This window comes from Oncorhynchus tshawytscha, linkage group LG10 (genome assembly GCF_018296145.1).
Source record: "Oncorhynchus tshawytscha isolate Ot180627B linkage group LG10, Otsh_v2.0, whole genome shotgun sequence".
NCBI classification, from domain to species: Eukaryota; Metazoa; Chordata; class Actinopteri; order Salmoniformes; family Salmonidae; genus Oncorhynchus; species Oncorhynchus tshawytscha.
The window spans coordinates 37,049,483-37,193,661 of record NC_056438.1 but is presented as its reverse complement, the minus strand read 5'-3'; the positions used below and the strand labels follow the sequence as shown (position 1 = coordinate 37,193,661).

Genomic DNA, 144,179 nt, shown 5'->3' with positions numbered 1-144,179 from the left:
TTGAATACATACTAATGTAACATTAGTGTGATCTCGGTTGACATTAAGTTGGATTCATTTGATGTCTAAGTTTCAAGTCATTGTAAATAATACTTTTTTTCTGAACTGACATGCCTTGTTAAATAAAATAAAATAAAAATATATATATAATGGAAAAAGCAAGTGTTACTATTGTGTTGTATACTCAGTGTATATAGAATTGGGGGTTTTCGCAATGGTCGCGAGGTGGTTCACCACGTTTAAGCTAGTGTACGTTCCTCAACACAGATTTATGTTTATAAACTGTGAAATTAGCATTGAGGAGGTGTTCGTTGTCACATAGTCACATTGGAGCCAAGTTTATGTCTCAGAAACAATTATCATAACTATTTTAATGCTCCATTTTATGACTTTTATAACCAAAAGTATATTGCAGTAATACTGTTTTTGAGGTTTTATGAAAGTGTCTCCAAGTAGCCTCCTATCTCAATATAATTTGACATAGAAAGGGTGAGGATCATGAAATAAAAAATGTATTATACCTCACTAGTATCCAATAATAGACTTGTGTGACATTTTAATTTCTTATCTCAAACAGACCTTTTGCTCATGAGATGTATGCTTTACCATGACCCTGCAGTGTGTGTGTGTGTGTGTGTGTGTGTGTGTGTGTGTGTGTGTGTGTGTGTGTGTGTGTGTGTGTGTGTGTGTGTGTGTGTGTGTGTGTGTGTGTGTGTGTGTGTGTGTGTGTAAGACAGAGAGATGTGTGAGACATCCAATGCTCTGTACAGACTACTGGTATTGACCATCCGATAATAGATTAACAGCTCCTATGGGAAGGAATAGACCAACAATGCACTGATAATCAAGAGCTGATTAGAAGATAAGATATTTTTGTATTATTGTCTTTATGTAAAGCCCTGCCACCACATCCTACATACTTTTCTGTCCTCTAGTCTAAACAGCCCCGAAATGCACAAAAATGCCAAATTACAACTTGCAGTGGACGTTATCCGAAAACTTCCATGAAGTCCCTCAGCTAGTGTTAATTAAATGAGGATTTACATATTGCAAAAAATACATTGTACGTGGTGCTTCGGAAGTTGCAGAATTGCTAACTTAAAGTGCTTTCCGATCTATACTGAACAAAAATATAAACACAAAATGCAACAACTTCAAATACTTTATTGTGTTACAGTTCATATAAGCAAATCAGGCAGTTTAAATAAATAAATTAGGCCCTAATCTATGGATTTCACATGACTGGGCAGGGGCGCAGCCATGGGTGGGCCTGGCTCCCAAGTGGGTGGGCCTATGCCCTCCCAGGCCCACCCATGGCTGCGCCCACCCCTCTGGGGAGCCAGGCCCAGCCAATCAGGATTATTTTTTCCCCACACAAGAGCTTTATTCCAGACAGAAATACTCCTCAGCACCCCCTCAGATGATCCCACAGGTGAAGAAGCCAGATGCGGAGGTCCTGGGCTTGCGTGGTTACACATGATCTGCGGATGAGAGGCCGGTTGGACGTACTGCCAAATTCTCTAAAACAACGTTGGAGGCGGCTTATGGGAGAGAAATTAACATTTAAATTATCTGGCAACAGCGCCGGTGGACATTCCTGCAGTCAGCACGCCAATTGCATGCCCCCTCAAAACTTGAGACATTTGTGGTATTGTGTTGTATGACAAAACCGCACATTTTAGAGTGGCCTTTTATTGTCAATGGCACAAGGTGTACCTGTGTAATGATCATGCTATTTAATCAGCTTCTTGATATGCCACACCTGCCAGGTGGATCGATTATATTGGTAAAGGAGAAATGCTGACTAACACAGGGATGGAAACACATTAGTGTACAACATTGAGAGAAATAATATGTTTGTGCATATGGAAAATTTCTGGGATCTTTTATTTCAGCTCATGAAACAAGGGGCCAAGACTTTTGCGTTTATATTTTTGTTCAGTATGTTTAAAATATTTTTTATTTTGTGCACTTCTAGTATGATTAGAAATGGAAATGTCAGGCTGATAGTGGCACATGCCTGATTGACAGCTTGACAGTGATCCTACATATGCCCTCAGTAGAGTGTTCACTCATTGTCTGTAGGCATAAACAACCTTTTTACTGGCAAAACATAATCTTCATAGTGCTGCTATCAGAAACTCTATCACGAGGGTATAAAAACCTACACATGAAAACTGCATCTGACACTAGGGTTACTTACAGCCTCAAATACCCCAATGCCAGTGTTACACTTCTCTTATCCCACAGCTGACACCACAATATTCCAGCTTATATCCCGCTTCTGACACAGATGTTACATGTTGTCCCAGATCCCAATTCTGGCACCAGTGATGATGGCATTGCAATAGGTTAGTAAGTGTTATGTCACCGGCTAGTCAAGACCCTTATACAGAGGTCAAAATCCCACTTCTGACACCAGTAAAGACCTGCATTTCAAAGTGTAGTACTTAAAAATAACATAAAAAAATATGTAACACATATGGAACAATGTAATAACCCCCAAAAATGTTTAATAAAATCTAAATATCTTTGAGATTTTGATATTCTTCAAAGTAGCCACCCTTTTCCTTGATGACAGCTTTGCACACTCTTGGCATTCTCTCAACCACCTTCATGAAGTAGTCAACCTAGAATGCATTTCAATTAACAGGTGTAATTTATTAGAAGTTAATTTGTGAAATATCTTTCATTTTTAATGTGTTTGAGACAATCAGTTGTGCTGTTACAAGGTAGGGGGAGTATACAGAATATAGCCCTATTTGGTAAAAGACCAAGTCCATATTATGGCAAGAACAGCTCAAATAAGCAAAGAGAACAGTCCATCATTACTTTAAGGCATGAAGGTCAGTTAATCCAGAACATTTCAAGAACTTTGAAAGTTTCTTCATGTGCAGTCGCAAAAACCATCAAGCTCTATGATGAAACTGGCTCTAATGAGGACTGCCACAGGAAAGGAAAACCCAGAGTTACCTCTGCTGCAGAGGATAAGTTCAATAGAGTTACCAGCCTCGGAAGTTGGCAATTAACTGCACCTCAGATTGCAGTACAAATTAATGCTTCACAGAGTTCAAGTAACAGACACATGACAGCATCAACTGTTCAGAGGAGACTGCTTGAATCAGTTTTTCATGACCGAATTGCTCCAAAGAAATCACTACTAAAGGACACCAATAATAATAAGAGAATTACTTGGGCCAAGAAACACGAGCAATGGACATTAGACCAGTGGAAGTCTGTCCTTTGGTCTGAGTCCAAATTTGAGATTTTTGGTTCTAACCGCCGTGTCTTTGTGAGACGCAGAGTAGGTGAACGGATCATCTCCACATGTGTGGTTCTCGCCGTGAAGCATGGATGAGGAAGTGTGATGATGTGGGGGTGCTTTGCTGGTGACATTGTCTGTGATATATTTAGAATTCAAGGCACAATTAACCAGCATGGCTGCCACAGCATTCTGCAGCGATATGCCATCCCATCTAGTTTGTGCTTAGTGGGACTATCATTTGTTTTTCAACAGGACAATGACTTGAAACACACCTCCAGGCTGTGTAAGGGCTATTTGACCAAGAAGGAGAGTGATGGAGTGCTGCATCAGATGACCTGGCCTGACCTCAACCAAATTGAGATGTTTTGGGATGAGTTGGACCAGATAGTGAAGGAAACGCAGCCAACAAGTGCTCAGCGTATGTGGCAACTCCTTCAAGACTGTTGGAAAAAATAATAATAATACATTTTAAAAAACTTAAATGAGTAGGGATGTCCAAACTGTTGACTGGTAGTGTTTATATGTACAGTGGGGCAAAAAGTATTTAGTCAGCCACCAATTGTGCAAGTTCTCCCACTTAAAAAGATGAGAGAGGCCTGTAATTTTCATCATAGGTACACTTCAACTATGACAGACAAAATGAGGAAGAAAATCCAGAAAATCACATTGTAGGATTTTTAATGAATTTATTTGCAAATTATGGTGGAAAATAAGTATTTGGTCACCTACAAACAAGCAAGATTTCTGGCTCTCACAGACCTGTAACTTCTTCTTTAAGAGGCTCCTCTGTCCTCCACTCGTTACCTGTATTAATGGCACCTGTTTGAACTTGATATCAGTATAAAAGACACCTGTCCACAACCTCAAACAGTCACACTCCAAACTCCACTATGGCCAAGACCAAAGAGCTGTCAAAGGACACCAGAAACAAAATTGTAGACCTGCACCAGGCTGGGAAGACTGAATCTGCAATAGGTAAGCAGCTTGGTTTGAAGAAATCAACTGTGGGAGCAATTATTAGGAAATGGAAGACATACAAGACCACTGATAATCTCCCTCGATCTGGGGCTCCACGCAAGATCTCACCCCGTGGGGTCAAAATGATCACAAGAACGGTGATCAAAAATCCCAGAACCACATGGGGGAACCTAGTGAATGACCTGCAGAGAGCTGGGACCAAAGTAACAAAGCCTACCATCAGTAACACACTACGCCGCCAGGGACTCAAATCCTGCAGTGCCAGACGTGTCCCCCTGCTTAAGCCAGTACATGTCCAGGCCCGTCTGAAGTTTGCTAGAGAGCATTTGGATGATCCAGAAGAAGATTGGGAGAATGTCATATGGTCAGATGAAACCAAAATGTAACTTTTTGGTAAAAACTCAACTCGTCGTGTTTGGAGGACAAAGAATGCTGAGTTGCATCCAAAGAACACCATACCTACTGTGAAGAATGGGGGTGGAAACATCATGCTTTGGGGCTGTTTTTCTGCAAAGGAAAGAATGAATGGGGCCATGCATTGTGAGATTTTGAGTGAAAACCTCCTTCCATCAGCAAGGGCATTGACGATGAAATGTGGCTGGGTCTTTCAGCATGACAATGATCCCAAACACACCGCCCGGGCAACGAAGGAGTGGCTTCGTAAGAAGCATTTCAATGTCCTGGAGTGGCTTAGCCAGTCTCCAGATGTCAACCCCATAGAAAATCTTTGGAGGGAGTTGAAAGTCTGTGTTGCCCAGCAACAGCCCCAAAACATCACTGCTCTAGAGGAGATCTGCGTGGAGGAATGGGCCAAAATACCAGCAACAGTGTGTGAAAACCTTGTGAAGACTTACAGAAAACATTTGACCTCTGTCATTGCCAAAAAAAAGGGTATTTAACAAAGTATTGAGATAAACTTTTGTTATTGACCAAATACTTATTTTCCACCATAATTTGCAAATCAATTCATTAAAAATCCTACAATGTGATTTTCTGGATTTTTTTTCTCATTTTGTCTGTCATAGTTGAAGTGTATCTATGATGAAAATTACAGGCCTCTCTCATCTTTTTAAGTGGGAGAACTTGCGCAATTGGTGGCTGACTAAATACTTTTTTTGCACCACTGTATATACTTTCCCATTTGAGTGAAGAACAGAAACAGGGTGTCCTTCATCAGCAGTTGATTGTATTATTTGGCACACAAAAGTAAAATGCATTCTGTGTTGCAACTGCAACTGCAGTCTATTGTGGTATTTTGGACTCAGTAATTGCAGAATAACTGCAGTTACACTACAAAATTACTGCAATCTTTTTTCGCAATTGGAAAGACCTAATTTAAGCATAAATGCCACATCACTAGAGATTGTTTTTCCTTCTCAATACTTGAATCATCCAAGAGCATTTATTTTCTGTAGCTTGTTTGAGGACTCTAAATGTGGTAGGTTAATGCATAATAAACCATTGGAACTGAATGCAATCACTCTAAGAGTGAACGCTCTCTCCTCTCTCTCATAACTATGTGGTAAATCAAAATTATAGCTTTTTCACAGTGCCTTACCGAAATAGAACAATAACTGTCTGGCAGGCCACCGGATTAGGACTGACTCAAAACAACACGTGCTTCAATAAATTCAAATTGACTTCGTTTCATTTCACAGCTCTGACCTTTATCATTAAGCTGATGTTCTCTGTTGCTTTGACAACCGTGGAGATGGGCAGCACAGGTGAGCAAAGGCTTCTATAATCAGGCATGAAAGTGCCGGCGGTGTCACCTTTCAGAGTTTGCGGGAGCTATAAAAAGAGCTTACTGAAATAAGACCGAGCAGCTGACTGAGAGCACAGCACACTGATGATGAATTCAAATCTCTCAACCCTCTTTGCTGTGTGCACCTCAGCAAAGCAGACACCGAGGGAAGATATAGCCCACCGTGGGTCATATCTGTAAGAAGCCCCTTTTGAAGGTTTTGAAAGCCGTGCATGGACAAAAACAGGAAGCCTGCACAGTCTGTATAAGATACCTCAGGTGACAGTATATATTGGATAACGCAGATTTTGAGTTATATTGTCGATAGTCATGGATCAGCCATTAATCCACAGTCACTAAAGAGTTTTCCCAGGATATAGGCTGTCCATCTAGTTAGGATCAGCAAGGATTGCATTGAGCATTGAGCCATTCCTGTACCACATGCACACCGTAGCCAGGAGTTTATGTTTAGGGCAATATATTTACACTGACAAACTGCAACTTTGACCTCTCACCACACAGAGGACTTGCCTGGTTTGAGTGGTATTTCATTTATAGCTCAATGCAAGGGCAGAAGTGAATCTTCAGGACATTGCTGACTGAATTGACTGATTGAGCTTTGCTCGAGTCTACATCAAGTTAGTGATTTAATTTGAACTGTAGATGAGATTGGCATGCTGTTATGGGTGCTTGCAAGTTCTAGCAAGTGCCAGAGTCACTGAGGTACTGAAGTTCACTCTGTCTAGACGTTTGTGAAGATTGAACATTATGAACAACAGCCTACTGTCCTTTCACGAAGACAGTGAAGTGATATTGTTTTGATTAATACAGGTGGCATTATGCCTTTATTAATACAAAAAGAAAACAATCATGAATATATGCGATGCTGCTTGCACGTGTCACATACCACAATGCATATCAATGACAATTGTTGTTTTCCATCAATATAGCATACCCATTCGACTTTCATCATCCTATTTTTATCTGACAATAGCAGATGAATAAAAGGATGTGCCTTATTGCAGGATACAATCCCAGAATCAATGTAGCTGGTTAATTTGCTAAGAACAGCGACAATGCCTGGATGGTGAACTCAAGAAAACATTGGCACTTTTAGGAAATATTTGGCAAGGGGTCTGGCAAAAGATAATAAAAAAGTGACTACACATTTTTGTAAATTATGTAGCACACATACTTCGTTGACAATCATTTCCTGTGAACTAGTAAGAAACAATTCAACTACATACCACTACCTATTGTACTTCTCATTACTCATTGACATCAACACTTTGGGCTCAAATCAGTCGAATCCACATTACTTAGGCCTAATAGATTAGTAAATGAACATACACGTTTCTTTGTGGTTGAACATGAATTACTGTAGGTCTACAAGTTAGACTCAGCCCACAGATATGTGAGCACAGCAGAATGTACATTGCCCTTTGGATAGGTGATGCCATTATTAGCATAACAAATGAAAGCAATGCACGTCTAGGTGATCAAAAGAAGGGCATAAACATGCTGTAAACTGTATTCAGAAAAATAGACTTTGAAACGACTTTGAAATATTAGGTTGCTTTGTAATCTTTATACACGTGTTACCTTTTCTGTCGAAGTCCTCATAGTGTTGCACAGAATTACATCAGTGCTCAAAACCTTCTAGTGCCATAAATGTTACAGGTACCCCTAAAGCCATTTACATGACTTAATGCTTTCCTCAAATATATATTTTAATTTTCTTAACACTAGTACACTACACAATCATACACACTACGATCTAGTTATCTTCAGACCAAATTAAATTCACAGCGCATAGTTCAGTTGAAAGATGACATTCAACTCTCAAGCTTTGCATGACCTCTCGTAATAGAAAAGCATTTTATTCCAGGCTAAATAGTTAGTGTGATTTTCGACCATATGGATACATTTTGATTCAACATAATCTTCAACTGTTATTACGATGCGTCTGCTTGTTAATGGCTCAATTAAAAGTTACCTACTGCATCTTGTCTGTAACCTTGCCATAGAACCCATTGTAACCAAATGGTCAATCCTTGTTGGATTTTGAAACACACAGAACCCAATCTGTCATTCATATCTATATACAGTCGTTTTATATCTGTATAGCTTGACTTTTTCAAACTCTTCAGAGGCCAGCTGAGATCTGTGTTGACCAATATCATGATTACGGTTATGCTATGTACAACATTTTACATTCGGATTTAAGATCAATATCATACGCAAACTTCCTCAACCTTCAGAATCACCTCAAAGGTACTTTGCAATCTCTCTTTTCTCCTTTCAGTTAAACTCTTTTCCCTTCCAAACACTTTGTGGAAATTCATTTCTAACTTGCGAGCGTTTTTTCTTGACTAGTCAAAGAAATCGATTAGCAACCAAACATCTGGGAACAATTTGATTTTGTGTGTACTTAACTTTAACGCCAAAAGCAACATAGCAGTTCATGTACAGTAGTTAACAATGTGCCCAATACTTATGTACTGTTGCCCCAAACAACCCCTGACCTGAATTCATCCCAATATGTCTTTCCATGAAAATGTTACATTTTACACATTTCTCTGTGTTCTTGTGTGAATGTGTCCACGTACATTTTTACAACCCACATCGTTAAAAATCATTCCAAAGTTGAAAATAATAACAGCCAATTTCAATGACACGTGACAGTGGGTCACTAACCTACCAACATCTGACACCCCAGAAACACAATCTTTATAGATTATCAGGTCAGTCACAGAACTCTTTCCACTCCTCTGTCGACTGGTCAGTATACACAGTACCAGTCAAAAGTGTGAACACACCTACTCATTCAAGGGTTTTTCTTTATCTTTACTATTTTCTACATTGTAGAATAATAGTGAAGACATCAAAACTATGGAATAACACATATTGAATCATGTAGTAACCAAAAAAGTGTTAAACAAATCAAAATATATTATATATTTGAGATTCTTGAAAGTAGCCACCCTTTTCCTTGATGACAGCTTTGCACACTCCGGGCATTCTATCAACCACTTTCACATGATTCATATATGTTATTTCAGCGTTTCGATGTCTTCACTATTATTCTACAATATAGAAAATTGTAAAAACTAAAGAAAAACCCTTGAATGAATAGTTGTGTCCAAACTTTTGGCTGGTACTGTATATTCAACAGAAGTATCTCTTTGATTTTTAAACGGATTGATAATGTAAATTGTCTGTCGTCGATGTTGATTCGTCACAGACCATCTCTCTTGCAAGACACCCCAAGCTCTCTTCCTATCCGGCTTCACTTCCTATTTTGGTGACTTCTCGTTGTGTTGCGGCAACATGCTGGAGATTTACTTCCTGTCGTATTCGTCCTCCTTGCCCTCTTCCACTGCCTCCACAGTGAATTTCCCTACCTCCCCTATCCGGATGGCGGCCGGCTCCTCCACGGGACCCTCCCTCTTGGTTTCCCTTTCCGTTACAACCTCCGTGTAGGTTACTACTGGGGTTTTACTGACTTCCGGGCTTTTTCTTCCCTTGACTGGGGTCACTGCCTCATCGACCTCCCCATCAGCCTCAGCTCCCTCCTGGCCCTCGGCCACGGTCCTCTCCTTCTTCAGCTTGATGCGGAAGGACTCCTTGGTGGGGGCCTTCTTGGCGATGTTCTCCTTCAGCCTCTCGCCAGAGTGCTTGATGCGCTCGCTGGCCTGGTGCATCTTCTCCCGTCTTTCGGGGGGCACCATTTTCTCGCCCATGTTGTGGAACTTGGTGCCCAAGTTGTCCTTGGTCTTGGTCATGGTCTCCTTGGAGAAGGCCTGCTTGATGCTTTCAATGCCCTTCATGCCTGATGCCTTCAAGCGGGCAGTTCTGGATCCTCCTTCAGTCTCGTCCACTGTCATGTATTCCTCATCTGAGGAGATGTCCCCGGGGACATCGTAGGTGTCTGGCTCGATCACCAACCCCTCCATACCAACAGCTCCCTTTGGGGTCTTTGTCACAGCCACCGAAGGGATCTCATGTTCCCCCTAAAGAAAGGCAAATGAACAAATTAATAAAGTACAATAATATGGGTTGGCTTCTTAAGTTATATAGCCAATGGTTGAGTGCAGACTTGGGTTCAAATAGTATTAGTCTTTTTTAAAAACTTGATTACGTTTTTCTGGTGCAATGGAATAGTCCCAAAAATGCCAACCATGTGGCCTCCAGAAACTCTCAATCAAATGCTCAAAGTCTTTGAAAGGAAAAACATACATTTTGAAACCAGGTCTGCTTGACTTTCACTTTTTGGGCAATTATGGAGAAATTATACAAGCTTTCTCTTCTCTCCCTATCAGACGTTTGGTTTCGTAACGGTTGCTACGTCTTTGAGGTTGCAACAGTAACCACTCAATACCGTGGCCAATGTTTCTACAGGGATCACAGAGGTTGGTGGAAAGGTCAGTTTCTCAAAGATAACCTGAACCACACTGTGTATCATTGCAGTCCGCAAGATGGACATCTCTGAATGGGTGTTCTCAGCAAATAACTCAAACAACTTAGCCCACAACATGAGAAACGTGTGAGAAACGTGATCAATGATAAACCCAAGAATAGTATCGAAAGATGTGCCATTAACGAGTACTTCCAACAACCCTTTTAGTGTTAAAACGTACATTACTAGCACTAAGTGCTGAATCTCCCTCTCTATCGTGCATTCCTAAAAAGTGGTAGTGACCTCCCTTCTGATGACTGGGCAACCTGCTGGGTTCTGCAGGTGACTTTGAGTCTGAGACCCAATGAATTCCAATAAAGATTCAGCCACCTCCAACAATCATTCTCATGAATCAAGAGGGCGAGTCGTCTGAACATGCCCAGAGACTCTGTGATTGACACAACAATTACACCACCAGGGAATGTGGGCCAGCATATTTTTTCATTTTCATACGTGATGTTGCCCGGCAATAATAATAGATTATTGGCTGACCGACATGGCAACCACCCATAAGATGACAGTCACTGGTCACAACCACATTGGGCTTGTGCTTCCGACAACGGATGGTGTGCGTTCGACTCTACTTTATTCATGTTGAAATCTGACCTTATTGGTTCCTATGTTGTCATGGTTACATAACGGTACATGGACGGATCGGGCTCGTGGTACAGAGTAGGAGACTGCACAATATGTTGTAAATTCTCTCTGTCAACCCAGTAGCAGTAGCTGGTCATTCAGTGTCTGTATAAGATTGATGATGTCCATGTGATTGTCTTATCAGCCAGTCACGCTTTAGAAAGTCCTATAATGTATAACCCCAAAAACAAGGGATAACAACAGCTTGACTGCGACAACAAAGACCTTGCTGTTATACAGAATATACATTACTTACAACAAATATGTTGTTACCTTGTGTTTGTTAATTCTAGCTTGGAATGAAAGTTTGGCTGTACATGCCCAATATCTATCCTCAAAACAATGCCACCCTCACAAAATCTACAGCCATTTATCTGTGTCCTATTACTGGCCCATACTGCACCAATAAGGTCAGATTTCAACATGAATAAAGTAGCATCGAACGCACACCATCCGTTGACAGAAGCACAAGCCCAATGTGGTTGTGACCAATGACTGTCATCTGAGCTGTTGTGTCACATTTGTCAGTCTTGCCATGCTTTGCCACTGGCAATGACTGTCTCTATAACAAACAGCGCTTGCTTCCTAACTAAAGTTAAATGGCCATTGCAGCCATTGCTGCGTCAGAGGCAAAAGCACTATATTAGGAGATCTCTGCCCTGCTAGCCAGGCCCTCAGAATAACCGACAGCAAATCAGTCATCTGGAAATCCTACACTCAGACTGTCCTATTCAGGCAAGAGGGAAATGAAGCCCCTCCTAGGGATCATCACAGAGGAAAGATGAGATTCACTAAACACTTATTGTAAAGTGTAGTATAACTATCATCTTCAGAAGCCACGGTTTAATGTTGACTACAGAGACTGACAGGCATTGGTACTAATGGCCATTCACAATTAGCCTCAAATATTTCCATGAAAAGCTAGTCAGTCATATATAATGATTTGCCATTAAAATGTTTCTTTGACCTTACTGATATTAGCCTATACAAACGCATTGCATAACAAACGCATTGCATAACAGATTCACTAGATGGAACAACACATAGTCCCCTCCAAAAAGTGTCTGTCCTATATCTGAGATATAAGAAAGATTTTTTTTAAACTTGTATTTAACCACTTATTTTTGGCACTCAACAGTCTTCATATACAGTACCAGTCAAATGTTTGTACACACCTGCTCATTCAAGGATATTTTTTAAATTTTTTAAAACTATTTTTTACATTGTATAATAATAGTGAAGACGTTAAAAAATTATGAAATAACACATATGGAATCATGAGTGTGCAAAGCTGTCATCAAGGGTGACTACTCTCAAATATAAAATATATTTTGATTTGTTTAACACTTTTTTGGTTACTACATGATTCCATATGTGTTATTTCATCGTTTTGATGTCTTCACTATTATTCTACAATGTAAGAAATAAAGAAAAACCCTTGAATAAGTAGGTGTGTTTTGACTGGTACTGTATACTTCCATTCATTTTTTCAACTGGTATGGGGGCCCCTCAAAATGAGTCTTGTGAAGCCTGTGAGCATCCTCGAGCAAAACAATGTACACTACCGTTCATAAATTTGGGGTCACTTAGAAATATCCTTGTTTTTGAAAGAACATTTAAAAAATTGTCCATTAAAATAACATCAACTTGATCAGAAATACAATGTAGACATTGTTAATGTTGTAAATGACGATTGTAGCTGGACACTGATTATTTTTAACGGAACATATACATAGGCGCACAGAGGCCCATTATCAGAAACCATCACTCCTTTGTTCCAACGGCACGTTGTGTTAGCTAATCCAAGTTTATAATTTTAAAAGGCTAATTGATCATTACAAAACCCATTTGAAATTATGTTAGCACAGCTGACAGCTGTTGTTCTGATTAAAGAAGCAATAAAACTGGCCTTTAGACTAGTTGAGTATCTGGAGCATCAGCATTTGTGGGTTCAATTACAGGCTCAAAATGGCCAGAAACAAATAACTTTCTTCTGAAACTCGTCAGTCTATTCTTGTTCTGAGAAATTAAGGCTATTCCATGCGAGAAATTGCCAAGAAACTGAACAGCTCGTACAACGCTGTGTACTACTCCCTTCACAGAACAGCGCAAACTGGCTCTAACCAGAATAGAAATAGGAGTGGAAGGCCCCGGTACACAACTGAGCAAGAGGACAAGTACATTAGACTGTCTAGTTTGAGAAACAGACACCTCACAAGTCCTCAACTGACAGCTTCATTAAATATTACCCGCAAAACACCAGTCTCAACATCAACAGTGAAGAGGCGACTCCGGGATGCTGGCCTTCTAGGCAGAGTTCCTCTGTCCAGTGTCTGTGTTATTTTACTCATCTTAATCTTTTCTTTTTATTGGCCAGTCTGTGATATAGCTTTTTCTTTGCAACTCTGCCTAGAAGGCCAGCATCCCGGAGTCGCCTCTTCAATGTTGACGTTGAGACTGGTGTTTTGCGGGATGTCTCTTGGTCTGACAAACACAGCTCTAGCTCTGTCACCTTTCACCGCAGATGTAGAAGTGCGAAGTCGGTGGATGCAGTGGATTGAGATGCATCCAATGCTTAAACTGACAGATTTTGGTGGGGATTTTTTTATTGTGCTAATTAGATTTACGCGGGTGCGGGGACATCAACTTCAGGGGGATTTAAAGCAATGGTGTTTCAAATGCCATGACTTATCTGAGAGCTAAAGGCCCCATTAAAAATGTTGGTCTTTCCAACATTGATCGCTACAGGGGAAATCACGACCGTCTTCATTCTTTTACAATAAATACATGTGACACCCACTGACTGCTGATATCGCTTTCTCGTTAGCCTAGTAAGAGGTTGCCCCAAAGCAGAGTCACGTGATTGGCAGACCCTCATTCTTCAGATTGGCCCTAACAGTCTGCTGCCACATAAGAAGGCAGTTTATCGTGTCCCCATTGGCAGCGGGGAGCATACCATGCTCCCAGAATAGGACTCTCTGTCACGGCCACACAGCAGCTGCTTCTTTCAGTGGAAAGCACACAGAGCTTTCATTGCCCCCGGAAGTCCCTTTAACGGGATCTATATGTCCTATTAATACAGAAAGTTTGAAGTCTCTTTTAGGCTACCTAGTATCTATTTTCATCAAAGTCATATACTATAACTTCACTCATGCCAATGTCTTAGAGTGGGGCATGTTTTTTTTCCTGACTGTCCCTATGCTCTTAACTGCTAGGCTACCTGGCACTAGTACTCGAAGGCCCTTAAATGGTACCCATTTCTCAATGCATCTAACTCGTACTTATCAGAGTCAGCGCTTTAATTTGTTACTGTCTTGAAATTGCTCTAATATCTACCAAAAAAAAGATGTGAACCCTCTCTAATTCGCTTGAACTGTATCTAATATCCAGCGACTTAAAACTGACCTAGTACAGTATATCTTCACTGACTTGCACCACTGGCCAATAAATGGACTTGCTCAGATGATAGTTCTCTGATGTATCATTAATACTTTACACACACATCGTATCAATTGTTTATAGAGCATCGTGGAGGTATATTAGACCACTGAGCATAGTTTTGTTGCAATTTCTGGTACACCCATTGTGTACAATACTCACCTGCTCTGCATGAGTGCATTTGCATATTCCCCGGTCAGAACCTGTCCGAACTTGTTGTACGCATTAGCATATCTCCCCCCTGGCTCACCTTTGCCTGTTGTTTCATTACTAAACATAAGTTTGTACACGTGTGCGTTCATACAACAGTAAGCACCTTATCCTATTTTCTCAATGGCATATTGTGTCATGTTGTTTGCTATTTTAGCACATAGGGTTAAATTATTTTCTATTACTCATTGAAGCCTCATGCCCTGTAATTGGTATCTGTATAGAGAATGTGTACAGTGTTAATTCCTTTACTGTAACCGCGGACACGCAAGGTCTTATTTCTATAGGCTTTATGGTATCCTCTTTCGTTCATGTGCTCATGTACTTTTCCCCATTAGTTCTGTAACTTGTATGCTAATCACAATGGAGAATTGCTAGCTGTTGCTCATCATTTTTTGAAGTGGCCGTCTTGGCCCTTTGGCCTGTGTATCATTAGCTCTGCCCTACATCCTTGTGGAAGCTTTTCAGTTACGGTTTCCTTATATAACCTAACGGTGCATTCTACAGCTGATTGTGAATGTTATCAGTTAGTATTATTGCAGCTTATTATAGTACTTCATGGTAATATTGTATCATTGCATCCTGGTATTGCTTACATTGCATACTAACTACTCTCTTTATTCTGTTATTTCAGAAAACCACAAATCATTATTGGAACTGGAGTTGCTGACATCTTTTGTCACCGAAGATTGAGGCCAGCTTTTTTTGACTAGCAACATTTAGTGAACGCACACCCCACACTCATTTTCACAGTGCATTTTTTGAGTACCCAGTTCACCACCAAGTGCAACCCAATGGTGAACACGGTTACCTGATAAATGATGACCCGGAACTTGTTTCTGGTCAGCAGCTCCTCCTGTGTGGTCTCCACCTTCTTGACACGCAAGTTCTGCTTCTCCACCCGCGTGCGCACCTCCTTGACATTGGAGCTGACCTTACGTGTCTTCTGGAGCAGCTTCTCCACGGTGCCACTGGTGGTGGTGTGGTCTTTGGCTAGCTTCAGGACATCACCCTGGATGGTCTTGATGTTGGTCTCTAGGTCCAGCTGCTGCTCCTCCATGCGCTGCTGGCCAGCCTGGACGTTGTCGATGATGCCTGCCACACGCTCCAGCAGCGACAGGATGGTCAGGGCGCTGATGGGATTGCCTGCATCATCCTCCACCCCCAGCACTTCCAGCTTGTCCTGCACGCCGGCCATGCGGTACTTTGACTGATCCATGGAAGCGTTCCTCGAACGGCGATAGGGAAACTTGGATGTTGGGTGAAGAAGCCGAGTGAACAACACTGAAGTGCTGAAACTTTGATGCAAGTGCAGAGAACTTGAGGATATCTGGTTAGACGTGGGTTTATTTGGATAGCTCCAAGACCATTGAGGTACCACCGACTAAGAGACCAGAGACGTGACTACCTACCACAGTGACCCAACTCAGGTCTGGTGCAAAAGAGGAAGCAGACTTCTCCTACCCTTTTAGAATAGGCTGCAGGATCAAGAGTGGACCTACAAAACAAGCTCCCAGAGGGCAGGAGATAGACTGAAAGGGGTGTGGCGTAGCCAGTTCGCACCACATAGATATAAATACTATTTTGGTAAGGTGACACTGACATTTTGGGAAGATGCAAAGCAGGGGGATGGATGGAAATCCCCCTCTAGCCCACTCTGATACTCCCCGATTAATTTATAATTTTACATTCAACAAGTGGTTGAAAGGATCTATCTAGGCATCGCTTGACGATGCAGCTGTATGTCAAATTCTGACTCATTTGTAGTGACATGGAAAGACAACGCTTTGGTCATCTGCCTTGAGTACCCATCCCAGGAATGTTGAGAGGAGTAAACATAGTAGAGCTGCCCTTTTTGAGTTCCCCAGGGCAGCAAAGTCCACACATTGAGTGGCAGTGAGATCAGGAGCCATTTATATTGTCTACCAGCAACATTGTACTGCAGTGAGTGTCAAAGTGGCGCCATATCGGAATTATGAGCAATGAGCAGCTGCTGAAGTGAAGTACTTCTGTGTTACTTACTGTTCCCTTATTGATTTGTTCATGTGCTGAAATCCATATTGTGTGTTGTTGCAAATCACTTATTTAATCTAGATTATTTGTTTTCAATATTGCAATGAACACAAATCACAATGAACAACCTTATCCTATACTTGGCAAATTACTTAGCAAATGGGAAAACTTGGTGAATGGGGAATCCTTTAAGCATACAATACCACCAAATGAGAGTTTCTGTATATGACAACATTTCCTCTACTGTCTGGTGCATTGTTCTATAATTCCATCTAAATTCCTGTGGCAGCAAAGCCCTGACGATAATAAACAGTAGCACTTTTGTCCTGCTGCTGCACCACCTGATCTCCTTACTATCCCAACTCTTCCTATGCTTCATTATATGTAGTCCCCGTTTCCATGGAGGTCCAGCTTCCATTGATTACTTCTCAGAATATTAAGAGGTCCGATAGTCACGGCCTTGCTACCTCCCAAAACCAGTGGGCTGAGACTGCCTTGAGGATCAACCTCCCTTTCCCAATCAGGGTCTGGTCCCATTTACTCTCATCCCCTTGGGGAGTGTGCCGGGGGGGCTGCTGAATCGCCTCAACTGATGCCAGCAGCTGCTTCTGCTCTTGAAAATCCTCACCCCCACCACAGCGTCTCCACTGTCTATAATTACACGGCAGCATAGGGGCTGAGCCAGTGAGCCTACCACCCCCCCAATCTCCCCTTCCATATTAGAGTACCCCTCCACCACCCTTCCGAAATGTATGCCCACACATTGGTTTATTTTCACGAGGAGAGGCTCTGACCTCTGCTCCCATTCTGGGCTTCTGCAAACGAGTAGTTTTTAATTAGATTCGAGTGCCAATTAATGATCCAATCCCCCTCCCGCTGTGGTCGGAACTACAAATGAATGGTGGGGGGGTTTCTGATGACATCGCTGGAGGCCATGTTCATCCTTGTATGTGTGCAAACAGGGAAGAAGAGTCTCTGGTGGGCAGTCACATGGGTAGAGAGAAGGTCATCTCATTCATCTCTGTCAATGCTACCATTCTATCATACACATGCACAAACACACACAAACAAACACGCATACACAAACAAACACCCATGCACAAACTCCAAATGCATGCATTCACACCAATTGCACAGCACATTTGTTTAACACATTAAACACATTTGCTCTCAATCTCACTCATATGCTAACATGCATACACAGATACTCATTAACCCCAGTGACATAGTAAAAAAATAACTAAATGCATCATGGCCCCTTTTATATGGCATCAAATCAGCCTCCAAAGTCCACTGCGCCCAAAGATGGCGCTGTCGAGCAAGATCCTTGAGAAAGCAAGCACTGAGACGACAGCGCATAGGATGGGTTTCACGAGTGCCCAGGCAGCGTGGGAGGTGGGGTTGCAAATTAAAACTGAGTTTCATGTGTGACTTTGAGAAAACAGAACATCATTGAAGCATGCAAAATATTAATTTGAGAGCAGAGATTTTTGTTTGTTTTGCAGGGATACTTATTTTTTTACATTTTATTTCACCTTTATTTAAATAGGCTATGGTGGGAAATGAATTACAATATAGCAATTAAACACTGGAATGGTAGGATGTGCAGAAGATGAATGTGCAAGTTGAGATACTGGGGTGCAAAGGAGCAAGATAAATAAATAAATACAGTATGGGGATGAGGTAGATTGGATGAACTATTTACAGATGAGCTATGTACAGGTGCAGTGATCTGTGAGCTGCTCTGACAGCTGGTGCTTAAAGCTATTGAGGGAGGTAAGAGTCTCCAGCTTCAGAGGTTTTTGCAGTTCGTTCCAGTCATTGGCAGCAGAGAACTGGAAGGAGAGGCGGCCAGAGAATGAATTGGCTTTGGGGGTGACCAGTGAGATATACCTGCTGGAGCGCGTGCTGTTTGGTGCTAACTGCACATTGTTTTTCTGTTAGGGAATGTTTTTATTAAAAAAAATATTTAACCAGGTAGGCCAGTTGCGAACAAGTTCTCATTTACAACTGCGACCTGGCCAAGATAAAGCAAAGCAGTGTGACAAAAACAACACAGAGTTACACATAAACAAACATACAGTAAATAACACAATAGAAAAATCTATGTACAGTGTGTGCAAATGTAGAAGAGTAGGGAGGTAGGCAAGAAATAGGCCATAGAGGCTAAATAATTACAACTTAGCATTAACACTGGAGTAATGTGCAGATGACAATGTGCAAGTAGAGATACTGGGGTGCAAAAGAGCAAGAGGATAAATAACAATATGGGGATGAGGTAGTTGAGTGTGCTATTTACAGATTGGCTGTGTACAGGTACAGCTGCTCAGACCGCTGATGCTTAAAGTTAGAGAGGGAGATATAAGACTCCAGCTTCAGTCATTTTTGCAATTTGTTCCAGTCATTAGGAGCAGAGAACTGGAAGGAAAGGCTGGCCAAAGGAAGTGTTGGCTTTGGGGTTGACCAGTGAAATATACCTGCTGGAGCGTGTGCTACGGGTGGGTGTTGCTGTGGTGACTAGTGAGCTGAGATAAGGAGGGGCTTTACCTAGCAATAACTTATAGATGATCTGGAGCTAGTGGGTTTGTCAACTAATATGTAGTGAGGGCCAGCCAACAAGAGCATATAGGTCGCAGTGGTGGGTAGTATAGTGGTGGGGCTTTGGTGACAAAACGGATGGCACTGTGATAGACTGCATCCAATTTGTTGAGTAGAGTGTTGGAGGCTATTTTGTAAATGACATCACCGAAGTCGAGGATCGGTAGGATGGTCAGTTTTACGAGGGTATGTTTGGCAGCATGAGTGAAGGAGGCTTTGTTGTGAAATATGAAGCCAATTCTAGATTTAATCTTGGGATTGGAGATTTTTAATGTGAGTCTGGAAGGAGAGTTTACAGTCTAACCAGACACCTAGGTATTTGTAGTTGTTCACATATTCTAAGTCAGAACCGTCCAGAGTAGTGATGCTGGATGGGCGGGCAGGTACGGACAGTGATCGGTTGAAGAGCATGCATTTAGTTTTACTAGCATTTAAGAGCAGTTGGAGGCCACTGAAGGAGTGTTGTATGGCATTGAAGCTCATCTGGTGGTTAGTTAACACAGTGTCCAACGAAGGGCCAGAAGTATACAGAATGGTGTCGTCTGCGTAGAGGTGGATCAGAGAATCACCAGCAGCAAGAGCGACATCATTGATGTATACAGAGAAGAGAGTCGGCCCGAGAATTGAACCCTGTGGCACCCCCATAGAGACTGCCAGAGGACCGGACAACAGGCCCTCCGATTTAACACACTGAACTGTATCGGAGAAGTAGTTGGTGAACCAAACGAGGCAATCATTTGAGAAACCAAGGCTGTTGAGTTTGCCAATAAGAATATTGTGATTGACAGAGTTGAAAGCCTTAGCCAGGTCAATGAATACGGCTGCACAGTAATGTCTCTTATCGATGGCGGTTATGATATCATTTAGGACCTTGAGCGTGGATGAGGTGCACCCATGACCAGCTCTGAAACCAGATTGCATAGTGAAGAAGGTACGGTGAGATTCGAAATGGTCAATAATCTGTTTGTTAACTCTGCTTTCAAAGACCTTAAAAAGGCAGGGTAGGATAGATATAGGTCTGTAGCAGTTTGGGTCTAGAGTGTCTCCCCCTTTGAAGAGGGGGATGACTGCGGCAGCTTTCCAATCTATGGGAATCTCAGACAATACGAAAGAGAGGTTGAACAGGCTAGTAATAGGGGTTGCAATCATTTTGGCAGATAATTTTAGAAAGAGAGGGTCCAGATTGTCTAGCCCGGCTGATTTGTAGGGGTCCAGATTTTGCAGCCCTTTCAGAACATCAGCTATCTGGATTTGGATGAAGGAGAAGTGGGGGAGGTTTGGACGAGTTACTGTGGGGAGCGCAGGGCTGTTGACCAGGGTAGGGTTAGCCAGGTGGAAAGCATGGCCAGCCGTAAAAAAATGCTTATTGAAATTCTCAATTATTGTGGATTTATTGGTAGTGACAGTGTTTCCTAGCCTCAGTGCAGTTGGGAGGAGGTGCTCTTATTCTCCATGGACTTTACTGTGTCCCAGAACGTTTTTGAGTTTGTACTACAGGATACAAATTTATGTTTGAAAAAGCTAGCCTTAGCTTTCCTAACTGCCTGTGTATATTTGTTCCTAACTTCACTGAAAAGTTGCATATCATGGGGGCTATTCGATGCTAATGCAGAACGCCACAGGATGTTTTTGTGCTGGTCAAGGGCAAACAGGTCTGGTTTCAACCAAGGGCTATATCTATTCCTAGTTCTAAATTTCTTGAATGGAGCATGCTTATTTAAGATGGTTAGGAAGGCACTTTTAAACAATAACCAGGCATCCTATACTGACGGGATGAAGTCAATGTCATTCCAGGATACCCCGGCCAGGTCGTTTAGAAAGGCCTGTTTGCTGAAGTGTTTTAGGGAGCATTTGACAGTGATGAGGGGTGGTCGTTTGACCGCAGACCCATTACGGATGCAGGTAATGAGGCAGTGATCGCTGAGATCTTGGTTGAAAACAGTAGAGGTGTATTTGGAGGGCGAGTTATTTAGGATGATATCTATGAGGGTGCCCGTGTTTAGAGATTTGGGGTTGTACCTGGTAGGTTCATTGATAATTTGTGTAAGATAGAGGGCATCAAGCTTGGATTGTAGGATGGCCGGTGTGTTAAGCATGTCCCAGTTTAGATCACCTAGCAGCACGAGTTCAGAAGATAGATGGGGGCAATCAATTCACATATGCTGTCCAGGGCACAGCTGAGGGCAGAGGGTGGTCTAGAGCAAGCGGCGATGGTGAGAGACTTGTTTCTAGAAAGGTGAATTTTTAGAAGTAGAAGCTCGAATTGTTTTGGTACGGACCTGGATAGTAAGACAGAACTCTGCAGGCTATCTCTGCAGTAGATTGCAACACCGCCCCCTTTGGCAGTTCTATCTTGGCGGAAAATGTTAGGGATGGAAATTTCAGGGTTTTTGGTGGTTTCCCTAAGCCAGGATTCAGATACGGCTAAGAACAGAGAGTAAAGGGAGCGGGTTTCTGGGCACAATAGCATAGATTCAAGGCGTAATGTACAGACAAAAGTATGGTAGGAAGAGAGTACATTGGAGGTTAACCTAGGCATTGAGTAATGAAGAGAGATATAGTGTCTAGAAATGTTTAAACCAGGTGATGTCATCGCATATGTGGGAGGTGGAACAACATGGTTGGTTAAGGCATATTGAGCAGGGCTAGAGGCTCTACAGTGAAATAAGACAATAATCACTAACCAGGACAGTAATGGACAAAGCATATTGATATTAGGGAGAGGCATGCGTAGCCAAGTGATCGTATGGGTCCAGTGAGTGGTTTGGCTGGCTGGGGACACGGCGATTCAGACAGTTAGCAGGCCGGGGATAGCAAGCTAGCAGTTAGCAGGCTGGTTCTAGCAAGCTAACATAAGGGCCTGAGAGGGACGTCGCGATGGGGGAAAGTATGTTTTTGCCTCGCGCGGTGACGTCAATAGACCAGTCGTGGAATTAGTAGGGTTCCAAGTAGCAGAGGGGTCCAAGTCCAATTGGCAAAATGGGTATAGTTGTCCAAGAAACTGGCCGATGGATCAGCTAACAGTCCAATATGCTATAGATAGCTATAGATATTACATGTCAAGACTCAGAAGTTACTGCGCTCTCACAAATACACCACATCTCCACATAGATTTCTCCTCATACACCAAAAAATCTTAATCTCGCAAACTTCAATCTACAACTATAATTTTATTAAAGGTGAAAATTTGAGCCAATGAATATGGTCGTCAGTAGTTAACACAGCCACAAAGTCATAATTATTATGTCTAAACCCTGTCTATTTCTACCATTTATCTGATTAAAATCAGATTTTAAACCTCACCCTAACCTTAACCACACTGCTGACCTTATGCCTAACCCTAACCTTAAATCATATTTTCATTCTTTTTTATGATACAACCAATTTTGACTGGATGTGGATGTTATCTGGTGGAAACCAGATTTTAACGGTGGTAGTGAAGTAGGGACGATGGCCAAGGATAAAAAGGTAAGCTCTATAGTTTTTCAGGAAGAACCTAACCAACCAACTAATCAACTATGATTTCAAAACTGAAATTGAAGTAGGTAGTTATTTGGTATTCTGTTATTAGAGCTGGCTATTGATTAGGCAATCTAGGTTAGTGTCAGCTAGTAGCTAGCTAGGAAGCTAATTACGTTTAACCACACATAAAAGTTACCAGTATCTTTGGTTTAACCAAGAGCATTGTAGCTAGCTAGCTAAGTTAACGACCTACTGTGCACACTGGTTGAAACAATGTTGTTTCCAAATCAAACCAACATGGAATAGATGTTGAATTGATGTCTGTGCCCAGTGGGGAAGGGTTAGTAGAGAAGGAGGAGTTGAAAGACCAGCATGACTGGGAGGGAATGAAGGAGGAGGGAGAGGCAGAGTGAGAACAGACAGGGAAGGCCCTCACTGGGGAAGAGGCCCTTGATTGAGATTAGATGAGGGGGGCCAAGAGAGATTAAACTCAGAACTAAATAGACAATATTGTAAACCTCTAACTGCATACCTTTAGATACAGTCTATTTGAAATACATATTTGATTACTTTAACTCTGGCAGTTTTTGTGCAGTTACAATAAAAGAGAATGACCTCTAACCGTTTCTCTCTCTCCGTCCCTCTCTTCATGCAGGCCGACTTTCACTATGTGGTAGGGAAGTTGTTCTCTGCTTAGCTGACAGAGATAGGAGATACAGGAGTCCACTCTGTTCCAAGTACCTTGGTCCTCCTCTATTCAAAGCACTCTGGGAACTTCCTGCAGGTAACCATGACTTTTGTCAAACACCCCAGTGGTACTGAGAGCTCCTCTAATTGCTTTGACACTGTATCGAAGCATTGTTATTAGGACATTTGTCACGTAGAGAGGATGACTTGTTATTGACTGTGACTAACTGCTATTTATTTGGTTAGAAAGGTGCTTCTATGTAGAGGATGGTTCTATACAGAATGTGTAGGTTAGGGAAGGGATGAAGTGAAAACCTATAGGAGGATAGCTCTCCACGATGAGGATTGGGCATGAAATGACAGCAGGCTGTTCAACACTGAGCATAAAGACTGAGGATTGGCGTCGATTGGTACAGCTCAGATCCACATGGTATGTGATCACTTATTTGTCTAAATGATTATCCATAGTTCAATGCATTTCTGTATACACTAAGATGTTAAAACTTTTTCTAAAGTTAAAACCAATTTCCTGACATCCTATATTTACTCTCTCACACTGCAGTTGTTCTCAGGAGATGGGTCAGTGTGTGAAGGGAACATATGTCTGACAAAGTCAGGCTTCCTCTTCATCATCCTGGACCACTACACCTACGAGGCTGAGGACACCGAGTTTGGACCTGTGAGTCACCTTTGACCTTGACATAACTCTCTTCTAAGCCTTTTGGAGTCATGGGTGTTCCCTAGCTTATCATGTGCCTTACACAACTCAGCACATTCACTGAGTGTACAAAACATTAAGAACACTGACACTAATAGTAATATTGAGTTGGACCCCCTTTTTCCCTCAGAACAGCCTCAAAAGACACCTCAAAAGGTGTCGAAAACGTTCCACAGAGATGCTGGCCCATGTTGACTCCAATACTTCCCATAGTTGTGTCAAGTTGGCTGGATGTCCATTGCATGGTGGATCATTCTTGATACACAATCACAGTTCTTGACACAAGCCAGTGTGTCTGGCACCTACTACCATACCTCGTTCACAGGCACTTAAATATTATGTCTTGCCCATTCACCCTCTGAATGGCACAAATACTCAATCCATGTCTCAAGGCTTAAAACTCCTTCTTTAACCTCTTTCATCCCATTCATTCACACTGATTGAAGTGGATTTAACAAGTGACAACAATAAGGGATCATAGCTTTCACCTGGATTCACCTGGTCAGTCTATGTCATGGAAAGAGAAGGTGTTCTTAATGTTTTGTACACTCAGTATACATATCCCTCCACCTTCCTCAGTGGAGTTCTGCCTAGGTTATCAAACTCCAATGTTTGTTGTGTTGGTAAAGTTACTGGACCAGTGGGAGGTGTTGATGACAGTGATGCATCCTAGTGTGATCTAAACAAACAACTGTTGTGTCAACACTATTCCTGATGACGACAACCAGATGATATTCTTCCACCCCGGTAAACACACACTTAGTCTATCTCCTGGTGTATGTTTGCTCTGCTTGAGAGGGTGAGTAATGAGTCTATATATGCAAGTGTGTGTGTTGTGTAGGATATACGTTTTGTGTATATGTGATCGACCACCTTGATTCGGTCTTATGTAGCAAAATTTGAAAATGTGTTTCTTACTTTGGATAAAAGTAGAGACTCAGGGCTAGAAAATGGTATAACATACACTTCAGTTAAGATACAAATGGAAAAGTAATTCTGCTTTGAAAGTTGATACACTTTTGAGGAAATGGGCCATGAATGTTTTGGGAAACTTACTGGAGAGCTATTCTTTGTCTACACCCATTCAGCATCGTTCACACTCTCTTAAGCCTTAGCCACACCCATCTCTTTAAGGATTCACATGTGAGGCCATGTGCTAAGCAGTGAGTATGGTAGTGTACAACCAAAGATTGGTTCATACTACTTCTATCGACATGTCTATATACAATTGTCGCAGTGACAATTGTATACAGACGTTCTCGTTATGAAAAAGTATTAACACAAAAACGACAGGCTGAATGATATGATCAGCCTGGGTATCCAAAATAGCATAACTGGTGCATTTTAATACCAATAAATCCATCAGTTTAAAAATTAATTTAGTGTTTGTCAATCTAGCAAACAAGCCAACTAAAAGCAACTTTCTAAACAATGTTTTTGGTTCATTTCTAGCTTATTAGGTATAAACGGTAGAGTGAAATTGTTGCTTGCATAGTGGAGTCTTTTGTTTAGACATGTAACTATCTAGCTAGCTAAACAATGAACCATTATCCCAACTCATAATGTTATTACCCTGCATGAAGCTACAGGTAGCTAAAGCTAACCAACTAGCGAGGTTCAATGTTAAATAGCTAGCTAACATTAGGCTATAACATTAGGCTATAATGGTTCTGAGATATGAAAAACATTACTACACAGATTACTAAAACATTACTACACAGATCATACACGTAACGTTAGCTAGCGAGCCAGCCAGCCAGCGAGCTAACGTTAGATAGCTAGCTAACAGTACGCTTTAACTTGCAGTGAAAACGACTTTCTGACAAAACGTATAAAATCTGAAAATGTATCTAGTTAGACTCTCTTACCTGTCTACATGGATTAACGCTTCTCCTTCTCTGTCACAGTTGCCATGGTTGCCCTTAGTTTGAAGATGTAATCCAGACAGATGTTTTATACAACAACCTTCTGTGTTCTCTTTTCGACTCCCTCCGCATTTTTGCAATCAAACGGCTGAATTTTCGCAACCAATCATGGCTAGCTGGAAGGTTCCTGCCTTTTTCCATGGCTAAACCAACTAGGCTCGTAATGTAACAATTTTATTCAGATTTACAGATGGCATACAAGTTTGTTTTTCAAGGCACATGAAAGTCAAATGTTCCAGAAGGCATTTCTGCCAAAAAAATGCATTTTGATCACAAATCGTAACATAAACCTACTTTCCTGAAACAAGTCACGTATGAGTCTACTTTGAGTTTGTATACACCAGTAGAGGCTCCTCAGAGGAGGAATGAGAGGACCATGAATTTCATAAAAATGTAAATAGTGAAACATTAAAAAAGTGATCATTTAAGGATAAAACTATAGGATAAAACTATACTAAACATATTCACGTCACATTATAACTGATTAAAACACACTGTTTTCCAATGTAGGGTAGCACCTTGGTGTATCCTGGGCACAGATAGTTTCCATCCTCCTCTGGGTACATTGACTTCAATTCAAAACCTAGGACTCTTATGGTTCTCACCCCTTTTCATTGACTTACACAGTAAAAGTCAATGTCCTCCAACCTATCAGAACTCTTGCAGCATGAACTGACATTTTATCCACCCAATCAAAGGATCAGAGAATGAATCTAGTACTGAAAGCATAAGCTACAGCTAGCTAGCACTGTAGTGCATAAAATGCGGTGAGTAGTTGACTCAAAGAGAGAGAAAGACAACGATTGAACAGTTTTTAACAAATGTATTTCTAAAAAAATTAAGGAGAAGCAAGAGATAGAGAGACAGAGAGGTACAGTTGTATTTCCTTTACTTTCACTTAGCTAGTGAATGCAGCATGCTAGTTTAGCCTACTCAAACACCTGGCTCAAACAGAGAGGGATGCTATGTTAGCTAGCTGTCTATGGCTATCCAACACTGGAACTCTTCCAAGTCAAGGTAAGCTCTTGGTTTTACTAATGTATTGCCACCAGGGCCTGCTGGTGTAACTGCTAAACTGCTTGTGATTGTACACTGCACTGCATGACTGTAGCTGGTTTACTTATGCGTTAGTTCTAGTATCTATGTTGACTATGAAGTTACTAACGTCTTAAGCTAATATGGGGACAGCAATGTAGGCTGTGTGTAGCGGTTAGCAGTTATGATATGAAGGTTTGACTTGGAAAGGTTTTTTCGCCTGGTCACAGACAGCTGATGTGTTGTGCTGAAGTCCACAAGTGAAGGGAAAAGGTGAGAGGAGGAAAGCAGGGAGCTAAAGGTAGATGTGAGAAGACATTATACAACAAGCAAAATGTTCATGCTGTTTGTATGTGGCTGCTATGAAAGCGAACTATGTTTATGTGTCATGTATTCATTACGATGATTCTGTTGAAAAAAAACGTTTCTTAAAACGGAGGCAAATGGAATGAAACGAGGATAAACATACCTGAATTTTTACAATAGAAACACTCGTTTGCAACTGTTGGACTAAATGATTACATCCCTAGATCAGCTAGATGCAGGCAAGAGTGTGAAAGAAGGTATCGGATGTGTCACTGTCTGTCACCTTGAGTATAAAAAATTGTCTCTCAACCTGTGCACCTACTTTGTAAACTTTCATTCATAGGCCAGGTTGTAGCAACCTTATGTTGGTTAGAGGGAAAATGTTTGTATCATGTAGTAGCCTAAACCTATCGATGTTACATTGAGCTGGGTGAATGGAATATGAATGACAGTCATCCAATATGCTGTAATAGAAATAAGGCCAAGCTCATAAAAAAAAGAAAATAAATCCTCCCTCATCTTAAACATCACTGACTGCCACTGGTATACACCCTGTATGACATGCCTGTGCTATGTTTGCACACACTTGTCGTGTCTTATTTATTGCAGTGTTTGGTTTTGTGATCCCTCCCTCCCTCCATCCCCCCAGAACAGTGTTTTATGATCTCTCTCTCCCTACCTCCCTACTTCCCTCCCTCCATCCCCCCCCAGAACAGTGTTTTGTGATCTCTCCCTACCTCCCTCCCTCCATCCATCCCCCAGAACAGTGTTTTGTGATCTCTCTCTCCCTACATCCCTCCCTCCCTCCATCCCCCAGAACAGTGTTTTGTGAACTCTCTCTCCCTACCTCCCTCCATCCCCCAGAACAGTGTTTTGTGATCTCTCTCTCCCTACCTCCCTCCACCCCCTAGAACAGTGTTTTGTGATCCCTCCCTCCCTCCCTCCCCCCCCAGAACAGTGTTTTGTGATCTCTCTCTCCCTACCTCCCCCAGAACAGTGTTTTGTGAACTCTCTCTCCCTACCTCCCTCCCTCCATCCCCCAGAACAGTATTTTGTTTTGTGATCCCTCCCTCCCTCCCTCCCTCCCTCCCTCCCTCCCTCCCTCCCTCCCTCCCTCCCTCCCTCCCTCCCTCCCTCCCTCCCTCCCCCAGAACAGTGTTTTGTGAACTCTCTCTCCCTAACTCCCTCCCTCCATCCCCCAGAACAGTGTTTTGTGATCCCTCCCTCCCTCCCCCAGAACAGTGTTTTGTGATCTCCCTCCCTCCGTTCCCGAGAACAGTGTTTTGTGATCCCTCCCTCCCTCCCTCCCTCCCTCCCTCCCTCCCTCCCTCCCTCCCTCCCTCCCTCCCTCCCTCCCTCCCTCCCTCCCTCCCTTACCCTAGAACAGTGTTTTGTGATCTCTCTCTCTCTCCCTCCCTCCCTCCCTCCATCCCCCAGAAAAGTGCTTTCTGATATCTCTCTCCCTACCTACCTCCCTCCCCCAGAAGTGTTTTGTGAACTCTCTCTCCCTACCTCCCTCCCTCCATCCCCCAGAACAGTATTTTGTTTTGTGATCCCTCCCTCCCTCCCCCTCCCTCCTTCCCTCCCTCCCTCCCTCCCTCCCTCCCTCCCTCCCTCCCTCCCTCCCTCCCTCCCTCCCTCCCTCCCTCCCTCCCTCCCTCCCTCCCCCAGAACAGTGTTTTGTGAACTCTCTCTCCCTAACTCCCTCCCTCCATGCCCCCAGAACAGTGTTTTGTGATCCCTCCCTCCCTCCCCCAGAACAGTGTTTTGTGATCTCCCTCCCTCCGTTCCCGAGAACAGTGTTTTGTGATCCCTCCCTCCCTCCCTCCCTCCCTCCCTCCCTCCCTCCCTCCCCCTCCCTCCCTCCCTCCCTCCCTCCCTCCCTCCCTCCCTCCCTCCCTCCCTCCCTCCCTTACCCTAGAACAGTGTTTTGTGATCCCTCTCCCTCCTCCCTCCTCTCTCTCTCTCTCTCTCTCCCTCCCTCCCTCCCTCCATCCCCCAGAACAGTGCTTTGCGATATCTCTCTCCCTACCTACCTCCCTCCATCCCCCAGAACAGAGTGTTTTGTTTTGTCATCCCTCCCTCCCTCCCTCCCTCCCTCCCTCCCTCCCTCCCTCCCTCCCTCCCTCCCTCCCTCCCTCCCTCCCTCCCTCCCTCCCTCCTTCCATCCCCCAGAACAGTGTTTTGTGAACTCTCTCTCCCTACCTCCCTCCATCCCCCAGAACAGTGTTTTGTTTTGTCATCCCTCCCTCCCTTCCTTCTTCCCTCCCTCCCTCCCTCCTTCCCTCCCCCAGAACAGTGTTTTGTGAACTCTCTCTCCCTACCTCCCTCCATCCCCCAGAACAGTGTTTTGTTTTGTCATCCCTCCCTCCCTCCCTCACCCTAGAACAGTGTTTTGTGATCTCTCTCTCTCTCTCCCTCCCTCCCTCCATCCCCCAGAACAGTGCTTTCTGATATCTCTCTCCCTACCTACCTCCCTCCATCCCCCAGAACAGTGTTTTGTGAACTCTCTCTCCCTACCTCCCTACCTCCCTCCATCCCCCCAGAACAGTATCTCCCTCCCCCTCCCAGAACTCCCTCCCTCCCTCCCTCCCTCCCTCCCTCCCTCCCTCCCTCCCTCCCTCCCTCCCTCCCTCCCTCCCTCCCTTTTGTTTTGTGATCCCTCCCTCCCTCCCCCAGAACAGTGTTTTGTGATCTCCCCTCCCCCTCCCTCCCTCCCTCCCTCCCTCCCTCCCTCCCTCCCTCCCTCCCTCCCTCCCTCCCTCCCTCCCTCCCTCCCTCCCTTACCCTAGAACAGTGTTTTGTGATCTCTCTCTCTCTCCCTCCCTCCCTCCCTCCATCCCCCAGAAAAGTGCTTTCTGATATCTCTCTCCCTACCTACCTCCCTCCCCCAGAAGTGTTTTGTGAACTCTCTCTCCCTACCTCCCTCCCTCCATCCCCCAGAACAGTATTTTGTTTTGTGATCCCTCCCTCCCTCCCTCCCTCCCTCCCTCCCTCCCTCCCTCCCTCCCTCCCTCCCTCCCTCCCTCCCTCCCTCCCTCCCTCCCCCAGAACAGTGTTTTGTGAACTCTCTCTCCCTAACTCCCTCCCTCCATGCCCCCAGAACAGTGTTTTGTGATCCCTCCCTCCCTCCCCCAGAACAGTGTTTTGTGATCTCCCTCCCTCCGTTCCCGAGAACAGTGTTTTGTGATCTCCCTCCCTCCCTCCCTCCCTCCCTCCCTCCCTCCCTCCCTCCCTCCCTCCCTCCCTCCCTCCCTCCCTCCCTCCCTCCCTTACCCTAGAACAGTGTTTTGTGATCTCTCTCTCTCTCTCTCTCTCCCTCCCTCCCTCCCTCCCTCCATCCCCCCAGAACAGTGCTTTGCGATATCTCTCTCCCTACCTACCTCCCTCCATCCCCCAGAACAGTGTTTTGTTTTGTCATCCCTCCCTCCCTTCCTCCTTCCCTCCCTCCCTCCCTCCCTCCCTCCCTCCCTCCCTCCCTCCCTCCCTCCCTCCCTCCCTCCCTCCCTCCCTCCCTCCCTCCCCCAGAACAGTGTTTTGTGAACTCTCTCTCCCTACCTCCCTCCATCCCCCAGAACAGTGTTTTGTTTTGTCATCCCTCCCTCCCTTCCTTCTTCCCTCCCTCCCTCCCTCCTTCCCTCCCCCAGAACAGTGTTTTGTGAACTCTCTCTCCCTACCTCCTCCATCCCCCAGAACAGTGTTTTGTTTTGTCATCCCTCCCTCCCTCCCTCACCCTAGAACAGTGTTTTGTGATCTCTCTCTCTCTCTCCCTCCCTCCCTCCATCCCCCAGAACAGTGCTTTCTGATATCTCTCTCCCTACCTACCTCCCTCCCTCCCCCCCCAGAACAGTGTTTTGTGAACTCTCTCTCCCTACCTCCCTCCCTCCATCCCCCAGAACAGTATTTTGTTTTGTGATCCCTCCCTCCCCCCCTCCCTCCCTCCCTCCCTCCCTCCCTCCCTCCCTCCCTCCCTCCCTCCCTCCCTCCCTCCCTCCCTCCCTCCCTCAGAACAGTGTTTTGTGATCCCTCCCTCCCTCCCCCCCCAGAACAGTGTTTTGTGATCTCCCTCCCTCCCTCCCTCCCTCCCTCCCTCCCTCCCTCCCTCCCTCCCTCCCTCCCTCCCTCCCTCCCTCCCTCCCCCCCAGAACAGTGTTTTGTGATCTCTCTCCCTACCTCCCTCCCTCCCTCCCCCAGAACAGTGTTTTGTGAACTCTCTCTCCCTACCTCCCTCCATCCCCCAGAACAGTATTTTGTTTTGTGATCCCTCCCTCCCTCCCTCCCTCCCTCCCTCCCTCCCTCCCTCCCTCCCTCCCTCCCTCCCTCCCTCCCTCCCTCCCTCCCTCCCTCCCTCCCTCCCTCCCTCCCTCCCAATAAAACATGTTTTTCTCAGTTAAATGTTTGGTGGATGCATGGTGTTGCTTTGTCCTCATTCCTCCTTTGAATGCTGTGTGTAACATGATGGCATGTTATCCTGAGTTTAGCTGGTTAATCATATTAATGTCAGATTACATTCTATTATTTGGCACTGGCTATGTACTTTTAGTGTAGCAGGTTCTTCCTTTCATGTGTCCCTCCTGTACTCCCTGTTCACCCATGACTGCGTGGCCAAGCACATTAACCATCCGAGCCACTGCCTGTTCACCCCGCTATCATCCACTAGATGTTCAGGAGTCTTATGGCTTGGGGGTAGAAGCTGTTTAGAAGCCTCTTGGACCTAGACTTGGAGCTCCGGTACTGCTTGCCATGTGGTAGGAGGGAGAACATTCTATGACTAGGGTGGCTGGAGTCTTTGACAATTTTATAGAGGTCCTGGATGGCAGGAAGTGTGGCCCCAGTACTGTACTGGGCCGTTCGCACTACCCACTATAGTGCCTTGCGGTCGGAGGCCTAGAAGTTGCCATAACAGACAGTGATGCAACCAGTCAAGATGCTCTCGATGGTACAGCTGTAGAACCTTTTTGAGGATCTGAGGACCCATGCCAAATCTTTTCAGTCTCCTGAGGGGGAATAGGTTTTGTCCGCTTCACGACTGTCATAGTATGCCTAGACCATGTTAGTTTGTTGGTGATGTGGACACCAAGGAACTTGAAGCTCTCAACCTGCTACACTGCAGCACCGTCGATGAGAATGGGGGAGTGCTTGGTCCTCTTTTTCCTGTAGTCCACAATCATCTCGTTTGTCTTGATCATGTTGAGGGAGAGGTTGTTGTCCTGGCACCACACGGCCAGGTCTCTGACCTCCTACCTGTAGGCTGTCTTGTTGTTGTCGGTGATCAGGCCTACCTGTCACGCCCTGACTTAGAGAGCTTTTTATGTCTCTATTTTGGTTTGGTCAGGGTGTGATTTGGGTGGGCATTCTATGTTCAGTTTTCTATGTTTTGTATTTCTTTGTTTTGGCAGGGTATGGTTCTCAATCAGGGACAGCTGTCTATCATTGTCTCTGATTGGGAACCATACTTAGGTAGCCTTTTCCCACCTGTATTTTGTGGGTAGTTGTTTTCTGTTTAGTGTTCTGCACCTGACAAGACTGTTTCGGTTTCGTTTCTCACTTTGTTCTCGTGTTCAGTGTTAATAAAAATCATGAACACTTACTGCGCTTTGGTCCGATCCTTCATGCAACGACGACCGTTACACTACCAATGTTGTGTCATCTGCAAATTTAAGTATGGTTTTGGAGTCGTGCCTGGCTGTGCAGTCATGAGTGAACAGGGAGTACAGGAGGAGGCTGAGCACATACCCCCGAGGGGCCCCTGTGTTGAGGATCAGCGTGGCGGATGTGTTACAGTTGAAGTCAGAAGTTTACATTCTGTCACGGCCGTCAAAAGAAGTGGACCAAAGTGCAGCGTGGTGAAGGTACATATTCCTTTTATTTTAGAAAATGACGCCAACAAAACAACAAACAAAGAAAACAACCGTGAAGCTTACAGGGCTAAGTGCCACTAACAGATAACTTCCCACAAATGACAAAAGGGGAAAAGGCTGAACCATACCCGGCCAAAACATAGAAATACAAAATCATAGAAAACAGAACATAGAATGCCCACCCAAATCACACCCTGACCAAACAAAATAGAGACATAAAAAGGCTCACTAAGGTCAGGGCGTGACACATACACCTTAGCCAAATACATTTAAACTCAGTTTTTCACAATTCCGGACATTTAATCCTAGTAAAACATTCCCTGTCTTAGGTCAGTTAGGATCACCACTTTATTTTAAGAATGTGAAATGTCAGAATAATAGTAGAGAGAATGACTTATTTCAGATTTGATTTCTTTCATTACATTCCCAGTGGATCAGAAGTGTACATACACTCAATTAGTATTTGGTAGCATTGCCTTTAAATTGTTTAACTTGGGTCAAACGTTTTTCGGGTAACCTTCCACAAGCTTCCCACAATAAGTTGGGTGAATTTTGGCCCATTCCTCTTGACAGAGCTGGTGTAAGTGAGTCAGGTTTGTAGTCCTCCCTGCTCGAAAATGCTTTTTCAGTTCGGCCCAAAATTTGTCTATAGGTTTGAGGTCAGGGCTTTGTGATGGCCACTCCAATACCTTTGTTGTCCTTAAGCCATTTTGTCACAACTTTGGAAGTATGCTTGGAAGACCCATTTGCGACCAAGCTTTAACTTCCTGACTGATGTCTTGAGATGTTGCGTCAATATATCCACATAATTTTCCTGCCTCATGATGCCATCTATTTTGTGAATTGCACCAATCCCTCTTGCAGCAAAGCACCCCACAACATGATGCTGCCACCCCCGTGCTTCACGGTTGGGATGGGTGTTCTTCGGCTTGCAAGCTTCCCCCTTTTTCATCCAGATGGTCATTATGGCCATACAGTTTTAGTTGTGTTTCATCAGACCAGAGGATATTTCTCCAAAAAGTTTGATCTTTGTCCTTATGTGTAGTTGCAAACTGTAGTCTGGCTTTTTTATGGCGTTTTTTTTAATGGTAGCTTCTTTCTTGCTGAGTGGCCTATCAGGTTATGTCGATATAGGACTCGTTTTACTGTGGATATAGATACTTTGCACCTGTTTCCTCCAGCATCTTCACAAGGTCCTTTGCTGTTGTTCTGGGATTGATTTGCACTTTTCGCATCAAAGTACGTTCATCTCTAGGAGACAGAACGCGTTTCCTTCCTGAGCAGTAGGACGGCTGCGTGGTACCATGGTGTTTATACTTGCGTACTATTGTTTGTACAGATGAACGTGGTACCTTCAGGCATTTGGAAATTTCTCCCAAGGATGAACCAGACTTGTGGAGGTCTACAATTACTTTTCTGAGGTCTTGGCTGATTTCTTTTGATTTTCCCATGATGTCAAGCAAAGAGGCACTGAGTTTGAAGGTAGGCCTTGAAATACATCCACAGGTACACCTCCAATTGACTCAAATTATGTAAATTAGCCTATCAGAAGCTTCTAAAGCCATGACATAATTTTCTGGAATTTCCAAGCTGTTTAAAGGCAGTCAACTTAGTGTATGTAAGCTTCTGACCCACTGGAATTGTGATACAGTGAATTATAAGTGAAATAATCTGTCTGTAAACAATTGTTGGAAAAATGACTTGTCATGCACAAAGTAGATGTCCTATCCGACTTGCCAAAACTATAATTTGTTAACAAGAAATTTGTGGAGTGGTTGAAAAACAAGTTTTAATGACTCCAACCTAAGTGTATGTAAACTTCCGACTTCAACTGTACCCTTACCACCTCAGGGCGGCCCGTCAGGAAGTTCAGGATCCAGTTGCAGAGGGAGGCGTTTAGTCCCAGGGTCCTTAGCTTATTGATGAGCTTTGAGGGCACTATGGTGATGAACGCTGAGCTGTAGTCAATGAATAGCATTCTCACATAGGTGTTCATTTTGTCCAGGTGGGAATGGGCAGTGTGGAGTGCAATAGAGATTGCATCATCTGTGGATCTGTTGGGGCGGTATGGAAATTGAAGTGGGTCTAGGGTTTCTGAGATAAATGTGTTGATTAGCATTTGTTAATTCGTCCATCACTCCAGTGAATGTGACCAATCTAAGGTTTCTAGACACGCATCTGCCTCTGCAGCGATGATGTTCTGCTCGCCCAACGTCACACTTGCAAACTCTCAAGTTTGGCCTGTCTGCTCGCAGGACCCATCCTATGCGCTCTCAACTCAGTGTTTGCTTACTCAATTATGTTTCATCTTGCTGACCAGACCGCTCGCGAGCATTCGTCCGCGTGCCCCGCCTGTTGATTTTTGTCCCCCCATACCAGACATGATCAGGACACCCAATTTGAAGTATCAAAACAAACTCTGAACCAACTATATTAATTTGGGGACAGGTCAAAAAGCAATAAACATTTATGGAAATTTAGCTAGCTAGCTTGCTGTTGCTAGCTAATTTGTCCTATTTATCTAGCTCATTTGTCCTGGGATATAAACATTGTGTTATTTTACCTGAAAGGCAAAACGTCCTCTACTCCGACAATTAATCCACAGGAAAAAGTGTAAATGTAGTTCATTTTTAGTAATCTCTCCTCCTTCAGGCTTCTTCTTTGGACTTTATATGGCGGTTGGCAACCAACTTTAAGGCGCATTATTACCACCAACTGGACTGGAGTACGGACCTCAGTTCATCTGTCAATCACCCACGTGGGTAAATTCTCCTAAAAATCAATGAGGAGATGGGAAAGGCGGGACTTGCAGCGCATCAAGCGTCACAAATAGAACACGAGTGGTGTGGTTACCCTTCCCTCTCTGTTGAGGGATGACAGTGTAGTAAAACAGGACATTTCATTCCTATTGATGCATTCCAAACCATGACACATTAAAAAACATTTCCATTTTATTTTTTGGGGACAAAAATTGCCTATGAAGTCCTACATGCAGAAGATCAACGACATGTCAAACACATTCTAGTCACATTTATAGTCACGGCTGAGATGGTAAAGAACAAGTAGAAACACTTCGCTCAAAGACCTACGACCAGATGTAGGCAGACTAAAGACATTTACATAAAGGCCCCAGTGATGAAATAAATAACTACTTAAAACTGGCGGTTAAGCATTACACTTTGGACCTCGGAAGTGTTCTTTTTCATCCTATTCATTCGTCCATTCAACATTTTCTCTGTATTTGGAATGTCTTGCTGAGGAGCAAATGTAAGTAACGTTTTGTGGAGAAACAACAACAGCATTACATCCTCACATTCAAAGAAAACCCTTGATTACATCCATTTCGGCAACCAATAAGTTTTTAATTACATGACAGTATCTTAAAGGGATGATAGTAGTATCTCAATGTGTAGTCCTTCATTTTGTATCATTAAATTAAATACCACTGCTCCCCCAAAGTCAACAGCTCTTTCATTTCAATCCTGTGATTGTAAGACAGTTAAAAGACCCCCCCCCCAAAAATGCTGTCCCAACGCATTACAATCCACTTTCATGTCTCCACCATCAAAGTCAAACTCCAGTCATAGATACTTTGATGTAACCCAGTATGATTGGTTTGAGAAGACTGACAAAAGACTTATTTTAAAGATTACACATTCCTTTTTCCCCCCACTGACAAATCAATCAATCTACCGTCCGAATTCTATTTTACATGGAGGCCTATCATAATGTGCTGGCATAATCGGACTGGTAGAGCTGCTGAGATGAAAGCTTTGAGGACTTGTCATCTTTTCTTTAAGTTAAAACTACACCACAGAACACAGTTTCACAAGTCATGCAATATACCGTACAGTAACTAGAATTAGAAAAAGAATCCTCGTAATAATAATGTAAACGTAAAAAATGTCACCATGAATAAAATGACAAAATAAATGATTAGCTAGTTAAACACAGTGTATTCTTTAAAATTGTAATTACATATCAAAGAATAAGTGTAAACATATTATCCACCTTGCTGGCTGACCCCTCACCCAATAAATAAAAACGTCATTTTGGTGATCAGCTGCACATCATTTGTAAAAAGACATAGAAAGAGAGAGAGAGAGTCTTGGAGATAATTGTTTCCAATACGTAGCACATTCCATATAGGCAGACGCTGTATATGTTTCCTTGGGATTCATTTTCCAGTTCGCCGAAGGTAACGTATTTTTGAAAAAAGCAAAAAGTAAACAAACAGGGAATAAAAAAACAACTGAACAAAAATGCCGATATAAGGGTAAGCGACGAGCGGCATGGTCGACGGTTCCTCATACCAGTATGTGGCTGGAAAATGTAAAAAATAGCGCTGCAATATACGCTACATATCCACCAGAGAAACAGAAAAGGTCCCTGAAATAAATATCCTCATTCTTCTATATTTTTGGAAGAATAAAATAATAAAATGACAAATCTTTACATAAAAAAAATTGTGTTCCACGTTGTAAGAAAAAAATATTTAAAAACACGAGCTATACCATCCTGGAGTTAGTGTCTGATGAGAAGTGTCCGAGGTTTTGCTTTTGTCGACGGCCCCTGTTGTTTTTCGGGCATTTCCTGTAAGTACAAAAAAGGAAATTAGTTTTGAGCCTCAGATTCTAAGTCGGTGCTTAAAACTAAGCTATGAGAGATTTATGTGGTTTTGTTAAATGATGGATGGTTTGTTTAACTGTCGGCTAGGGAAGATTATCTTTCCCCACACACATTAATATTGTATTCTCTTCTAAGCACTGAATAACTTAATAAAACTCGACAGAAAGTTAATTGATTGCCTTTGATCCAGATGTTATTTCTTAGCATCCATACACCTACTCCACGGAATTACTATCATGCAATGAGTAACCTTGCCTAAGATTTGAACAGCTAGGCTTTAGCTCAGCGGACTAACAGTCCTGTGCCACACCGGAGACCTAGGTTTAAACCCTCGTCAGTCACACATACGGTGGCTTCCTTGGCTGTAAGCCGTACACACCTCACGCCAAGGGTTATTTTCAATCCTCTCAGTCGCTGAACTTGACGACAATGTGGAAGACCGAAACGTCACACCCTCCGTGAGAGTTGTGACACCTAGCCGCTTACCTCATGATGCACATCACCACGGCAACAATGACGGCGATCTGTACGGCGCCAATGATGGCGGCGATGAGGACGTAGTGGAGCTTCTGGCCGCTGGGCACCACATACAGGACGTTGAAGTCCTGGGGCTCCTCGCACTGTGCCCCCTTGTAGCCCGAGTCACACCTGTTGGCGCCATCGCAAGGAGACAGAGCCACGATGAAAAAAAAAATGACATTAAGATCAGCTGTACAATGTCACAATGCTCCATTTCTATTATGAACAAAATGTTCAGACCCTTCCATTTATGACAGACACATGACATACAGATTATCAGACCGCTTCATGCTCTATCCAAACAGTGGGGCGTCTCGCCTGTCAGCGATCTGCCTGCAGCACGTGATCGGGAAAGAAGAAAGGAAAGGAGGAGCCACGACAGATATGAGACAGACCTGCAGGTGGCCATGTTGTACTTGATCTCGCATTTCCCGTGTACACAGAAGCCAGCGTAGCTCTCCGCACAGGGGATGTGCATCCCGGCGTAGAAGCCATCCCCTGGGTCTGCGGTGTCTGAGAAATGGAATTTTAGAAGAAAAGACATAACCCAAGCAACTTTGCAAACTATTCCTAGCAATCGCTAGATCCCTAATTATTTGTAGACTTCTTTTGAGCACAACTGTTTATTTATTTCGGCCTAGGACATGTGAACTACTGTGTCTACAGCAATATAGCTGTCAGCTCCGAATGTGTACATCAAAATCAAATAAACTGCTAAATCTTCAAATGAAAACAAACATTCCCAACAAATAAGGAGAGAATGGCATTTGCGGTAATGATATGTGACGACATCACATGTCCGTTTTTGATTTGATTCCCTCTCGTTAGGAACAGTTGTATGTCATGTGTATGTTAGGCATTGTTATGGTAACCTTTTGTCAGTAACATTTGATTGCACAGTATTATGAATTGTATCGGCACTGAAGCCATTGATTCAAAATGCTCAGAGGTGTATGGGAATGACGAGAGATTGAGTTGATTGTAATAGCAATGCACAAAATGAAAAGATAGAAAATACTGTCCTGCTTTTGTATCTGTTCTTCTGTTGATCTGCTTCTATAGTACAGTAAGTAGGTGAAGTGGTTATTGGTACACTATATTACATTGTTTGCCGAGCGTTTAAAAAAAAAAAAATCTACTGTGGCTTTATGGTGGGATTATGACTTCAATGCCACTACATAAATCAACAATTGCAACACAATGACAGGTAGATTAAATCGTCAATTGAAAAAATTCTTGCCTAAAAGATTGTAGGAACTGCCGTCATCTTTCTTCCCCATTTTCTCTTTATCTGCTGGTAGAAATAAGAGACGATAAGTGGAAGCTCTCTCTCACACACACACACATTCATATATGCATATAATACACATGTGTATATAGTATGTGTGTGAAATAGGACAGACATAAGCACCCACCAAATGATAATGAATATGATTACACACACACACACACACACACACACACACACACACACACACTCATTCACTTATGTTGTTCATCATGAATACAGTCATCAGAATACGACCAAGGTTTTAGATACACATTCCTCCTGAGGTCTTTTTAAGAGTTGGTAAATGTAGCCTATGCTACTGTTCGGTCTGTGCTGGTGCCTACCTCCTGATCTTATCAGGATTGGATATATAGCCATCACCCATCTGGTATGCTGGGTGGCCTCTGTCTGTTTAGTCCTCTCAGATCCACGAGGGGGGACTAATGGGTTTGGGATTGGGCCCTATGTCTGCCTGTGAGGACTTGGAGTTCTGTCTGTCTGTGTGTGTCTGCCCGTCAATCAGCCTGCCTGTGTCTGCCCGTCAGTCAGTCTGTCTGTCTGTGTCTGCCCGTCAGTCAGTCTGTCTGTCTGTATCTGCCCGTCAGTCAGCCTGCCTGTCTCTGCCTGCCTGTTTATCTTGTCTGCATGTCTGTCAGTCTGTCTACACGAGAGACCGCTGGACGTAGGTCCTGTCCATCTGTCTGGCTACAGATCGGTCTCAAACAAACAAACTGGCTGAGAATGTTTCTCTTCATGGATGTTTGGAGGATAATTATTTCCCAGGGTTTCCAAGGAAGTGGGGGATGTTTGCTCTCTGTCAGAACGGAGGCGTAAAGAGGTCTATCTATGTGTTTACGGGCCTTTCCATGTGAGGTGAGTCCGGTATGTAACAACAAGTGCAGGGAGTTGTGCCAGTGCCTGTTGCTGTGACAGTGTGCGTGATTGTGGTGTGTCTGTGTGTCAATCTGTGTTTGTAGTCTTCCTATCATACAAAACAGTCGACAGCTAACGCTGGCTTGACACAACGCCGCTCTCGTCTTGTTGCGATGGCTCGCGGACGAGAGCGGTTGGTGGGGTGCATGTTAAACAGGAGAAGATGAGAGGAAAAGAGGAATAGAGTGAGGCTGTGAATAAGTAAACACAGCAGCACATACTCATCCATTTTTTAGATTCTATCCTTCCTCTAGAAATATTGACAGTGCTTCTTTCTTTTGTGTTTGTTTTTGATGTTGCACTGTGTAGTTGCTCACAATGCAGCCACAGTAGGAAGTCAGTGATTGTAGAAAATTCTAGAGGGATAATCCTGCTTGTTTTAACCTAAAAAAGTGTGTCTGATTGTGAGAGAATTGCTGCGAGATGTAGCATTACTGAGATAGCTACAGATTTACCTTGCTGTTGCTTTGATGTGCAAAAATCTAACGTGCAACAGTGGTTAAATATGTAGTGCCACCTGCAAACAAATGCTTGGGCTTTATTTTGAAGCTGTCGAGTTTACTAACCCTTAAGTTAGTGCACAACCTAAAGGAATTTAAATATGATCAAATATGAATCGACTCTAATCAATGACACTGTGGTTGAACGAATGAATCTGCTAAAATAAAATCATGGGGAAAGTATTCATTGAAACTGCGATAACATTTGGCATATGGGCTTTCGAGAGTCACAAAATATCTTAATCCCGGTTTGTGTCAAGGAAACCGGTGCGATCCTGGCAAGTTGGTCTGCTGCTCTACATACTGAGCCAGGTGCTCCTCCTCCCAGATCCTGCAAGGCACACTGTCGCTTAGACTTCTCTCCCACAGAGGCAATCAGTAGCTTTGTCATAGCTTTGTCATCAGTAGCTTTGTCATCCTGACATCTGCAAACCAGGTTCCAAATAATATTATGCTTTCATTCAAATAATTGACCTGGGATTGATTGAGCATATCTGGCACAAAAGAAACAATGGAATGCAAACCCCAAATGCAAACCCCTCCCACCTGGCAATGCAGACAGGCTCAATCAGATGCTCAACGTATTTGAAAGAAAACAAATACTACTTGATCCCAAGTCTGGACATTTGACTGCCTTAAACAACCAACAAGAAATCCATAAAAAGGTCCTGCATTTGTTGTATTAGGACCTGTGGGAACACTCGTTTTAGGCTATCGGCCAAGTTTTGTGTAAAAAAGTAGGGGGGGGGGGGTTATTGAGTAAATCAAGTCTAAGAAGATATACTCTGAGGGTGGTTTTCTGAAATAGCTTGGGGTGTTGGCACTGTCAACCCCAGAGTCTGGAAACATCAGACAACAACACAGGACTACAAATGAGCCCATCTCCACTATATCCCCCCCCAAAAAAGTCATCCAGCATTGGCTAGATCAAAACTTCTCATACTGTGACCTGGGATAACATAACTAATTTGAGCTTTTTCCCTCAAAAGATGCCTCTGAAACACACAAGGCGTAGCGAGCTTCAATCACGGCTGAGTAAATTGAATTCTGGGAAGGTTTCGACGTGACAGGGGTTTGGAATGGCGGCGGGGGAGTATAAATAAATGTTATTCCTTTTGAGGCGCTGGTCAGGGCTTGTGTGCTTGTTTACAGACTTCTGAGGCTTTGATACGCTTGCCTGGTGCTCATTGATTTTAGTGACTGATCGATCGGCTCAGTGCTGACGACAGGTGTCTGCTTGGTGAGGCTTATCTGGCTGCGAGCAGCTTCAGTCAGGCGAGCATGAAGGACTCTACGAGTGGAAACGGGGCCTAGCATTACCACAGCTTTGTGTCAAGTGTGACTTGTGACTTTGTATAACTTGTGCGATGAGGCTACAATGGGATGACAGCTTTTGGGGTAAGATAGCATATGGTTAGCTAGCATTTGTAGTAGCATAGGGTTAGCGTAAGAAAGTCTCCAGGTGAGATGAGTGAAGCTAACAGTATTGTTCCTGGAACTAGTGTAATTACACTTCCCCGAGAGACTCAAAACGGTTGACTAAAATGTGAACATACTGCTTAAAGTGAGGCATTGGCCTAGCCCTAATATGGCTAGCTTCCTATGGCATCTACCATAATTATGGAGGCTAGCTGTATACTGTAGGTTTGGCCCAAATAGACTGGGGCCAGTTCCCAGTTTGTTTCCAGTGTAAGTAAGAGACTGACACTAGAATAATGCTAACATAACCACCCCCACAGTCAATAAAAAAAAATGCAATAAAAAAAGAAAAACATTTTACAAGCAGTAAACCAGTTTTACTAATTGCAGAGAGCGTAGTGCTCAGTCTCACCTGGGCATCTCCCAAGATGCTTGACGTCGATCTGCTCCTGCTTCATGCACGAGGCCTCTCGGACCAGACAGGGGTTGTTGTAGGAGTTTCCGTCCGTGGCGCACACAGGGTTCTCATTGTGTCCACTGCAGTCAATGTTACATATGCACCTGACAGAAAAAGAGGAACATGTTTAACCCTTATCGTTTCACTCCAAACTCCTGGTCTACTTCCATCAGCATCGACTACAGTATATTAGGAAGATCTCTTGGAGGGTGATTATGTAGGATTATACTCCATGATACTAATACTGTATATTGATGCAGTATGATATAGTATTGAAATGTAAAATGTATTTTAGATTCTAATGACAATGTGTTTAATATTGTTGGTCCTACAATGAGGCCAGAGACAACTCATCAACACTTAAGTTCAATATTCTATGACTTATTGTATGATATGAAAAAGATAGTTACTATTTTACAGACACTCACCAGACGTCCTCAGAGTCCTCGTCGCATTCCGCTCCATACTTGCACGTGCCGCACTTAGTGAACTTCTTCCCCGCGTCTGTGCCTGAGCCTTCGTATTCTGGGAGAGCAGGGTGGACAACATCCAAAACACTGTTACCAGCTATTTGGGGTTTCTCTTGCTCAGACAATGGCTCAGTATAGGAGAAACCCCTAGCCCCTTGTCACTTTATGTAGAACCAAGATAACTAGGCATGGTAGTAGCCTCACCTTGCCTTCTGATAGGCAAGTAGGATGTTTTGCCATATTCCTAATCAAATCTTTTCAGCGCCTAAGGGTTAAGGCCTAAGGGTTAAGGCCTAGGGGTTTTTCATGACTATCATTCCCTAGGTTTCAAATCAATTGGCGACACACACCATATCATTATGTGACTCCAGGTTTACTTCCATATGATGGGGAATATATCATATATTTGCGCATAAAGGCGTTTCCACTGCCATCTCTCGCATAATACATTTTACCGACACAAAAAGATCCCACCATGTCGAACGAACAAATGATCTGCCGTCATTTATACAATTGTACCGAAAACGTCCTGTTTCCATCCCTCTCATTTACAGGAGGCGGATAAGGGGGGGAAAAGACACTAGTGACTCACGCTTTCTATTACGCCAGGTTGAATGAGTAAAGAGATTTATATAATGACAGTGAAAAGAAACCATGGTATTTTGGAATTATAGCGATGCATTACTATTATCTGGCAGTGGAGTGGTGATTTTTCAGTGGAGCAGAGCATTCGCTACGGACAAGGCAATAACACCCAAACAACACCCAAATGCAGATATCAACGAGGTGAGGTATCATTATCATCTGTGTGCAGATGATTGGGGCTGTATTCATCGAGGGCCGTTTAGGGATTTATCCGGTGTAATTTCCTAATGTAAAACACGCCCACCACTGTCAAAGCGGATTACAATTAACCCATATTTGATCAAACGCAATAAACCAGAGCGGCCGTCGTGGGGGGAATATGGGTTATCGCCGCTGTACTGACAGATTGGCCCGCTGCTTATGCTTGTATTGCCTGTGGTGCTCAGTTGTGTTTAGTCGGGACGACACAGGATCAATAGATAAAGATCTGCCAAGGCTTTGTTGTCGCTGCTAGGCTGACCTGTGTCACCAGATGTTGTCATTACCCAAGAAACTATATGTACCACATTAAAAGCTCATGAGGCATTTATACGTTATATTCTCCAATAATAAATGGCTTTAGATACAGTCACATCCCAGATTTTTTCCCCTTAAATTATAGCACGTTAATTATAGATTTGATTGATATACATTACTTGTGTGATAAAACAGAGACGTGAATATTATTTGTATCTGTAAGGGTTTTCCTCCTCCTCTTCGTCTGAGGAGGAGAAGCGAGAAGGATCGCAGGACCAATGCGCAGCGTGGTAGGTGTTCATGGTTCTTTAATAACAGAAACTCAACATGAACACACTACAAAACAATAAACGTGGCAAAACCTGAAAACAGTCCTCTCTGATGCAGAGAACACAGAGACAGGAAACAATCACCCACAAACCAACACAAAACAAGCTACCTAAATATGGTTCCCAATCAGAGACAATGACCAACACCTGCCTCTGATTGAGAACCATACCAAACATAGAAATAGACAAACTAGACACACAACAGAATGCCCATCCAGCTCATGTCCTGACCAACACTAAATCAAGGAAAACACACAAGAACTATGGTCAGAACGTGACAGTATCCTTTTATCAAATGGGTTTAACGGATGTAAGCCCACATCCAGCAGTCCGCCCAAACTAACAGCAATTCTCCATTCTGTAGATAGAATGTATTAGCTTTACGACATTCAGTCAGCCAGTCCTTGTTTTGATTACATTTGCTTTGCTTTGCCAAAGCAGGATATTATACACCTGAAGCGAACACAACCCTACCACCCCACAACAACCCTTTCACATTGCTAGCAACCTACCACTCCATGGAAACGGCTATACAGTACCTCACTGTGCATCCCCACTCAATCAATGCCGGTGTACGTGTTACCTTCTATCCATCTTTTTACATTATTACAACACGCCTACGCATGGGCGCAAACACACAACAGCCATGAGCCATCCACAGAGGCACACACAAAGGCTGAGTGTACCAAACAAACATTCTGTTCTCAGGTCTCCCTCGCTCTCTCTCTCCATCTCGCTCACACACACACACCACAGGAATGCTGCTCTGGGGAGGATGGCTCACAACAATGGCTGGAATGGAGTAAATGGAATGGTATCGAACACAAAGTTCCATTCCATCATTCCGTTCCAGCTATTACCATGAGCCTGTCCTCCCATCCAACCACCTCTGATACACAACATATTAGGTACACACACCAGACAATCCTCAAACACACCAGACAATCCTCAAAACACACCAGACACAGCAATCACACACACACACAATCCCTACAGAGAACCACTGTGAACACCCAACAGTGTTCAAAGGGGACAGCAAAACACATCCAAAGCACACAGACAGATACACAAGCATCAGAGCTCAATTGCACTTTAATAATTTATGTCATAAACAGCTCAGCCAATCGCCTGTAGGGGATTATGCACGTCTATCCAGTCCTGTGCAGATGGTAGAGATATTGGGTCCCCAGTCACTGCTCTCCAATTAAAACCACATTAAACAACAAACGCTGCGGTCGCCACATGCAGATGGTCACAAAATGTCTCGATGGGCTTGGCATTTGTGCAAGTGAGAGAATACACTGTTCAAATATTACTGACAGGCTACAGATATGCTGTTGAAAATGGTGCTAATAGTCTACAGATGGTTTGTTGAGCATCTATAGCTTGTTGAAAATGACGATATAGACTGTTGAGATGCTAAAGACATGCAATTGAAATGTTACCGATAGTCTGTAGATGGACTATCCAAATAGTGTTACTGAAATATCAATGCCTCCATCAGGAGAAGTTACTGGGGGCGAACGAACGGCCATTTTCTCTCGGACCATTATCAGGGACTTAATATTCCAGCTTGCTTACAGACTGTGTACAAAGCCAGGCGATTCACTGGCTTGTGTGTAACCCCCATTCACAAATCATCCAAAAAGCCAGCTTGAGTATTCATTAAAGGAATTTGTTGTGTATTGTCTGAAATGTATTCCCGAGACAAACTCAAGAGTTGGAAGCTTTTAGAAGTAGTGAATAAGCAGGGGGATGTAAAGTTAAACTGCAATCTAAATAGGCATTTCCAGAAATGTCCGACACACCAATTGTCACAGTCAAGGGACTGCATTAGCATTCAGCATGAACAGAATAGGAAATAAGGGCTTGGTGTATCAAGCCTGTGTACTTCCTAGGACTTGGTACACCATTCCATGTCGCATGAGGAAAAATCTTCAAAAAGGGTTAAAGGTTAGAGGCAGTACAGAGGTTTATTTGCTAATAATGTTTACCTCACATTTTACCTAAATGGTTCACATATACACATACGACCGTCATTCTTAACTTGTGAAACCGCACAATCCGTGGTTTCAGGTGTGCCCCTTTCTTGTCCAATGTAGTCATTTTGGGGCCTTTGAGGTATGTAAGTATGTTTCACTGATATATTTGCCTAAATCACAGAACAAATGACTGTAAATGCAGATTATTTCAATGCTTTATCATCTAGTACATGTGTAGTTCGAAAACCATATCGGATGTATATGCTTAACACAGGATTAACCATAGAGTATACCACGTACCTCCGTCTCCAGAGCCGGAGCCAGTATCTGTGAAGACAGGAAAGACGTTGTCACAATTCTAATCCACATATGGTGTATGCCCTTCAAAAACACTGCTTCCCTATATTTCTTGGCATAGTGTTGTTGCATTAAGAAATGGACCCTGGCAACACAAATCTTGGCACAGTGTGCTTGAATTAAGAAATGGACACATGCTTCCAAGATTTTGGCATGGTATTGTTGCATTAGGAGATGAATATTGGCTGCATCGTTTAATTAAAGTTCCCCACAGCTTTCTTTTACAGCACCTCTATCCAAATTCATAGTTCACGAAAAATTTTAACAGAGGGACCAGACGTAAATTCTCTAGAAACTACCAAAGATCAGCTTCAAGGTTTACTCAACCCAAAACCACAGCCCAGTCTTGACTGCAAAAACATTGACTGTAGTTCAATCTACCTCAATTGGGCCGACCAACCTGTGCTCCCGCACATTGGCTAACCGGGCTATCTGCATTGTGTCCCGCCACCCCTATTTTACGCTACTGCTACACTCTGTTCATCATATATGCATAGTCACTTTAACCATATATACATGTATATACTACCTCAATCAGCCTGACTACCCAGTGTCTGTATGTAGCCTCGCTACTGTTATAGCCTCGCTACTGTTATAGCCTCGCTACTGTTATTTTTCACTGTCTTTTCACTGTTGCCTTATTTCTTTACTTACCTATTGTTCACCTAATACCTTTTTTCACTATTGGATGGAGCCTGTTGTATTCGGCGCACGTGACAAATAAACTTTGATTTGATCAAATCCATACTGCAGAAAAATGACTGTTCCGCTGTAGGAAACAATTACAGAGTGAAAAACTTGATCCTAAGTAACATTGACACACTTCTCGGTGTGGGTTTGATAACAGTTTTTAAACAACTCTTATACCGAATGCTAATTCTATTATGTAACCCAAACAATACGTTTTCCCTATCTGAATTCTGACACATCCTTGACTCTGACCAATTTTGTTACCAATTTTAACCCCCTGATCCCAGCAAATGCTGATTGCTTATCATAAACGATGTACGATGTCTCCTCTCTCCATGCACCTTTTAATGTGTTCTTGGAGAGTGGAGAGCATCCACCTACACGGACACTCCTGTAACTACTCCTACTCACTACTGCATAAAATGCTTAGCCCTATTTCTGCATCCTAAATGGTAACCTTTTCCCTTTATAGAGCACTACTTCTGACCAGGGCCCATAGGGCTCTGGTCAAAAGTAGTGCACTAAACAGTGAATAGGGTGCCCTTATCAGGGTCCTTAGTATTCATGGTGTTGCCTCGGCAGTCGGCTCATAGCCGCCAAACGCTTCAATGACAGAAAGCCTAAATATAGGCAAGAGGAAATGGGACTAAGCAAGGAGAGAGGGGAAGGAAGCAGAGGGCATATTGCGGCGCAAGAACGCTTGGGTAAGTCGTAAAAAGAGTGCACTGCTGTGATGCGTCACCAGGGAAATCAGGCCACCGCCCCGAGAGATTGGTTTCACGACACGAGCTGGAAACTGTTGCTCACACGTTTTGCTATGTGTTATGACAATGTGACCCCTGGGATGTCTGTGATACTCGAAGAGAAAACCGGTCTGTCTTAGTGTAGGCACAGGTGAACAAGTGATGTGAGTGTGTGTTTGTGTGTCTGTGGGCAATCTGTGCAGGGCTTTTGTTTCTGCCTCAGAATTGGCTTCTGGGTTAGACCTGGTGAACCAGTCAGATATTTCCTATTCAAAGCCATACCCTGATGAATGACAAGCAAATAACTAACACTTCCAAATACACCTATTCTGAAATTGTGATTTCGACAACAGGTATCCCCAACAGAGCCAGCTGCTTTCCATCTATTTTCTTTAATTGCTAATTGATGTAGACCTAAGAAACGAGGTGAGCGGAATCTCAAACCAATCAGTGTAATCAATAAAGTATTGAGGAGAGTAGAAACCCTGTAGACACGCCAGCCCTTGAGGACTGGGATTGAGAGAACCTGGGGCTGCGTTCTAATTCCCACACTTCTCCCTGAAGTATGGACTTGCTCACTCCCCCACATGGATGTCAACGCTCATTGGATTGGCATCAGCTAGAACTAGTGCTGAAAGAGTTTCTACCATATTTCTTCCACCACTCTGTTCCTTTTAAATCCACCAGGGGAGTGAAGGAGTGCACACACAGGGGTGAAAGGTAGACGAACAGACTGCAGCCCTGAACAAGTCTACATCCATTGAACGTTATTGTAATAATATAAATACAATTATTTGAACAGACATTTCCATTCAAGTGAATGTTCTGTTCTGGGCTGTGATGGGTTGTGGACATATGAGTCAAATTGCTGTGGTCTGTGGGAATTTCAATTTTTTTCCTTTAAGAAATGATATTTCTCTGATTGTAACGTAGAAGTGGAAACACTCACCTGCAGAGCATGGCCCATCAGATGAGCGTGATATGAGCCTCTGCTGTTTGCAGGAGGCCTGTCTTCGGTAGCATTCATTCTGGTAGGTGTCGCCATTGGAGCCACACACAGGGATGTAGTTTTTGTGGCACTGAAATTAAAAGCAGAAAACAAAAAACAAAAAAGTGAGTGCGTCTACATAATGCAAAGAGGCAATATACAACCTCAGAAGGTTGAAGAAATTCGGCTTGTCACCAAAAGCACCCAAACCTTTACAGATGCACAATCACCGCCTGGTACGGCAACTGCTCCGCCCACAACCATAAGGCTCTCCAGAGGCTAGTGAGGTCTGCACAACGCATCACCGGGGGCAAACTACCTGCCCTCCAGGACACCTACACCACCCGATGTCACAGGAAGGCCAAAAAGATCATCAAGGACAACAACCACCGAGCCACTGCCTGTTCACCCCGCTACCATCCAGAAGGCGAGGTCAGTACAGGTGCATCAAAGCAGGGACCGAGAGGCTTCTATCTCAAGGCCATCAGACTGTTAAACAGCCACCACTAACATTGAGTGGCTGCTGCCAACACACTGACTCAACACCAGTCACTTTAATAATGGAAAAATGGATTTAAAAATGTGGATGGATTGAAAAATGCCACTTTAACCAATGCCACTTCATAAAATGTTTACATACCCTACATTACTCATCTCATATGTATATACTGTACTCGATACCATCTACTTCATCTTGCCTATGCCGTTCTGTACCATCACTCATCTATATATTTTTATGTACATATTATTATTCATTCCTTTACACTGTGTATACAAGGTAGTAGTTTTGGAATTGTTAGGTTAGATTACTTGTTCGTTATTACTGCAGTGTCTGAACTAGAAGCACAAGCATTTCGCTACACTCGCATTAACATCTGCTAACCATGTGTATGTGACAAGTAAAATTTGATTTGATTTTGATTTGAGTGCAGATACTTTCACAACAAGAAAATGTGAAATAGGTAGTTGCGAAATTGTAGTAAGCTAGCTAATGCACAAGCTGTCATTGAGTAGCCAAAGCCATAATATAAATATACAGTGCCTTCGGAAAGTATTCAGACCCCTTCCCCTTTCCATATTTTGTTACGTTAGCGCCTTATAAAATAAAACAGAAATACCTTATTTACATAAGTATTCAGACCATTTGCTATGAGACTTGAAATTGAGCTCAGTGCATCCTGTTTCCATTGATCATTCTTGAGATGTTTCACCTGTGGTAAATTCAATTGATTGGACAAGCACACACCTGTCTAGATAATGTCCCACAGGTGATAGTCAGTGCAAAACACCCATCTCTGCAGCTGTCACGGCTCTCGTGGGTTGAAGGAGACCAAGGTGCAGCGTTGTAGGCGTTCATGATATTTATTAAATGACAAAGTAGAAAAACGAAAGTGCACAGTTCTGTCAGGCAACTAAACAGCTAAACAGAAAATAACTACCCACAGAACACAGGTGGAGAAAAGGCTGCCTAAGTATGGTTCCCAATCAGAGACAACGATAGTCAGCTGTCCCCGATTGAGAACCATACCCGGCCAAAACATAGAAATTAAAGAAACTAGAATGCCCACCCTAGTCACCACCCCACCAAAGGTGCGGACTCCGGCCGCAAAACCTGACTCTATAGGGGAGGCTCCGGGTGGGCATCTACTTCGGTGGCGGCTCCGGTGCGGGATGCAGACCCCGCTCCACCTCTGGCACCCCCCACTTCGCTGGAGGCTCCGGACCGGGGACCGTCGCTGGAGGCTCCGGACCGGGGACCGTCGCTGGAGGCTCCGGACCGGGGACCGTCGCTGGAGGCTCCGGACCTGGGACCGTCGCTGGAGGCTCCGGACCGGGGACCGTCGCTGGAGGCTCCGGACCGGGGACCGTCGCTGGAGGCTCCGGACCGGGGACCGTCGCTGGAGGCTCCGGACCGGGGACCGTCGCTGGAGGCTCCGGACCGGGGACAGTCTCTGGAGGCTCCGGACCGCAGATCAATGCTGGAGGCTTCGGACCGTCGCTGGAGGCTTCGTGCCATGGATCATCGCTGGAGGCTTCGTGCCATGGATCATCGCTGGAAGCTTCGTGCCATGGATCATCGCTGGAGGCTTCGTGCCATGGATCATCACGCACTGGAGGCCAGGCATGCTGAGCCGGCACCATCCGTCCTGGCTGGATGCTCACTCTAGCCCGTCCAATGCGGGGAGCTGGAATGTAGCGCACCGGGATGTGAACGCGCACTGGAGACACCATGCGCTCCGCCGCATAACACGGTGCCTGACCAGTACCACGCTCCCTACGGTAAGCACGAGGAGTTGGCTCAGGTCTGAACCCTGACTCTGCCACACTCCCCGTGTGCGCCCCCCAAATATTTTTGGGGAGTGGCCTCCCGGTCTTTCGTGCCAGCCGTGACCCTGTGTAATCCTGGGCCCTTTTCCTCGCTGCCTCCACCTTTCTCCCTGCTTCCACCTGCTCCCATGGCAGGTAATCCTTTCCCGCCAGGATCTCCTCCCACGTCCAGGATCCTTTCCCATTCAGGCTGTCCTCCCATGTCCAGTTCTCCTTACCACGCTGCTTGGTCCGTTTGTGGTGGGTAGTTCAGTCACGAACGTCGTCAGGAAAATGACCGGACCAAGGTGCAGTGTGGTGAGCGTACATTTCTTTTTTATTTTGAATGTCGCCAACAAGAAAACACCAAAAACTAACGTGAAGCTGACTAGGGCTATACAGGCCACAACTAACTACCCACAACTAAGGTGGAAAAACAGGCTGCCTAAGTATGATTCCCAATCAGAGACAAAACAATAGACCGCTGTCCCTGATTGAGAACCATACCCGGCCAAAACATAGAAACAGTAAACATAGAAATAAAGAAACTAGAATGCCCACCCTAGTCACACCGCAGCACTCCACCAATCAGGCCTTTATGGTAGAGTGGCCAGACGGAAGCAACTCCTCAGTAAAAGGCACATGACAGCCTGCTTGGAGTTTGCCAAAAGGCACATAAAGGATCATGAGAAACAAAATTCTTTGGTCTGATGAAACCAAGATTGAACTCTTTCACGTCTGGAGGAATCCTGGCCCCATCCCTACGACAAAGCATAGTGGTGGCAGGGACTGGGATCATGATCGAGGGAAGCCCAGACTTGAACCCGATCGAACATCTCTGGAGAGACCTGAACATTTCTGTGCAGCAACGCTCCCCATCCAACCTGACAGAGCTTGAGAGGATCTGCAGAGAAGAAATGGGAGAAACTCCACAAATACAGGTGTGCCAAGCTTGTAGCGTCATATACTAGACTCGAGGCAGTAATCGTTGCCAAAGGTGCTTAAACAAAGTACTGAGTAAAGGGTCTGAAAACGTATGTAAATGTGATATCAGTTTTGTTACACATTTCTAAAAAACTGTTTTTACTTTGTCATTATGGGGTATTGTGTCAAGATTGATGAGGGGAATAAACCATTTAATCAATTTTAGAATAAGGCTGTAATGTAACAAAATGTGGAAAAAGTCAAGGGGTCTGAATACTTCCTCTAATGCACTGTACATTCTAGTCATCTATCGTTCATTATGAGGGAATGTCATGAATGGTTATAACCTATGTAATGTCGCATCTAGGAAGCTTCATAAAGGCTTTGCAGGCATGGACTGATTGAAGACATACTGTAGGCTATTGCTCAGTCTCCCCATTAAATTATGTCTCTAAGGTATTCTGGTTTCTTCACACACACACCTGTCCTCCTTCTGTTGCAATTACAGTCACATTAGAGAGAAATATGGTGACCTTCTCATTCAGCACCTCAGACTATAGAAAGCAACCTAGACTAGAGGGCGAAAACAACAGCACTCCTCTCCGAAGCTATACCAAGCACCGGGGGTGGGTAGTAACGCACAACTAACGCTTTACATGTACTTAAGTCTGTTTGTGGAAGAACTAGTACTTTTCTAGTTACTCTCTGTGGGCTGTACTTGTACTCTTACTCAAGTATTTTCTGAAGAAAGTAACTTACCTTTTACTCTGTTACATTTTACCAAATCACTTCAGTTACATAGATTTATTTTACTCTATTGTCGCTGTCAGATGAAAACCTAGTGACTGTTGTGATTATACATTTATTTTACTCTGTGATTATACATTTATTGGTTCTCAGTTGTCCATCAAACCCTGTATCTCCACCACAGCTCTTGAAGTGAAGCACGTCTTCACTCCTAAGGAGATTTTTTTGACGTTGACGTTGAGACTAGTGTTTTGCGGGTACTATTTATTGAAGCTGCCAGTTGAGGACTTGTGAGGTGTCTGTTTCTCAAAGTAGACACTAATGTACTTGTCCTCTTGCTCAGTTGTGCACCGGGTCCTCCCACTCCTCTTTCTATTCTGCTTAGAGCCAGTTTGCGCTGTTCTGTGAAGGGAGTAACTATGCTGGAGGACATCTGCAAAATGGTGCTAGCAGGCTTAAATAATGCATTTCAAATCAATTGCACTAAGTTGTTATCTTTGTTTGCTGTCACATTTTACCATAAGGTGTAAAAAATTAACAAACTAAATGTGTAACTAGTATTAAGTAGTTTTCTGACCGGATCCTTTTTACTCTTACTTGAGTAGTTTCTTAAGAGGGCTACTTTTACATTTACTTGAGTAAATTACAAACTAAGTAACAATACCTTCACTTAAATCCAGATTTTCAGCACTCTACCCACCTCTGCCAAGCATATCATTCATATTTTTTTCAACATAAAAATACACACACTGCAGGCTCGTGTTTTCCTACCTTGTCCGGACATCCTGGTGACTTGTCAGGACATTCTGAACCTGATAACGTAGGTAAACATGTACACACACACAACATCTGGTAGAAACTACACCACATACCTGAAACTGGCACACACACTTCAGCGTGGCTCCGTCATCCCTGCAGACACCTCCAAAACGGCAGCTGGAGTCGTCACACACTCGTAGGTCGCTCTTCTTCTCCGACAGATCTAGTAAGACAAAGAAAGAGGTCATTCATTCATTTTTAATGTAGGCTACACATCTTTGTGCATTCCAAATGGCACCCCATTCCCTATTTAGTGCACTACTTTGACCAAGTCTCATCCATTTAAAAAAAATGCTGCATTAAAAACAACCCAATTTGGGTTATTTGGTAACCCAGCCCTGGGTAAATACTGGACAGAACACATGTTGGGTTATTTGGTAACCCAGCCCTGGGTAAATACTGGACAGAACACATGTTGGGTTATTTGGTAACCCAGCCCTGGGTAAATACTGGACAGAAAACATGTTGGGTTATTTGGTAACCCAGCCCTGGGTAAATACTGGACAGAACACATGTTGGGTTATTTTGACCCAGTCAGTTGGGCTGCGTAAATAACCCAACATGTGTTCACTACTACCCAACATGTGTTCACTACTACCCAACATGTAGTGAATCTTTGTTTTCATTTCAACAATTTACTATCTGTGATGTTCTAGATGCTTTGCTTAAGATTGATGTGAAAAGAAATCCACTGGGGCTGATATGCTTGATCCACTTTTACTGCAGCTCTCTGCCACCCTGACAGCTGAATCCTTTTACCTGATGATTAAATCTGGTACTATCCCCAAGGTTTGGAAGGCGGCCCATGTACTCCCCCTTCACAAAGGTGGTGACCCTTGTGACCTAAATAATTATCGCCCTATTTTATCTTAGAAATGTATTATAAATGTAAATCAGTCGGGTTTTAGACCAGCACTATCTCTGTTGCATCTTACACTAGTAATAAATTATGTAGTTTCCTGTATGAGTCTTCATTTACCTGTCAAAGGCTTTCGATACTGTTGATTACTCACCCCTAATTCAGAGGCGTTGTCATAGACCAGGCTGCATGTAATTAATTGACAGATACAACTCAATGTGTATCTGCTGACGCTGTTAAATAAGATTTCCTGGATATTACGAAAGGTGTCCCACACGGGTCGATTCTGGGTCCTGTAGTTGTTACGGTTCACATTAACAATACCACAGCCACTTCAAAGCAACACAGTAACACATGGTAAGCCAAGTACCTTCCTTTTGTTGGTTCTGGTAAGGAGTTAATTTGTCCCTTGGACTCCCTTCCCAGGTCTATACAGGTGTAATGGAGGGTATATGCAGGCATACGCGGTATACCCACGTATTTTTCAGTGAGCATTGCATTTACTCAATTCTTAATCCCCAGGATGTGTAGCAAATTAGTGAAGTGGAAGTATACGCTGTTTCAATGAATAAGGCTGATTGAACAGATCAGTATGTTTAGCTTAAAATGTTGATAAACTATTATTTCTTCACAGCAATGTGGTAGGCCTAGAATGGTGCGAATGTTAAACATTTTGTGGGAAAACACTGTTCTAAAATTCACCCCGCACCTGTAAGGGGTTTCATTGACAGAGATGGAAGTATTTATTTGAAATTTAGAGAGGGAAGGGAGATCTAAAGATGCAACAATTACCATTGCTAATATGACTGGGATAATGACTTTGGCTGCTAGACAATGAAAGAAAGCTGAAAGAATACCAATAGAACAGGAGAACACATACAACGTCTTTATAAAATAATTGCCTCCATGTTTCTATGGTAGGAATTTGGCTCTAGGCTACTTTGAAACAAGGTACGAAATGATTCATAATATCAAGTAAATGTCCAGGTTCCAACCAATTAAGGAACAGGGAAAATATAGTGAGGCTAATTATGGCGATGCTAATGATAACTGTCTTCTGGTAGATGGAAAGGCTTTCCCAGAAACCTTCTCAATTAAATGTTAACTAGTTACAAAGTAGCATTTGCCTACCTAGCAGAATGGTATCATGATTATTTGTATCAATCCAGTGGCCATTTGTTTTGCAAACTCCATCTCATGTGTTACAGAAACACCACTAACCAAACAACCGTGCTAGGTGCATGGGGGCCTCATTTATAAACCGTATGTACGTATAAAATATACCCCAAAATGTGCGTGCACCAGTTCACGCAAAAGTTGGTATTTAAAACAATTTTACTTGACGTGAGAATGGACTAACCTCCCCGCAAACTTTATACCATGCGGACGCACATCTGCTAGTGGTTGAAATATTGTATTGCAAGCTGGCAAGTATTTTGTACAAATCGGGGATATGATGAAAATCTTATTCATAAAAAAACAAAAAAACATACTGACAATAACGTAGCCATTTGCCATTACTGGGACGAGTGAAAATATGTTTATTAGAATAGTATTTTCCTTGAAATAGGCATCTTAAAATTAGACAGGAATTTGTTTTCTATTTATTTTATTTTCATAACCATTGCAGAATATATTCCTCACTTTTTCTGGCTGTGACGGGTTCATTTTCCCGAAGGAGCCATACAACACATGACCATGTGCATCTCTCAGCCTAGTGGCCTAGCAAATAGGCCATATGTATCTCTGGTTTTGCAAGATCATTAGCAGCATGGTTTATAATACTGGCATACAGTCGAATTTAACAGCTTATCTTTGACATTGATGTCGGCCTATGCATCAAGTTAAGTATTTATTGTCACGTGCACAAGTACAGTGAAATGCCTTTCTTGCTTGCTCTTTCCCAACATTGCAGTAATGAACATCAGTAGTACTATAAAAAAAAGTAGAAAAAAACCTCTTAGTAGAACAAAAAACACACATACTGTAATTGGATTTTATTTAGTAGCCTGCTCTACAATGTTACAGAATTCACGGGCAGTCCATCATATTTCGGTTGGTGGAAAAGTCGATATAAAAAGGTTCTGCTGACAGGTCCACGGCAATTTGACATTGTTTTCTCGTTCAGTAACGGACAGTCCTTTTCCAGATACAGCATAAATTACTGCTAAAGATTTAAACATTCTGCCAACAGTATGGGTAGGTTAAAGTATTGCTGTGCGATAGGAGTGCGACATCATTGCCCATTTAATCTCAGAACCTATAGCAAGGGATGACATACACTACATTACCAAAAGAATGTGGACACCTCGTCGAACACCTCATTCCAAAATCATGGGCATTAATATGGAGTTTGTCCCCCCTTTTGCGAATATAACAGCCTCCACTTTTCTGGGAAGGCTTTCCACTAGATGTTGGAACATTGCTGTGGGGACTTGCTTCCATTCAGCCACAAGAGCATTAGTGAGGTCGAGCACTGACGTTGGGCGATTAGGCCTGGCTCACAGTCGCCATTTCAATTCATCCAAAAGATGTTCGATTGGGGTTGCGGTCAAGGCTGTGTGGAGGCAGATCAAGTTCTTCCACATCGATCTCAACAAACCATTTCTGTATGGACCTCACTTTGTGCACGTGGGCATTGTCAGGGTGAAACAGGAAAGGGCCATCCGCCAATCTTTTGCCACAATGTTGGAAGCACAGAATTGTCTAGAATGTCGCTGTATGCTGTAGCATAAAGATTTCCCTTCACTGGAACTAAGGGGCCTAGCCCGAACCATGAAAAACAGCTCCAACCATTATTCCTCCTCCACCACACATTACAGTTGGCACTATGCATTGGGGCAGGTACCGTTTTCCTGGCATCTGACAAACCTGGATTCATCTGTCGGACTGCCAGATGGCGAAGCATGATTCATCACTTCAGAGAAAGTGTTTCCACTGCTCCAATGGCGGCTAGTTTTACACCACTGCAGCCGACGCCTGGCATTGCGAATGGTGATCTTAGGCTTGTGTGCAGCTGCTCGGCCATGGAAACCCATTCCATGAAGTTCCCGACGAACAGTTATTGTGCTGACGTTGCTTCCAGAGGCTGTTTGGAACTTGGTAGTGAGCGTTGCCATCGAGGACAGACGAGTTTTACTCGCTATGCACTTCAGCACTTGGTGGTCCCTTTCTGTAAGCTTGTGTGGCCTACCACTTTTGGCCGTTGTCACTCCTAGATGTTTCCACTTCACAATAACAGCACTTACAGTTGACCAGGGCAGCTCTAGCAGGGAAAAATTTGACAAATTGACTTGTTGGAAAGGTGGCATCCTATGACGGTGTTTGTCTATGGCTAATGTGCTCGATTTTATACACCTGTCAGCAACGGGTGTGGCTGAAATAGCTGAATCCACTAATTCAAAGAGGTCCACATACTTTTTTTTTGTCCACATACTTTTGTATATATAGTGTATAAACCCAATTATCTATTGATAAACTAAATATTGAACAACATTCGTCTAGTCCTCAAAAGTCTCCTGATGTGGTTTAAGCATTGTTGTTGACTTAGAACATCCAATTCTATTGTTTTTCTATTTCAAAGTGTGACTTAAAAAGGGAAAAATCTGAAACCTGTGAATTTCTGACTCAGTTTGACAGCCTAATTTATCTGTTTAAATAGTAGGCCTACTATTATCCTACTTGCACAGTACAGCTTGGGTTAGCTTGACTGTGAAAGATCATTTTAGGTCATTCAAGAGTGTGTCACAAGCTAGGTATCCCACCAGCGGTGTCTCCACCAAATGGACTTCTTGCGGTTAAAAATCGGTGCGTGATGACGTAGTGCACACAAAATGTACTTTTTCGCTTAAGTTTTCATGTACTGAATAAAAATCTAAAGTTCAATTGTCACGAACCGGCTCAAAGCCCATAACAAAAGGGAGACAACATGGAGATAAGGAGTAACAAAATATATATTTATTAAATAAAGTAAACTAAATACGATATACAATGGTCTGTGTAATCAGTAATGTAAGTGAGTGTTTTGCATGCATGAATGTGATAATGCAGGGTGTTGAAAGGTGCCAAAGCAAACAACCAAAAGGCCACCAAGATACACAACAAAATCTGTAAAGGTGTCTGAATGTAGAGTCTCCTCCATGAATGGGGAAGTGGTTTATTTATCCTGGGACACACCGGGCCCAGGTGTTTCCCATGTAGCTGACGACCCTCCCAACTCCGCCCACTGGCATCCTAATAAGGAAACAAGAACAAAGAGAGAATATGGCAGACAGAGTGGGAGGGTCGTCACACAATGTGTTTGCGTCGTATTTTCAACTCTACCGATAGTTTTGTCTCTGTTGCATTAAATAGCAAATGTGCTGACTCTAGTCTTGGCACTTGCGCTCTAGCCAACAGCTCGCAGATACAGTGCAGGCAGGCTGTGCTGGTAAACTAGTCTACATAGTGAGAATATTATGGATAAGTCTGAATTTTTGTATTTGCCAAACAGCAGTTCATTATCAATTATCATGTCACCAGAATAAGACCCTCAATATTTTTTTGGAAAGGAGCATCAATCGCCATGCACTTTCACCACCCTGTGAAGTTCATCATCATTTATTCCATCTGTAGCCTAATAAACTGCATGGTTTCCAGAGTCATAATGAGAGGCCCACACACCTTATCATCGCGTGACTCCAAGTTTACTTGGACATGATGGTTATTATATCAATATTTGTGCATAAAGATATTTCCACCACCATTTCTCACTGAATTCATTTTACAGACACCAAAAGACCCCACCATGTCGAACAAACAAATATCTGTCTGCATTTATAAAATTGTACCGAAACGACCGGTTTCCATCAGCTTTCGTGCTTAAAAAAAATATATGGTATGACCTTACACGCATAAAAACTGTGGATGTAAAAGTGGTTCGTGTTTCTCATAGAATTTCCTTTAGAAGGCGTGGCGTTTGGGAAATGTTTGTCAAAAAGAGGATACCCACTTCTCCAGGCACCACTACTTCTATAGTAATGATAGGGCTGCTGACTACCAAAATGTGCAGAGTACCTAAATTAGCGACGTTTAGCAACAGACTCAGCAGAGATCAAAGGGAGGAACTCTGCACAAAATGATGTAGCGGTAGCAGCGTATTACTCAGTCATGCCTCTGTATGTGTCACACACCATGCCTGAGTGGGCTTTGAAGAGCCGTGTTATGGTCTGTAATTACCACTTTTAGACCAGCCTAGACTAGCTAACGACTATCTGCGCTAACCAGACCAGGCTTTCAATGTTGCTCCCAGAACGAGACACAAAAACACAGTGCTACTGTGTTAGTGAGTAAGACTACACCATTTCTACATTGAGTCGACCCAAAGGCCTAGACCCTATGCCATGCCTAGCCACTCATGTAGATCTAAAATTATTTGATACATTTATTAAGCGATATTTGCATCACCTTGCCCATAATCTCTGGGACAGACACACATAATATAAATGGTATCGTAGCATCTGTCAACAGACTGTGGGATGCGGCGGCTAACAATGAACTTTGTTCCTGTGCCCTGATTTCTTGTCAATGATCATTTGCAGAGAAAAACAATTGCGATTTCACAGGTGCTTGCATCTTTCAAATGTAGCCAAAAGACTTTCCCGAAACCTGGAAAGAGAAGGGAGTGGAGCTACCACCCAGCGTCCGTAGTATCTTTTCTAACACATCTCCCACAGAACTTAATTGAGCATCTGACACAATTACCCAAGATTATCTTGCCCTAGACTGGGTGGAATGTTTTCCCTTATTGCTTATACCTATCCAATTGTTTGAAATCTACAGGAGGGCCTAGGTACATTCTTAGAAGAAAAGGTTCTATCTAGAACCTAAAAGGGTTATTCTGCTGTGCACATAAGGGAACCCTTTGAATAACCTTTTCTGGAACTAGGTAGAACCCTTTTGGATCTAGGTAGAACCTTTTTGGGTTCCATGTAGAACCCTTTCCACAGACGTTTTCTACCTGGAACCATAAAGGGTTCTCCTATGGGTACAGCCAAATAATTATTTTGGAACCCTTTTTATAAGAGTGTAGTAGGGGCTTGGGGTTGATTTAGAAATCAGAATGACGACAGCCTTAGATGTGCAAAGTAAACTCCACTTTCCAGGAACTACAAGCTGGTGTGTAAGTAAACTGGTGTATATGTAATGCACACGTAATGTAAAACCTGTCCCCATTTTATTTGTTAATCTCGCAGAGTCTAACGCTTCATCTCAAATAGCAAACTTTTTCCCAACATATTGCAGTACTTTTGACCAGAAACGTATTTGCCCTGGTCAAACGTATTGCACTTTATAGGGAATAGGGTGCCATTTGGGATGAGTCCTAAGTTGGAGAAGCTGCTCTCTGGGCTTACCGACCACTTGGACAGAGAACCATGTAAGCTATTCCAATGTTAAACCCATTGGAATGGATAACGCCTTGCATATATTGTACAAATGTCTTGTTCCAGAACTTTCTAGATGTTTGCATATCTAAATTGTTTATCTTCGTCTCAGCGTTACAGTTCCCGAACAACCCGTGGCACCTTTGACCTACTACTTAAATGTTTTATCTTTCCCATTCACCCTCTGAATGGCACATATACAATCCATGTCTCCAGGCTTAAAAATCCTTACTTAACCTGTCTCCTCCCCTTTGTTTACACTTATTGAAGTGAATTTAACAAGTGACATCAACAAGAGATCATAGCTTTCAACTGGATTCACCGGGTCAGTCTATGTCAATGTTTTGAACACTCAGTGTATAGGCCTTGTCTCCTGTACTATAAATAGTGTTACTTAGCCACACTTATCTTTCCAGAATGAGCCATATCAGACAATTTCATAGAGCATCAAAGAGATACAATGTTGCTTAAGCGAATCTCTCCCGACCAGCACAAAATTGGCTGATTTGTATCTTTTCTCATTTGACTAGGCAATGTTCCTTCTGACTGGCTGTCGACGTCATAGCAGAGCAGAGGAGCAGAGAGAGGAGTGTGTTGAGGTGGCCAGAACCCTGAACCGTCTGTGTAGTTTAATGTGTTCCGGGGAGGGGCTGTCAACAACAGCTGTTTACGGCAGCTGTCCACTGCTGGCTGGCTTCAATCTCTCATTGTTTCCTTCCTTCCGCTGGCTAGTGTGCCTTTCATGGCTAATTAAACCAAGCCATTGCCCCATCCATCAGGGTAGATTGTGCCTGGCGCAGTTGAGGATGAAAGCATGTGTGTCTGAGTTTGAGTGTATTTGGGAGTAAACATTTCAGTTGCAGGCATTTCTGTGCTTAACTTAATATACATAGACGCCAAATGTATCTATTAACAGAGATTTCTGTGTATATCTGTGTGGGTGCTTGTTTACAACAGAGCACTGTCTATCTATTTTATATGTTCCCTGGAGTATAGGCTATATATTCCAACAAACTCACCAGCAATTTGTGATTTTTTAATATTTTTTTATATACAGTTATATATCACAATATTCTTTTTGGACGATATTATATCTATATTTGACTCCAAGTATCGATTTGTACCTGCGCCAAACTTCTGCATTTTTCATCCTATAGCTTGTCCTCCATCTTTTAAAAAATATTTTTAAAATAGTGTTTTACAGCACTTTTATTTCTCTGACTGATCAAAACTCGTTCTCACGTTCTATCGTATTTCTGCAGAAGAAATATAGTGATCAATATGTTTGGAGTATCAAATCGCAATACAATTGCAGAATCTAATCATAATACATATAGAATCGTTAGATTTTTTAAATTGTGAGAATCGCAATGCATATCGTATTGGCACCTAAGTATAATGATAATATCGTACAGTGAGGTCCCTGGCAATTCCCAGCCAGACTAGAAATGCAACATAATTCCTTATTCAGCCAGAACTGGAGAGAACTCAGTGGTCCGTGGCTGTCTGGGCCGAGCGCAGATCAACCTCTGTCTCAAATCCCCCCCGCTTGCCTGAGTCGTCATGCCCACCTAGCGGTCTGTCTCCTGGGTCGTTATCTATGCCGGGCCCCCTGACTCCAGGCTAGTAGACGTCAATACTTCAACTCCTGTCTGGTAGACTGGGGTCTACACTTCACTGGTTTTCCTCGGCTCAGACAGAAAGGGTCTTTTAGCTTTTAACCCTTTCAGCTTGAAACTGTTTTTCGGCTTGTACAGGATTAAAAAGGTTCGATTCCAGCTGTGGCCACCCATATGAAAATGTATGCACAGATTACTAAATTGCTTAGGATAAAAGCGTCTTCTTAATGGCACATATGATATTGAATTGAAAACATTCTTATTCATCGCCATTCATAGTTGGACATAAATATGTTTTGAATGTATATTTAGACTTTGCTCAAGGATGGCTCAAAGTGTCTATGGATTCCTCCCTGTTGTGTTGAACACTGTCAGATTAAACTGTAATAATGGACAAACCTCCATTCCCCTTCACTCCTTGCAAGCCAACACATTTCAAAGGAGAACCTTGGATGTTTGACATTGTACACAACTTGACAGTTGAGTAGCATTTGAACTTGTGAAAAAGAGATATGTGCTGCCCTCAACTACAAACAATCACGTGAGCATGTACACATAGAAACACACACAACACAGAACTCATGGCAGAAGTCAAATGTTTTCATTTCATAGCAAAACAACCTTTTCAAGGACGATTGTATCATATTGATATTGTCTAAATGCAACAAGAGACTGTAGGGAGCGTCTGCGATGCCATTCTCCGAAAAGAAACATGAGAGGGGGGCGCTGAGCAATTCACGTAAAATGTCACCATCAGAAATACATTATAGGGACTTAATACCCAAACAGCTATTGATTTCATAAATAATAAATATACACTACAGGTCAAGTTATAGAACATCTCCTCATTCAAAGGTTTTTCTTTATTTTTATCATTTATGCATTGTAGAATAATAGTGAAGACATCAAAACTATGAAATCACCCATATTGAATCATGTATTAACCCAAAAAATTATCTAAATATATTTTATATGGGATTCTTCAAATAGCCACCCTTTGGAATAATTTTGCACGCCCAATTTTTCCGTTTTTGATTTGTTAAAAAGTTTGAAATATCCAATAAATGTCGTTCCACTTCATGATTGTGTCTTCCAAACAAGACAATGATCCAAAACAGCTGTAAAGCAAAATCAAAGTATTCTTAAGGGGCTGGAATGGTTCGTTTTGATTTGTTAAAAATAAATCCCACTTGTTGTTGATTCTTCACAAAAAAATACAGTTTTATATCTTTATGTTTGAAGCCTGAAATGTGGCAAAAGGTCGCAAAGTTCAAGGGGGTCGAATACTTTCGCAAGGCACTGTAAATGCTTCACAGAGTTCAAGTAACAGACACATCTCAATATCAACTGTTCAGAGGAGACTGCGTGAATCAGGCCTTCATGGTTGAATTGCTGCAAAGAAAACACTACTAAAGGACACCAATAGTAAGAAGAGACTTGCTTGGGACAAGAAACACGAGCAATGGACATTAGACCGGTAGATATTTGTCCTTTGGTCTAGAGTCCAAATTGGAGATGTTTGGTTCTAACCACAGTGTCTTTGTGAGACGCGGTGTGGGTGAACAGATGACCCCCCATGTGTATTTCCCACTGTAAAGCATGGAGGAGGAGGTGTTATGGTGTGGGGGTGCTTTGCTGGTGACACTGTGATTTATTTAGAATTCAAGGCACACAGCATTCTGCAGCGATACACCATCCCATCTGGTTTGGGCTTAGTGAGATTAACATTTGTTTTTCACAATGACCCAACACACCTCCAGGCTGTGTAAGGGCTATTTGACCAAGGAGAGTGATGGAGTGCTGCATCAGATCTGGCTTTCACAATCCCCCGACCTCAACCAAATTGAGATGGTTTGGGATGAGTCGGACCGCAGAGTGAAGGAAAAGCAGCCAGCAAGTGCTCAGCATATGTGAGAACTCCTTCAAGAGTGTTGGAAAAGCATTCCAGGTGAAGCTGGTTGAGAGAATGCCAAGAGTGTGCAAAGCTGTCATCAAGGCCAAGGGTGGCTATTTGAAGAATCTGAAATATAAAATATATTTAGATAATTGTTTTGGTTAATACATGATTCCATGTGTTAGTTCATCATGTTGATGTCTTCAATATTATTATACAATATAGAAAATAGTAAAGATAAAGAAAAACCCTTGAATGAGTAGGTGTTCTAAAAGTTTTGACCAGTAGTGTATGTGTGTATATATATATATATATATATATTTAATGCTTTTGTTATATTAGTTTTTTGTGAAACACAGCAAAAAGAGGCTTTCCCAATCACATAATCAGTAGAACCACTTTAAACTGCTATCCTACTATGGTCTTTCACTATTTAAATGTAAGTGCAGCAGGACGACTGATGGGTTTGTCTAATTACTTCATTTGAATAACAGGCTCTGGCTCGGAAGCACATCCTCCACCTGCCACCTGGGTGGCTGAGTGATCGCCGGTCTCTTTTCAGACCCTTAACCCGAGATTTATAGAGGGACACATCTCATCTCCCATCCCCCACTAACACACACAAACATGTAAAACAGACACGCACACGCTCACATGCAGTGTGTAGATGCACACACAAAGCACACCCACCATGCAGAGTGCAGACAGACACCCACACAATCTTTCATTGCTATTCACTGGTGGGTTGATTAGTTGACTTCCTGGATGACTTCCTTGAGGGCTTAAACCCACTTCATCTCCTCCACGCACGCACGTACGCCCTTTGCAAATGCTTTGGTCTGCTTAGGTCTTGAGCAAGGAAGTCCACATAGAGTAGTTGTTTTAAGGTGTAAACACTAGTGTAGAACACAGGCATGTTGTAATTAAGACTCAATAACTAAGATTGTTATACTGGAAGTGTAGACTCACAAAACCTTTATTTCTACCTCCATTGTCAATGACAGACATTGACTCACTTTCAGGGGTGTGAATATTTACAAGGACTTTAGATCTTCCTCTGCAAAACATGCCCCCTCCCCCCAAAAAATGTTGATATGAGCAAACCGTTGTCTTTAACCAAATCAAGACAATGCCACCTTAGAGAAGCTGCTTTGCAAACTGATGAACAATGAGGAGTGAAATGTGATTGTCCATTGTTGTTTTTTGAGACCAAGAAAAGCTTGACTTCAAAAGAAAGATTAGTTAGCACTTTAATTTTTCTAAAAAAAATGTTTTACAATTCTCTAAAAAGCCTTTCACTGTTCTCTTCACACCACGAGCAAAAGTGCCTGCTTTTGGATTTTGAATAAAACATGATATTTTCCATTTTTCACAGTCTTTTTTTGTGCCCATTTGCTACAGGCAACACAGAAAAATGCACCAACCATGAACATTTTTTAAATCGATTTGGGCTATTTTTATATGGTAAAATTAGACTCGTATTGTCTGTAGCCTTTTTTTCTCTAGTCTCTGTGTGACAAATCATAATCTTGGAGACTTAAATGGGTACTACAATAGGTACTACAAATATTGTGTTATAATGCTTCCAAGAGCTTTACATGGTACTTTGGCTTGATAAGAACATTTACGGCATCAGTGTATTACAATGTGCTGTAGTCATGCACTCTGAAATGTCTACAATCACCCTCGGACAATTAGTGTAATATGAATTTACCTATTCATAAATGTTTAATATCATACAGTGTTGGCATATGGTAAATCAACATTTTATGCCATGTAATTTCAAGGAATAGGAATAGAGCAACGCAATAGATTCATCCACCTTGGAATTCATTAGGCTAGATGAATAAATATTGAACAAATCCAAGATGGCTCCCTCAGGAAGAACCCCCTCTCCTGCAGACAGAAGGCTTTGCTTATTACAGTGCGGGCCTGTTTGCCAAGTCATCCCAGTGATCCGCGACTCCTGCGGAGGTGTCTAAATGAGTGTGTCTCTTTCTATACTAAGTGTGCAAACAGCACAGGTGTAGGAGAACGTGTCTGGCTTTCTATGAGGTGAGCACAAATGTGGGATGCTAAAAGATTGGCTTGTGTGGCACAGACCTCTCGTACTGCGTTTGACCTCGGTTCGAATCAACGTCAAATACCAAGAAAACAATACTCTTTCAGTCAAAACAGCTTTGAAATGTCAAATGCCCAATTTAAAGCAACACACTAAGATGTAGCCTACATGCCATCAAAGTGTGGACCACCAATAAAACACTTTTTTTACAAACAACCATGCAAATCCATTTCAAAAAGTGTTCACATTCAAATAGCACTTGATTTCTAAGATATATCTGGAGTGCTCAAGGAATGATGTTCCATGAGCAATATTACTTGATTTGAAGCAATACATACTTTGTTTACAGTTTCATAACATGACAGTTGCCTAAATAACACAACATGAAACCACAGGCATCAGAAACCTAAGCTTTAGTCAAAGACAATGCAATGGGACTTTAGTTTGGGCACAGTCAAATAAGTTCAGCTTCAGCTTCAAACACCAAAGCCAGGGTGGCGCCTCTGTCAAAACAAATCCAAATTCCTAACCCACCGCCTGGTTTACAACTAAAAAGCCCAACCAAATGACTTTTGCTATGTCCACTGAAGGCTTACGCAACCTGAGAGGATACAGTGCAGATACAGTAAATGTTACAATTTCCTGCTTACCAAAGGTGGATCTATTTTCTATTTTGAAACAAATATAATTTAAATATAATGCCAGCGAGTAACTAGAGGACACAAAGGTAAGAGAAACTGTATATGCTTGCAATATAAATTGGCAACTGTAAACTTTTGTAATGACTAAGAAGTCATTATTAATTTGATAAGTGCACGTTCATAGTTTGGGTCAAAATAGCAGAGCCTTTTTAACCTTCCAACCTTAACCTACTGTACCTAACTTAACCCTCATCCAAAGTTGACATTTCTAAACTTTAAAGGAGAACTCACCAGGCCGATTGTCGTTCTGTACACTAGGGGGCTGTTCGTCCGCTTGCTGTCGGCGCGGTGTGTTATAGGGACCACTGGGCGACTGACGGATGTCATTGTCACCCGTTTCTACATGTAGAATCGGTTTGCACTCGGTTTAGAGGTGCTAAGTACTCTCAGCCTGCAATCCTACTGGTCTGTCCGTGCCTTAAATAAATGTATTGCACTCCAGCCGTAAGAATTCAACATTCAGAAAACATTCCAAATAGAAAACTGACATTGCAATCTGTGTTTCACACTAAACTACAGTATACTTTCTTCTGTTGGTGGACAGCAAACTCCACACTCCTGAAGGGAAAAACTATAGTGTGGTTGTGTCCTCTTGCTTCAAAGAGGCATGAATATCTATCCCAGCACATGGTTACAAAGGAGGAGGGGACAGAAATCTTACAAGAGGGATGAAATAACTCACTAAAACCACAGAGAAAGAGCAGGAGCTTCTCAGCAGGCGGCGAAGGAACAGCGGGATGAAGAGCCTGACGCGATGAAAGATTTAAGTGCTGGGGGAATTCAAAGGCTGAGTGACCCCAGGCCTTTCAGCCTGTAAGCTGCACGCAGGCGCTTTTGGTGTGAGTGTGAGAGAGAAGAGAAGAGAGAAAGAGGGAGGGGTGAGACAGGGGGGTAGAGGGAGAGCAAGAGAGATGGAAAGAGACGTAGATGTAGAGAGAGTCAGAGTGAAACACGACTTTTGACGCCAATTGACTCAACAAAAAAAATCTAATCACTTCAGGACTAAAATGTTTTCTTTTCCAGTCCACAAATAGACAAACATTTGAAACAGCCACCATCCCCCACAACCCCTTAGAGGAGAAGAAGACAGAGCGAAAGAGAGCGATGCATGCAGTGCCCTCAATGGGTCTTCTTTCCAGAGGTTTCCATCTGTCTGTGTAAACAAGACAAAAGACCCAGTGGCCTTTTCAGAAGCACAACAAGACCTCTAGAGGAGGACCATCTGCCACCTCAGGGTTTGGGAGAGCCTGGATGGACGAGGCCCTCAACCAGGGAGAGCCAACCAAAGATCCACTCCATACCATATCCATTCCCCTCCATTCAGCCAATGTTTGTCTCCTCACACAATCAACACAAGTAATACACTGTGTTCAGTCTTTGCTTCACTTTACAGTCCACCGGCCCCCTGCCATGTTCCAGGTTAAGGCAAACCTCTGACCCCAGCTAGTGCAGATAACCTTAGTGATGGTGATGGTAGAATAGGTCTACATTGAAAATGAAAGGCAATAGCAAAAAAATGGTGTGTCCCCCAGGGTCGGTCCTAGGCCCCCTAGTTTTCCTGGGTGACTACCGGCTAATGTACTGTATACGTCCGATCCTAAAAGGCAACACAAGTATTGTTGAGACCATTTGTATCTTCAAATGGTCCAGTTCCCTGACGTTGTTCAGACTGTCCAAGTTTTGTCCATTGTTCAGGCATTTGAGGCGTTCATATATGCAGTTTAGATTGAATTTCTTCCCACAGTCCAAAACTGGTTGAATCAACATTGTTTCAACATAATTTGTCAACACATTGTCATCAGTCATCAATGTAAACTGTCTTTTTGAGTGGACGTATTGGTTGTAATCTTATTGATCAACATCTCAAACAAATATTACCCAATTGTCCATGCCGAAATGGGGCATGGTGTGTCCAGTGGGTTGAAATCACACTAAAATTGCTCCATACAATCATAGCTATTTTCTGTTTTCTAGATTCAGTGACGTTTGCTGCCTCGTGTTAGATTCTCCATTTCAGTTGCAACACATCGAACAAGAGAGTTAATTGAATGATTACTGAAACTACCTAGTATTCACACCCTCTCAGCCTATCCCTGGATCCATCTGCCAGAAACGGCAGACCTAAATGTAGGGAACAGCCAAGAAAAACCACTCTGATATCCCATGTCCTTATTTATCCATTAATCTGATGGATTTCACCTCCTCCCTACCTGGATGTGTCTGCTGGTTCCGCTCCTGATGAAATGAGACCTACTGGCAGAGACTCCCAAAGCTCTCCCTATGGACCGGCCAACATGGCCAACATCCTCTAATGCAGCCTGCCCTGCCTCCCTCTCTCCGCCTCCTCTGTCTCCCTGCCAGACATGCAAACACTCAAACGTTGACTTTGACAGTTATACATGGGCAAACATAGAGATGGACAAACATATGACAAAAACATTTGTTCTTGCTCTCTCTCTCACAGACACACACCCTTGCTCTCTCGCCCCCTCTCTCACACACACGCACACCCTAAAGACAGGGTAAGAAAGCCTCCGCCTCCAGAGGCATCAGCCTTGGCATTGTAGCCTTTGGTGCAGCTGGGAGGCCAATACAACTGGCAAATGGCGTGGCCACAGATTGGACACCAACCAGCCTACTATCAATCTCCGGCCCCATGTCAACAACCCCATGTCAACATCTATAATCCCTTCCCCCTGCCATTGGTGTAACTATATGCATTATTACTGTACTACAATTCAATACAGTTTGTTTGGTCTCCCAATGATATCTGCCATTCAGCCACTGAGTGAACACTGCAATCTATATGTTGCACTGCCTTCCTAGTTGCCATTGGACATGACAGATCTCCACAAAACTGTCCTTCCTTATAGTGGCTTTTGTCTTAAAAGTGGGGCATGGAGCTCAAAGAGGCTTCATAAATGTCTGTTTTGAAAGTCAATGGAAAGGGCTTTTGTCTTCTCTCAGGCAGTTCTCACAGTTCCTCATGAAGAGGGTTAATATCCTCTCTGCATGTTCTTATTGTTTATGGGAGCCTTACGGGAGAGACTGGAAGGGAGCACAGCAATCACCACTAACACGCAGAATGCCGGAGATGAAATGACAAGCAATGCAGATTTTGCCACACATCCTCTAACCCTAGTGAATAGTCTCTAACTCTAGTAGATTGTCTTCATACTCATTTCATTTGCCTGTGTCTGTCCTCAAATGTAACTAGTTATCACAGTCTGTACATCCTTCCACCATCTTACTGCAGTCTTGAGCGCGCCTTCTCCCGATCCATGCAATCGCATAAATCTCAAAGTGAGCGTGTTACGGAGGGAAATTCTCACCCAGTATTGATTTAAAAGCAGAGACCCAACCGATTCAAGTGCTGTTCGATTTGATTTTACTACTTCTTGTGACAAGCGACATCACTCTCTTCTGTAACACTAAACAGATTTAGCGGTGAGTATCGCCCCTCCACAGATCCACAAGACTGCACAATTTGCTGCTGCAGTGGGGGCCGGAAAAGCAGAACAAGAAAGGCAGCATCTGCGAGTGAGTTACAGTGATAAACAACAATGAAGTAGGTGATGTAAAACTCAATTCTAAAAGGTACATCAATTTCTGCGATGCAGTGATGTAGGCCTACCACTGAATCACAAATACATCCATAAAACAAATCAGGATTTATTGTAAGGCCTGTATGACCAACGTTCCCATTTAGCAGATTCTCTTATTCAGAGCAACTTACAGGGGTAATTAGGGTTAGGTGCCTTGCTCAAGAGCAAATCAACAGATTTTTCACCAAGTCGGTTAAGGGATTCAAACCAGCAAACTTTCGGTTACTGGACTAATGCTCTTAACCGCGAGGCTACACCACACAATTATCATAATCAGAAAAAAATACAATAATATATAATGATAATATGGCCAGAATGTTTGCGCAATATGTGATATTTTCTACCTGTCTATAGCATGAGACACTTTTTGAGGCAAAACCCTTTCTGCTCTGCTGGTGTATGGAATGTTGTTGAATGAATTTGGCCAAGGACTCAGTGTTACGAGAATAATCAGGCCCTCATTACAATTCTGGGCACACACACAAGAGGATGCCCAACTTGATGCATTCTACTTAACATAGGCCCATTCTATCTAGCATATTCTAAATTCTGCTTCCTTTATCTGTGTAAGAGGAGATGGCAGATCCTACTGCTGCTGTTCAAGGCATCCTTCTTGTGCTTCTTTGTCTATCCACAATCAATGGGAAGGAAAGCTAACCCCAACCCAATGCCTCAAATGACTGCATAACAGACCCTACAGCCAATATGAGCTGCTTTGGACAGTTCAATATTAGAGAGGAAAGAAACAAAAGCCTGCCCTAGATCAGGGGTTACAAAACCTTTTGGGTACGGGGACCCCTTTTGTGATAGCAAATTCATCAGGGGCCCTTCAAAATCAAAATACAACTCGACTTTAGAATGCGCTAAAAATAGCTGCAGCACCTGGCTGGACTAACCAGGGGCTCTATTCAATCTATCGCTGAAGCATTACATATTGCGCGACAGAAATGTAAAGGTCATTTCCGATTGGGCCGACATGTGCAGCGTTTAACGGTGAATGAGGTGTCCATTCCCTTTAAATGTCAGTAACGCTGGACTTCCGCAATACGGACTGAATAGAGCCCCAAGTCCCAGGCCCTGGGGCACAACATCTTAAAGGCCGCCCCATCTTCAAATTGGAGAGACTATTTTGCAGTTTTAAAGTCATCTCCTGTAATTCAACACATTTTCCCTTGTGGCAGGGAATCAATGAACTTTTTTAAAGCTTACAATTACAGTGCCGTGATGTAAACATTTTAAGGTATACTAGAAGTAATGAGTTGAAAACTGTATCATTGATTGAGTACAGTGGATCCCTGTGAGCCTCCCAGGCCCTGTGTGCACATAAGAGTAGCCTATATTGTAGATTAATGTTACATTGTATTGTATAGCAACGTCTAAACTTATTCTACAGACCCCTTGGTCAAACCAAGCATATAAATGCATACCAATAAGGTTTGCTATCAATAAGAAATATGTGAATATATGGAATCAAAATACGAAACACATCTCATTGAAAATATCACCTTGTCAGGTATAAATTAATGTATAATAGTCATTTTGCTATCAAAAAGCACATCAATATATGCAGTAGCTAGAGCTAGACCGTACCCTCGGTTTAACAAACCGGCTGCATAGACAAAAAGACAGGATGCCATCTTCCACAAATTTACCCATTCTTTTGACATATGTACATTTTGTGCACTGGCCTCAATGCAGCCTTGTCGACACTGGAAGTGCTCTCGTCACGAAACATGGTTTTGGGAAAGCCTCCACAAAAACGGAATGGCTCAATTGCAGGCGAACTAACATGCATGCTTAATATCAAAATTAGCATAGCTAAACAAGCGTTCACCATTTTTGTGTCTACAAGAGAAGAAAAACAAAGGAGAGGAGAGCGCTTCAAATTCAATGCAGACACAACATTCGGCAAACGGGGGCCGGCCCTGGCACGGAAAGTCTTTTGTTGCCATGGCTTTGGCACAAAGCAGTGCTTCGCATGAAGAATGTGTACATGAAAGTAATGGACTTGGTTATGAAAAGCCAACTGACATTTAGTCCTGAGGTGCTGACATATTGAACCCCCCATAACCACTGTGATTTATGAACATTTGAACATCTTGAAGAACGATCGGGCCTTAATGGCCATGTACTCTTATAATCTCCACTCTAGGTTTCTTCCTAGGTTCCTGCCTTTCTAGGGAGTTTTTCCTAGCCACTGTGCTCCTTCCTCTGCATTGCTTTCTCTTTGGGGTTTTAGGCTGGGTATCTCTATAAGCACTTTGTGACAACTGCTGATGTCAAAGGGCTTCATAAAATACATGTCATTGAATTTGGTTGACTTGGTCTTACTAAATAAATCCTGATAGACCATAACTTCCTTGTTATGCATCTGTATCTTGAAGCCGAGGAACAAAGACAAGATGCAGTGTGAACAAATTAGAAGGGATACCCGAGTCAGTTGCACAACTGAACGCATTCAACCGAAATGTGTCTTCCGCATTTAACCCAACCCCTCTGAATCCACGTCATTGGTGCCCGAGGAGCAGTTGTTGTTGGGGTTAACTGCCTTGCTCAAAGGGTCACTATTTCAAATTCACTTTTTTATTGAGTCCCATGAACTTCAATGTCCAAATGCAGTGGGGGGAGACTTGTGGACAGTCTTTCTACAATTAAGGAAAAGTCGTTAAAACAAGGCAGCAAGGTGTCATGCACCCAGTCACACTAGCCTCTTAGATGTAAACAATTCCCTGTTTAAGGAACCTGGGCCAGATCCCTGTTAAGAGCATTGGGCCAGATACATATAATATGTAATTTTGAAGTTTGAAAAGTCGGTGAAAATGTGCCCTTAATGCAAGGCACTTATCCACAGCGACATACAGGCGCAATTATGGTTAAGAGTGTCTACTAAAATGAAAATGTAGCTTGTGTAGGTGTGGAGGTTAAATATGTCTAAGAATATTTTTTCACATTTTGCGTTATGCTAATGAGCTACGGAAAATTATCCACCTGACGACATACAGGCGCAATTATGGTTAAGAGTGTCTACTAAAATGAAAATGTAGCCTACGGCGCAAAATACGACTGAAATTTTGCAGGTGGGGAGAGAGGGTTGAAAACGCTTGAAGAGCTAGGCATCTTTTGACATGCATTATCTGAATTAGATCCACAGAATTAAACCTAGGAGGAGCAATTTCTATGGAGGAACTCCTTTGAAAGTCCTTTGAGCTAAACTCTCTTTTTCAGGACCCTGTCTTTCAAATACAATTGGTAAAAATCAAAATAACTTCATAGATCTTCATTGTAAAGGCTTTAAACAGTGTTTTCCATGGATGTTCAATGAACCATAAACAATTAATGAACATGCACCTGTGGAACGGTCGTTAAGACACTAACAGCTTACAGACGGTAGACAATTAAAGACACAGTTATAAAAACTTAGGACACTAAAGAGGCCTTTCTACTGACTCTGAAAAACACCAAAAGAAAGATGTCCGGGGTCCCTGCTCATCTGCGTGAATGTGCCTTAGGCATGCTGCAAGGAGGCATGAGGACTGCAGATGTGGCCAGGGCAAAAAAATGGCAATGTCAGTACTGTGAGACGCCTAAGGCAGCGCTACAGGGAGACAGGACGGACAGCTGATCGTCCTCGCAGTGGCAGACCAAGAGTAACAACACCTGCACAGAATCGGTACATCCGAACACCATACCGGCGGGACAGGTACAGGATGGCAACAAGAACTGCCCGAGTTACACCAGGAACGCACAATGCCTCCATCAGTGCTCAGACTGTCCGCAATAGGCTGAGAGAGGCTGGACTGAGGGCTTGTAGGCCTGTTGTAAGGCAGGTCCTCACCAAACATCACCAGCAACAACGTCGCCTACCCCCACCGTCGCTGGACCAGACAGGACTGGCAAAAAGTGCTCTTCAGTTGAGTCAGTGTGTTGGCAGCAGTCACTCAATGTTAGTGGAGGCTGTTTAACAGTCTGATGGCCTTGAGATAGAAGCTGTTTTTCAGTCTCTCTGTCCCTGCTTTGATGCACCTGTACTGACCTCGCCTTCTGGATGATAGTTGGGTGAACAGGCAGTGGCTCGGGTGGTTGTTGTCCTTGATGATCTTTATGGCCTTCCTGTGACATCGGGTGATGCGTTGTGCAGACCTCACTACCCTCTGGAGAGCCTTACGGTTGTGGGCGGAGCAGTTGCCATACCAGGCAGTGATACAGCCCAACAGGATGCTCTCGATTGTGCATCTGTAGACGTTTGTGAGTGCTTTTGGTGACAAGCCGAATTTCTTCAGCCTCCTGAGGTTGAAGAGGCGCTGCTGCGCCTTCTTCACGACGCTGTCTGTGTGGGTGGACCAATTCAGTTTGTCCGCTGAGGAACTTAAAACTTACTACCCTCTCCACTACTGTCCCATTGATGTGGATAGGGGGGTGCTATCTCTGCTGTTTTCTGAAGTCCACAATCATCTGCTTTGTTTTGTTGACGTTGAATGTGAGGTTATTTTCCTGACACCACACTCCGAGGGCCCTCACCTCCTCCCTGTAGGCCGTCTCGTCATTGTTGGTAATCAAGCCTACCACTGTTGTGTCGTCCGCAAACTTGATGATTGAGTTGGAGGCGTGCGTGGCCACGCAGTCGTGGGTGAACAGGGAGTACAGGAGAGGGCTCAGAACGCACCCTTGTGGGGCCCCAGTGTTGAGGATCAGCGGGGTGGAGATGTTGTTACCTACCCTCACCACCTGGGGGCGGCCCGTCAGGAAGTCCAGTACCCAGTTGCACAGGGTGGGGTCCAGACCCAGGGTATCGAGCTTGATGACGAGTTTGGAGGGTACTATGGTGTTAAATGCTGAGCTGTAGTCGATGAACAGCATTCTCACATAGGTATTCCTCTTGTCCAGATGGGACAGGGCAGTGTGCAGTGTGATTGAGTTTGCATTGTCTGTGTACCTATTTGGGCGGTAAGCAAATTGGAGTGGGTCTAAGGTGTCAGGTAGGGTGGAGGTGATATGGTCCTTGACTAGTCTCTCAAAGCACTTCATGATGACGGAAGTGAGTGCTACGGGGCGGTAGTCGTTTAGCTCAGTTACCTTAGCTTTCTAACACAATGGTGGCCCTCTTGAAGCATGTGGGAACAGCAGACTGGGATAAGGATTGATTGAATATGTCTCTGCGCATGCTCTGAGGACGCGGCTGGGGATGCCGCCTGGGCCTGCAGCCTTGCGAGGGTTAACACGTTTAAATGTTGTTTTACTCACGTCAGCTGCAGTGAAGGAGAGTCCGCAGGTTTTGGTTGCGGGCCGTGTCAGTGGCACAGTATTGTCCTCAAAGTGGGCAAAAAAGTTATTTAGTCTGCCTGGGAGCAAGACATCCTAGTCCGTGACGGGGCTGGTTTTCTTTTTGTAATCCGTGATTGACTGTAGACCCTGCCACATACCTCTTGTGTCTGAGCCGTTGAATTGTGACTCTACTTTGTCTCTATACTGACACTTAGCTTGTTTGATTGCCTTGCGGAGGGAATAGCTACACTGTTTGTATTCCGGTCACCTTTCCCTGGTTAAAAGCAGTGGGTCGCGCTTTCAGTTTCACGCAAATGCTGCCATCAATCCACGGTTTCTGGTTTGGGAATGTTTTATTCGTTGCTATGGGAACGACATCGTCAATGCAGTTTCTAATGAACTCACTCACCGAATCAGCGTATTCGTCAATGTTGTTGTTGGAAGCAATGCGGAACATATCCCAGTCCACGTGACCGAAGCAGTCTTGAAGCGTGGAATCAGATTGGTCGGACCAGCGTTGAACAGACCTGAGTGCAGGAGCTTCTTGTTTTAGTTTCTGTCTGTAGGCAGGGAGCAACAAAATGGAGTCGTGGTCAGCTTTTCCGAAAGGAGGGTGGGGGAGGGCCTTATATGCGTCGCGGAAGTTAGAATAGCAATGATCCAAGGTTTTACCAGCCCTGGTTGCGCAATCGATATGCTGATAGAATTTATGAAGTCTTGTTTTCAGATTAGCCTTGTTAAAATCCCCAACTACAATGAATGCAGCCTCAGTATATGTGGTTTCCAGTTTGCAAAGAGTCAAATAAAGTTTGTTCAGGGCCATCGATGTGTCTGCTTGGGGGGGAATATGATGTGATTATAATCGAAGATAAATCCCTTGGTAGATAATGCGGTCGACATTTGTTTGTGAGGAATTCTAAGTCAGGTGAACAGAAGGACTTGAGTTCCTGTATGTTGTTGTGATCACACCACGTCTCGTTAATCATAAGGCATACGCCCCCGCCGCTCTTCTTACCAGAAAGATGTTTGTTTCTGTCGGGCACGATGCGTGAAGAAACCAGCTGGCTGCACCGATTCCGTTAGCGTCTCTCGAGTGAGCCATGTTTCCGTGAAGCAAAGAACGTTATAGTCTCTGATGTCTCCCTGGAATGCTACCCTTGTTGTGCGCGATGTGCCCGTCTCCGGAGCCTGACCAGAAGACCGCTTCGTTTGCCTCTTTTACGATGTCGTTGTTTTGGGTCACAGGCTGGGATCCATTCCATTGTCCTGGGTGGAAGGCAGAACACAGGATCCGCTTCGGGAAAGTCATATTCCTGGTCGTGCTGATGGTGAGTTGACGTTGCTCTTATGGTTCAGTAGTTCTTCCCGACTGTATGTAATGAAACCTAAGATTACCTGGGGTACCAATGTAAGAAATAACACGTAAAAAAAAAAATACTGCATAGTTTCCTAGGAACTCAAAGCGAGGCGGCCATCTCTGACCGCGCCGAAAGTAGGGGGGAGGGGCAGTAGCTTAAACACGCACAAGCATAGGCAAAGATTTTCAGCTTGCACGCTGACAGAGTGAGGGTTTTGGATAAGCGCTTTGTTGTTTTTCGATGTGGGACTAGAAAAAAAATGCCTGGAACGTAAAATAAGGTATTAACCGGTTGGTTCCCATGCTTTTAAAATAACGGTTCTGTTCCGGAACAGAATGGATCAATTTCGTTCCAGGTTCCGTTTCTGTTCCTTGAAAATGTTTGTTATTTTCCTGTTTTTTGTTTCCTGAACCGGTTCCAACCCCTCATCAATACACCAAGTCACTACAAAGATACAGGCCTCCTTCCCAACTCAGTTGACAGAGAGGAAGGAAACCTCTCAGGGATTTCACCATGAGGCCAATGGTGATTTTATACCAGTTACAGAGTTAAATGGCTGTAACAGGACAAAAATGAGGATGGATCAACAACATTGTAGTTGCTCCACAATACTAACCTAAATGACGGAGTGAAAAGAAGGAAGCCTGTGCAGAATACAAATATTACAAAACATGCAATACGGCAAACAACTGCAAGGAATGTGGCAAATAGATTAACTTTTTGTCCTGAATACAAAAAGGAATATGTTTGGGGCAAATCCACACATCACTGAATACCACACTTCATATGTTCAAGCATGTTATGGGTATGTTTGACATTGGAAAGGACTGGGGAGTTTTTTAAAATAAAAACAAAGGAATAGATCTAAGCATAGGCAAATTCCTATAGGAAAATATGGTTCAGTCTGCTTTCCAACAGACACTGGGAGTCAAATCCACCTTTCAGCAGCACAATCACATAAAATGCAAGGCCAAATATATACTGGAGGTACTTACCAAGACGACATTGAATGTTCACTAGTGGCCTAGTTAAAGTTTTGATATAAATCGGCTCGAAAAACTGCGGAAATACTTTAAAGAATGGGCAAATACTGTACAATCCAGGTTTGCAAAGCTCTTAGAGACTTATCCAGAAAGACACACAGCTGTAATCACTGCCAAAGGTGATTCTACAAAGTATTGACTCAGTGGGTTGAATACTTATCTAATCAAAATATATCTGTGTTTTATTTTCCATTAATATATATATTTTTAAACACTATACAACAATGCATGAACTCTAATGCTTCAAACAGATTTGAGCTTGTCTAGTTCATATTTGAATGTACATGTTCTTAGTGCTGGAGCAATGGCCCTCTTTAAAAGCAGCTGTTTCATTTCTTATTCAGAATCTCAGTGCAAGGCATTTTTCACAAACGGCATTCATTGCATTCCCTAAAGGGAGTGCCTGTATTGGTTGAAACCCTTTACTCTCAGTGTGGGCATTGGACCACAGTTTATAGTGTGTATCCTTTGGCTGTTATGAGAAAATATCAACAATGTGTTCTGTTGGGCTTCAAGGACATCTGTAACAGAATCATACCAGGAGCATTAGTCATCTCCATTTCCTCCAGCTGTTATTGTCCAAACGCACCCTCTTGCTACAGGGCTCCTTCATAGACACCAGCATATCGAAATATATATATATATCGAAATTACGGACACACTACTATTGCACAACCGACCAGAAGAAAGTACAGAATATCCACAACCATATGCCAAGTCAAGGGAAAAGCAACAATGATCCCTAATAAAAGTCTGCATTGTTGGAGGCTAAAGGGGAGGAAACAGAATGTATATTTGTATTTATTAAGGATCCCCATTAGCTGCTGCCAAGGCTATATATTGTGGAAGGATGAAATAGTATTTAAAAAATGGTCAAATAATGTTAATGAAAAAAGGTAAATCATTATTAGAATTTATTGCTAACATATAAAAGTGATAACGAACTGGTTGCATCAACCTGCCTAATGTTAACTAGCTACACTAGATATCTAACTAGCTAGGCTACTATAGATAACGTGGATCATTCTAGATTCGTTTAAGAGGTAGTTAAACTGCTTTTATAACCTGCTGTTATTAACACGTACCTTGTTTTCCATGAAAATGTGTGTTTGCTCTCTCGTGAGGCAACCAGGCAGGCAGTTACCACAGCCACAAAGTCAAAATGGGCTATATTGTAAAATGTAGGTTCTGTAGGCTGTAGCTAGAATCCACCTGTCACAGCGAGTGTGGAGTTTACAATGTGAAAAGGGTTGATTTCACGAGACAAAACAGAGGCAAACGGGCTGCAATTGGGGGAGGTAATATGTCGACTTGTGAAACGTTTTTCTACGACGTGAACTATTGAATATATCTGGGAAACAAGATCACTGCTGCTGCTTTGAAAAGTACTGGGGAAAAGCTGTCTCGCTATTCCTTTTCTGGCGGCTCTGGAATGGTATAAAGGGTTAGTTAGCATGCTTTCTTATGCTGATAAATGATGACATTGCAATTTCACTAGCCATGTGTTTTTCATAAACTTGTCGTTTGTGCATAATCTAAAAAGCCATCAACACGTACCGTATCACAACGCGTAATAACAGACCACACAGTAAGCTGATGTTATAATGTAATGTCATTTTCTCAGAGTGTGGGGGTTCGCCGCCACATCTTAATTTGCTTCTGTTTTAGCAAGCTTCCAGAAGATTGGAACGGAAATGGCGCCACACCAAACTGGAAGTCTTCCGACTAGCTTGGAAAGACAGTACCGTGCAGTATCGAAGAGCACTTACTGCTGCTCAATCATCCTATTTTTCCAACTTAATTGAGGAAAATAAGAACAATCCGAAATTCATTTTTGATACTGTCGCAAAGCTAACTAAAAAGCAGCATTCCCCAAGAGAGGATGGCTTTCACTTCAGCAGTAATAAATTCATGAACTTCTTTGAGGAAAAGATCATGATTATTAGAAAGCAAATTACGGACTCCTCTTTAAATCTGCGTATTCCTTCAAAGCTCAGTTGTCCTGTGTCTGCACAACTCCAGGACCTAGGATCAAGAGAGACACTCAAGTGTTTTAGTACTATATCTCTTGACACAATGATGCAAATAATCATGGCCTCTAAACCTTCAAGCTGCATACTGGACCCTATTCCAACTAAACTACTGAAAGAGCTGCTTCCTGTGCTTGGCCCTCCTATGTTGAACATAATAAACGGCTCTCTATCCACCGGATGTGTACCAAACTCACTAAAAGTGGCAGTAATAAAGCCTCCCTTGAAAAAGCCAAACCTTGACCCAGAAAATATAAGAACTATCGGCCTATATCGAATCTTCCATTCCTCTCAAAAATGTTAGAAAAGGCTGTTGCGCGGCAACTCACTGCCTTCCTGAAGACAAACAATGTATACGAAATGCTTCAGTCTGGTTTTAGACCCCATCATAGCACTGAGACTGCACTTGTGAAGGTGGTAAATTACCTTTTAATGGCATCAGACCGAGGCTCTGCATCTGTCCTCTCCTAGACCTTAGTGCTGCTTTTGATACCATCGATCACCACATTCTTTTGGAGAGATTGGAAACCCAAATTGGTCTACACGGACAAGTTCTGGCCTGGTTTAGATCTTATCTGTCGGAAAGATATCAGTTTGTCTCTGTGAATGGTTTGTCCTCTGACAAATCAACTGTAAATTTCAGTGTTCCTCAAGGTTCCATTTTAGGATCACTATTGTTTTTACTATATATTTTACCTCTTGGGGGTGTCATTCGAAAACATAATGTTAACTTTCACTGCTATGTGGAGGCACACAGCTGTACATTTCAATGAAACATGGTGAAGTCCAAAAATTGTCCTTGCCAGAAGCATGTGTTTCAGACATAAGGAAGTGGATGGCTGCAAACGTTCTACTTTTAAACTCGGACAAAACAGAGATGCTTGTTCTAGGTCCCAAGAAACAAAGAGATCTTCTGTTGAATCTGACAATTAATCTTAATGGTTGTACAGTCGTCTCAAATAAAACTGTGAAGGACCTCGCCGTTACTCTGGACCCTGATCTCTCTTTTGAAGAACATATATCAAGACTGTTTCAAGGACAGCTTTTTTCCATCTACGTAACATTGCAAAAATCAGAAACTTTATGTCCAAAAATGATGCAGAAAAATTAATCTGTGCTTTTGTCACTTCTAGGTTAGACTACTGCAATGCTCTACTTTCCGGCTACCTGGATAAAGCACAAAATAAACTTCAGTTAGTGCTAAATACGTCTGCTAGAATCCTGACGAGAACCAAAAAATTTGATCATATTACTCCAGTGCTAGCCACCCTACACTGGCTTCCTGTCAAGGCAAGGGCTGATTTCAAGGTTTTACTGCTAACCTACAAAGCATTACATGGGCTTGCTCTTACCTCTCTCTCTGATTTGGTCCTGCCGTACATATCTACACGTACGCTACGGTCACAAGACGCAGGCCTCCAAATTGTCCCTAGAATTTCTAAGCAAACAGCTGGAGGCAGGGCTTTCTCCTATAGAGCTCCATTTTTATGGAATGTTCTGCCTACCCATGTGAGAGACGCAAACTCGGTCTCAACTTTTAAGTCTTTACTGAAGACTCATCTCTTCAGTGGGTCATATGATTGAGTGTAGTCTGGCCCAGGAGTGTGAAGGTGAACGGAAAGGCTCTGGAGCAACGAACCACCCTTGATGTCTCTGCCTGGCCGGTTCCCCTCTTTCCACTGGGATTCTCTGCCTCTAACCCTATTACAGGGGCTGAGTCACTGGCTTACTAGGGCTCTTTCATACCGTCCCTGGGAGGGGTGCGTCACTTGAGTGGGTTGAGTCACTGATGTGATCTTCCTGTCTGGGTTGGCGCCCCCCCTTGGGTTGTGCCTTTGCGGAGATCTTTGTGGGCTATACTCGGCCTTGTCTCAGGATGGTAGGTTGGTGGTTGAGGATATCCCTCTAGTGGTGTGGGGGCTGTGGTTTGGCAAAGTGGGTGGGGTTATATCCTTCCTGTTTGGCCCTGTCCGGGGGTGTCATCGGATGGGGCCACAGTGTCTCCTGACCCCTCCTGTCTCAGCCTCCAGTATTTATGCTGGAGTAGTTTGTGTGTCGGGGGGCTAGGGTCAGGTTGTTATATCTGGAGTACTTCTCCTGTCCTATCCGGTGTCCTGTGTGAATTTAAGTATGCTCTCTAATTTTCTCTTTCTTTCTCTCAGAGGACCTGAGCCCTCGGACCATGCCTCAGGACTACCTGACATGATGACTCCTTGCTGTCCCCAGTCCACCTGGCCGTGCTGCTGCTCCAGTTTCAACTGTTCTGCCTGTGATTATTATTATTTGACCATGCTGGTCATTTATGAACAGTTGAACATCTTGGCCATGTTCTGTTATAATCTCCACCTGGCACAGCCAGAAGAGGACTGGCCACCCCTCATAGCCTGGTTCATCTCTCGGTTTCTTCCTAGGTTTTGGCCTTTCTAGGGAGTTTTTCCTAGCCACCGTGCTTCTACACCTGCATTGCTTGCTGTTTGGGGTTTTAGGCTGGGTTTCTGTACAGCACTTTGAGATATCAGCTGATGTACGAAGGGCTATATAAATACATTTGATTTGATGATTTAGGGGTGAGTAAGGCTCCCATAGGAAGCGCTGGTGGGTGGGAAAGTCTTGGAGATTAAGGGACACCATTAGAGTGATACGATAACAGACCTTGTGTACATACAGGACAGCACAGCCAATGTGCTATATCGTGGACAGTATTAGTATGCTGTATCCTTGTCTTATCAATGCACTACTGGTTTCTCATTGCCTTTGTTGCAGTTATTTCAGCACCACGGCAGTGGTGTGTGCCGTGGTAGACAGGCCCTGTCCTGCACACTTGTTGTTTAGCTTTTTTAATTTAACCTTCATTTAACTTGGCACGTCAGTTGAGAACAAATTCTTATTTACAATGACGGCTACCAAAAGGCAAAAGGCCTCCTGCAGGGGTGAGGGGCTGGGATTAAAAAATAAAATAAATAAATATAGGACAAAACACACATCACGACAAGAGAGACAACACTACATAGAGAGAGACCTAAGCCAACAACATAGCATGGCAGATGCACATGACAACACAGCATGGTAGCAACACAACATGACAACATGGTAGCAGCACAAAACATAGTACAAACATTATTGGGCACAGTCAACAACAAAGGGCTAGAAGGTAGAGACAATAATACATCACACGAAGCAGCCACAATTGTAAGAGCGTCCATGATTGAGTCTTTGAATGAAGAGATTGAGATAAAACTTTCCAGTTTGAGTGTTTGTTGCAGCTCGTTCCAGTCGCTAGCTGCAGCGAACTGAAAAGACGAGCGACCCAGGGATGTGTGTGCTTTGGGAACCTTTAACAGAATGTGACTTGCAGAACGGGTGTTGTATGTGGAGGATGAGGGCTGCAGTAGATATCTCAGATAGGGGGGAGTGAGGCCTAAGGGAGTTTTATAAATAAGCATCAACCAGTGGGCCTTAACCTCAACCACCCTGCTAACCTTATACCTAACCCTAAATTAAGACCAAAAAGCTAATTTTTGTTTGCATGAATTTTTACGATATAGCCGATTTTGTGGCTGTGGTAAAGAGTGGAAACCCTATATATCGACATTCAAAATCTGCATCTCGCAATGGAATGCTTCAAGACGGGTCACTCAGTTAGGCTTCAAGACAGGTCACTCCACCGAGACTGCTCTTCTCTGTGTCATGGAGGCTCTCCGCACTACCAAAGCTGACTCTCTCTCCTCATCCTCCTAGATCTATCCGCTGCCTTTGACACCGTGAACCATCAGATCCTCCTCTCCACCCTCTCAGGGCTGGGTGTTTCAGGCTCTGAAGGCTGAGCAGGCTGCTCCTACCAGGTAACGTGGAAAGGATCTATGTCTACACCATGTACTCTTACTATTGGTGTCTCCCAGGGCTCAATTCTAGACTCTCTATACATCAAACCGCTCGGCTTCGTCATATCCTCACATGGTCTCTCCTATCATTGCTATGCGGATGACACTCAAGTACTTTCACCTTCCCCACCTTCTGCCTGGCAGATATCTCAGCTTGGAAGTCGGCCCACCACCTCAAGCTCAACAAGACGAAGCTGCTCTTTGGGAAGGCCTGCCAGCTCAAAGACCTTTCCAGTCCCGTCTGGACTACTGCAACTCACTGTTGGCTAGGCTCTCCGCTTGTGCCATCAAACCTCTGCAACTTATCCACTGCAATTTATCCAGAATGCTGCAGCCCACCTGGTTTTCAAACATCCCAAGTTCTGCCATGTCACCCTGTGCCTCTGCACACGCCTCTGCACACAACAACCCAAGCATTCCGTTCTTCCACCTCTGGTCTCTTGACCTCCCCACCCCAATGGGAGAGCAGCTCCCGCTCAGCTCAGTCCAAGCTCTTCTCTGTCCTGGCACCCCAATGGTGGAACCAGCTTCCCCCTGAAGCCAGGAAAGCAAAGTGAATGCCCATCTTCCGAAAGCACCTGAAACCCTACCTCTTCAAAGAGTATCTTAAATAATCCCCCTCCTCATCTCAACTTACCTGAACCAACACTTGCAATTGAGCACCCCCCCCCTTTCCAGCTCTGACTTCTCTGATAACTACTTTGAGGAAAAGTGTACTTACTAAGCCTGTGATGTGGTTGTTCCACCCAGCTATCTTATGATGAATGCACTAACTGATGTGGTTGTTCCACTCAGCTATCTGGAGATTAATGAACTAACTGTGATATGTGGTTGTTCCACCTAGCTATCTTATGATGAATGCACTTACTGTGATATGTGGTTGTTCCACCTAGATATCTTACGATGAATGCACTAACTGTGATTTCTTTGTTCCACCTAGCTATCTGGAGATGAATGCCCTAACTGTAATATGTGGTTGTTCCCCCTAGCTATCTGGAGATGAATGCCCTAACTGTGATATGTGGTTGTTCCCCCTAGCTATCTGGAGATGAATGCACTAACTGTGATATGTGGTTGTTCCCCCTAGCTATCTGGAGATGAATGCCCTAACTGTGATATGTGGTTGTTCCACCTAGATATCTTACGATGAATGCACTAACTGTGATTTCTTTGTTCCACCTAGCTATCTGGAGATGAATGCCCTAACTGTGATATGTGGTTGTTCCCCCTAGCTATCTGGAGATGAATGCCCTAACTGTGATATGTGGTTGTTCCCCCTAGCTATCTGGAGATGAATGCCCTAACTGTGATATGTGGTTGTTCCCCCTAGCTATCTGGAGATGAATGCCCTAACTGTGATATGTGGTTGTTCCCCCTAGCTATCTGGAGATGAATGCACTAACTGTGATATGTGGTTGTTCCCCCTAGCTATCTGGAGATGAATGCCTTAACTGTGATATGTGGTTGTTCCCCCTAGCTATCTGGAGATGAATGCCCTAACTGTGATATGTGGTTGTTCCACCTAGCTATCTTACGATGAATACACTAACTGTGTTATGTGGTTGTTCCTCCTAGCTATCTGGAGATGAATGCACTAACTGTTAGTCGCTCTGAATAAGAGCGTCTGCTAAATTACTGAAATGTAAAATGTAATGCTGTGTCTTGCAATTTCTTGGCATGCAATGTCTCATTGGGCCTATCATCAATAGGTTAGGAAATTCTACACTCAACAGACCGAAGACTGAGCACACACTTGAATCCTTAACGAAGACAGAGGAAGAGGTGAAGCGAGAGATTTCACTCTCACCAAAATCTGTCCATAAGCCCAATGCGTTGTTATGGGCTTAATTTGGACCTAAGCTTGTAGCTTGCCTTCCCGCCTTTGGGACGAGGACTCGCATTATTAAGGCGGAGACATGAGGATCTCATCTCTAGTGAAGAGCAAGAGCAGGCGAGCCAGCACGAGGGAGAGAGAGAGGGGGCAGGCAGATATAATGTCTTGGTAATAAGTGGGTCTGATACAGATCAATGTCTCGTCTTGCATGTCACGCAAATTCACCAGAGTAACCTAAAGTTCACCTCCTTCTCTCTATTTTTATTTAAAATTACACAGCTCCCTCCAGGCATTTATAGCCTACTGTCTAGCTAGGTTATAACAAGCAAAATAATATGTTTTGTGCTAACTGCACATTGCTTTTCTGTTAGGGAATGTTTTTTTTTTTTTTTTTTTTCACCTTTATTTAACCAGGTAGGCCAGTTGAGAACAAGTTCTCATTTACAACTGTGACCTGGCCAAGATAAAGCAAAGCAGTGCGACAAAAACAACAGAGTTACACATAAACAAACGTACAGTAAATAACACAATAGAAAAATCTATGTACAGTGTGTGCAAATGTAGAATAGTAGGGAGGAAAGACAAAAAAATAGGCCAGAGAGGCGAAATAATTACAACTTAGCATTAACACTGGAGTGATAGATGTGCAGATGACGATGTGCAAGTAGAGATACTGGGGTGCAAAAGAGCAAGAGGATAAATAACAATATGGCGATGAGGTAGTTGGGTGTGCTATTTACAGATTGGCTGTGTACAGGTGCAGCTGCTCAGACCGCTGATGCTTAAAGTTAGAGATATAAGACTCCAGCTTCAGTCATTTTGCAATTTCTTCCAGTAGCATTAACTGGAAGAAATTCCAGTAGCATTAAGCATTAACATTAATTGGGAGCAGAGAACTGGAAGGAAAGGCAGGCCAAAGGAAGTGTTGGCTTTGGGGATGATCAGTGAAATATACCTGCTGGAGCGTGTGCTACAGGTGGGTGTTGCTATGGTGACCAGTGAGCTGAGATAGGGCAGGGCTTTACCTAGCAAAGACTTATAGATGACCTGGAGCTAGTGGGCTTGGCGACGAATATGTAGTGAGGGCCCGTCAACGAGAGCATACAGGTCGCAGTGGTGGGTAGTATATGGGGCTTTGGTGACAAAACAGATGGCACTGTGATAGAGTATAGTGTTGGAGGCTATTTTGTAAATTTCATCGCCAAAGTCAAGGATCAGTAGGATAGTCAGTTTTACGAGGGTATGTTTGGCAGCATGAGTGAAGGATGCTTTGTTTGCGAAATAGGAAGCCAAATATTCTTAATGTGAAGGATCCCAACTACGTTTAAACGCTTTAACATTTAAACGTTCACACCCCTAGGGTAGAGATAGAGCTATTGGAGACTCCCCAAGTGTGCAGGTCAAATATGAAAGTGTCAAGTGATCAGACGAGAAGAAACCTTGAGGATAGAAGACTGCAAGTGGCAGACATTCCAGAGGTATGGCCACAGAAGAGTTGTCTACTCTAAAAGGTGATCATTACTGAAAAGCTGAACGAAGGCCTAGTGAATCTGGAGAGCACATTCAGATAGCTGGAGCGCACACAGAAAGTTCAATGTTATCAGTCACAACTGAACCTCAAGACGTCGAAGTAATGCACGAGTGGTGGAGAAGAGCGAGCTCTTTCTGAGTAATTAGGCATGTTTTGGGAAACTGAATCTATCGGTTATTCACATGGAGGAAGGAAGAAGAGCAAAGCACAAGACAGTTGAATCAAGACACACTGCAGAGAATGTGAAGTACATTGACGGGATATATGAAGTAAGGCTTCAATGGAGAGAAGAGCAGGTGAATCTATCATCCAGTTATATAAATGGTAGAAAATGGATTTCACAGCCTGATAAGAAAGTTCAGTAACAGCCTCCCGAGCAGCGCAGCGGTCTAAGGCACTGAATTACAGTGCTATAGGCGTCACTACAGACCCGTGTTTGATCCCGGGCTGTGTCGCAGTCGGCCACGACCGGGAGACGCATGAGGCGTCGCACAATTGTGGCCCAGCGTCATCCGGGTTAGGGGAGGGTTTGGCTGTACGGGATGTCCTTGTCCCATCGCGCTCTAGCGACTTCAGTGGTGGGCCGGGTGCATGTACGCTGACACGGCCGCCAGTTGTACGGTGTTTCCGCCGACACATTAGTGTAGCTGGCTACCGGGTGAAGCGTGTGTCAAGAAGCAGTGCACCTTGGCAGGGTCATGTTTCGGAGGACACATGGCTCTCGACCTTCACCTATCCCGAGTCCATACGGGAGTCGCAGCGATGAGACAAGACTAACTAACAATTGGATATCACCAAATTGGGGAGAAAAAAGGGCTAAAAAGTACAAAAGAATATGATAATAATAAGTTCAGAAACAATGTTTCTCTGTATGACAAATACAATGACGTCATTCAAGATTATCTAAGCTAAGGTATGGTAGAGCAGCTGCTTGGTGAGCATTCAGATAACCCTGTATACTACTTACCGGATCACACAGAGATCAAGGAGGAGAGGACAACTATCAAGCTCAGAGTAGTGTTTGATGAATCCTTTCTTGAGAGATAGTTGTTCATTAAATGACTGCTTACTAACAGGACCGAATCTAAACCCGGACCTGTTGAGTATTCTGATTAAGTGCAGGCAGCACAGAGTAGCGTTAAAGGCAGACATCACAAAAACATTTCCGCAAAAACCTCACTAAACGAAATGGACAGAGATGTATTGAGATTCTTATGAACAAGTGACATCCCTATGCAAAATGAATATATCGAGATGTGCCTTTGGAAAGTATTCAGATCCCATGACTTTTTAAATTTTTTATGTTATAGCCGTATTCTAAAATGGATTAAATAAATAAAAATCCTCAGCAATCTACAAACAATACCCATAATGACTAAGCGAAAACAGGTTATACATTTTAGCAAATGTATTAAATGTAAAAAACTAAAATACCTTATTTACATAAGTATTCAGACCCTTTGCTATGGGACTTGAAATTGAGCTCAGGTGCATCCTGTTTCCACTGATCATCCTTGAGATATGTCTACAACTTGATAGGAGTCCACCTGTGGTAAATTTAATTGATTGGCAATGATTTGGAAAGGCACACACCTGTCTATATAAAGGTCCCACAGTTGAAAGTGCATGTCAGAGCAAAAACCAAGCCATGAGGTTGAAGGAATTATCTGTAGAGCTCTGAGACAGGATTGTGTCGAGGCACATATTTGGGAAGGGTGCCAAAACATTTCTGCAGCACTGACCAATCGGAATCCACGCTTCAAGATTGTTTTGATCACGCGGACTGGGATATGTTCAGAGTAGCTTCAGAAAATAATATTGACACATATACTGATATGGTGAATGAGTTTATCAGGAAGTGCATAGGAGATGTTGTATCCACTGTGACAATTCAAATCTACCCCAACCAGAAACAGTGGATAGATGGGAGAATTTGAAAAAAACAGAAAGTGCGAACCTGTCACACCTGCTCCAGCTCTTCCCCCCTGGCGTCGAGGGCACCAGGCTCCCCAGCAATGCGCACTCCTGCCACCATCATTACGCAGACCTGCCTACCCCTTGTCACATGCGTCAGTGATTATTGGACTCACCTGGACTCAATCACCTCTGTCATTACCTTCCCTATATAGGTCTGGTTACCGGCTCTGTTCCCTGCTTCAGCATTAATTGTCGTTTGTCTTTGTTTACCTGTGTGCTGATGCTGTTCCTGTTCTGTTACCTGTCTGTTCCTGATTAAATGTTGACCCCGTACCTGCTCCTCATCTCCGGCGTCGGTCCTCACAGAACCACCGCATTTAACCAGGGCAAGAAGACTGGGAATATGGAAGAGTACAAAGAGTGTAGTTATTCCCTTCACAAAGCAGCCAAACAGGCTAAACGTCAGTATAGGGACAAAGCTGAGTCCCAGTTCAACGGCTCAGACACCAGAAGTATGTGGTAGGGTCTACAGACAATAACGGATTATAAAAGGAAAACCGGCCACGTCAAAGACACCGACATCTTGCTTCCAGACAGGCTGAACACCTTCTTCGCTCGCTTTGAGGATAATACAGTGCCACTAACGCGGCCCGCTATCATGGACTGTGGGCTCTCCTTCTCCGTGACCAATGTGAGCAAGACATTTAAGCATGTTACCCCTCGCAAGACTGCCGGGCCCAGATGGTATCCCTAGTACAAAGCATGTACTCAAAGCATGCGCAGACCAGCTGGCTGGTGTGTTCAGATATATTAAATCGCTCTCTATCCCAGTCTGTTGTCCCCACATGCTTCAAGATGGCCACCATTGTCCCTGTACCTGAGAAAGCAAAGGTAATTGAACTAAATGACTATAACCACATAGCACTGACTTCTGCCATCATGAAGTGCTTTAAGAGACTAGTCAAGGATCATATCAACTCCACCTTACCTGCCACCCTAGACCCACGTAAATTTGCTTATTGCTCCAATAGATCCACAGACGATGCAATCGCCACCACACTGCCCTGTCCCATCTGGACAAGAGGAATACCTATATAAGAATGCTGATCATTGACTATAGCTCAGCATTCAACACCATAGTACCATCTTCATCAAGCTCGAGGCCCTGGGTCTGAACCTCGCCCTGTGCAATTGGGTCCTGGACTTCCTGGCGGGTCGCCCACAGGTTGTGAAGGTAGGAAACAACACCTCTTCGCTGCTCAGCCCCCCTCCTGCACTCCCTATTCACCCATGACTGCTTGGCCAAGCACGCATCAAGTTGGCAGCTTCATTAAATAGTACCCGCAAACACCAGTCCCAATGTCAACAGTGAAGAAGTGACTCCGGGATGGTGGCCTTCTAGGCAAGAGTTGCAAAGAAAAAGCCATCTCTCAGACTGGCCAATAAAAACAAAAGATTAAGATGGGCAAAAGAACACAGACACTGGACAAAGGAACTCTGTTTGTGCTGTTCTGTGAAGATCTCTAAAGAGATCATAGACAGCACCCGCATGAAACTATGTAAATTTGAAAACAAATTCACATGAGCTGTAAAGTGAATGGACTGACTTATTCCTTGCTACCCATTCTGAAACAAACTGCATATTTTGTGTAGTAGCTGACGTGTATAGTGTTGAGTCATCCGCAAGTCGGTAGTAAAGATTGAAAAAAGTAAGGGGCTATGACAGCTGCCCATGGGGAATTCCTGATTCAACCTGGATTACGTTGGAGGCTTCCATTAAAGATCACCCTCTGTGCTCTGTTAGACAGGTAACTCTTTATCCACAATGTAGCAGGGAGTATAAAGCCATAACACATGCATTTTTTCCAACAGCAGACTATGATCGATAATGTCAAAAGCTGCACTGAAGACTAACAAAACAGCCCCCAAAATATTTTTATCATCACTTTCTCTCAGCCAATCAACAGCCATTTGTGTAAGTGCTGTGCTTGTTGAATGTCCTTCCCTATAAGCATGTCAAAAGTCTGTTGTCAATTTGTTTACTGTAAAATTGCATTGTATCTGGTCCAACTATTTTTTTTTTCAAAAGTTTAGTAAAGGTTGGTAACAGGCTGATTGGTCGGCTATTTGAGCCAGTAAAGGGGGCTTTACGATTCTTGGGTAGCGGAATGACTTTTGCTTCCCTCCAGGCCTTAGGGCACACACTCTCTATTAGGCTTAGATTGAAGATATTGCAAATAGGTGTGGCTATATCATCCGCTATTATTTTCAGTAATTTTCCATCGAGGTTGTCAGACCCCGGTGGCTTGTCCTTGATGATAGACAACAATAATGTTGTCATCTCTTCCACACTGACTTTACGGAATTCAAAATGTTTCATAATTTGGTCAGTTATACTTGGATGTGTAGTGTTGGCATTTGTTGCTGGCATGTCATGCCTAAATTTGCTAATCTTGTCAATTCAAAAATCTTTAAAGTAGTTATAGTGCAGAAGGGAGAATGGCTCATGATAATGGCCGGAACGGAGCTAATGGAATGGCATCAGACACCTGGAAACCATGTGTTTGATGTATTTGATACCATTATCTCCGTTCCGGCCATTATCATGAGCCATTCTCCCTTCTGCACTATAACTACTTTAAAGATTTTTGAATTGACAAGATTAGCACATTTAGACATGACATGCCAGCAGCATTAGTAAAGATGTGATCAATACATGTTGATGATTTCATTCCTGTGATGTTTGTAACTCGTAGGTTGACTGATAACCAGGTTGCAGGCACTGGTTACAGTTTGAAACTTTTTCTTGAGTGGGCAGCTTGATGAAAGCCAGACAATATTTAAAATCCCCAGAAAATATACTTCTCTGTTGATATCACATACATTATCAAGCATTTCACACATATTATCCAGATACTGACTTAGCACTTGGTGGTCTATAGGAGCTTCCCACAATAATGGTCTTTAGGTGAGGCAGATGAACCTGTAGCCATATTACTTCAACAGTATTTAACATGAGATCCTCTCTCAGCTTTACAGGAATGTCGTTCTGAATATTGACCACCACACATTGGAATTTGTCTTTTCTGTAGATGTTATAACCATGTATTGCCACCACTGTATTATCAAAGTGGTAGGAATATGAGTGTCATCTGTTACTAGCAAGTTAAGGATTTCATGAACATTGTTTCTTAGGCTACATATGTTAATGTGGACTATTTCTAGCACTTTTCTGGGATGCTAAATTGTTTTTATTGCTTTACAGGAAAGCTTATCAGAAGTTATTGTTATGATATTTATGTTTGCGCTGATTCAGGAACACAATGGTAGGAATTAACGGAACAGGGCTTAAGTCATTGTCTCAATACAGCCTTGAAAGGCTCCAGAACTGTGTCCGGTCCAGGCTTAACATCACAAAGGAGGACACTGTTTTTGAGTGCCACAGCGAGTGACATATCTCCATGGCTGGTTGGAAGGATCAAGAACATCCACCAAGTCATCCAGGACCTACTAACACCTTTCTCCCTTTAGGATCCCTGCAGAGTACCGGCAAGTCGGATGTGGAGAGCCAACACAGCGGCCACACTTCCACCGGGCCAGAGTGGCGTCCGGCTACTGGGGTAGAAGAGAAAGAAAATGTAGGCAGGCATGGATTACCCAGTAGCTTGTATAGGTTGGCTACTTGTTTGCTAAGAGTAGCCACTGTAGTCCTCTGCAAGAAAACAGTTGCTACGTAGAAAGTCCGGGCAGTCCACATTGTCCCGGAATTAAGCAAAATAAACAGCTCCTGCAGTGTTGGAAGCATTTGTTAATGTCCACGGAGGCCAATCGGGCCTCCGAGTCTCTCCTCTTTACATGGAACTCACAACTTGTCCTAGAGAGAACCACACTGCTATTAAAAACACGAGGCCAAGGTCAGCCTACACCAAAAACACACAATTCATTTGAATTTTTGTTCAATTCACAATGTGAAAAATGAATGGAGGTGTAGAGTATTATAACTCAGGCAAGTAAAACACGCTTTACACACACCTGGGAAGTAAGACTATGGGGCTACAGAAATGCTTGATGACCGACAAGGCGAGTGAATACCATTATGATTTTGTTCCCATTTCCATTTCAAAGTTTTAGAATAAAAAAATGTATCAAAAAAATTGAAATAAAACCTGGATTTAATTTAAAATCCCAAAATTAAAATGTGCTTAATAAGTCACATAATAAATTGCATGGACTACCTTGTATGTGTGGGGTACAGATACAATTATCTGTATGGTCCCTCAGTTGAGCAGTGAATGTCAAACACAGATTCAACCACAAAGACCAGGCCTCGCAAAGAAGGGCACCTGTGGGTTGATGGGTAAAAACAACAAGCTGACATTGAATATCCATTTGAGTGAAGATATTAATTACACTCTGGATGGTGTATCAATACACCCTGTCACAACAAAGATACAGGTGTCCTTCCTAACTCAGTTGCCGGAGAGGAAGGAAAATGCTCAGGGATTTCAACATGAGGCCAATGGTGACTTTAAAACAGTTACTGAGTTTAATGGCTGTGATAGGAGAAAACTGAGGATGGATCAATAACACGGTAGGTACCCAGAAATACTAACCTAATTGACTGAGTGAAAATAAAGCCTGTGCAGAATAAAAACAAATATTCCAAAACATGCACCCTGTTTGCACAAAGCACTAAAGTAGTACTGCAAAAAAATGTGTCAAAGCAATTCACTTTTTTGGTCCTGAATACAAAGTGTTATGTTTGGGGAAAATCCAATACAAAACATTACTGAGTACCACTCTCCATATTTCAAGAATGGCTTCATGTTATGGGTATGCTTTTAATCGTTAAGGACTGGGGAGTTTTTCAGGATAAAAAAAACAGGATGGAGCTAAGCACTGGCAAAATCCTAGAGGAAACCCTCGTTCAGTATGCTTTCCAACAGACACTGGGAGATGAATTCACCTTTCAGCAGGACAATAACCTAAAAAAAAGGCCAAATCTATACTGGAGTTGTTCACCAAGAAGACAGTGAAAGTCCCTGAGTGGCAGAGTTACAGTTTTGACTTAAATCTACTTGAACATCTATGGCAAGACTTGAAAACGGTTGTCTAGCAATGATCAAAAACCAATTTAACAGAAGACTTTTTTAAAGAATAATGGGCAAATATTGTACAATCTAGGTGTGCCAAAGCTCTGAGACTTACCCAGAAAGACTGCTGTTACCAGAAAGACGGCTGTTATTACTGTGAAAGGTGATTCTTACATGTATTGACTCATTCAAGGGTTTTTCTTTATTTTTACTATTTTCTACATTGTACATTGAAGAACAAAATTATGAAATAACACATATGGAATCATGTAATAACCAAAAAAAGTGTTAAACAAATCAAAATGTTATATTTGACATTCTTCAAAGTAGGCACCCTTTGCCTTAATGGCAGCTTTGCACACTATTGGCATTCTCTCAACCAGCTTCATGAGGTAGTCACCTGGAATGTACTTCAATTAACAAGTGTGCCTTGTTAAAAGTTAATTTGTGGAATTTCTTTCCTCAATGTGTTTGAAACAATCAATTGTGTTGTAACAAGGTAGGGATGGTATACAGAAGATAGCCTTATTTGGTAAAAGACCAAGTTAATGCTTCAGAGTTCAAGTAACAGACACATTTCAGCATCAACTGTCGAGAGGACACTTCATGAATCAAGCCTTCGTGGTCGAAAGAAATGTCTACTAAAGGACACTAATAAGAAGAAGAATTTTTTGGTCCAAGAAACACAAGCAATGGACATTAGACCTGTGGAAATCTGTTCTTTGTCTGAAACTCAAACAGGATGTACCAGTGATGAGAACCATTCAACGCTGGTCTGACCAATTGGAAGCCACGCTTCATGATTGTTTTGGTCACGCGGACTGGAATATGTTCCGGTCAGCCTCAGAGAACAACATCGACCTATACGCTGACTCGGTGTGTGTTTATTAAGAAGTGCATTGGAGATGTTGTACACACGGTGACTATTATAACCTACCCTAACCAGAAATCGTGGATAGATGGCGGAATTTGCGCAAAACTGAAAGCACGATTCACCGCATTTAATCATGGAAAGAGTTCTGGGAATATGACTGAATATAATGCAATGCAATCAATAAAACAAGCGAAATGCCAGTACAGGGACATGGTGTAGTCGCAATTCAATGGCTCAGACACGAGACGGATGCGGCAGGGTCTTCAGGAAATCATTGACTACAAAAAGAAAGCCAGCCACGTCACGGACAGCGACGTCACGCTTCCAGACAAACTAAAAACATTTTTTGCCTGCTGTGAGGATAACAAATTGCCCCCCCCCCTCCTTCTCCATGGATGATGTAAAAACGTGTTAACCCTTGCAAGGCTGCTGGCCCAGACGGCATCTCTAGCCGCGTCCTCAGAGCATGCGCAGACCTGCTAGCTGGTGTGTTTACAGACATATTCAATCGCTCCCTATTCCAGTCTGTTGTCCCCACATGCTTCAAGATGGCTACCATTGTTCCTGTACCCAAGAAGGCAAAGACAACTGAACTAAATGACTACCACCCGTTATCACTCACTTCTGTCATCATGAAGTGCTTTAAGAGACTAGTCAAGGATAATATCACCTCCACCTTACCGACCACCCTAGACCCACTTCCATTTGCATACCGTCCCAACAGGTCCACAAACGAAGCAATCGCCACCACACTGCACTAGCCCAACTTCGCCAAACGGGGCATGATTTAACAAAAGCGCATTTGCGGAAAAAAAGTTGCAAGAATGTACCTAACCATAAACATCAATGCCTTTCTTAAAATCAATACACAGAAGTATATTTTTTTAGGCCTGCATATTTAGTTAAAATAAATTCATGTTAGCAGGCAATAATTATCTAGGCAAATTGTGTCACTTCTCTTGCTTTCATTGCACGCAGAGTCAGGTATATGCAACAGTTTGGGCCGCCTGGCTCGTTGAGAAACTAATTTGCCATAATTTTACATAATTATGACAAAACATTGAAGGTTGCGCAATGTAACAGAAATATTTAAACTTATGGATGCCACTCGTTAGATAAAATACGGAACGGTTCCGTATTCCACTGAAAAAATAAACGTTTCGTTTTTGAAATGATAGTTTCCGGATTTGATCATTTTAATGACCTAAGGCTCGTATTTCTGCGTGTTATTATATTATAATTAAGTCTATGATTTGATAGCGCAGTCTGACTGAGCGGTGGTAGGCAGCAGCAGGCTCGTAAGCATTCATTCAAACAGCACTTTCCTGCATTTGCCAGCAGCTCTTCGCAATGCTTCAAGCATTGCGCTGTTTATGACTTCAAGCCTATCAACTCCCAAGATTAGGCTGGCAATACTAAAGTACCTATTAGAACATCCAATAGTCAAAGGTATATGAAATACAAATGGTATAGAGAGAAATAGTCCTATAATAACTCTAACCTAAAACTTCTTACCTGGGAATATTGAAGACTCATGTTAAAAGGAACCACCGGTTTTCATATGTTCTCATGTTCTGAGCAAGGAACTTTAACGTTAGTTTTTTTACATGGCACATATTGCACTTTTACTTTCTTCTCCAACACTTTGTTTTTGCATTATTTAAACCAAATTGAACATGTTTCAATATTTATTTGAAACTAAATTGATTTTATTGATGTATTATATTAACTTAAAATAAGTGTTCATTGTTCATTCATTATTGTTGTAATTGTCATTATTACACATATACACTGCTCAAAAAAATAAAGGGAACACTTAAACAATACAATGTAACTCCAAGTCAATCACACTTCTGTGTAATCAAACTGTCCACTTAGGAAGCAACACTGATTGACAATAAATTTCACATGCTGTTGTGTAAATGGAATAGACAACAAGTGGAAATTATAGGCAATTAGCAAGACACCCCCAATAAAGGAGTGGTTCTGCAGGTGGTGACCACAGACCACTTCTCAGTTCCTATGCTTCCAGGCTGATGTTTTGGTCACTTTTGAATGCTGGCGGTGCTTTCAGTCTAGTGATAGCATGAGACGGAGTCTACAACCCACACAAGTGGCTCAGGTAGTGCAGCTCATCCAGGATGGCACATCAATGTGAGCTGTGGCAAGAAGGTTTGCTGTGTCTGTCAGCGTAGTGTCCAGAGCATGGAGGCGCTACCAGGAGACAGGCCAGTACATCAGGAGACGTGGAGGAGGGCAACAACCCAGCAGCAGGACCGCTACCTCCGCCTTTGTGCAAGGAGGAGCAGGAGGAGCACTGCCAGAGCCCTGCAAAATGACCTCCAGCAGGCCACAAATGTGCATGTGTCTGCTCAAACGGTCCTAGAAACCGACTGCTTACAGCCCAACACCGTGTAGGACGTTTGGCATTTGCCAGAGAACACCAAGATTGGCAAATTCTGGCGTCCTGTGCTCTTCACAGATGAAAGCAGGTTCACACTGAGCACATGACAGACGTGACAGAGTCTGGAGACGCCGTGGAGAACGTTCTGCTACCTGCAACATCATCCAGCATGACCGGTTTGGCGGTGGGTCAGTCATGGTGTGGGGTGGCGTTTCTTTGGGGGGGATCGCACAGCCCTCCATGTGCTCGCCAGAGGTAGCCTGACTGCCATTAGGTACCGAGATGAGATCCTCAGACCCCTTGTGAGACCATATGCTGGTGTGGTTGGTCCTGGCTTCCTCCTAATGCAAGAGTATGCTAGACCTCATGTGGCTGGAGTGTGTCAGCAGTTCCTGCAAGAGGAAGGCATTGATGCTATGGACTGGCCCGACCCCTTCCCCAGACCTGAATCCAATTGAGCACATCTGGGACATCATGTCTCGCTCCATCCACCAACGCCACGTTGCACCACAGACTGTCCTAGAGTTGGTGGATGCTTTAGTCCAGGTCTGGGAGGAGATCCCTCAGGAGACCATCCACCACCTCATCAGGAGCATGCCCAGGCGTTGTAGGGAGGTCATACAGGCACGTGGAGGCCACACACACTACTGAGCCTCATTTTGACTTGTTTTAAGGACATTACATCAAAGTTGGATCAGCCTGTAGTGTGGTTTTCCAATTAAATTTTGAGTGTGACTCCAAATCCAGACCTCCATGGGTTGACAAATTTGATTTCCATTGATCATTTTTGTGTGATTTTGTTGTCAGCACATTCAACTATGTAAAGAAAAAAGTATTTAATAAGAATATTTCATTCATTCAGATCTAGGGTGTGTTATTTTAGTGTTCCTTTTATTTTTTTGAGCAGTGTATATAAAAATCAGCATCGGCTTTTTTTGGTCCTCCAATAATCAGTATCGGCGTTGAAAAATCATAACCAGTCGACCTCTATCGTTCTGACAATATCACAAAATTATTTTTGCATTTGTTGGCTGTAACTGTGCCAAAACTCCAGTATTTCTCCTTCATAGCTTGTTCTCCATCTTATTTTTATATATGGAGCCAATTTGTTTTCAGCAATTATTTCCATGACTGATTAAAACTCATTTTCTCATGGCTCTCTTTTGTCCTTCTGCAGCAGACATATGGTGTGCAATATGTTTGGAACATCGAAATGCAATTAAATCACAGTATTGAATAGTATCGTGAGAATTGCAATACATATCGTATCAGCACCTAAGTATCGTGATAATATCATGAGGTCCCTAGCAATTCCCAGCCCTAATGTGGTGCACAAGTTCCTTCTGAGCCCTGGCAGTGCCATAACAGACATCATTTTGCAAACAAAAGCGGAGGTGTTTTTGCCTCCCAGGCCATATAAGATAGCAGCCTCAGTTAAGATGGGGGAGGGTCTCTGTTAACAACAGCTGGAAGTCTCGAGGCTTAACTCACCTGAGTTAGAATACCTCATGATAAGCTGCAGACCATACTACTTCCCAAGAGTGTTTTCATCTATATTTTCCATAGCTGTCTATTTACCACCAGAAACCGATGCTGGCACAAAGACTGCAGTCAACGAGCTGTATAAGGACCTAAGCAAACAAGAAGAGGCACAGCCAGAAGTGGCACTTCTCGTGGCAGGTGATTTAAATACAAGGAAACTGAAATCTGTTTTACCTCATCTTTACCAGCATGTCACCTGCGCAACTAGAGGCAACAAAATTCTATATAATCTTTACTCCATAAACAAAAATACAGCTTAGGCTCTCCCTCCCTCCTTCTGACAAATGTGACCATAACTCTATCCTCCTGATTCCTGCTTACAATCAAAAACTCAAACATGAAGTATCAGTGACGCTCAATGACGGAAGTGGTCCAATTAAGCAGATGCTAAGCTACAGGACTGTTTCACTAGCACAGACTGGAATATGTTTCAGAATTCATCCGAGTTTACCACATCAGTCACCAAATTCATTAATAAGTTCATTGACGACGTCATCCCCAGTGACCTTATGTACATATCTAAACCAAAAGCTATGGATTACAGGCAACATCCGCACTGAGCTAAAGGCTAAAGCTGCCGCTTTCAAGAAGCGGGACACTAATCCGGACGCTTATAAGAAATCCCACTATGACCTCAGACAAGGCATCAAACAGGCAAAGCTTCAATAAAGGACCAAGATAAAATCCTACTATGCTGGCTCTGATGCGCATCAGATGTGATAGGGGTTGCAAACTATCACAGATTACAAAGGGAAACCCAGCCACGAACTGCCCAGTGAGGGGAGCCTACCAGACGAGCTAAATGCCATCTATGCTCGCTTTGAGGCAAGCAACACTGAACCATGCATGAGAGCACCAGCTGTTCCAGACGACTGTGTGATCTCCCTCTCCTAAGCGAGTTAGACCTTTAAACAGGTTAACATTTACAAGGCCACAGGGCCAGACGGATTACCAGGACGCGTACTCAGAGCATGCGCTGACCAGCCGGCAAGTGTCTTCCCTGACATTTTCAACCTCTCTGCGACCCAGTCTGTAATACCTACATGTTTCAAGCAGACCAACATAATCCCTGTGCCTAAGAACGTGAAGGTAACCTGTCTAAATGACTATCTTAGCCATGAAATGCTTTGAAAGACAGGTCATGAATCACATCAACACCATCATGCCAGACACCCTGGACCAATGCCATTTCGCATTCTGCCCCAACAGATCCACAGATGATGCAATCTCTATTGCACTCCACACTGCCCTCTCCCACCTGGACAGAAGGAACACCTATGTGAGAATGCTGTTCATCGACTACAGCTCAGCGTTCAATACCATAGTGCCCTCAAAGCTCATCCTTAAGCTCAGAATCCTGGGACTAAACCGCTCTCTGCAACTGGATCCTGGACCTCCCGATGGGCCCCTCTCAGGTGAGTTTCAAGTTCCTTGGTCCACATCACCACAAACCACACACACCAACACAATCGTAAAGGCACGACAACGCCTCTTCCCCCTCAGGACGCTGAAAAGATTTGGCATGGGCCCTCAGATCCTCAAACAGTTCTACAGCTGCACCATTGAGAGCATCTTGACTGGCTGCATCACCGCTTGATATGCCAACAACTTGGCATCCGACTGCAAGGCGCTACATAGAGTAGTCTGTACGGCCCTGTACATCACTGGGGCCGAGCTCCCTACCATCTAGGACCTCTATACCAGGCGGTGTCAGAGGAAGGTCTGAAGGATTGTCAAAGACACTAGCCACCCAAGTCATGGACTGTTTTCTCTGCTACCGCAATGCAAGCAGAACTGATGCACCAAGTCTGGAACCAACAGGACCCTGAACAGCTTCTACCCCAAAGCCATAAGACTCCATAATAGTTAAACAAATAGCTATCTGCATTCACCCTTTTGACTCATTACATACACTGCTGCTACAGTTTATTAACTATCCTGTTGCCTAGTCACTTTACCCCTACCTATATGTACATACAGTATGTTTAGCCTTACTTGAAAAAGAAAGATAAAGCGTTAAGTAAATGTTAAGGTTTCCCTTTACTGGGAGTAAAGGGCCTAACCCGAACCATGAAAAACATCCACAGACCATTATTCCTACTCCACCAAACTTTACAGTTGGTACTATGCATTTGGGCAGATAGCGTTTTCATGGCATCCGCCAACCCAGACTTGTCCGTCGGACTACCAGATGGAGAAGCATAATTCATCACTGCAGAAGACGCATTTCCTCTGCTCCAGAGTCCAATGGGGGTGAGCTTTACACCACTCCAGCCAACGCTTGGCATTATGCATGGCAATCTTAGCTTTGTGTGCGGCTGCATGGCCATGGAAACGCATTTCATGAAGCGCCCAATGAACAGTTACTTCAAGAGGCAGTTTGGAACTCGGTAACGAGTGTTGCAATTGAGGACAGACGATTTTTACGTGCTATGTACTTCAGCACGTGGCGGTCTGAGAGCTTGTGTGGCCTACCATTTTGCGGCTGAGAGGTTGTTGCTCATAGACGTTTCCACTTCACAATAACAGCACTTGATGGGGGCAGCTCTAGCAGGGAAGAAATTTGACGAACTGGCTTTTTGGAAAGGTGCCATCCTATGACGGTGCCATGTTGAAAGTCAATGAGCTCTTCAGTAAGGCCATTATACTGCCAATGTTTGTCGATTTTATTCACCGGTCAGCAATGGGTGTGGCTGAAATAGCCAAATCCGATCATTTGAAGGGGTATCCACATACTTTTGTATATATAGTGTATCAATGCGGGCTCAGCTTTGCTTTTCCCTTTAACTGTGACAATAAATGCAATAACACAAGTTCTCGAGTCTTCCTTCTTCATTAAAGAGTGAAATGTGATCACTCTGTAAAAAGCCTTTCCACAAAAACTTTCAATTGCCTGATATAAAAATTCCACTGTTTATGCTCGATTACCAAGAATACCATTCTTGTTAAAAAGGTCCAATTAAGTACTGTGATTTCTTTTTGACAATTTGTATTGAAAACAGAAGAAAAACAAAGCTTCTTAGCAATTTCTCAAGCAATAATTTTGCTAGGACTGTCTGGGAGTGGTCTATGTGGAGAAGGGAAAACTGAAAACGCGTTGTTATTGGCAGAGAGGTTTGGAACTCTTTGTTATTGGTCTATTAACTCATTTATCGCCTGTGACCAGGGTGGAAATGCAAATACATGCTAAATGATTGAGCAGTTGTTGACTGCACTGGGCCTTTAACCATATAAATCAGACAGTGTTTTAACATTCTAATCTCCTTCACTTTGTATTGTGGAGATGTTTGTGTTCATCCAAACATTGAATAGGTGACTTCTCCATTAGAATTGTGTATGTGTCTGGGGTTTTTAGAATTGTCATTCATGTCGTAGCTGAATTTCACACTGAGGCAATTCAAGCTAAGTGTGCTGTTGCCCAAGGGCACAACAAGAGCATGCCCCCATTTAAGATTAGGACCTGCTATGCATACTAGCCTATTTTGTGAAATACTGCCATTACAAGACTTGACACTGATTCTAGATCAGCCTGGAAGGCAAGCTTGAACCCACATGGAATTAGAACTTGTAAACTATACAAGTATAAGCTATCAGTTGATTCCAAGCAAGTCTAATAACGATTTCAGCAAAAACAATTGTAAATGTAACGAGACACAAATGACAATAAATATTCATCCATCAAAGCTAATGTTGTAGCTCCTGTTCAAATCTATCAGATTCACCAGTGTGATAGGACCACTTCTACGAATATCATAAAGGCATGTGAAAATCGCTCAATCAGGTAGCACGTTGGGAGGTGATGAAGCCGTGATGCTCCATCAATGACAGTCGAATTAAGATTCAAACTTGAGACTTTGAAACAACTCCCGATTTATGTTCTCAGTCAGTGTGTACCACAGTGCATGTGTTCCCCATGTGTGATCTAAGAGAGATATATATATATATATATATACACATACATATACACACACACATACAGACACACACACACACACAGTATGTGGACACCCCTTCAAAATAGTGGATTTGGCTATTTCAGCCACACCCGCTGCTGACAGGTGTATTTAAATTAAATAAAAAATAAAAATAAATTAGCACACAGCCATGCAATCTCCATAGTCAAACATTGGCCATAGAATGGCCTTCCTGGTGTATAGCTTGCCGCCATAGGACTCTGGAGCATTGGAAATGCGCTTTCATGAGTGATGAATCACGCTTCACCATCTGGCAGTCCGACAGACTGGGTTTGGAGGATGACAGGAAAACGCTACCTGCCCCAATGCATAGTGCCAACTGTAAAGTTTGGAGAGGAGGAATAATGGTCTGGGGCTATTTTTCATGGTTCGGGCTATAGCATACAATGACATTCTAGACGATTATGTGCTTCCAACTTTGTGGCAACCGTTTGGGAATGGCCCTTTTCTGCTTCAGTATGACAATGCCCTGGTGCTTAAGGCGAGGTCCAGACAGAAATGGTTTGTTGAGAGCGGTGTGGGAGAACTTGACTGGCCTGCACATCGGTATGGATGTCCCTCCAGCCACCTCTCCCTGTCCAGGTCAATCAATTGCCTGGTGACAGCCGGACCACCGCGGCCCCCCTCCGCTGGGCCGTGCTCTCTGGATCAGAGTACTGTCCTTTTGGTTGTTGTGGCCTGCACGCAGTCAGCGTTTAAGCAGCTGTCTTCTCAGGTGAGATCTGTGGCTCTGGCCTCAAATTCAGCTTCGAGACACGACAGAGACCTGATAATTCCAGCCATTGTGATAGGGAGTTCGATGGTGAGGCATATATCTGTACCTGGGGCAAAGACTTTGTGTTTTCATGGGGCAAAAGTTTAGGGTATCACCAGGTTGCTTCCCGAGGCTGTGCGTCAGTCACCGGGGGCTGAAACGGTCATAGTTCATGTGGGGTCGAATGACATTATGAAGGGCAGCTCAGAACAGCTGAAGACGGATTGTAAAGAACTGATTGTTCACTACTTGACACCAACAAACGCCCCATAATATCTGTCACTCTGCATTCCTTAAATCGTGGCATTTAACAGTTCAGACTTTTGGCTCTCCATAACTGCCTACGAGACTATTCATAGCATTGTTGAGACAATGACTTATCAATGACCCAAGCCCAACTCAGTTAATCTCTACCATTGTGTCGCTGAGTTGTCATAATGCTTCAGCAAATGTACATTATCCCAGTGGCGTTGGAAGATAATGTAAGTAACCTAATTAATGTCCCTTACTGCCCTGAATGCCTCTGCTGATCCTACAGCTATCATATGCAGTAATCATATGCCTATGAACCAGAGTTATACTGTTAGCACTGAGGGGGTGTGCCCTAGAAGGATGTCCACTGTGTGCAGTTCACCCTGCACTAACATAAAAAACCAGAGCATGTCTACCTTTGCTAAGCTTCCCAGTAAAGCAAGAAAAACAATCAAGCATCCCACATATGAGAAGCTTAAGAAACAAGGTTAATGAAATCAATAATTTGCTATTAACAGATGACATTCATATACTGACAATCTCTGAAACTCATTTAGATAATACATTTGATGTAACAGTGGTAGCAATACATGGTTATAAGATTTATAGAAACTACAGAAATGCCAATGGGGCGGTGTGGCTGTTTATATTCATAACCACATTCCTGTAAAGCTTAAAAAGGATATAATTTTAAATACTGTTGAAGTAATGTGGCTACAGGTTCACCTGCCTCACCTAAAGCCCATTCTGGTGGGAAGCTGCTATAGACCACCAAGTGCTAACAGTCAGCATCTGGATAATATGTGTGAAATGCTTGATAATGTATGTGATATCAACAGAGAGGTATATTTTCTGGGTGATTTAAATATTGACTGGCTTTCATCAGGCTGCCCACTCAAGAGAAAGGTTCAAACTGTGTACCTGCGACCTGGTTCGGGTTATCAGTCAACCTACCAGGGTAGTTACAAACAGTACAGGAATGAAATCATCAACATGCATTGATCACATCTTTACTAATGATGCATACATTTGTTTGAAAGCAGTATCCAAGTCCATCGGATGTAGTGATCACAACATAGTAGCCATATCTAGGAAAACCAAAGTTCCAAAATCTGGGCCTAATCTAGTGTATAAGAGGTCATTTTGTAGTGAATCCTATGTTGTTGATGTAAAGAATATTTGTTGGTCCGTGGTGTGTAATGAGGAGCAACCAGACACTGCACTTGACACATTTATGAAATTGCTTATCCCAGTTACTAATAAGAATGCACCCATTAAGAAAATCACTGTAAAAACTGGAAATTAAAAATTGTATGGTTGAGAGGGATGAGACAAAATAAATGGCAAATACGTTTGGCTGTACAACGGTTTGACAAACGCACTGCAAATTGAGACATCATGTGACTAAACTAAATAAAAAGAAGATGAAACTACACTATGAAACAAAGACAAATGACAGAAAGACTCATAGTAAAAAGCTTTGGAGCACCTTAAATTCAAAAAGGCAAACTCTGCCCCATCATTCATAGATTCAGATGTCTCTCTCATTCATCACAAAACCCACCGATATTGCCAATTACTTCATAGATTTTTTTAAATGGCAAGATTAGCAAATTTAGGCATGACATGCCAGCAACAAATACTGACACTACACATCCAAGTATATGTGACCAAATAATGAAAATACAAGCATTGTCATTTTTTATTCTGTAATGTGAGTGTGGAAGAGGTGAAAAAGTTCATGTTGTCTATCAACAATGACAAGCCACCATGGTCTGATAACTTGGATGGAAAATTACTGAGGATGATAGTGGACAATATTGCCACTCTTACTTGCCATATCTTCAATTTAAGCCTACTAGAAAGTGTGTGCCCTCAGGCCTGGTGCAATAGATGGTATAAAATACAGTATATACATGTGATATGTGTCACACCCTGACCATAGTTTTCTTTGTATGTTTCTATGTTTTGGTTGGTCAGGGTGTGAGCTGAGTGGGCATTCGATGTTACATGTCTAGTTTGTCTAGTTCTATGTATGGCCTGATATGGTTCTCAATCAGAGGCAGGTGTTCGTCATTGTCTCTGATTGGGAACCATATTTAGGTAGCCTGTTTGGTGTTGGGTTTTGTGGGTGATTGTCCTTGTTCCTGTCTCTGTGTTACTTTGCACCAGTATTAGGCTGTTTCGGTTTTCGTGTTACGTTTATTGTTTTTGTATTTGATTCATGTTTACTTTGTTTCATTAAACATGGATCGCAATAGCCATGCCGCATTTTGGTCTGACTCTCCTTCACCACAAGAGAACCGTTACAATAAGAGTAAATTAAGATATGTAAACATTATTAAAGTGGCATTGTATAAAGTGACTAGTGATCCATTTATTAAAGTGGCCAGTGATTGGGTCTCAATGTAGGCTGCAGCCTCTCTGAGTTAGTGATTGCTATTTAGCAGTCTGATGGCTTTGAGATAGAAGCTGTTTTTCTCAGTCACAGCTTTGACACACCTGTACGAGCCTCGCCTTTTTTTTCACCTTTATTTAACCAGGTAGGCAAGTTGAGAACAAGTTCTCATTTACAATTGCGACCTGGCCAAGATAAAGCAAAGCAGTTCGACACATACAACGACACAGAGTTACACATGGAGTAAAACATACAGTCTAAACAAGTCTATATACGATGTGAGCAAATGAGGTGAGATAAGGGAGGTAAAGGCAAAAAAAAAGGCCATGGTGGCAAAGTAAATACAATATAGCAAGTAAAACACTGGAATGGTAGATTTGCAATGGAAGAATGTGCAAAGTAGAAATAAAAATAATGGGGTGCAAAGGAGCAAAATTAATTAATTAAATACAGTAGGGAAAGAGGTAGTTGTTTGGGCTAAATTATAGGTGGGCTATGTACAGGTGCAGTAATCTGTGAGCTGCTCTGACAGTTGGTGCTTAAAGCTAGTGAGGGAGATAAGTGTTTCCAGTTTCAGGGATTTTTGTAGTTCGTTCCAGTCATTGGCAGCAGAGAACTGGAAGGAGAGGCGGCCAAAGAAAGAATTGGTTTTGGGGGTGACTAGAGAGATATACCTGCTGGAGCGTGTGCTACAGGTGGGAGATGCTATGGTGACCAGCGAGCTGAGATAAGGGGGGACTTTACCTAGCAGGGTCTTGTAGATGACATGGAGCCAGTGGGTTTTGGCAACGAGTATGAAGCGAGGGCCAGCCAACGAGAGCGTACAGGTCGCAATGGTGGGTAGTATATGGGGCTTTGGCAAAAACGGATTGCACTGTGATAGACTGCATCCAATTTGTTGAGTAGGCTATTGGAGGCTATTTTGTAAATGACATCGCCAAAGTCGAGGATTGGTAGGATGGTCAGTTTTACAAGGGTATGTTTGGCAGCATGAGTGAAGGATGCTTTGTTGCGAAATAGGAAGCCAATTCTAGATTTAACTTTGGATTGGAGATGTTTGATATGGGTCTGGAAGGAGAGTTTACAGTCTAACCCATGGGTGTCAAACTCTGGCCCGTGGGCCAAATTTGGCCCGCGGGGTAATTATATTTGGCCCGCGAGACAATACCAAATTACTACTAGAGCTGGCCCGCCGGTATTATACAGCGCATTCACCACTAATACTACGAATCCCATAATGCTCTGCTGTTTTCACGCGCCAATCAGGACAGGACCCAGAAACGCTCTCTCCTCTGTGACAGTAGTCATAGCAACATAGACGCTACAACTATCAGCGAGCTAACCCTTCCCAAAAATGGCGAAAAGAAAGGCAGGAAACAGGAGCTTTCTGGACAAGTGGGAGGCAGAATATCTGTTTACATATGTAAAAGACAAACCTGTTTGTCTTGTTTGTGGAGTCAACGTGGCTGTAAGTAAGGAGTACAACATTATACGACACTATGAAACGAAACACCATGACAAATACAAGGACCTGGACATGACTCAAAGGAGCCAGAAAGTAGAGGAGATGAAAAGAAGTTTGGTTTCACAACAGAATATGTTTAAAAAAGCCACATCACAAAGCGAGGCTGCTGTAAAGGCTAGTTATATAGTGGCAGCAGAGATCGCAAAATCAGCCCGGCCCTTTAATGAGGGAGAGTTCATGAAAAAGTGCATGATGAAGGTTTGTGACCTCGTATGCCGAGAGAAAAAACAAGCATTTTCAAACGTGAGCCTGAGCAGGAACACAGTAGCTGATCACACATGTGATCTTGCCACCAATCTGTATGACCAGCTGATGGAAAAGGGAAAAGATTTTGTTGCGTTCTCCCTCGCTGTGGATGAGAGCTGCGACGCATCTGATACTGCTCAGCTGTCAGTCTTCATCCGTGGAGTGGACTCAAATCTGTGTGTTACGGAGGAGCTATTAGGATTCAAATCAATGCATGGCACAACCACAGGAAAGGAAATCTTTGAGGAGGTTTCCAAATGTGTAACTGAAATAAAGCTGCCGTGGGATAAACTCGTTGGATTAACGACAGATGGTGCGCCAGCGATGTGCGGTAAAAAGAGTGGATTGGTGGGCATGGTTCGGGAGAAGATGCGGGAAGAGAACTGTGCAGGTGAGCTAACTGTTTACCACTGCATCATACATCAGGAAGCACTGTGTGCCAAAGCCCTAAAGATGGAACATGTTATGACCACAATAACACAGGTAGTTAACTTTATAAGAGCCAAAAGGTCTAAATCACCGCCAGTTTAAATCTTTTCTGGAGGAGTGTGGTTCGGAATACGCAGACGTCCCGTATCACACAGAGGTGAGATGGCTAAGCAGAGGAAAAGTACTGAACAGATGTTTCGAGCTGCGTGAGGAAATATGTCAATTCCTGGAAACCAAAGGGAAGGATACAGCAGAGCTCCGGGAGCAAAAGTTCCTGTGTGAGCTGGCCTTTCTGTGACATCTCGAGCCATCTCGATGCGCTGAACCTGCAGCTTCAGGGGCGGGGGCGCATCATCACAGACATGTACACTGCAGTGAGGGCCTTCAAAACTAAACTGTGCCTGTGGGAGAATCAGATGCTGCAAGGAAACCCTTGCCATTTTCCCTGCTGCCAATCCATAAAAGCGCAGATCTCTACCCCCGTGTTCCCATGCGCACAGTTTGCTGAAAAACTCAGTGTTCTCGCCGCTGAGTTTAGCCGGCGATTTGCCGACTTCGATGCCCAGAAATGCAAGTTTGAACTGCTTAGTAATCCCTTCGCAGTTGATGTGGAAAATGCACCAACCAACATCCAAATGGAGCTGATTGAACTCCAGTGCAACGACACGCTGAAGTCAAAGTATGATGCTGTGGGCACCGCACAGTTTCCACGGTTCATCCCTGACACAATGCCTCAGCTCCGCACCCAAGCTGCTCAGATGCTCTCCATGTTCGGCAGCACTTATCTATGCGAGCAACTTTTCTCCTCGATGAAGATGACCAAAACAACTCACAGGAGACGTCTGACTGATGAACATCTTCGCTCGATACTGAGGATTTCTTCAGCTCAGAGCTTGAGCCCAGACATTGATGAACTAGCATCCAAGAAGAGATGCCAGGTATCTGGCTTGGGCACATCAGATTAGACCAGTGTGCAATAATTAATGTTTTCTTTATGCACTTTTTCTTGCTACAAGGCATGGGCTTGAATGGTTGATTGATTTATTATCATTTTATTTGTAAAATTATTAGCCAGTGGAAAAAGTTTATTTTGGTATTTAAATCAGAAGGCTGCAAATAGAAAAGAGGCATACAATTTTTATTTAAATTTTATTTATTTAATAAATGAATGCCATTGATGTGTTTTTTCATTTGAAATTCGATTTTGCATGTCTCCACTATTAAATTATATATTGTATGGTAATAAGCGATGCTTGTTTCATATTCAATGTTAAAGCAAAACTTGTTTGGGTCCATATTAAAAGGTTAATTTGTTCAATGTTGGCCCGTGACTTTGTTCAGGTTTTACATTTTGGCCCACTGGGTATTTGAGTTTGACACCCCTGGTCTAACCAGACACCTAAGTATTTGTAGTTACCCACGTATTCTAAGTCAGAGCCGTCCAGAGTAGTGATGTTGGACAGGCGGGTAGGTGCAGGTAGCGATCGGTTGAAGAGCATGCATTTAGTTTTACTTGTATTTAAGAGCAATTGGAGGCCACGGAAGGAGAGTTGTATGGCATTGAAGCTTGCCTGGAGGGTTGTTAACACAGTGTCCAAAGAAAGGCCAGAAGTATACAGAATGGAGTCGTCTGCGTAGAGGTGGATCAGAGACTCACCAGCAGCAAGAGCGACCTCATTGATGTATACAGAGAAGAGAGTCGGTCCAAGAATTGAACCCTGTGGCACCCCCATAGAGACTGCCAGAAGTCCGGACAGCAGACCCTCCGATTTGACACACTGAACTCTATCAGAGAAGTAGTTGGTGAACCAGGCGAGGCAATCATTTGAGAAACCAAGGCTGTCGAGTCTGCCGATGAGGATGTGGTGATTGACAGAGTCGAAAGCCTTGGCCAGATCAATGAATACGGCTGCACAGTAATGTTTCTTATATATGCCGGTTAAGATATCGTTTAGGACCTTGAGCGTGGCTGAGGTGCATCCATGACCAGCTCTGAAACCAGATTGCATAGCAGAGAAGGTATGGTGAGATTCGAAATGGTCGGTAATCTGTTTGTTGACTTGGCATTCGAAGACCTTAGAAAGGCATGGTAGGATAGATATAGGTCTGTAGCAGTTTGGGTCAAGTGTCCCCCCCTTTGAAGAGGGGGATGACCGCAGCTGCTTTCTAATCTTTGGGAATCTCAGACGACACGAAAGAGAGGTTGAACAGGCTAGTAATAGGGGTGGCAACAATTTCGGCAGATCATTTTAGAAAGAAAGGGTCCAGATTGTCTAGCCCGGCTGATTTGTAGGGGTCCAGATTTTGCAGCTCTTTCAGAACATCAGCTGAACGGATTTGGGAGAAGGAGAAATGGGGAAGGCTTGGGCGAGTTGCTGTGGGGGGGTGCAGTGCTGTTGACCGGGGTAGGAGTAGCCAGGTGGAAAGCATGGCCAGCCGTAGAAAAATGCTTATTGAAATTCTCAATTATGGTGGAATTATCAGTGGTGACAGTGTTTCCTATCTTCAGTGCAGTGGGCAGCTGGGAGGAGGTGTTCTTATTCTCCATGGACTTTACAGTGTCCCAGAACTTTTTTGAGTTAGTGTTGCAGGAAGCAAATTTCTGCTTGAAAAAGCTAGCCTTGGCTTTTCTAACTGCCTGTGTATAATGGTTTCTAGCTTCCCTGAACAGCTGCATATCACGGGGGCTGTTCAATGCTAATGCAGAACGCCATAGGATGTTTTTGTGTTGGTTAAGGGCAGTCAGGTCTGGGGAGAACCAAGGGCTATATCTGTTCCTGGTTCTAAATTTCTTGAATGGGGCATGTTTATTTAAGATGGTTAGGAAGGCATTTTTTTTAAATATCCAGGCATCCTCTACTGACGGGACGAGATCAATATCCGTCCAGGATACCCCGGCCAGGTCGATTAGAAAGGCCTGCTCGCTGAAGTGTTTCAGGGAGCGTTTTACAGTGATGAGTGGAGGTCGTTTGACCGCTGACCCATTACTGATGCAGGCAATGAGGCAGTGATCGCTGAGATCTTGGTTGAAGACAGCAGAGGTGTATTTAGAGGGCAAGTTGGTTAGGATGATATCTATGAGGGTGCCCGTGTTTAAGGCTTTGGAGAGGTACCTGGTAGGTTCATTGATAATTTGTGTGAGATTGAGGGCATCAAGTTTAGATTGTAGGATGGCTGGGGTGTTAAGCATGTTCCAGTTTAAGTCGCCTAGCAGCACGAGCTCTGAAGATAGATGGGGGGCAATCAGTTCACATATGGTGTCCAGAGCACAGCTGGGGGCAGAGGGTGGTCTATAGCAGGCGGCAACGGTGAGAGACTTGTTTTTAGAGGTGGATTTTTAAAAGTAGAAGTTCAAATTGTTTGGGTACAGACCTGGATAGTAGGACAGAACTCTGCAGGCTATCTTTGCAGTAGATTGCAACACCAATTCTATCAACACCAGTTCTATCTTGTCTGAAAATGTTGTAGTTTGGAATTAAAATTTCAGAATTTTTGGTGGTCTTCCTAAGCCAGGATTCAGACACAGCTAGAACATCTGGGTTGGCAGAGTGTGCTAAAGCAGTGAATAGAACAAACTTAGGGAGGAGGCTTCTAATGTTAACATGCATGAAAGGCTATTACGGTTACAGAAGTCGTCAAAAGAGAGCGCCTGGGGAATAGGAGTGGAGCTAGGCACTGCAGGGCCTGGATTCACCTCTACATCGCCAGAGGAGGAGTAGAATAAGGGTGCGGCTAAAAGCAATAAGAATTGGTCGTCTAGAACGTCTGGAACAGAGTGTAAAATGAGGTTTCTGGGGGCGATAAAATAGCATCAAGGTATGTACAGACAAAGGTATGGTAGGATGTGAATACAGTGGAGGTAAACCTAGGTATTGAGTGATGAATAGAGATATTGTCTCTAGAAACATTGAAACCAGGAGATGTCATTGCATGTGTGGGTGGTGGAAATAATAGGTTGGATAAGGTATAATGAGCAGGACTAGAGGCTCTACAGTGAAATAAGCCAATAAACACTAACCAGAACAGCAATGGACAAGGCATATTGACATTAAGGAGAGGCATGCTTAGTCGAGTGATCAAAAGGGTCCAGTGAGTGGAGAGGTTGGTTGGGGGTCACGGCGATTTAGACAGCTAGCCAGGCCATCGGTAGCAAGCTAGCATAGGATGGAGGTCTGTTATTAGCCACCTCTTGCGTTCCGTCAGTAGATTAGCCGGATAACTCCTTCGGGTAGATAACGTCGGCAGTCCAGTTGTGAAGGCCCTGTGGGGCTCCGCGTAGGCAGTAAAACGGGTCCGGATAGGTGACTGCAGCCCAGGAGTGATTGATGGAACTCTTCAGCTGGCTAGCTCCGGAATAATTGATGTTTGCTCCGGAATGAACGAAAGCCGATAGTCACACGGATAGCAGCTAGCTAGCTGTGAGATCCAGGTATGAATGTCCAGAGTTAGCGGTTGAAATCCATGGACATGGAGAGAAAAATTGGTCCAGTATGTTCCGTTCCGAGCTGCGCCGTACAAAACTGCCGCTAGATTTTCGAGCTAAAGGATAGCTGATGACCACAAACCGTGGTTAGCTGAATACTAACGATTTGCCAGTAAAGAAGCTAACTAGCTTCTGAACTAGCTTATGATTAGCTTCTGAACTAGCTTCTGATTAGCTTCTGGATTAGCTTCTGGCTAGCTTCTGGCAGCTTCTGGCTAGCTTCTTGGAGGATTACAGATTTGAGGTAAATAATACTTTTTTATAAATATAAATTGGTGAGGCGGGTTGCAGGAGAGTGTTTTGAAGATGAGTTTATGGAAAATTAAAAAAATGTATGTGAAAAAAGTTGTAAATGTATATATGTACGGGACACGACAAGACGAGGACAAAAGACGTCTGAACTGCTATGCCATCTGGATGGTAGCAGTGTGAACAGGCAATGGCTCAGGTGGTTGTCGTCCTTGATGATCTTTTTGGTCTTCCTGTGACATCGGGTGCTGTAGGTGTCATGGAGGGCAGGTAGTTTGCCCCCGGGAATGCGTTGTGCAGACCACACCACCCTCTGGAGAGCTTTGCAGTTGTGGGCAGAGCAGTTGCCGTACCAGGCTGTGAAACAGCCAGACAGGATGCTCTCGATTGTGCATCTCTAAATGTTTGTCAGGCTTTTGACAAGCCACATTTCTTCAGCCTCCTGAGGTTGAAGAGGCACTGTTGTGCCTTCTTCACACACTGTCTGTGTGGGTGGACCATTTCCGTTTATCCGTGATGTGTACGCCTAGGAACTTCAAACTTTCCACCTTCTCCACTGCTGTCCCTTCGATGTGGATAGGGGGGTGCTCCCTCTGCTGTTTCCTGAAGACTACAATCATCTCCTTAGTTTTGTTGACGTTGAGTGAGAGGTTGTTTTCCTGACACCACACTCCGAGTGCCCTCATCTCCTCCCTGTTGGCTGTCTCATAATTGTTGGTAATCATCGTCTGCAAACTTGATGATTGAGTTGGATGCTTACATGGCCACGCAGTCGTGGGTGAACAGGGAGTACAGGAGTGGGCTGAGCACTCACCCTTGTGGGGCCCCAGTGTTGAGGGTCAGCGAAGTGGAGATGTTGTTTCCTATCTTCACCACCTGGGGGCGCGCCATCAGAAATTCCAGGAACCAATTGAGACCCAGGGACTGTCGTTTCAGCAGCCAACAAGTGCTCAGCATATGTAGGAACTACTTCAAGACTGTTGGAAAAGCATTCCGGGTGAAGCTGTCATCAAGTTTTGATGTCTTCACTATAATTCTACAATGTAGAAAATAGTAAAAAGAAAAGAAAAACCCTTAAATGAGTAGGTGTTCTAAAACTTTTGACTGGTAGTGTATATATTGAGCACCTACCCACTACTGATGTTAACTTTAGACATCTTATAATCAAGCAACATTTCAGAAAATATTTAACTGGCATACTGCCAGCTGACTGGTCGAGTAACCTCTTCTGCCAGGATGCCTTTCATAAGGATTAGTGACACGTCCAATACATCGCCAACCAGACTGACAGGAACCTCTGACTCGATGTAATACAGCCACCATCCGCTGGGATTTTGTGCTGTATCACCACATCTCTCTACAACACACACACTCATACTCTCTAGCCATTATGTGGCAGCATCTGCACTCGTAGCAGTTTTTGTCACCACTACGCCGACCCTCTAGCTGATGCGTTTCAGGCGGCATATCTGTGTTGTTACTGCAACGAGAACAAACTCTGGGGCAATGATCGGCTCAAACAGGAACGGCTTCAGTAAGTTTATTGGCTCCCTATCTAATGTTATTTAATTCGCTGTTATAAACTCATCTTCAGACTCGGAGTGACTCAGTAAATTCACCCATTTTTGGGAGTTCCAAACTTTTCCCTCCTGCCAGTGACGTAACAATGCCAATATGGTGATTTACAGTTAGCTGGAGTCCTAAATCCTAGTGATTCCATTCCTCTTTAACAGCATTCTCAACAAGGCAGATCCTACAGGCCCTAATTTTGTCACACCTGGACTACTGTTCAGTCATGGTGTCAGGTGCCACAAAGAGGGACTTAGCAAAATTACAATCATTGCTCCCATTCCAACTTATGTCCGTTGGCGTGGCTTAGCGGGTTGACGGAGCAAGGAGTCTGGATAGCCAAGCAACTGATTCCATCCACCACAACCTCAAACTGTTAGTGGTGGAGACTTGGGTTACGTTCCAACTGACACCATATTCCCTATGTAGTGCACTACTTTTGCCTAACCCTATGGACCCTGTTCAAAAGAAGTGCACTACATAGGAAATAAAGTGCCATTTTAGATGCAGCCTCTGAGAGGCAAGGGTTTCATTATGGAGGGAATGAAGCGGACACTCCCACTGCAAAATCTTCTTTTGTTTCAGTGAACATATGTCACTAATAAGAAGCCCTGTAAACCCTACAATTACACAATCCTGCTCTGCACTGGTTTACAAGATCAGCACCCTTAAACTGAGCTGGGCAGAAGGACTTGACACACACACACACACACACACACACACACACACAGATGCTTGCATATACAGTGCCTTCAGAAAGAATTCACACCCCTTGACTTTAAAAAAATGTTGTTGTGTTACAGCCTACATTTTTTTATTAATTAAAAAGAGGTTTCGTGTCAAGGATTCAAATCCTTTGTTATGGCAAGCCTAAATAAATTCAGGAGTAAATATTTGCTTAAAAAGGCAAATAATAAGTTTCATGGACTCACTCTGTGTGCAATAATTGTCTTTAACATGATTTTTGAACAAATAACTCATCCCTGTACCCCACACATACACTGTATTCAGACCCCTCATCAATCTACGCACAATAACCCGTAATGATCATGTGAAAACAGGTTGAGAAATTTTTGCAAATGTATAAAAAAAACCCACAGAAATACCTTATTTACATAAGTATTCAGACCCTTTGCTGTGAGACTCGAAATTGAGCTCAGGTGCATCCTGTTTCCATTGATCATCCTTGAGATGTTTCTACATTTTGATTGGAGTCCACCTGTGGTCAATTCAATTGATTGGACATGATTTAGAAAGGCACACACCTGTTTATATAAGGTCCCACAGTTGATAATGCATGTAAGAGCAAAAACCAAGCCATGAGGTCAAAGGAATTGTCCGTAGGGCTCCAACACAGGATTATGTTGGGGCACAGATCTGGGGAAGGGTAAAAAAAAACCCACCAAACTCAGGGAGGTGAGCAAGAAGCCAATGGTCACTCTGACAGAGCTCCAGCGTTCCTCTGTGGAGATGGAAGAACCTTCCAGAAGGACAACCATCTGTGCAGCACTCCACCAATCAGGCCTTTATGGTAGAGTGGCCAGACGGAAGCCACTCCTTAGTAAAAGACAACACGACAACACGCTTAGAGTTTGCCAAAAGGCAAATAATCAAGATTCTCTGGTCTGAAGAAAACAAGATTGAACTCTGAAACATGACCCGCCTAACCGCGCTCCTTAACACCCGCCACCTAAACACGTAAGCCAGCCGCACGAATGTGTCGGAGGAAACACCATTCAACTGGCGACCAGATTCAGCCTGCAGGCACCCAGCCTGCCACAAGGTGTCCCTAGAGTGCAGTGAGCCAAGTAAAGCCCCACCGGCCAAACCCTCCCCTAACCCAGATAATGCTGGGCCAATTGTGCGCCGTCCTATGGGACGGCCGGCCACGGGCGGTTGTGGCACAGCTCAGGAATGAACGTGCCTTAAACCGCTGCACCACTCGGTAGGCCCATGGATTCATTGTTTCATTGTGTGAATTGTTTGCCCTTAGCAGAGAAATAGATGCACTTCCTCAATCAAGAAAGCAAAATCTAGCTACTTTATATCTTAGACTCTGCTGGAGATCCTTCAATTTTGGAAAACAGTTAATGCACTGAAGTGTGACAATTCCTCTCCTTCCCTGCGTAAGCAAGTTGTCAGAATCTGGTATCATTAATGAGAAAAAATATATTTTTTATTTGAAAGAAATGGTGGTTGAACTGACCCTGGTCAGCTAATCGACTGCCTGTATATTTTTAAAACAAACCTATACTTTCCAATTGTATTTCCAAATGTATTAAAATGTTCAACAACTTGTCTTTTCAAATCAAATATAATCGGAATTCTTACTTTGAATATATGTGATAACAATTGAGATATTTGAAATACTATTTGAACCCAGGTCTGTTAAACATACGTACATTGGATGGTGCCCTTAGTGATCGTGTCCTAGCTGGATTGACAAAAAACTATTTAAAAAAGCATTTTGATGAGTTAATAAATAATTAAAATGGGCTTCTTCTGTAGGAACAGGTCTGTATCGATCCCTGTGGGACACCCTTTGTTATGTCCAGAAATCCTGATTTAACACCAGCAGTAAACACTTGTAACACTGTGTTCCGTCCTTTAAATCATTTTGAAACCAGCTACACGCAGCCTGGTCCAGGACAATTGATGAAAGCCTCTGAATAAGTAATTAGTGATCCACAGTGTCGATAAAAAGGACCGGACAGTGTTTCTTCTTATCCAAACAATTAAGAACATAATTTAAAACCAAAGAAGTAGCAGAGATGGTGTTATGACCTGGTCTGAAACCTGACTGGTGTACATTTAGAATACAATTCGTAGTTAAAAGGGATCTAAGTTGAGTATTTACCAATGATTCTAGAATATTTGCTCGGTAAGAGAGCTTGGGAATGAGGCAATCATTATTTAGGTAACATGGGTTACAAATATTCACTAGAAGTTGACTGAATTTCCATTGAGCCAAATGGAGGCTGGGAGAGGAAAGAGCAGTCAACTCAATGACTAGGGTCAATTAAACCACCATTTCTTTCAAATAAAAAGCCTACAGAGCTAAATGCTAATTAAAAGCATCACTTATCAATTTTTTCTCAGTAATGATGCCAGGGACTAAGACAACATGCTTAGGCAGGGGAGTATAGGAATTTCCACACTTCAGTGCATTAACTTTCCAAAATGTTGACGGATCACCAGCAGAGTCTGAGATAGAACTAGAAAGTAGCTTGATTTAGCTTTCTTAATTGAGGAAGTACATCTATTTCTCAATTGTCTGAAATGCTGCCACTCAGCAATCAGCACCAGCAGTCCATTTTCCTCATAATTTCCTTTACTTGTGTACTTACTGACAACAATAAACATCCTGATATACATTCTGTGGCACAAACTACAAAATATTAAACTCTTCTTCCTACTTTTTCTGGCCAATTCCCATTATAATGTTGGTCTATAAGCCACTGCTTTGCTCTCAGAAGATTGCTTGGGCTAAAACCTCTGTTAATACTCTGTTGTAATGAAATTCTATGATTAATACAAATATAGTTTTGAAACAAATGTAATTGATTTGGACACGAGGCCTAGGGTGTTAGCTGGGAGTGTATTACTATGCATAGGCTAGCTGCAACTGCATTATGTGCAGCAATGAATAAGTTGTTTAGTTTGGGTAGTGAAATAGAACATCTCATTTGCCTTTACTGATATGGCATTTTGTTCCATTTATGTGTGGTCGCTTGGAAAGAGTGAAGAATTAGGTTCACAGTGCATCGGTCTATGATGAAAATGCTTAATGTTTAATGTGATGGGAAAAGGCAATTCTGAGGTTCATGAATAAAACATGTATACCAGGTTATTCCAACACTCTCCAGTGAGTTAGCTACAGTAGAGTCCTCTTTAAATCTCTATGCACGAGAAGAAAAAGACAATCTTCCTCTTAAATTGTTAATATATAACAGAACGGATGTTCCAGCATAGGCTAACGGCAAGAGCTGCTGTGCATTTTTTTTTCTACATGAAAAGGTTGATGACAGAATTGAGATATTGGGACACAAGCTGGCCAGGGCGGTGTTCCATTCTTCGATTATTTCCAATATGCTACACCTGAGTGACAGGCATTAGGCTACATATCTGACAGTTGAAATAGGACATAATCTCCGCGTTTTTAGATGAGCTATTCAATGGCCCATTCCTAGGTATACAGAGAGCAACATTTACTAGCCTACTAGGGGAGCGCATTGAAACTCAAGGTATTTTTTTTACCTTCATTTAACTAGGCAAGTCAGATAAGAACTAATTCTTATTTTCAATGACGGCCTAGGAACAGTGGGTTAACTGCCTGTTCAGGGGCAGAACGACAGATTTGTACCTTGTCAGCTTATCCGAGACATGTTTGAATAGGATATTTAAACATTGTGACACCATTCACAACCCGTGCGTAAACATAAGCAAAATATACGGCAGCATCATATTTTGAACACCCTTACCTGTGCAGTCTTTTCCTTTCCCTTTGCATTCGCCACTTTGTAGGTAGGATGCCAATGATCCAGGCAATGAAGCGATAGCCACGAAGCAGAGGAACGCCAAGGAATAACCAGCCAAAGGTCCGGGCAACCTACCAGGTCGCAAGCTTCCAACCATGATGAAAAGGATGGAGACGATAACCAAACAAGGCTACTGTCACAGAATGTATCCAAAATTAAGTCAGTTCGACAACTTGACGAAAATATTGATGGGTAAATTGTGTTGAATGAAAGAACACAGCATAGAAGCAAGGATGCATGCACGAAGGAACACGCACTATGACAACGGGACGCGATGCAAAAATAATATAGCGGTATTCTTAGATACAGAGCACACAATTCTGAAGGCTCTTTACTCCAAATAAACGAGGTGGTCATCTATGAAACCTCAGTGGCTGACGAAATTCCCCAAGACGACAACAGAAGCAGCAACAGCATCCTCGTAGTCCGTCCTTCCAACACGCTCTGGGTCGTTTTATGATTTATCTGACGCCCCGGATTTAACACCGAGGCAAATCCCTCCTTTCAAAACAACACCTCGCTTGAATCTTCCTTTGAATCAATGTAAGTAGTCCTACACTCCCGGTACGTTTCCGTTCATAAAACCAAATCTGGTTTCAATAACCGAGAATTAAAGAGAAAAGGCGCCGGATGCGAAGCAGCTACAACAAAGAGATTTTGAGAGAATAGTCACGTGAGAGGATGCCCCCCTTCCTAGCCCTTTTGGGTGAACTATCCCTTTAATAGCTCTCCTGGAGTGACTGTCCCTACTCATTGGCAGTGAACAGCTAAAACAGATGTGAAATCTCTACTCTGGGAAGGGATTTTTCACTGTTTCGTATTGGGTGCCTGCAGTGAACAACTTGAAGAAAATGATGGGCTGCAAGTCTTATTTTCTTCTGTTTGTTCATGTTGTTCCCACACCACATTTGCAGTGAAGGGTGATTTTCACAGTGTGTTGAAGACAGTCTTGGGTAAGAGTACACTCTTACAGGCTGACTACAAGGTTCACGCCGCATGTGCGAGCATTGCAAAATAAATTAAGAAATCTATGTTAAACAATTATTGCACCCACACTTCTCGCACACGCCTTCGAGCGTCTGTGTTGCCAAGGGCTAACAGGCTGACCACAACGCTTGCATCACGGGCGCGAGCGTTGCAAAATAAATGTAGAAATCTATGTTATTCAATTATTGCACCCACACAGCTCGCACGCGCCAACGAATGTCTGCGTTGTGAAGGGATAAAATAGAAGTCTGTTCTATTTCTGACGCAGATCGCACTGCAAGTCCTGCCTCTCCCATCTCCTCATTGGTTTATAGAAGCAGGTACCCACGTGCCATCTCCTCATTGGTTATACCCACGTGGGTGACCTTAAGATGAACGAGGTCAGTGGCGGTAATGCACCTAATTTATGAAAGTTGCCAATCGCAATATAAAGTCAAGAGAAGATAAAGCCTGGAAGGAAGAGAGATGACTAGAAACGATTCGGTTGACTGTTTTATGTGTGGATTAATTGGAGGAGTAGAGGACCTTGTGCATTTCAGGTAAAATAACACCTCAATGTTTATATCCCAGGACAAATTAGCTAGCAACAGCAAGGTAGCTAAATAGGACAAATTAGCTAGCAAGTGCAAGCTAACTAGCTAAATTGCCATACATTTTTTATACTTTTCGGCCTGTCCCCAAAATAATACAATTGGTTCAGAGTTTGTTTTGATATTTTAACCTGCGTGTCGTGATCGTGTTTGCTTTGGGGGGACAAAATAGATTTATGCGCGATGGTGCACGAGCGCAGCCGGTTTGGGTTCCGTGTTAGGAAAAAAGGTGCTATCTATGTCATGCCCTGATCTGTTTCACCTGTGATTGTCTCCACCCCCTCCAGATGTTGCTTACTATCCCCGGTGTATTTATGCCTGTGTTTGCTGTCTCTCTGTGCCAGTTCGTCTTGTTTGTCAAGTCAACCAGCGTTTTTGTGTCTCAGCGCCTGCTTTTCCCAGTCTCTCTTTTCTCACCCTCCGGGTTTTGACCCTTGCCTGTCCTGACTCTGAGCCCGCCTGCCTGAGCACTCTGTCTGCCCCTGACCTCGAGCTTGCCTATCGTCCTGTACCGTTTGGACTCTGACCTTGTTTATGAACTCTCGCCTGTACCCGACCTGCCTTTTGCCTACCCCTTTTGTTATAATAAATATCAGAGCTCAACCATCTGCCTCCTGTGTCTGCATTTGGGTCTCGCCTTGTGCCCTTATAATCTAGAACTTAAAATGGTTCTTCGGCTGTCCCCATAGGAGAACCCTTTGAAGAATCCTTGTTGGTTCCAGGTAAAACCCTTTTGGTTCCATGTAGAATCCTTTCCACAGATGGTTCTACATTGAACCCAATTTTTGTTTTACCCAAGACCAAAAATTGTTTACCTACACCCAGAAAGGGTTCTCCTATGGGTCAGCCGAAAGAACGCTTCAGAATCCTTTTTTCTAAGAGTATAATTTCACTGTCTCTCCACCCCTACAGCAGTAAGTGAACTGATCATGGCTGGTAGGGTTTTTCCCTGAGTTATCACAATTTTTGTTCATCCATTTTTCATACATTTTTCACATTTTTCCACGGTACTTCACTGTTTTCCCCAATTCCTCTCTCCAAATTCAAAAGTGAACACCAATTTATACTATTTTCACATTTCCTTGTCTATTTTCCAGTGTAATAGCTTTAAAGTAATGCTTTTCTCCATATTTCACCATCCCACAACAGTGAGTGGCATTGCCTGCAATCCTTGGGTAGCATTTTACATTTTCAAAGCCTACAGTACAACCCAGTAATAAGCTCCTCGGTACTGCTGCCGTTTTCCCCCATCGATTCTCTCTGCCTCAATCCAACCATGCTGAACAGCAGAATCATATATTAGGCTATGCAAACCTCTCAAAGGTATACAGTGTATCCTTGGCGACGGGCATTTATTGTGCTGAGTGTAAAAGGCCATGAATGAAGCGTGGAATCCGCCGATTCTCTGGGTCCCTCTCTGCCCAGGATAACGGTTTTAATGTAGCGTAAGGGGATACTGTGTGGATTGCAGGGGCTAAATGGATAAAGCCATCAGCAAATCAGCAATGCTAATTCCATTAACATCCAACTAATTGGCTTACTACATTTATGCAGGATTGGCAGGGATGTTGTCTGTCCACAATGTTATTCAGAAGTTTTAGGGAAAATCCTATTGAGGTGAGGTTTGTTGGGCTATACAACATGAATGGTAACATGAATGACATGACAAACACCCAACACAATACTGACGACTCCTAATTATCATATCACAATTCTCAAGCAACATAATTGGTAAAGCCCAGCATCAGTGAAATCTCCACCATTAAAGTACAAGTGCCAGCAACATTAAGTGCTAAAAGACCTATGACAGAGGATACCAGACTCCTGTACACAATGCAGGAATTTTGCTAGGATTCTAGCGACAACGCATTATGGCAGCATACTGTGTAAGACTAGAGGCCCTACTACCGGGCATAGGGAATCTGAAGTGGGCAGTGGGCCTTATCCATCCTAGCGTGCAAGGTCTAATTCACTCCCACCATCTGCACCACCAGGCCTTCCTCTTCCAATCCCAGCAGACCACCAGTGAGCTGGGATAATCCCGAGCCATCATGGAGTACCGGTGGTAGGAGTTTAACCCTCAAGTTAATCAGCCCAAGCCCTTGAAAGGTGTCCCGCTGGTGGACCCCCTAATGCTTACAGTACTGTAACATAGGAATCACCCCCTTTAGGCTTCAACTTGAACCATTATGTTAAGACTACTTCAGCTATGCTTATACAGATAACAATGGGAAGATAGCACTAATGCATACTCTATTGCAGTAATTCTGGGGCTATACTTTGCAGTAGAGGAGTTAACCCTAAATCCTTTGGACTATTTTAGAGATGCTAAATCTTAGGTATATTGGTATTTGGTATTTTGTCCCCAGATGAAGTTTCAAGTTTTGTATGTATGGGATACGCATGGTAACATCGTCCAACGAAATGCTTACTTACAGGTTCCTTCGGCAATGCAACAATAAGAAATAATATAAGATAGGAATATGAACATAAAGTAAATAAACATTTTAGCACAAGGATAATACAGGAAGACACAATTTATAGTCCAATATTTACATGTGTATTGGGGAATGGGGGGTGGGGGGGTAAGTGTATAAATTGAGCAGTATAATAAGAGTCTGGTAGCAGCAGTTGTGATGTGTCTGTGTCTGTGTGAGTGTGTGCATGTGTCCTAAGGTGCAAACAATCAGAGCACGTGGTCAGGCCAGTTCCAGTGTTCAGCAGCCTGATGGCTTGTAGATAGAAACTTTATCTGAGCCTGTTGGAATCAGATCTCATGCTTCGATACCGTCTGCACAAGGATAGGTCGTTGATGCTGCTGCGTGCCTTCCTCAGGCACCGTTTTGAGTAGATGTCCTGGATGGGTGGTAGCACGGTCCTAGTGATGTACTGGGCTGTCTTCACCACCCACTGAAGGGCCTTGCGGTCTTAGCCGGAGCAATTCCCGACCGGGCAGTGATGGTCAGGATGCTCTCGATGGTGCTGTTACATCTGCGCCTGCCAAGCCCTCTACTGTTCATTCTGTTTCCCTAACCTGCTGCCACTCCCCTGGTGCTCATTCCCTGTGTGTGTGTGTGTGTGTGTGTGTGTGTGTGTGTGTGTGTGTGTGTAGGGGTGTGTGCGTGTGTGCGTGCGTGATTATGTGGTTGGAGACAGGTGTGCTGGAGGCAGAGCAGATCCCCATCAGCTGCAACCTGTTCCATAACCAAGAACTCTACAAATTGTTAGCCCAGCTACTTCCACACTGCCATATCGTAACCCCCCCACTCTACTGCTTCCTTGGATTCCTCTCCAGACCTGCTTACCCATCCCCAACTCCCCTCGCTCCAGCCTCAGCACCTGGCTCCCTGCAACCCGCCCAAGCTTTCCTTGGCCAGCACCCCATTTTCCCAATTTTTAAATAAATTGCTTCGTATTTGCTTACCTTATCCCAGTCTCCTCGTATGAGTCTGCTCTTGGGTTAACCTGCTCCGCGTAACAGTACGATCTGGCCAAAGATATGAACCCAGCAGACTCAGATCCTCTCCACCAAACCCTCGCCGGCCGAGGCGCCTAGCTCGAGGAACATGACCAAGCCCTGAAAACCCTTCTGGCGCACTTCAAGGACATTTCATGGAGCCTTTCAGACCTGCAGGGCCGAACCTTTGCACAGAGCTCTCAACCAACCCAGAGTCCCTCTCCTCTGCCCTGTGAGTCGTTTGTTCTGGCCCCCGAGCATTACAATGGCCACCTCGGAGCTTGCAAAGCCTTTTTGGTACAATGCTCACAAGTATACGAGCAACAGCCCTACGCTTATGCTAGAGAATGGGCCAAGATTTCCTTCCTGATCGGCAGCCTCCATGGAGCAGCACTTTCCTGGGCCATGGTGGTGTGGGAGAGACAGCCCCCCATTTACTCGTCCTACTCCAGCTTCACAGACGAGATGAGGAGAGTCCTCGACCACCCTGTCTGCGGTAAGGATGCTGCTAAGCGACTCCTGTTCCTCCGTCAAGGCTCCCATAGTGTCGCTGAGATGGCGATCGAGTTTCGCACCCTTGCCACTGAGAGGCTGGAATGAGGAGGCCCTTCAGGGAGCATTCCAGCAAGCTCTCACTGTGTCCAGGGATGAGCCTGATGGACTAGAGGAGCTCATCTCTCTTGCCATCCGCATCGACAACCATCTCTGTGAGCGTCGGAGGGAGAGGCCAGGTGGGGTTGCATGCCCCATCGCTACGTACATCTGCTTCTTTGCTTGGTTCTCCTCCTCCGACTGCCTCCCTTCCCAAGTCTCTTCCAGAACCTGAACCCATGCAGCTCGGCCGGGCCCATCTCTCACCTGAGGAGAGGCAGCGGCGAATCAGCACTAGGAGCAGTTGTAGCTGATATATTGTTGTGCCAAATCGCCGGCCCATCTCTCCCCAGACCCTTGCTAGACGGCACCCTTGTGGCGACGAGAGTTTCCTGGACCGAGGTGTCGTTATCTAGTTGGGCCTGGACACTGTTCCACTCGATTCACCCCTCGATGCCAATGCTCTCAACGGACAGCTCCTCGCCCGTGTCTGTAAGAGAACTGACCCTGTCATCCTGCATTTTTCTGGGAATCAGCCGGAAAGGATCAGTCACCATTTAAATTGACTGCCCTCACTCTCCCCTGGTTCATGGCCAACCTTGGTTAAAGCTGCACAATCCACAGATCAACTGGACCAACGGAAAGGTGGATTCCCTGGCTGCAGGACATATCAGGCCTTCTTCCTCTCCGGTAGGTGCTGGATTTTTTTTGTAAAGAAAAAGGATGGGTTGATGAGGCCATGCATAGATATAGGTAGGCTGAGTGGAAGACAGAGTTCAACACACCACCTTGAGTATTTGGTCATGCCTTTTGGTCTCACTAACACCCCTGCTGTTTTCCAGAGCCTAGTCAATGATGTACTGAGGGATGTGATTGGATGACATGTGGATGACATTCAGACTTTTTTTCTGAGGCTTATCAGCAACACGTTCGCCAAGTTCTCCAACGGCAGTTGGAGAATAAGCTTTTTGTTAAAGCTGAAAAATGTGAGTTCCATGTTTACTTACTGTGTCTTTCCTGGGTTATATTATTGCACAGGGATGGTTACTTATGGATCCCGCCAAAGTCAGAGCAATCACAGAGTGGCCTGCGCCCTCAAACCTGAAGCAGCTCCAGCGTTTCCTGGGGTTTGCACATTTTTACAGACGTTTCATCCGCAACTACAGCTGTCTGGCAGCACCTCTCACCACTCTCACCTCCACTCCGTTCCACTGGACCCCTGAGGCAGAGGCTGCTTTCCTGTGACTCAAGCGCCGCTTCACTTCCACTCCGATCCTTACCCAGCCAGACCCAGAACTCCATTTCATCGTGGAGGTGGATGCCTCTGACACCGGGGTAGGTGCTGTTCTGTCTCAACGTTCCCCCTCTGATCAGAAGCTCCACCCATGTGCATTCTTTTCCCGTAAGCGCTCACCTGCAGAGAGAAGTTTTGACATCGGTAACCGGGAACTCCTGGCAGTGAAGCTAACTCTTGAGGAATTGTGTCACTGGCTGGAGGGTTCTATTTTCCCCTTCATCGTGTGGAGGGACCACAAAAACCTGTGCTACATCCAGACCGTCTGAATTCCCGGCAAGCCAGGTGGACATTGTTCTTTGGCAGATTCAACTTCACACTCACTTATCGTCCCAGTTCTAGGAATACCAAGCCTGACGCCCTCTCCCACCAGTTCACCGCCAACAACCATTGTGCCATCCAGCTGCATCATTGCCACCGTCTCCTGGGAGATCGAGTCCTGTATTCGCCAGGCTCAGCAGAACCAGCCTGACCCAGGTAACGGTCCTAGAAATGCTCTGTTTTTCCAGATTCAGTTCGCTCTGATTGTTATTCAGTTGGCCCATTCTACTTGCCTCACCTGTCACCCGGGTATGAACCGGACCCTCGCCTTCCTGCGTCAGCGCTTTAGGGGGTCCACCATGGAGAGAGATGTCTGGGAGTTTGTCTCAGCCTTCCAGGTCTGTGCCTGGAATAAGATCTCCACTAAACTCACTTCCGGCCTGCTTCGCCCTCTTCCCATACCATCGCCCCTGGTCACACATAGCTCTGGACTTTGTCACTAGCCTTCCCCCATCTAACGGTAACTCCGACATCCTCACCATAATTAACAGATTTTCCAAAGCGGCTCACTTCATTCCCCTCTCCAAGCTTCCGTCCTCCAGTGAGACTGCGGCCCTGCTGGTGTCCCATGTGTCTCGTCTGCGTGGCATTCCTACTGACATCCCAGGTATGGAGATCCTTCTGTTCAGCACTAGGAATCAATGTCATTCTTTCATCTGGATAGCACCCCCAGACCAACGGCCAGACAGAACGGGCCAACCAAGAGATGGAGACTGCCCTATGCTGTGTGACTTCGCCTAACCCTTCCTCCTGGAGTACTCAGCTACCCTGGGTGGAATATGCCCACAACACCCTCACCAATGCCTCGTCAGGTATGTTACCCTTCGAGTTTGCTCTGGGTTATCAACCCCCCTTGTTCCCCGCCCAAGAGGTCGAGGTGGTGGTTCCCTCAGTCCATGACCATCTGCGCGGTTGTCATCGCACCTGGAGGAAGGCCTGGGCTGCCCTTCTTCGTGCCTCCATCAGGACCCAGTCCCAATCCAACCGTCACCGTGCCTCAGCTCCAGTCTACACTCCAGGCTAAAAGTTATGGCTCTCATCGAAGGACCTGTCATTGAAGGTGGCTTCTAAGAAACTTTCTCCCCGATTCATTAGTCCCTTTGAAATTGATTGTGTCATTAACCCCTCTGCTGTGCACCTGAAACTTCCAGCCACTCTCAAGATTCACCCTACCTTCCATGTATCCCTGATCAAACCTGTCAGTTCCAGTCCCCTGTCTCCTCCTGCAGCAGCTCCTCCACCCCCTCAGCTCATTGATGGGGTTGCCGTTGGGGTCGCGGCTGGCAGTACTTGGTGGACTGGGAGGGATACGAGCCTGAAGAGCACTGCTGGTTTCCCGCTGTCATATTCTGGACTCCTCACACCCAGATAAGCCTGGTCAGGGGGGTACTGTTACATCTGCGCCTGCCACGCTCTCTACTGCTCATCCTGTGTTTCCCTAACCTGCCGCCACACCGCAGTGCTGTCTCCCTTTTTCTCTGTGTGTGATTGTGTGGGTGGAGATAAGGTGTGCTGGAGGCAGAGCAGATCCCCATCAGCTGCAACCTGTTCCATAATCAAGGCCTCTACAAATACTCAGCCCTGCCACTTCCACGCTGCCAGATCGTAACCTCTGCTCAGTCAGTCTGCGTTTTTAGCCATTTGTTCCTGCATAGATCCTGTTTTTGTGTTGTGCTTGTTTTCCCTTCCCTGACGCTGTTTTCCTCTCCGCTACAGTTCTGTCCGCTCTGAGTCTGGTCCCTGTCTCCAGTCCCATGTCTCGTCAGTCCTGCTACCCTGTCCTGGACCTCCCACTCTACTGCTTCCTTGGATTCCTCTCCAGACCTGCTTACCCAGTCTAACTCCCCTCGCTCCAGCCTCAGCTGCAATACCTGGCTCCCTGCAACCCGCCCAAACTTTCGCTGGCCTGCATTCTTCCCCATGGTGTTCAATAAATACCTTGGTTACCTTATCCCATTCTCATCTGAGTCTGCTCTTGGGTTCACCTGCTCCGCTCCGCATAACTGGTGCAGGGTTAGTATTTAGAGAGGACCCTGGGCAGTATGCCGAATTTCTTCAGCCACCTTAGGAAGTAGAGACGCTGTTGCGCACTCTTGACAAGAGTGGTGGTGTTGTTGGTCCATGACCAATGTGGACACCGAGGAATTTAAAACTTGTGACTTTCTACTGCAGTCCCATTGATGCGGATCGGAGAATGTTCCCTCCTCGGCTTCCTGAAGTCAACAATCAACACCTTTGTTCTGCTGATGTTGAGGGAGAGGTTGTTGTCATGACTCCCAATGCCAGTTCACTTGCCTCCTCCCTATAGACTAACGCATTGTTGTTGGTTATCAGGCCTACAATCATGGTGTCGTCAGCAAACTTGATGGAGTTGGAGTCGTGCAAAGCCACACAGTCGTGGGTGAACAGGGAGTACAGCAGAGGACTGAGGACACAACCCTGGGGGCCACTGTGTTAAGAGTCAGGTGATGTTGCCGATCACAGCCTGTGGTCTGCCCGTCAGGAAGTCCAAGATCCAGTTGCAGAGGGTGGTATCCAGACCCAGGGCTCTGAGCTTGGAGTCGAGCTTGGAGAGTACAATAGTGTTGAATGCTGAACTTTAGTCAATAACCAGCATTCTCACATAGGAGATCCTCTTGTTCAGATGTGTTACGGCCATGTGAATAGCGATGGAAATGGCATCTTCCATGGATCTGTTGGAGCGAAAGGCATGGGAATAGAGAACTAACGTGTAAATCCACAGGTCTGCAACCTTTTTCATGTGGAGTGCCAATTTACAATTTATTCTACCATTTCTACCAGTCCACGTGCCAGTTATGATTTATTGCAGTAATGCTAGGACTACACTTTGCAGTCGAGGAGTTAACCCTTAGTGCTTGGGAGTTGTAGAGATTGGGGTTATTTGGTAGTTAGACCCTTCATTTTATTAGTTTTGAAATTATATGGTTGTATAGTGCTATAGTAATGTTTATACAATAAAGTTAACTTGCTTAATTTGCCTTCTTTCAACATCCTAGTGCTCTTCTTAGCTAACTGATATTGTGAGATTTGTTTAGGGGCGTTTCTAGGATTTGAAGACATTGGGGCTTAACCCAAATCCAGTAGAGGGGTCCGTGTGAATCCCCCCCCCCCCCCCGCCAAAAAAAAAAAGGAATTTCAACAGCTAAATGAATTTGGTGCACTTTGAGATGAACATTGAAAGATTATAACATTAAAAGATTAATCTTTTTCAGGTAACTTGCACCTTCCCACCTGCCACATGCTGACACTGCCTTCCCACCTGCCACAGCAGACACAGTACTCAATTACAGTTGCTACTTTGAGTCTCTCTACTCTGGAACACATCTATTGTGTATTGTCAAAAAGCACTCAATAACTTCAAACAGACTCTGACCTGTCCAGTGAGCCAAACTGTCCAATAAGCCTCCTCTGCCTCTCTCCATAGCTTTATCTGTGTTGTCTGTTGTTGTCTCGCTTGTCTGCCCTCTTCTGTTGCTGTCTTTGTGTGCCTTCCTCTCTCGTCCTGTCCTTGTTGTAAAAAGTGTAAAAGTAAACAATTGTTTTAATAGTAATTTCACAGGCTTTTTCACCTCACATGCAAATTCTTTGTAAACCATGTTTTAATATTTCACTATCGGTATTTTACCTCTTATAATTTGTGCAAATAAATAAAACGAATTAGAATCTATAGAGCAGCTTCGAAATCCACCTCTGTTCTCTCTCCATCTGCCCTCTTCTGTCACTTTTTCTGTATCTTGTCTGTTGCTGTCTCCTTTGTCTATCCTCTTCTGTTATGGCCTGTTCTGTTCTTCTGGTCTCTCTCCATCATATCCTATTCTACTGTTGCTGTCTCTCTGTCTTGTCTGTTGCTGTCTCAGGTTATTGTTTGTTACTGTCTCCTTTGTCTATCCTCTTTTGTTATGGCCTGCTCTGTTCTTCTAGTCTCTCTCCATCATATCCTATTCTTCTGTTGCTGTCTCTGTGTCTTGTCTGTTGCTGTCTCAGGTTATTGTTTGTTACTGTCTCCTTTGTCTATCCTCTTCTGTTATGGCCTGTTCTGTTCTTCTGGTCTCTCTCCATCATATCCTATTCTTCTGTTGCGGTCTATGTGTCTTGTCTGGTGACTCTCCATCACCTATTCTTTTGTTGCTGTCTCTTTTTCTTGTCTGGTGTCTCTCTCCATCATATTCTTCTCTTCTGTTGCTTCTGTTGTTGGCTCTGTGTCGTGTCTGGTGTCTCTCTCCATCATCTACTCTTCTGTTGCTTTCTGTGTCTTTTCTTGTGTGTGTCTTTAGTTTTACAATCCAAAATGGTCAAGGGGATACTGGGGTAGCTAAACTTGTTTTGGGCCTGTGTCTGGGAAACTTAAATCATCTTCTTCCCTACCATTTGCCCTAGCTGCTGCTGTTCTAAGTGCTCCACTGGCCTGCTGTTCTCATTGGTCCTCCTCCTTGGCTAATCTGAAAGGTAGCAAGGTAGAGGTGCAACATGTCATTAGTTTGTTTTAAAGGGTGACTGTACTTCCTGCTTTGGCCTCATTTTAGATCTGGTTAATTAAGAAATGTGTCACACCCTGATAGGTGACACCTGGAGGGGGGTGGAAACAATCGCAAAGACAGGTGAAACCTATCTTCCCCATTATCCCCTGTGTATTTATACCTTTGTTCTCTGTTTGTCTGTTGCCAGTTCGTCTTGTCAGGTCTTACCAGCGTCTTCCTGCTTTCTCAAGTTTCTGTTTACTAGTTTCCCCGGTTCTGATGATTCTGCCTGCCCTCGAGCCTGCCTGCTGTTCTGTACCTTATTGACTCTGCCCTGGATTACCTACCTCTGTCTGCCCTTGACCTGTCTTTTGCCTGCCCCCTGTTTTGGTCAATAAACATCTGTGATTCTAGCTGTCGGCATCTGGGTCTTTTCCCGAGTTCTGATAAAATGCTAGCGGCCATGACTGAATTCGGGTGTGGCTTGATGTCGGTATCTTGTGTGTGTTCCCATGTGGGACGAGTTAGCCAAATTATTTTGCCAATTAGCTTCAGCCGGTTGGTGTGCGACCTGACTGACTTTGGATAGCCTATCTCCGGGGCTAGTTAGGGACCGTCAACTGTAAATGAGACAATATTTTCACGTTGCACACATTTTAGTTCTCATTAAATATTTGTGTATGCATTTCTACAATTTTGTTAGTTTGAGGTTTTTAAGTCAGTGAAATGTGGAGCTATTGGGATGTTAACATATTGTCCCATGTACATTGTGTAGTTTACTACTGATGGTCCCTAACTAACCCCATTGGGAAATCCAAAGTCAACCCAAATTCAAATCTGGTCGCTTGCAGCTGAACTCCAAATGTATGATTACTTGTGTGCTGCCAGCTGTGGGCATAATTTAAACAAACCCAAACTTAATTTACATTGTGATGCAGTCACAACCACAAAACGAAAAAAAAATGTAAACTATGTTTGGACAAGACTGACTTTATGATCAAAATGATCCTATTTACACTTTGTAGTCAATTTTGACACAAGAATAAATGTTTGACTCAGGTCAAAGCCACATAGCCTGTTTTCTAAATGAGAAGTTTTTTTAAAGGGGCAGTTGCTCTTTAAAGTTACTGTATACTGACTCGACCAGGGCAACTCAACTGTAAAGAAAAATTCAAGTGCCTGCATAACAGCACAACACAACTCCAAACATGACAGATAAGAAACTACATGGCCCCTAGGCTACGTGAATATAAAGAGACATGATGTCACAGCCGTCATAAGGAGGAGACCAAGGCACAGCGTGGTATGAGTACATTCTCTTTTATTAGACGAATGAACACTGAACAAACTAACAAAAACAAAACGAACCATGAAGCTATATGAACGAGTGCTGACAGGCAACTACACATAGACAAGAACCCACGAAACCAAAAGGGAAAATGGCAACCTAAATAGGATCCCCAATCAGAGACAACGATAAACAGCTGCCTCTGATTGGGAACGAATTCAGACCACCATAGACATACAATTACCTAGACTTACAAAAAACCCTAGATATACAAAAACACTAGACAAGACAAGCATACCCACCCTCGTCACACCCTGACCTAACCAAAATAATAACGAAAACAGATAACTAAGGTCAGGCCGTGACAATACCCCGTCCCCCGTCCCAAAGGTGCGGACTCCCGACCGCAAACCTTAACTTATAAGGGAGGGTCCGGGTGGGCATCTACCCTCGGTGGCGGCTCTGGATCTGGACGCCGCACCCCTTCTTTACACTGGTCCCTCAGCCTTTGTAGAGCTGAACCGTGGCTCATCGCCAGAGACCTTGGGCTGGGGGATCGTCGCCAGAAGCTCCGGACCGGGTACCGTCGCCGGAAGCTCCGGCGCCCCGGACCGGGTACCGTCGCCGGAAGCTCCGGACCGGGTACCGTCGCCGGAAGCTCCGGACCGGGTACCGTCGCCGGAAGCTCCGGACCGGGTACGGACGCCGGAAGCTCCGGACTGCCGAGTCACACTGGATATCTGATGCATGGTGCCGGTACTGGTGGTACCGGGCTGGAGACACGCACCTAATGGCGAGAAGCAGGCACAGGACGTACTGGGCCGTGGAGACTCATTGGAGATCTGGCTCAATGCGTCCTGGCTGGATGCCCATTCTAGCCCGGCAAATGCGAGGAGCTGGAATAGAGCGCACCAGGCTATGAATGAGAACTGGAGACACCGTGCGCCTCTCTGCATAACACGGTGCCTGACCAGTCACACGCTCCTCACAGTAAGCACGTGGAGTTGGCTCAGTTCTCCAACCTGACTCAGCCAATCTCCTCGTGTGCCCCCCCAAAAATGTTTTTATTGGGGCTGCCTCTCGTGCTTCCGTGCTAGCCGTGTCCCCTCATATCGTCGCCGTTCCTACTGCGCTGTTTCCACCTGCTTCCATGGCAGTCTCGTCCCCTCGGTACTTCTCTTCGTGGTATCGCTGTTCCGCTTTCGCTGCCTCTATCTCCTCCTTAGGACAGCGATACTCCCCAGGCTGCGTCCAGGGTCCTGCTCCATCCAGTATTTCTTCCCATGTCCTTACTGTCTGCTCCTCCTGAACACGCTGCTTGGTCTTTTTATGGTGGGTTCTTCTGTCACGGCCGTCGTAAGGAGGAGACCAAGGCGCAGCGTGGTATGCGTACATTCTCTTTAATGAACACTGAACAAACTAACCAAAACAAACCATGAAGCTATATAAACGAGTGCTAACAGGCAACTACACATAGACAAGAACCCACGAAACCAAAAGGGAAAATGGCAACCTAAATAGAACGAATTTAGGCCACCATAGACATACAATTACCTAGACTTACAAAAAACCCTAGATATACAAAAACCTAACCAAAATGATGTGAAAATATTGATATAATAACCATCATATTGAAGTAAACCTGGACTCACACAATATGTTGTGTGGCCATCCCAGTAGGACTCGGGAAAGCATGCAGTTTATTAGGCTACAGATTAAATAGATGATGAACTTCACAGGGTGGTGAAAGTGCAAGGTGATGAGCTTGATGCTCCTTTCCAATAAATATTGAGGGTCTTATTCTGGTGACATGATGATCCATGCTTGGCTGCTGTTTGACAAATACAAATAATATTTGTAATAATCTCAATGTAGACAGCCTACCCCCAATGTATCTGCCAGCTGTTAGCTAGAGCGCATGTGTCAAAACCATAGTGGGAACATTTGCTATATGACGCAACAGTTTTTGTGACAAAACCCATCAGTAGAGTTGGAAATGAGATGGAAAGCCATTTAACATAGGAACATAGGAATTTAACGGCAAAAGTTATTTTTATGGGCATTATGTCACCACGCACAGCCTTTTATCAACAAAAGGTTAGTTTGATGGAAACACATCTCTGGTGGGAAAATACACATGTTGTTTTATGCAGATTTTAGAATATTCACATGAAAATCTGAAGTAAATTGGATGGAAACCTAGTTATTGATCAAAATCAAATCCAATTTTATTGGTCACATACACATATTTAGCAGATGTTATTGGGGGCGTAGCTAAATGCTTGTGTTCCTAGCTCCCACAATGCAGTAGTATCTAACAATTCACAACAATACACACAAATCTAAAAGTAAAGAAAGGAATTAAGAAATATCAATATTAGGATGAGCAATGTCAGAGTGGCATTGACTAAAATACAGTAGAATAGAATACAGTATATACATATGAGATGAGTAAAGCAGTATGTAAACATTAGTTGGAAGAACTGACTAAATTAAATAATGTGAGATTTTTAGATGACATAACATTTGAGGACACAACTTAAGGGCCAATGTATTTTCAATGTTTTGTTCACCTACACAAAGCTGGCCAACTTTTTCCCTCTCTTTCTGGCTGCCCTCCCACTTCCCTTCTAAGTTCAAGTTTGTTTATTTGTCATATACACATCATTTACATGGAGGACACAGTGCAATTAAATGCTTACTTGAAGGTTAACCTCTCGACAATGCAACAGAAATAGAAAAAGTAAGTAGCCAAGTGAATAAAAACAAAAGCTCAATGGGTCGTTTTGTTATTTTTTATTTTTTTACAAATAGTTACATAGCCTATATGGAAATAACATACAGGTGTCAAACATATTTACCTGCAGAATGGAATAGGCTATTAGACCTTAAAGCAGCAATCAGCAGTAGAAACAATAACAAAGCAGTCACCCCACCCCTGGTTCTGTAAAAAGCTGAGGGGTGGCTTTGGAGAAATGTATTCACTCTTAAATTCAGACTGGGCTATGGATACAAGGATTGACCATCCATGATATCAACACTATAGTTTAACCATGTTTTGAGGCTGTAGTGTTTGTTTACATTTTCTTTGTTACAAACATTGGAGGAACACATGCTTATATTTTGGGTTCTGATGGGGTACGACTGTTGAAATAACCTCATGAGGCATTTATAAGTAATATTCTATAAGAATCAATGGTTACATATCATTACTTTATACTTACTGTAAGTCTAAAAATGGATGTAGCAACTGCTGATAGTCCCTTTAATTTTAAATAGGGTTCAATATAATATTGGAGTAAAATTCAGCTTCAGTCCACTGGGTGTCACTGGGTTACTGTCAGAAGATAATGTTTCAGTCAGAATAACGTTCTCTCCTTTCTTTGGTCTCAGCTAGCTAGCCAGCCAGTAGATACCGAAGAGGCTAGCCAGCCAAGCTAGCTACAGAAATGAAACCCATCAAATACACTCGCTGGAAATAAACACTTCCTAATATCATGGCTTAAATTAACATCCTTAGCTTGCCCATTCCCTAAATATACTGTTAAATTACTCTGACTGACACCCAATAGTTTAAGGACGCTGAACACTAACGCTAGCTTATTAGCATTAGCCAACCCTTATGCTAATGGAACCTTATGCTGATGGGAGACTAGCTTGTTTGCCAACACCAACCCTGCACAAACCTGTGGCTAACTCTGCTGCACTTCGACTTTCTGGCTGTTCTGTCCTCTCCACCTCATTCACTGCTTCCTCAACCTGCTCAACCTGGTCACTTTTCTGTGCCACTCTTTTGGAAGAAGTTCCCAATATCCAGACAATGACTGTGTGACAGGCGTTTTGCTGAGTGATGACATTGTAGGGGTGGGAGAGGGGTTAAGAGACGTGCATTGTGAAATCTAGACCAATCACAGCAGGCACTCCGTCGCTCCAGGGGCTTCTTGCAGTGCCTGCTAGTGCCTAGCACAGGATAATGTGTTGTTTATTTTTGTCATAACAAAATGTCAGTAAAAAAATACATAAATACTGCATAGTGCAAATGATGGGCGTTTATGGAAACTCTTATCAGACTGAAATGTTTAAAAAAATAAAAAAAATAAAAAAAGGTTCGGGGCTGGATAAAAAACGTGGCCTAACGATGCCACTGGTAGATATGATTTCCTACAATTTCAAGATTCAAGGCAGTTTTGCTAGATTCATAACAGTTTTCTGAGTCATTATGTGTTGGCCATGAGAGGAAAAGGAAGAGCAATTATTTACAAACCCTCAAGTTCTGATTACATGCATGTTTGATTACTGAAATTAATTAAATTGAGACTAAGCGTTAATGATGTTTAGCCATACACTCTTAGTAGTTGTGGAAGTTGGCCCGATACTGCTGTTAAGTTTTTGGATCACTGACTAACTGTAATGACCCAACCATGTTTTAATAAGTCAATAACAGCCCCAAACATAAAATGAAATTTAACTATAAAATGATGTGCAAGTTCATAAACTATAACAAAACATAAAATATTGAAGACCTTACATAAATTATTAATGAATCCATTTAATCTGCCCATCAAAATCTTTGGCACATAAATGTGTCATAGGCTAAATTACCTAGATACGACATTGGCACTGAAATATATTGTACAAGGTAAGAAAATTATGACATTAAGGCTACTAGGGTAAAAGTAGGACAAGTTACCAATGTCTGTACAAAGTGTTAATTTTGTTACATTAAATATTTCACATTCTAAAATATGCAGAGTGGTCACTAGCTTGCACAGCCACAAAGTCATAAATCTGATTTTAAACCTAACTCTAACCTTAACCCTAACCTTAACCACACTGCTAACCCTAACCTTAAATTAACATCAAAAAGCTAATTTTAGATTTCATGAATTTTTACAATACAGCCAATTTTGACTTTGCAACTGCCCATCTAGCGGATATCACTCAGTTCTGCCTTCAGGGAATGATTTACGACAATAAACGTCAACCTGCTTCCCATCACCCCGACAAAGAAAATAACTTAGGTAATTGAACGCAAGAAAATTAAAAAAAAAAAACATTTTAATGTAACCCCAGACAGCTGGTTGCCAGTTTTGATTGAACATATCCCCTGTCTCTCTATTGTGACTGGCAAAGGTGACCGTTGCTCATCGTAACAGACTTTAGGTAAATCCCAGTGTGGCTAAGCCCCTGTCTGCATGTTTGCCTTGTATTACCCACAGATGGATTCATCCAGCATGACCAGTCATTCAATATCTCATCGCAAAAAAAGATCAAATCAATGACCCGCTTTGGGGTATCAGGTAAACAAGAAGGAAATTGAAAGTGTACGAGACACACTAGTGGAGATAACAGATATTTGGCATGGGATGTCATATTGATGTCATTTCTGGTTGAAATCTGAGAAATATTTTATATAGTGTTATCAGTGAGGGATGTTAATTAATTGATGGAGCACTTGTCTACCAACTCAAAGCACTTTAAATAGTAAGGGGGAAACTCACCTCATTCACCAATGTGTGGCACCTGGGTAATGCACGGCAACCATCTTTGTGCCAGAACACTCACCACACATAAGCTATCAAGTGGAATATGCCAATTAGGAATGAGGGGGATGATTAGGTGGCCATGATGGAATGGGGCCAAGGTGGGAATTTAACACCCCTACTCTTTTTTTGTGTGTGGGGGGGGGGGGTATATCAGCTTTAATATTGCAGATAGATCAATGTAATTGATGTAATTGTCTGCATCATTTCCAATCCCACAAATATAAGCACTAGTCAAAAGTTTGGACACACCTTCTCATTCAAGGGTTTTTCTTTATTTGTATTATTTTCTACATTGTGGAAACTATGAAATAACACATATGGAATCATGTAGTAACCAAAAAAGTGTTAAACATATCAAAATATATTTTAGATTCTTCAAAGTAACCACCCTTTGCCTTGATGACAGTTTTGCACACCCTTGGCATTCTCCATTGCTCTTGTTTCTTGGCCCAAACAAGTCTCTTCATATTATTGGTGTCCTTTAGTAGGGGTTTCTTTGCCTGATTCACAGTCTCCTCTGAACAGTTGATGTTGAGCTTACTACGGTACATGATTCCATATGTATTATGTCATAGTTTTGATATCCTCACTATTATTTTACAATGTATTTGTCATAACTCTCCTGTGAAGATCTTAAGGATCAGGTTACAGTGGATCTGCACTACAGCTCCCTCTCTCTCAAGCAGAGGTGGAGGGCTGCTTTATGGTGGTCATAAAATACTCTGCTTCTGGGCTCTGTAATATTTGAGATTGGAATGTGACTGTGGAACACAGAGAGACACTTGGACATCAAAGGTTGAATAATTGAACAGCATTTCTGTATTCCAAGCAGTTGGAGTGGTCTGTGGACACATAAGGAACAGTCATGTCGAGTTTGGTAACCTCATGAAGGACAGGAGACACACATGACTGTTTCTTTGTTTGTATACACTTCTCAATTATGGGGTTTGCATCTGAATGTTGTATAAAATAAATGATTAAGTATAAGAATACTTTTGGAAAGATAACAATGTGATCTTAGTCTTCTAAATGAGAATTGTTTTTCATAGTAACTTAAGATAAGTCAGTGGCCACGTCTCCGTGATAGATTATAACAAGATACAACTACGAAAGACTTTGATCTCTGGTGGACAACCAAAGACTTTCTGTCGGCAATCTATCCAGCAGACGGACCTGCGATTGTAGAGAGGGACAACAAAGGCATTAACTCGTAAATATGTCAATTGCAATTTCATTTTGAATGAGCGGTTGTTCATGTTCAAAGTATTAGCATTCCCATGAGTGTAGCATTTGACTGTATGTACGGAGGTCCACTGAGTTTCCCGCTCTTGAGCTGGCCCCACCCCTTTCATTTGTCTACCAAGCATTCATATCGGCTTAGGCCACTAGGGACTTTCAGTGTATCATGTCAGTAACCAATGTATAACTATTGTGTGTGTGTTTATGCAATTCTGTGATTGATTAGTTAGTTAGAAAATATATAATTAAGCCAATTTGTATATTGCTGATTCATGATTTATGATGCTAGGGTTCGTGCAGATATCCAAGGGTTTGCAACGTTCAGGAATGAGACTGATGAGGTAATAATACATTAATATAAGACTGTAATCGATAAGACAATAAAATATCTGAAGAGTTATATTAGGGAAATTGCAACACTATAAACAGAATTTTCCCGTGGTGCCTCGACTTCCTATTAATTACTCTTCCGTGATTCATTTAATCCCAGAATAATTACACATAGGGAATTGATTTGATAATATAACAGTCTTCACATTTAATGACAGCATACGCTATGACAAATTAAATAGTAAAACTAAAGAAAAACCCTTGAATGAGTAGTTGTGTCCAAACTTTTGACTGGTACTGTGTATAAAATATATAGATTTTTAAATATATTTTCCTTTATTATTTTCCCCCAACCCCACCACCCCTGGCAATTTTAGCATTTAAATCTTGGTGGGGGGAAAAAAATCAGGTGGGATGCATGCCAGAAAAGCCACTACACAACACATTAATTGCACTATAACGGTGACAAACGGTGCCCACAAATGGCCTACATAAAGCTGTTCCAACAGCAGTCCGAACACCTTACCACTGCTACACCTGGCTATCAGAGGAGCCTTGTCTGGCATCGAAACAGTTCATTCAGCCTCATTTACTGCCTGTAAAAAAAACATAGCTGATATGTTAACTAGCTTAAACAAATGTGGTTTCTAATGACAATTGAGATGTACAAACTATGGCATAAGGGCACGACAAGCAGATAAGAGGCAATGAGCGAGCTAGGATGGGCGTAGTCAATATAACTATTTGTTTAGCACTTTTGAACTGTACAACGACAGAATTCAGAACACGGGCCGTTCTTACAGTGTTCTCCCTGTACACCAAGTCAGAACCGTAGGATAAATAAAGGGGATATATAAGCAGACAGTGAAAGCTCTTACATTCAATGATCACATTTCCCTAAAACAGGTTCTAGGCTACATGTGCACCACCAAGTCAGAACGGTAGGCAAAATTAAGAGGGGTAAATAGACCAAATTATTGGGGTGAGACACATGGGCTACTAACATCTTACTACACAACATACACTTAGTATTACTTTCTAAGCTACATTATACACATCTCCCTGTTATATTACATCATTTATGCAGCAGCATACAATACATTTTTGGACTCACCTTGTTGTGCTGTGCTCACTTGAACAGGAAGGTGGCACAGCGGTCCTTCGGGGGCAAATTTTATCATCAAAGTCAAGCATTCTCTGGATTTATGGTGCCTTCCCCAGGTCTGTGCCTCGACACAATCCTGTCTATGAGCTCTACAGACAATTCCTTCGACCTCGTGGCTTGGCTTTTGCTCTGACATGCACTGTCAACTGTGGGATCTTATATAGACAGGTGTATGCTTTTCCAAATCATGTTCAATCAATAGAATTTACCACAGGTGAACTCCAATCAAGTTGTAGAAACATCTCAAGGATGATCAAATCAAATCAAATCAAATTTATTTATATAGCCCTTCGTACATCAGCTGATATCTCAAAGTGCTGTACAGAAACCCAGCCTAAAACCCCAAACAGCAAGCAATGCAGGTGTAGAAGCACGGTGGCTAGGAAAAACTCCCTAGAAAGGCCAAAACCTAGGAAGAAACCTAGAGAGGAACCAGGCTATGTGGGGTGGCCAGTCCTCTTCTGGCTGTGCCGGGTGGAGATTATAACAGAACATGGCCAAGATGTTCAAATGTTCATAAATGACCAGCATGGTTGAATAATAATAAGGCAGAACAGTTGAAACTGGAGCAGCAGCACGGCCAGGTGGACTGGGGACAGCAAGGAGTCATCATGTCAGGTAGTCCTGGGGCATGGTCCTAGGGCTCAGGTCCTCCGAGAGAGAGAAAGAGAGAAGGAGAGAATTAGAGAACGTACACTTAGATTCACACAGGACACCGAATAGGACAGGAGAAGTACTCCAGATATAACAAACTGACCCTAGCCCCCCGACACATAAACTACTGCAGCATAAATACTGGAGGCTGAGACAGGAGGGGTCAGGAGACACTGTGGCCCCATCTGAGGACACCCCCGGACAGGGCCAAACAGGAAGGATATAACCCCACCCACTTTGCCAAAGCACAGCCCCCACACCACTAGAGGGATATCTTCAACCATGATCAATGGAAACCTGAGCTCAGTTTTGAGTCTCATAGCAAAGGGTCTGGATACTTAGGTAAATCCGTTTTTTTAATATATATTTTTTTATAAATTTGCTATAATATCTAAAAACCTGTTTTCACTTTGTCATTATGGGATATTGTGTGTAGACTGATGCAGATATTTTTTTAATTTAATCAATTTTAGAATAAGGCTGTAACGTAACAAATGTTGGAATAAGGGAAGGGGTCTGAATACTTTCCAAATGGACTGCATTCTGTCCCCTATCAACACTTTTTAAACCTTTGGTGCCAGCGAAATGACATGAGAAAGTTAAGTCCATGATAGGGTGATAGTTTGTTGTGTGATTTTCTTTACTGTCTTTTGAAGTATTTAAAACAGTATTATAATCTCCCACCATAATAAGAGAGTCTTGAATAGCTTGTAAACTTGATAGATTATTTTATATATTTTCAAAGAAGTGTGGATCATCATTATTTGGACCGTATAGATTAATGAGCCAAATCTGTTTATGGTCTAATAACATATTTAAAATAATCCAACTTGAGGAGCTGTTTGAACAATTGGCACATTCAGATCAAAATTGTTAATTAACATCACCCCTTTTGAGTTTCTTTGCCCATGGGAGAATTATATTTCCTCCCCAGTCCTTTTTCCACTCAAATTCATTTAAAATTGTTGAATGAGTTTCCTGTAAACAATATATATAATATTCCTTCTCTTATAGCCAGGTAAATACTAATGGTATATTATTTGTATCTGCTAAGCCTTTAAAATTATAACCCTACAATAAGTGCCATGGGTATTTAATAACCACAAAGAGTCAAGACACACATTTAACATCCTAGCACCCTGCAATGTCCTCTTCCCTATCCTGGGGTATTGGGCCTTCCTTAGACCAGAGGAAAGAGTGCATTCTACTGGTGATACAACACCACTTCTAGCATTATCTGGCTTCCCATCCAGGACCAACTCTGCTTAGCTTCAGAAACAAGCCAGCGGAGGTATGCAGGGTGGTATGCTGCTGGTAAGAGGTTACTAGGGTAGCATCCATTCTGATCATATTACAGAGAGAGGTAGACCTC

The 144,179-nt window shown here is 43.4% G+C and overlaps 2 protein-coding genes across 3 annotated transcripts; both read right to left on the bottom strand.

The window, feature by feature from the left end:
• Nucleotides 1-6,800: 6,800 nt before the first annotated feature.
• cavin4a (caveolae associated protein 4a) lies at nucleotides 6,801-16,260 on the bottom strand. The gene is made up of 2 exons (XM_024435012.2): nucleotides 15,542-16,260; nucleotides 6,801-10,000 (listed from the first exon to the last, which is right to left on the bottom strand). Exons 1-2 carry the CDS (start codon nucleotides 15,947-15,949, stop codon nucleotides 9,329-9,331), a joined length of 1,080 nt encoding a protein of 359 aa, XP_024290780.1. The 5' UTR covers nucleotides 15,950-16,260; the 3' UTR covers nucleotides 6,801-9,328.
• A 20,004-nt stretch (nucleotides 16,261-36,264) lies between these two features.
• Nucleotides 36,265-121,549, bottom strand: tmeff1a (transmembrane protein with EGF-like and two follistatin-like domains 1a). Of its 2 annotated transcripts, none has more exons than XM_024435014.2 (10): nucleotides 120,811-121,549; nucleotides 54,573-54,682; nucleotides 49,684-49,813; nucleotides 47,245-47,271; nucleotides 43,491-43,587; nucleotides 43,018-43,166; nucleotides 39,724-39,774; nucleotides 38,879-38,996; nucleotides 38,451-38,612; nucleotides 36,265-37,928 (listed from the first exon to the last, which is right to left on the bottom strand). In XM_024435014.2, the coding sequence occupies exons 1-10, from the start codon at nucleotides 120,962-120,964 to the stop codon at nucleotides 37,844-37,846; spliced, it is 1,083 nt and encodes a 360-aa protein (XP_024290782.1). In that variant the 5' UTR covers nucleotides 120,965-121,549; the 3' UTR covers nucleotides 36,265-37,843. The 2 variants fall into 2 exon arrangements, with proteins under 2 accessions (XP_024290782.1, XP_024290781.1); XM_024435013.2 differs by having other exon boundaries at nucleotides 39,724-39,777; nucleotides 120,811-121,548.
• Nucleotides 121,550-144,179: the final 22,630 nt, after the last annotated feature.

What these genes read in the sequence shown, in the direction of transcription:
- cavin4a (XM_024435012.2), bottom strand. Translation starts at nt 15,949, where the DNA reads ATGGATCAGTCAAAGTACCGCATGGCCGGCGTGCAGGACAAGCTGGAA. An exon ending in TCCGGGTCATCATTTATCAG is followed by an intron (nt 10,001 to 15,541) that starts GTAACCGTGTTC and finishes GCCTTTCTTTAG; the next exon opens with GGGGAACATGAGATCCCTTC.
- tmeff1a (XM_024435013.2), bottom strand. Translation starts at nt 120,964, where the DNA reads ATGGTTGGAAGCTTGCGACCTGGTAGGTTGCCCGGACCTTTGGCTGGT. An exon ending in GAAAGGAAAAGACTGCACAG is followed by an intron (nt 54,683 to 120,810) that starts GTAAGGGTGTTC and finishes TTGTCTTACTAG; the next exon opens with ATCTGTCGGAGAAGAAGAGC. An exon ending in GTGGTGATGTGCATCATGAG is followed by an intron (nt 37,929 to 38,450) that starts GTAAGCGGCTAG and finishes TTGTACTTACAG; the next exon opens with GAAATGCCCGAAAAACAACA.